The 105,047-nt window shown below is 39.9% G+C and overlaps 2 protein-coding genes across 4 annotated transcripts; one reads left to right on the plus strand and one right to left on the minus strand.

The window, feature by feature from the left end:
* The first annotated feature begins 50,938 nt into the window (after positions 1 to 50,938).
* On the plus strand, positions 50,939 to 74,461 carry LOC129107824 (protein arginine N-methyltransferase 8-B). 2 transcript variants are annotated; one of them, XM_054619389.1, is made up of 10 exons: positions 50,939 to 51,036; positions 55,690 to 55,935; positions 58,327 to 58,482; positions 63,553 to 63,616; positions 64,437 to 64,579; positions 65,612 to 65,699; positions 66,971 to 67,086; positions 69,594 to 69,744; positions 73,701 to 73,822; positions 74,378 to 74,461. In XM_054619389.1, exons 1-10 carry the CDS (start codon positions 50,968 to 50,970, stop codon positions 74,459 to 74,461), a joined length of 1,239 nt encoding a protein of 412 aa, XP_054475364.1. In that variant the 5' UTR covers positions 50,939 to 50,967. The 2 variants fall into 2 exon arrangements, with proteins under 2 accessions (XP_054475364.1, XP_054475363.1); XM_054619388.1 differs by having other exon boundaries at positions 50,968 to 51,036; positions 55,705 to 55,935.
* Positions 74,462 to 76,315: 1,854 nt separating this feature from the next.
* cracr2aa (calcium release activated channel regulator 2Aa) lies at positions 76,316 to 91,669 on the minus strand. 2 transcript variants are annotated; one of them, XM_054619386.1, is made up of 18 exons: positions 91,593 to 91,669; positions 88,414 to 88,819; positions 86,853 to 86,964; positions 86,565 to 86,754; positions 85,276 to 85,422; positions 85,048 to 85,138; positions 84,840 to 84,935; positions 83,120 to 83,307; positions 82,689 to 82,760; positions 82,243 to 82,288; positions 81,551 to 81,630; positions 81,075 to 81,426; positions 80,738 to 80,870; positions 79,970 to 80,051; positions 79,555 to 79,669; positions 79,095 to 79,196; positions 78,693 to 78,769; positions 76,316 to 77,772 (listed from the first exon to the last, which is right to left on the minus strand). In XM_054619386.1, exons 2-18 carry the CDS (start codon positions 88,630 to 88,632, stop codon positions 77,685 to 77,687), a joined length of 2,190 nt encoding a protein of 729 aa, XP_054475361.1. In that variant the 5' UTR covers positions 88,633 to 88,819; positions 91,593 to 91,669; the 3' UTR covers positions 76,316 to 77,684. The 2 variants fall into 2 exon arrangements, with proteins under 2 accessions (XP_054475361.1, XP_054475362.1); XM_054619387.1 differs by lacking the exon at positions 91,593 to 91,669 and adding an exon at positions 91,200 to 91,266.
* Positions 91,670 to 105,047: the final 13,378 nt, after the last annotated feature.

Here is a 105,047-nt window from a genome sequence, read left to right on the forward strand (position 1 = left end):
CATGCCATGAGAGAAGCAGGAATGTAGGGTCAGACCGTGGAGGACCTCTCTCTCTCTCTCTCTCTCTCTCCCTCCCATACACCAGAATAGACATGATCAACAGCATATCCACCACGGCACGTGAGGTTAAAAAAAAAGAGCTGCCGTTTTGATACGGCCCCACCTGACTCCGGTGTTGGCTCTCAGAGGTGCATTTCTTTCTTCATAATGTGACTCTGTGACTTCAACGATACCCTTGAGGGAGTGGGGGGTATTTAACCTTACTTAAAGCATGGTATAAATCTAAGACAAACTGGTTTTTTTGTCCCCTAGAGATTATTATTGATCAAATTGGCCAAGCACCACAATGAAATTACATTAACTCCTAAACACAAAGGCCAAGTCAGGACTGAAAACGACATTGACGGCAGCACTGAGGCCTGCAGATGGAGATGGCTTCCTCAGTGATCAGGTTTAATTCTAAATTTGCAGACACTTTAGGTGATGCTCAGTTATAACCAAACAAAAGGCTCATCTGATTGTCTGTGCTCAAACACACAATGCTGCACAACGCTGAAAAGACGGGACAATCAGTGAGGAGCTCCAGTGATGAGCCCATTGTTGAAAAGAGGCATGTCGCTCGAATTAATCGGAGCAGCATCTCTCTCAGCTGTTGCCTCTGAAAAGGACTCAGAACTTGTGCTTTGATTCTTGACATTCCTCCTGGCTTACGTGATACAACTTATAATGTTACTCGTACCAAAAACTGTGTCGGCTCTGATTATGTATTTTTTGTGTGCCTACTGAGTAAACTGATGAGGATAAGAGGAAAGTGTTGTTACTCCTCAAGCTCACATTGAAAGCTTCTCAACGTGTGACAGACTCATGATTCCCTACCAAAAATATGAAGCCTTTAGTCATAAAATAACAGTATTATATATAATGGCAATATTATAGTCTTAACAGGAGTTCATAAAGGATTTTAAAACCACTTAACACTCAAAAATCAGTTCTACAGTCCCTCTATGACAACTTACAGCACAGTAATATTACAGGGATATATATTCCAGTAGGCTTGTTAAAATATCATAAGGTGACTACAAATTGGCTGCCACACTCTTATTCGCCTACTAGTATTATTATAAGGACATTCAAACGTGGTTCATTTATTTTTCAGTCATAGATGTAACATGTTGTAAATGTGAAAGTAAAAAAAAAAAAAAAAAAAAACACATAAAAAGTTATCGTTGGCGTCATCATACAGTGAATTTGGACGCCCCCGTAACACTATTATGTCATCACGTTACGCTGAATATGAGATATAAACAAACACCGCAAAGAAGAGCGTCTCTTACCTGTTAGACCTCCTCTGAAGTTACCGTTCAGTCGCCGCAAACCTGTCGCACGACAGAGAACGAGCGAAACTTTCCAGTCGGACCTGTTTACTTTATCATTCCTCTTCCAAAAACGTATCGCTGATTGCGTCCTTTACCCCCCCAAATAATAAATAATAAAGCAGAACCTCTCTTTCAGACAACTTTCGGTGGCCCCGCTGTGCGTCTCTGTTTGATGATGAGTTGGGAACAGAGTTTTCTGGTTGGTCAGGGAGGAAATGAAGTTTGAGGAAGGAGAAGGGGCCGGTACTGACTCCTACAGGCGCGTCACGGCTCCGGAGCTCTACAGGAGAATGACCTCATAAAACAACTTAAAACCGGCTTTTGATTTATTGAGATCAGTCTCAGGGGTTAAACTATATTATATTAATTTGGCAGTTGTGAAAAAAAAGTTTTGACAGCTGCCCACAGAGACCAAGGTACTGCAAATAGCATGGGAAATATGTCATTTACTTAAATAAATAGTGTGAATTACAATGCATCAAGTATTTTGCACTATTACCTCCATTTCATTGTCATTGTTGTTGTGTTTTATGTTCATATATATACTTTTGTATATGTATGTTTATACGCGTACATTGTAGTTAAATGTTTATGCCTCCCTAACTTTACTTGTTGTCCTTGTTTTCTGTATTATTTGTCTACCTGGCTAAAAAAAAAAAAAGAGATGATGAGCTTCAAATCCATCATTTGAGCTTTTTTCACTCCCTGAGTCGGATTTAATTACTTCATGAATCAAGACAACAGCAGCCAGGACACAAGACAGTGTTCATATGTTCAAATCACAAACATGCATGGTGTTTATCCGACCATCAGGCATCCCTTCCCCCATATCTGTAATTAGCAGATTAAAGTGAGTAAAGAGTAAAGAGAAGAAATCTAAAGGCATCAAAGCCAACATGTTAGACCAAACTGTTCCTTTGGAGAAAAAAAAAAACTGCAACAGGGGAGAGACTCTGTTAAAGCTAATTTATTTTTGTAGTAGAGTACAGGAAAAAGCAAACATATTGTTTGTCGCTAGATAGTGTAAGTAAAGTAAGAGTGCACAATATTTTAAAATCCAGTTTTCCTCCTCACATGATGATCAGAACAGAATCAGCAAGAGAAAGTTCATTAGGTCCTTCTTATATAAGCAAACATTCAGGTGCTCTTCAAAATAGAATCATCATTGTGTTAGCTTTCTAACACTAGGAGAAAGCCTATTAAACTTGAACTCATCACTTATCCTGAGTGTCTGTGAATCCCCCTGCTGTCATGGTTACAACCCTGCTTAACTTAGTGTTGCTGAGACAAATTTAAAAGAAATAATCATTACCCTGCACATGCTGATCCCCTGATGGATGGGATCGTTTGAGAAGAAAGCAGGCCTGGTGTGTTTAAAATGACAGTGCACTTAAAAGCTCTTCTCGGTACCGGCCTTTCCCATCAGTGTCCAGTAGTAATACTACAATGTAAAGACAAGTATTACACATCTAATGTTTATAACTGGCATCTGGCTGTGCAGTAAAAACTGTATGCCTTGTCAGTATTTTTAAAAAGCATTGTTTTGCAGAGTCCTATAAATACAGAGACTTTAAAATTTAGGTTTAATCCGTCACATAATCCCTACTTTCCCGCATATATGAGCCGACATATAATGATTGCATGATGCAGCTTCCAAACATTCCTAGTCAGGGTTGGGTCAGGAATGATAACACCAGAGCAAAGCATCATGCATTCCTATAGTGAGTGAGGGTAGCTGTTCTATGAGGGTCACATAGCATTGTCTCTCACATGGCTGACAAAAAAATAAATAAAAAAATGTACATCTTGATATGACTACTTTGCATCACAGGAGGTGCCATAATGTGATACTAATTATGTCTCCCCTTTCAGCAGCAGTAATGTATGGGAGAGCAGTCCAAGTGGAGCATGCTGGGCTAATGATTTATCAGCCAGCATGGGAAGCACCTGGAGGAGAGTCAGACCTGCACCGGAGGCAGTATCTGCACACCAATGATAATCAGCCAGAACGCACACAGCACAGCATGCTGGGGGGGATAGATTCAACTGATGGATGTTCTACTCTGCTCATCTTATGATTTCTCTAAAGGCATTGCTTGAGGGTCTTGCAACTGGCGGAAGTCATTCGTCACAATATGACAAAAGTGCAGTTTTCCAAATATGAAGCCGACTGCAGTATTATAGTGTGTGTAAGTGTAGAGTATTAGACTGGTGGAAAAAGCAGGGACAGCTGTTCTAAAATATTTTTCCCATTATGGATTTTATCATCATGATTAGATGATGAGTGACAGATTTTATACCAAACAGCTGTCAATTAAGACACCACTTTTCTCCAAAACATTTTAAGACTGCATGCAGTATTAGTTTGTGTGGCCTCAGTTGAAACAGACCAAAAGTCCTTGTCTGCTCTTTGAGTCAAATCATAGCCATGATATGCTGTATAATATGTGTTGAGGACGGGGGTCGTACTGTTTGTGAATAAGTATATTTACTCACGTACTGTTCTTAAGTATGAAGTTGAATACTTCAATTGAGTGCTTCTATTTTATGCAAAATTTCACTGCCCCACATCTCAGAGCCAAATATTTTTACTTCCCTACATTTGTTTGTAAAGCTTAAGTCCCTAGTTGTATTTCAGATTATAATTGAAAATCTCCTTCCTGTCTAGTGAAAACCATATATATCCAAATTTGGTTTAAAAAAGATTCTGATAAATTTGAAGGGATGACGTGTTTCTTTATGGGCTGAAAGTCTTCTTATTTTTAAGCTAAATCAACTATTAGAAAAGCCTCTTGGATCAGTTGTAAAGTGCGTCATCACAAAACTGAAAACCGAGCTGTTTTTCTAAACTCACGAGAAGCTGACTTTTTAGAGACACAAGGTTCTCACAGGACAGCAATGCTACAAACATACGATGATCTTCTAGAATATGATGCATTGCTCTAGATTAAACTACCCAACAATATATAAAGTAGTTAAATTGTGACATTGATGCAGCATGTATTAATATCAATACAGGAACATTATATATATAATAGTAAAACACTGAAAGGGACTATTTTACTGCACAATGTGTACTTTTACTTTTGATATTTTAAGTTAAATTTGGTGACAATGTCTACATATTATTACTAACGTAAGGATCTGAATGCAGGTCTTTTTCGTGAGGTTTTTTCACAGGGTAGTATTGCTATATTACTTCAGTAAAAGATCTGAATTCTACATCCACTGCTGGTTAAAGGTACGTGTTGTGTTACTACTAAACTTAACAGCGTACTAGCTCAAATGTTCACGCATAAAGTTCTTCAAATAGAGGACTGAACTGGTGTAAAATGTCCCTGTGTATTGCTTTACACTTGTTTTACAGGTATATACAAATCCACTTTAATTGTGTATATTAGCAAAGAAAGGTATACAGACTCTGCATACTCTAAAATCTGCATCCATACAAATCCCTACAGGTTGTGTCTTGTTTTTTTTCCGTTAGGTCCTTTGTCTTTGTCTTGTCTCTTACTGTGAATCACTGATATATTTGTGTCTTTCAGACCAGTTGTCTTCAGCTGACAAAGGAATCAGGGAATAATTGCACAAATACACTTTAATGGTCTTAATCAGACCCAATTAGGTGTAGCTCATTAATTTCAAGTCCAATCAGGGTGTGTTTGTTGTTGTAGCTGCCGGGCCCTCTGTGCGTTCTGGTAGCTGGAACAGGTGGAAGATGTTCCTCCCCGCTTTGTCAGAGCACAGACAGGAGTGGCAACCTTGAACAAACTGAACCCAGAACCCCAAGTTCTCCATCAGGCTTTACTTACATCTTACAGCTGGACTATTTGTCTTTCTTCTGTTTAAGGGACACCAGGCTGCTTTCTAATTTTTGTGAATTATAGCTGTGATGGTTTTGTAATAGATTAATGATGTGTGTGCATGAGGTACTCAAGACTAGAGACTGGAGAACTGAACCCTTGATTATTTTTCAAAGGTCAAAATAAAAAAACCTTTATGATTCCAGTATTTAGAGCAGTAAAGGCCTTTACACACAAGGGGGTGATGACTAAACGACACAAAAATGAGAAATGCTTAGCTGCTAACATTTCTCATCAGAACCAGTCATACCAGCGATGCAAATTTGCAACAGTTGCAACACTTTTTCAATAAAATAAATGGTTTGAATAGATTTGCAAAGGTTGAGGACCGAATACCAGGATCCATATTGACACAGAGCAGCATCTGGCAGTCTGTATGAGGTAAACTGTTAAAAAGCCTGAGCTGCTGTAAGCTATTTTCATTAGTTTAATTCTAGCAAAAAGCTCTGTTTGAATTTTAGTTACCTTTGGTGAACAGTTATGCAGTGTATATGTCTATGGATTTCATCATGAAAGGTAAGAACGGAAGAAATGGACCAAGTTAAAGCTGCCTTTGTCAAGGTTAAAAGGAGTAACAAAGTTTGCTGCCTTGGTTGTAACTACAGAGCCTACGTGGTGTTTTACACTGTGTACATTTGCAATGTGTCCGTTCGACAAAACGTGTTTGGCCGATGCCTTTATTCACGAAGTGAAAGTGCAGAAAAATCCACTTTGCTCCGGAGAAAAATTAGGTTGCTTTTTCGGCGCATAAAATTGAGGTTCTGTGTGAAAGTACTCATTTGTCACAAGACAAAACAACAGTTAAAAAATATTAGTGCAAATTAATGTCACAAAACAACGTCCCCGGTGTGTGAAGACCTTAAGAACCAGGTAAAGTGAAGAACATGCAAACAATCAAAATTCTTGCAGCAGAACTTGAGCTATGGTCTTTTTTATTCCACACATTCTTCTTCCTCTCGGTGTTTCACGAAAAGGCTTTATGCAAATTCTCCTTTCATAGCCTTTGCAGTAGTACTCCTCGTGACCTGAAGTTTTATCTGTAAAATTGATGCACAATCCATTAAGTAATAGATGATTTCACCACACTTTGATAAACACCACCACACTTATTTCAAGCATCAGTTCTTTGACATGACAGTGTGTGATTTGGAAAAGATCAAAGTCGCAGTGAAACCTTTTTATTAATCATACACTGAGCCTTGCATACTGTAACACCTCTGCTGTCTAAACCAAAGCCCTTCAAACAACCTCACACTGCAGAGCTGAACAAGAAAAATACACCCCCCCTCCCCCCCACACACACTTACTGATCACTGCAGGGTTGCCATCATGCCTCCTTCAGCACTGAAGATTCCTGCAGTGACCTATAGGAGATGGACACAGAACCACAGCTGGGCTCAGGCGACATTTAGGTCTCCGACACAGAGAGTGGTAATGAGCATCCCAGCAGTGTCATTGTCTGAGAAATGAACTCTGGAGCAAAAAAACAACAACACAGATACATGAGATTCACCATTACCTATGCAGCTCTTACAAAGAGAAATACAAAATGTCAATCCATAAAAATAGTAAAGATGGGTTTTCTTTCATTCTTTTTTTCCTGCAAATACTTGACTTCCTCCGTATCCATATGTCAAAGCGCTCCCCACTCTGGGAGTGTCCTGGGGACCGAAGGCCCAAGGCTCCCCTCAGTAGTTAAACCTTCACACTAACTGTTGATTGCAGGGTGGAAAAGGGCTTTGGTTTTATGACTGAAAATCTCAACAGGGACCTCACCATGGCAGCTCATATAATATCCTAAATAGCTTCGCTCATATTAGATTACATGCTGCATTTTGCTGGTTTTAACATCCAGCAGTTAGTGAACAACGAGGCTCTATGTGCTCGCAGTTGACACTTTCCCTGTGGGAAGCTACTTTAAAAGCTATTACAGTAATACACATCATTCATCTCGGTCACAAGTGAACCCTGAGGTAAGTGAAAATTGTGGTCCTTTACATGCCTTTGGGCTTTAAAACGTGTAATTGACATCCAACAAACCAATGTTTTTAATACAGGCAGTAAAGGCAACTGGCAGGTCAACAGTAATTCAGTGAGTATAACAAGAACAAACAGTTTAAGGAAGAATGCCTTCAGGATGTGTTGATGACACAATGAGTGTCTACTCCCTTTATTTTGCAGCAGTAATGGGCAGCCATGAGGACCAGCTGAGAGGTCAAGGACTTGGATCCAGATGTGGCAGACTGCTGATAAATTCTGGCCGCATGATTAAGCAAAAAGACTTGCTGCAGCTGCTCCTGGTTTCCGTCTGCTGTCACCCAGTTGCATCCGCTGTCATCGCACCGGCCACCTGCTCTGATCCCACATTAGGATGCCAACTTGAATACAAAAGAATGTGATATTGGAAGCAGTCCAAGAATGAGAGCTGTCTATTTTAAGTGGGCCAGTTCATTTCCATATAGGAGGAATAGATGAGGGCTATAAATTCATGTACTTTTTAATTCTGCTCTTCACCATTTGCAAACAGGTTCAATGTTCCGTGCCGATGCAGGACACAGTTTGCCCTTCATGAAGCAAAGTGAAAGTGTACAAGTGCAAAGGCAGGGGTGATGGACGTACGGAATCATGAAAAGATATGATTCCATCTTTTTTTTTAATATTGTTTTTCAGAACACAAGTAAATTATGTCTTTAACCTCGAGAAAACAAGCTCTGTTATCTCAAGATAACTAGATCATTAATTTGTTATCAAGAAGAACAAAACGCTAATTCGTTTTACGGCTTAAAATGTTTGGGTGAAATCATCCGAAGGTAAATGTATCCAAATGAGATGAGCAGAAGGACATTTGTGAGACTACCTCTGTTTTTCAAACCACGCATAAAGGACAAACATGCATAGTGATAACATGCAAAATGGCATGAGGGATTGCAGTTTCATTCATTGGTGAGACCAGGCTGTTTACTTGTACTACTGAACCCACTAAGAATCAACACTTGCAATTCTATGAAGGTTTTGACCGCTTTTGGGTTTGGCTTTTTGGTCTGTCAGTGGTTGAGTCACTCCAGCTGTATCTGAGCTTATTAAAAGCATAATGAGTAGGATTTTCCTTCAAAACAATGTATAGACTGCTATAAAAAAAAGAATCCTTCTCAATCATCACCTATGACCCGCTAGAAGTGTGTGGTGATGTCTTTATCTGTTTTTTCAAACTGAACATTTACTACTGCTGGCCAAACCGACCAAACAGAAGGAAACTTTACTGTAAAGCAGGCTCAGGAGCTGCAATGTATTTGGCACCACATTTAGTGCTGACTACAAAAAAATGACGATATTAAAACAAGCTTGTTCGGCTGCACTGTAAAAAAGATATATCGGTTGTGTCATCGTGTCCCATTATATTGGCGAGAAGTCCAACATACCTACGGTCGATATTTCCATAACCAGGCAGCTCACACAAAAATAATCTATATTCATAAATAGTACTACAGTTAATAGGAAAAATATGTATTTTAGATTTTTGGGTGAACTGTCCCTTTAAGGTTTATAAATTAAATATTATACTGAATTTCAACTTGTGAAACTCGAATAGTTGACACACATTTGATGGCAAATTTGTTATTTGTGCTGTAGAAATAATATAAAATTGAATAGTTGCTTGAATACTTTATGATGTGAAATGACTCAGGCATTGCTTTTGCTAATGCCAACAAAGACACTGTAGCAAACCGGAGGACGGCTCCACATTTTATGAGTTACAGCTTTCCAGCCACATACTGCAGATACAAACACAGGTTGATTGAAAACAAATAAACACATTACAGTCCACCAACAGCCAGCCCACAAATAAACAAACATCCACTCTACCATCTTTGTGCAATTAGAGCAGGGGTTGTGTTCTCAGTGTGAGGGACCATGTGAAGACACACTGAGAAGCATAATGACTGATTTAATCACACTGCGTCATCCACATTAATCAACTGTGGACACTGTCTCTTATGTTGTACAACAGATTACTGGGCGAGGTGGTTCTGCCTGGACGTGGCCTCCCGGAGGATGTTAACGAAGCTGATCGACTGGCTGATAGATCACAGAGAATCTCTAAAATCGTAATTACCCAAGTGATTGCGATTTAGTTTGTTCTGAACATCTGCACTTTGTCAACTTCCAGAAGTAGTGTTAGGCCGACAAGGTTTAGTCTGCTGAATCTTATGGCTCCCATTTATTGAAGCTCCCTGGTTCTAAGCCCAGCAGGTTTTCATCTTTAATCCTCCTCTGCTGTAAAAATATGTCCATGTATTTTCTGAAGAACACACCAGGAATCCCATGTAAAATCTGATCTCTGTCACAGTGCAGTGAAAGCCAGCGTTCTTCGTAAAAATGAGGTGGGTGGGGTGTCCGCAGAGACTTTTTATGGCGTGAAAGCTTGCACATAATAGTTACTATGGGAACTGGGTCTCTGTGGCTATTGCAGTGGAGCAGTAATTAGTTGTTAAGAAAGAGAAACTAGAGGGGACAAAGAACGAACGGTGAACGCACACACAAGAAATGAGCTGCACGGTGCATATGTGTTCATGTGTTAGAACAATTATGGGGTGGGGTCAGGTTGAAGGGTCAACCTACCGTTCCCACTGTGGGGCTAATTAGGAGTCATGACGGATTGTTGCAGTTAAAACTCTCTCAAATTGTTCATTTGCTGCGTTCTCATGACTCACCTGATCATCTCACCTCTGTCTTCTTTCTTAAATGCCCGCAAACAGGCTAATCTAACCACAGGGAGACCTGAGAATGACAGGAGAGCTCATGCACATCACACATCTGAATTCAAGGCAACATCTGTCTATTGCCGAAATGAGGGAAATCATTTTTTTCCTTGTAAAATGGTTGTAAAAATATGTCCTGAAATACCGCAGAGCCAGCAAATTAAACTAAAGACCAAACCAAAGCAGCCCTTTTATGATATACCAGACACTAAAACTGAGATCATTATAATTATAATAACTAAGCTCACAGGCAGAATTTTAACCCTCCAGTTAAATATTAACCGACATTATCCCAAAACCAACCTCTTTTTGTGTTGCAAATTGAGGGATAATGCAAATAAATTCTATGGAGCAATAACGGCCGTTCCTCGCGGCTGACATCATCAAAGCGCTGCCTGGGTGTCTCTCTGTCGGTCTGTCTGTGAGGCCCCTATGACGGGTTTCTGAGTGTGCACGATAAGGAGCATCAGAGAGCCAGCCATCTGGATCACAGGGGTGTACCTTGGCAGCCATGCTCCACTAATCACCCTCTGTAAACATACAGTAGTGTATATGTAAGCCGTAATGAGTCTTTTGCTACGGCCCGAGGATGGCAGCGCACATTCTCCTTGTCTTTTGGTACAGATGGCGTGGTGAGATAATAAGTTGTCAGAGCTCGCCCGAGGGCCTCGGCTGTTTAGATTAAGGTTTCACGTAGCCATGTACTTGGAAGGCCACTCCCGTAAAGCTCCTCTCTGGGGAAAAAAGAGAGAAGGATGTCCTGAGACTTTCAGGGAAGAATTATGTAATATATGACTATATGTCCAGATAAGTAGTTAGAAACTTCGCGATAAAAGGATCAGTTTCACTGCCTACAACAAATCATCTGCTCTACACTTCTGTGATAGGACAAGGTTGGCCATTCCATCTTTTAAGACGGCAGAACCCCCAGTGAGTCAAGACTTTTCAGTAAATCATATTAGAGCACAGACAGATTCCTAATAGCTTTATAGTGGTAGAAATACATTACATTGTGTCTGGCAATACACTACAATATGAACTATAGATATATTGATTTTGTAGAACACATTAGGGATGTGGGATGCTAAACTCAAAATCCTTTCAGGTTTAATGAGAGCAAAACTGAGGAGTAAAAGAGTAATTGTTGGATGACATGGATGAACAGGTGTTACATGTTATACATGTTATAAAAGTAAACTCAAGCCTTGCCTTTTTAGTCTGGCTTTTAATTCAGCTTTATCTATTTTTATTATTATCTTTGGGGTTACTTATTGTATTCATTGAGCTTTATTATTTTCACATCCTACATCTGGTGTCTGATTACCATAAATTGAGAATATTTATCGTTTCCTCAGTTCCTGGTTTGCTTTTGTTCTTTTAGTGCTATTATTATTGAATGTGTTAGTAATCAAAAAGTAATTTATGGTTTGTGTGTGAATTACTTTATATTTATCATTCCTGGCATGTTCATTCTGATGCCAAGATCAGCACTGACGCCACTGATGCCATCCCTTTGAAGTTAAATAAGGGCTGCTCCTATTTGAGGGTGGCAGCTAACTTTTTTGAACTGTATTTGGGGTCTGAACATCGTGTAATTGAGGGAGATGGGACAACTATAAGTTTTTTTGGTTCATGCTTAGTAGAGCTGCCAGCTTTCTGCTGAACTAATATGGGACAGAGGGTGGAGTTGCTGTAGTTAGTTTGACTACAGAGCAGGTGTCAGCACAATCAAAAAACTCTGGTCATATTTTCTATAGGCTAATATGCTGTTACCAACATTTCATTCAATAAAAACTTGTTGAAGAGTGAAAATATAGATCCCTAAGCTAACAAGCTTGCTCTTAGCAAGCAGGGTCATTGGCTTGTTAGCCCACAGTTTATTTAAATGATGTACCATTGAATCCTACTGCATATCTGTAAACCATGTCTCTGTTGTGCAAAAAAAAGAGGTAGAATGCAGGTGATAAGCTACAAAACGTCCTCAATTGTGGTCTCTCTGTTGGTAAAAAATGTATGTGGATCTACCCCACCTCTTCATTAGCATATTTTTTGCACTGCCAAGACAACAAAACTCTCATGTTTTGTCACAACCAACAATAATGTCAAAGTTTCTTCATTTCTCAAGATATATCCTTTAGTCGTACATTTTTCTGATGTAAAATTATTTTCCAAGAAGGGGAAATTATTAAAACATTTTTACTAACTCAGGTAAAAGTTCACTACTTCTGCAGCATGTCTGAGCAATCAGGAAATGGGGCAGGAGCATGATGAAGACAGTTAAAGCACTACACCATCTGCAGGTGGAGTCCAGAAGAGCTTCAATAATGGACAATCCACTCATCTCCTCTCATCCCCTCTAAAAACAGTCTTGTCATGAGCTTCCAGCAGAGTCCAGAGGCTGGTTTCTCCTACAAGAGGCACGGAATGTCCTAATGCACAAATATACAGAATCCCATGCGCAAATACAATGCACTAAGAAATTTGGCAAAGCTCTACACAAACCTCATTGGTACAGCGAATACTAGTAAAAACCTGCATGATCACATGCACTATTTATCACCCAGACTCTGTTGCTCGTGGTCATCTGTAATGTCAACACAGAACAACGACAATTACTTCCATTTGCCAAACTCATGTCAGCACATTTTCTGCTGCTGCCAGAGTAAACTGTATATAGATTTTGGAGCAGAACTGAACACTGCTGCAAGACACTGAAATCACATAAAACTGTCAAATGAATGGCCTTGCAAACATGAGAAAAATTATTGATAGAAGTTTGTGTGTCTAAGTCAATAGTGACATACAAAGTGTAAAAAAATGCTACCATTCGGGAAACCTTTCCACACTGCTAATGGAGGCAAAATAGGAAAAGTGAGCAACACCATTTGTATAAGCAGGACACTTGGTTCTCCAATGAACAACTGCATGAGTGCGGTTTTCACCTCAGGACACAACAGATGTCACCTGGATTCAAACTAAAGACGCTTCTGGCACACAAGCGAGGACCTGTGAGCAGAACTGGATTTATGCTGGCTGGATTCTGATTCACACAGTATTTACTTTATAAAACATGCATCTCATCACAGTATGCCTTTAAAGTAGCTGGCGTAATGACTCTTAGAAATTGGACTTTGCTCACAATAATCGAGCCGTATACCAAATTTATATTCAAACACACTTATGTGATCATCTAAACTAAATGGTTTACAATTAGTCAAATCCATGTATGGATCAAGGTCCATTTTTAATTGTGCTTACAGATTTATTATACAGATCTTACACTAATCAATATAAGACTGGCGAGAAAATGATAGTGTAAAATAATCTCCCAGTGTGTGAACAGGAGTGATTAGTGAAGAGGAGCAAAATGACAGGCATGCGAGTCGCAATTTGTCACTTTCTAACTAAGATCTGTTTATATGTTCTCTCAAGTGACACTGTCATCAATCACCGGTATGAGTGATCATTCAAAAATAACAACAGTATTGAATGCATGCAAAAAATATCAGAAATACATAAAAACTACAAGCGCAATATTGGCAAGTCAACTTTTACCAGTTGGCCGGCAGCCCCAAACACATGGTATATAGTCATATGTAAAAATTGTATTCACTCACATCCTTGTGCACATACCATATGACCTCTGTTCTCCAATTATACACTTGTTTCCTTTGTTCTTGTTCAAAGTATGTTCCATTTTACAGTGTTTTATAAAGAGTAGCTGTGGTATTTTCAGAAAGCAGAATAAGGTCCCTCCAGGTCTCATGCTAATACAGCGGGGGCAATAACTGGAGCACACAGTATATTTATATATTTATATATATATTATTATATATATATATATATATATATATAAAACAACCACCTGCAGGTGAGAAAGTTTAATGAGCTTTTATTGTTTTCTGTTTGCTTATTAACTTTTCTATTAATATGATTCTTTGTATCTCTGCTGTGGGGCACACGAGCACAACACCAGAGGTGATCCTCCATTTTTCTTTACTCATTACTACGGAAGATTATATTGCCCTTGTTGACGGAGAGGAGAGCCAGGCCAGATTTTGAGTCCCTGTCAATGGAATGCCTACACCCAAGACAAACAGGACTTGAATAAATCCAATTAAATCCTGTTTAATCTCATAAATCGCCTCTCGGGAACTAATCACTATTATAGTGGAACATTACAGATTTAACAGCAATAGAATACAACAGAAAATACCAATAATCCTCTCATGCTCCACTGGTAAAATGGAGCTGATTGTCAAGCTACATCCTCATTTTCTGCATGGTTTCGTTCACTGTGAGTGTGAGAAAGAGTAGGCTGCATGAACTGCTTCTGTGGAGAGAATGTGGGAGACGAAAGGTGGCGTTTTACTTATTAAAGTCTTTAAACTCCAATTAGGGTGTCTAATTATCTGATCCTTCTGGAGTAGGATTAATGAAGCTGCTCAGCTCCCATCTGCTGGTGACACTGATGGTGCGTATGTGTGTGTACACAGGTTTGTGTGTGTTTGTGCGATAAAGGTTGCTATCGGAAAGGCAGAGCCAAGCAGAGGAGAGGCAGAAGTAGCAGGCTTCCCTCCCCCCGGCAGCTCTAGTTATCCCACATGCTCTCTCACATGTGGAAACCATCGGCGGAAAAATACAAATACACAAACCAAAATGAATGAAAGACATCTTAACATTTTTAGCAAAGAATACAAGAAAACTGCAAGACCTTAAACCAGATTGAAGACACAGAGTTGTCATCAATAAATCTGTTCCGCTTTTTTTCGCTGTCATCGACTATTTGTGTCTCTCTGAGGAATACGATCTGATTGACATGCCGTTTCATATCCACAGAGTCGCTTGTTAAAAGTTTAAATAGAGCATTAAGCTCTGCTGAGCGGCAGAGTGGCCTGTAAATGGATCCATGTGAGCTGAATTTTTTATAAAATACAACAGGGACGCCATCCAGAGCACACACTATCTACATCAAGCTGATTAATATTTGTGAAAGGAGCCATATGGGAACGATTCCCTTCCAAGGATAGTCTTATATTTATACACCTTCAGCCAAAAAAGACCACACTGCTAGCCTTGGTGGAACAACACATGAAGTTGTCAGGAAATAGGTCAGAGAGGTTAATATTGAAAAAGAAGGATTAGTTCAGTTCTTCAGTTGTTTAAAGGGTACGTTTGACATTTGGGGAAATATGGTTATATGCTTTTTTTGCCCAGAGTTAATCCCAGATCCAAGTTTTGAGGATTTATTTGCCACATACTCATATTTCTCAATATGTGAAGTGAAATGTCGGTGTAGTTGCGGGATGTGCTAAAAGGGTTAGTGCGAAAGGTAATGTAACCTCTGATAGAGCAGTTCAAAGCCTGACCTCGCTCGTCACCTTAGCTTCCTGTACCAATATGGAGCTGGAGCCACAGATTGCCTGGTAAATAAAGATTTGCCTACCAACATCTCTAAAGCTAAAAGCTCACTAACTTTTGTCTTGTTTAATCCATACACAGACAGAAATGTTATCAGGGGAGTTGCATGCTGGAACTATTTATTGGCTTCCCAGAGTCTCCTCTTAAACAAACAGGATATAAGAGTTAATTAGTGAGTTGTCGATTTTTAAACTTTGGACATGGGCAGGTCTTTATGCTAATCAAAGTTAACCACCTGCTGGCTTTATCATTATCTTTAGCATATGATGATGCAGAGTATATGGGCTTATTATCACAATTCAGATTAAGTTATGACCATTGAACATCCCCTTTGCTGACTTCCAGGGGTTTAGCTTGTCATCTTGCTGCCGTGACGTACAGGTGGAGTCCAGGACCGAGTGACATCACAGTTGGGTGTGGTTACAGGTGTAAAAGAGCACACTACATTAGTGATGTATAACACCTCTTTTCAGCCTGGTGTGTAAGTTAGACACTAAACTTGACTCAACAGTTTATCTATGGATATTAGCTAGTAAGGACTTATTTACAAAGGAAATCCTGCCAGTTCCACTGTTTTCATTTTGAAATGCTTATCTGATCTTTTACTGAGACAGATTTTCAGAGAAATAACTAGTCCTTTTAATCATGATGTCTTCTTTTTTCTTTGTGACAGATTGGACCCTCCTGTGATGTGTAGAGAGCAGAAATGTTCCTGTTTATCAAAAGACACAGTACTGTGATCTTTCTTGTTTGCCTCAAGTGACAATTAACATCCAGAATGCTGTCAGCTGCTTCCTAACTTTGTTTGCGGTGTCTGTGATGTTTGAGTTGATGTGAATGATGCTGTTATGCTACACCTTGGATGAACTACTGCAATCCATCTTCAGAAGCAAACATTGATTTATTGTAGGGCGCAAACACACACAGAGTGGGGAGTGGCAATGTATCTTTAAAGTCAACAGATTCATGTTCAGAAAAAGATCCATAAAGAACACCACGCAAAGTGGTTTTGGAGTGTTTATGGCTGGAGTGTAAAATCAGTTTGTCCAGTTTCCTTTAAACATGTGGAGTGTAAAGTGATAGATTTAACTGGGCAGAGCTTGTAGGTTGATCCAGAGAAGGAAACAGCAAGAGGGCCCTGACCTTGCCTTGTGAAAGGCCTTCAGGTTTGATTAGGGTCAATGGGTCAAATCATTGAAACAGGAATCAAAAGACCAGTCACCCCTGTTTTTGTTCATTGGCTACCTGGCCAAAGGCTGTACTCCAATGCTTTGCTCCAATGAAACAGGTAATAGACCACCATAATAGTGTTACAACTTTTGTTGTGTTGAAAAATCAAGAAAAAATGCTCTAACTATATACATACATCTACATCAGTTTGTTTTCATTTTAGGTCTTACATCAATGACACAGTTAATATACTGTTCATTCACAAATAAATATACAGTGGAACCTTTTTTCGGAGCATTGTCATGGCTATGAACCAAAAGAAAAAACAATTAAAGCACTAAGCAATAAAAATAGCATTTTAACAACATAATGAAAAAAAAATGAATTACACATAATGATTCAGTAAATGGTGTCAGCTAAATGGAGAGAAATTAAATGTCACTTCTGGCTGCATTTTTCCCAATAAAAAATATTTTATGGTTGACTGTTTTTTTCCTGTCTGCAGAAAAACACATTGAATCATATAAGAACAGTAGTGGAATTGTAAAACTATGACAGAAAGCGCATCTGACCACAGCCAGAGTTAACAGAACTGAGTAGGAGAGCATCTGCAGAGTGGTCTGAGCAATAAACAATCCAGCTAGACTGAGACTAGTTTATTGCTACTACACTGAAGTCTGCCACTACTCTCTTTTTAAGCACTTTAAACCCTGACTGATGTCATTGTTTACATGCAAAAGACTTTTGGTAAAAGGAGCTCCACTGATGTGATGATCGCAGAGAGGCAAGGTGCATATCTGTGTCAGGGTGTGTGTGTCGTTTTTGCTAACCAGCCTGTGGTATCCACTAGTGTGGTGTGATAGACTGTATCTGCCATGTCAGGACTCTAAAGTCAAACCAAACTGCCTCACAGCTCCATGTGGTGGAAGGTTTTGCTTTATTGGAATGTCCTTGAAAGAGGAAATAATAGGAGAGAAGAGAGTCCATAATCATTATTTTCATAGAAATGAATACAAATACACAGTGAGTAGATTGATAGGCTTGATAAGAACAGCCCACATAGGAAATACACTTATTTGGATTCTGGCTGAGAGTTAGATGAAAGAATTGACATCACTCATGTCTGTATGGTAAACATGAAGCTACAACCAGCAGCCGGTTAGCCTTACTTAGCACAAATGGAGACTTCACGAACTTACTGCTCCCAGCCAAGAAACAGTTCTACATATAACCCCTGTAAATCAGGACTTGTTGTTTTAACCCCTTTCATAAAAAATAAATAACAAGATATAATGTGTTAATTAATATGCTGGTAAGCAGGTTTTGGTACGTTTAGACAAAACCAGGCTAGTCGTTTTCTCGAGTTTCCATTGTGGATGTATTAAGGAAACTCGATATACAGATATAAATGATAAAGATCTGATCTCAGCAAGAAAGCATATATGCGTATGTCTAAAAAAAACTATTCCTGTAAGGATCTGGGATTGCAGAAACAAAATTAATGCAAAAAGGGATACATAAATTGATCACAATCATCATAGATTAAGCATTTAAATCACTGTCTTTCAGCACACTGTTGTGAGCATGAACAGGAAAAGAGCAGGTGAACTCAGTATTGCCTCACTAATGACTTCTGTGATCAAAGAAATAGCCACTAGCCTTTAAATATTTAACACATGGCATATAAAGGGTAGGAATGTTCCTTTATGAGGAAAGCCTATTCTCCCTGCCTGACCCTATGGGTTCAACTGTGTAAGTGTGTGAGTGGCAGTGAAACCGGCTGTGTTGAGGACTGCCACCCCTGTGTGGGCTGTAACTGCTGGTGGGCCATCAGGTTGGATAGCCTGTGCTGACAGAACTACGAGTTCTAGTCTCTCGTAACAAAGACTTCTGGACCCAAAGCTGGTACTCGCTTCGTCTGCTGTCTGGGTCTGTGTTTGTTTTACTGTCTACAAGTCTGAATGTTATCTTCCCAACACCAACCATCCTTCATTCTCTGAACTGATTATCAACCTCTCTCTCTCTCTCTCGCTCTCCCTGTAGTCTTCCGCCTTTCTTTCGCTCCCTCTCCTTGTTTCTCTCTTTTTCTTTTCTTGCAACGCTTGTAGCTCCCTAACACAGTATCAACCAGAGAGAGAAATCTGCTCTCTCTCAATCATAATGCTGCGAGACAGCCCCAGTTTTCTAATTTCCTGACATGAATGCTGATGACTGCTGTGTGCAGAAATACACCAGGCTGCGGGAAAACAACCTTCAAACAGTGCATGCTTCCAGAAATCATGTCACTTTGCATTGTCATCAGGACCTGGAATTAATAGGTTTTACTAGTAGGCGTTGTGACTTCACAAGGGAGGGAGAGCGAAGATAAATCTCCTTAATTTCAAGCAGTCTGACTCATATCACCTGGGTAATAACACAGGCTATGAGGCCAAATGGCTGCATAGAGACTCGAGTGTTTCTGATATCTTGAGCATAGGCCTTTTGCCCTGATACAAACAGACACATTTTCTGTAAGATCACTGTAACACTAGCTGTTATTGAAGTCCTGTTTTCTATTAATTATATACATGCATATTTATTGTCTCAATCTGACTCCAGCTAAAACAATATACTAGATGAGAAAGTGATTTAACATACAATGAATCCTCTCAAAAATGATTAATAAAATGACAAAAACAGCTCCCAAAGAAACAATCCAGAAGCTGTAGTAAAACATCTGTCGTTTTACACCACAATTAACCGTGCACCACTGCTTCACATCAGTTTAATGAAATAGTGCTGGCTACAATGAGATCAGAGCAACTCTGAGTGCAAAAATAGAGCACTTGAAATGCAGAAGTAATCGTAATTAGTTTAATGACATTTCACCTGACAAAACATTAAAAAATACTTCAAGGGAAAGGTCCTTAAGGGCCTTAATAAGGGCTGAACAGAAGTCCGGGTCTGTTAGAGAACGAAATAGTTTTATAACCTCTAGCAAAGGCTCTTTTCCAAAAGAAAAAAAAAGCACTTTAGGAGCCTCCTGACGAGATGTGAGAAGATGTGTGGCTCTAACCCAGCTTGCGGCCGAACAGCAACAGCTGCAGTTTTACCGCGTAGTTGTTTGTGTGTGTGAGTGTAGTCCCTGTGTGTGAATACACGCACTGCACAATTTTCACTCCAGTATATCATTTTTGTTTTATATATTATTAACATTTTCTTTGCCAGGAGAATAATGCGATCATTCGCCGTCTGTTTGTCCGTCCATGAGTAAGTGTTTACCTCTTTGTTTGTCCACGGCTAATCTCACATTCTGCTCCAGCAAACTGCATACTATTGTGGGTGGACAGTTATGGCTGCATGCTCAAGGACCTCTCATGGCTGCAGGGGCTCACACTTTCTCAAAACACTTTTTATTGCCTGTTTTATACTGCCTTTGACTACCTGCTGACTCCTCACTCACTACTCTTAACCTGCCCCAGAGTGCATCGCCAACACCCAGAAGCAGGGTTTGACTAACAGCTAACGGAACTACAAGTTCACACACTGCTGTGTACATCGCTGCCACCCAGCCGCTGCAACGGGGGGAGTAATTGAGAGTACTTTCGTTTTTGTCTAGATTGTTTTAGGTGTCATACAAATTGATTTCTAGCCAATTGCCTGCATATACGACGGCTTGTTTTTGAGTTAGAATAAAGTGTGTTTCACGACGCCTTACAGCGTAGTGGTGTCTTGACAGGGGATAAGGCCAACTGACCCTTGGCTAAATTCTACCACTGGTACGCACGCTGGCCAATCATGTCGTTTCAGATTTCTTCATATTCAGGTTGTTTCAGGGAGTGCAGTTAGTGACAGTGTGGGCTCCATGGTAGCTCTGACACTTTGATTTTGGGTTGTGTTTATTCAATCATACAGCAGTGGTCGTTGCGGAAACACCTGGCAGATACAGAGTGCACCTTACTAGGTGCATCTGTGCAAACCCTATCATATTGTCAAGGATACATTTGAGGCTTTCGATAAGAATAGATTGTCCATAATCAGCAATGCGGATCAGAATACTATTATGCTAATCATATACGGTGAGTTTTTGGGTGCAGTTTGTTTTTTATCTTACTTGCATTCACTAAAATAGATCATGATAAGTCATGCTAGCAGCTCTGTGAGGCAGTTTTTCAGCACAGCTGTGCTTTCAGCATAGTGCTAATGTTAGCTCGCTAACATGTGCACAATGACAATGCTGACATGCTGATGCTAAGTGGGTTCATCTTAGTTTAGCATGCTTACATTAGCTATTTAGCACTAAACACAAACTTCAACTGACACGGGTGGGAATGCCATACTGTAGTTTTACAAGTAGTTAGTCAATAACCAAATTATTGGGCAATTTGAAATGTTGAACTGATGATGGGGCTAGAGGAAAAGTCAGAATATCACCAGACTCATTAGGATGCTTCCTCTGGGCACCTTGGATGTCTGTACCACATTTCATGGAAATCAATTGAATAGTTGTTGAGAATATTCAGTCCGTACCAAAGTGGTGGAACGACAGGATGAAATTATCGTCCCTTGGGCCATGCAGCTACGAAAGTCACATACTAACAAATTCCACATTAGAATTTTCTCCAACTTCGTGGCATGTAAGGCATATATTATATAGTGGTGATCACCTGTTTCCTTTATAAAAGTTACCCTAACAATCTCAAGAGAGCCTCAGGAGTTCCTCCACAAACTGTACACAGTCGCCTTCCATCAGGTTTGGAGTGAACTTGACTGTTCAAACATACAAGCTGCTCACACGAATGGAAAGACACTCATACTCCATTTGTACACACAAATCACACACACACATACAGGGCTTCTTTACACTTGGGGCCTCCCAGATTTACTTTATTTTTCTTGACGGCTGATGAGGCGTAATGTAAATAAATTACAAAGCCATTAACGTCATTAACATCATCTGATCTACAATATTTGATCTCACTGTAGTGAACATAGTGTATACATATCAGATTATAAGCAATATATTTAGTTTCACAAGTACAATCCGTTCCATGGCCAATATGTGATGGCCCATGTGGTTAACGTAAGGTAATAAAGTGTTTGGGGTGAACCGATGAATCTGGAAAAATGTAAGCGTTAAACTTAAAGATACCTATGACTTATGTGGAAACAGTTTCTTTCACAGTGAGTGTGCTATCTTTAGCTTTATCCTCCTACTCAGTAATTTAGACCTGTCACTCCCTTCCAAAAATTGCTCTCCCCTTATGGGAAATAACAAAAAATCTATGGAATACATTTAAGGAACATTGTACTTTAGATAAAAGCACAGCTTTCAGCTACAGAGATGTCTGGAGCATATCACTGTGCTGATACATATTTGATTCAACACATTTGTTGAAGTTAGAGTTTTCTTCCTGTTGTTCCTCTGACAGATGAGGAAGAAGGGCTTGGTTGCTTTGTAGCTTAGGTGTCTACCTGTTTTACAAGTCTTAGTTACAAGTAAACTGTCTTTTAATGAGTAGTACTGGTATTAATCATACAACCCAGCTGTGTATATGTTTGAGGTCTCTGTTGAATTAACACAATTTCAAACAGGATCACATGACCACATACACAACCAATATGGCATTTTAAGCTGCAGCAGATTCACTATGGAACAGTAAAACGAACAAGCATCCAGCCGTGGTGCACAAAATGTGCCAGAGGGATATGAGTAAAGGGATGGAAACAAGGAGAGGCAGGGTGGAGACATCAAAGGACCAGAGGACGCAGGGGGAGACAGTAAAGGACCAGGGGAGACGGGGAGAGGCAGGGAGAGGCTGGAGGAGATGTTTGGCATTGCAGCCTCTTGTCTGCAGTTGCCCTTGCATTGACCCATTGGAGCCCTGACTGCTATATTTATCAAGCAGCTGTATGATGTCGGAGTGCAAAGAAAACCAATCAGTACCAGTCCAATAGTGTGACAGACTATAACAGGGATTGGAAACCGGTTTGATATAAAATGCCATTTTCAAATGTTCTTTTTAATCAGTTTGCCACATCAAATCATAACAGGTCTGTTATTTAATTTCATCCCTTTAGGCAACGGGCATAGCAACATAAAAAAAAAAAAATCTCTCCCATAATCAGTACATAATGAAAAAAAACCACATCTGAGATGAACAACACTACAAACAGCGGGAAAAAAAGGCATTTGAACCTCAGTTTTATCCACACATGGGCTCTTGAAATGGTAGTTGGTCCACCACTTTGGACCAGATTGGAATAATTTATCAACCATTGGATAGATTGCCATGAAATTACAGACATTCATGGTTATCATGGTTTTACAGATCCTATATGACTTTTCCTCCAGCACCACCATGAGGTTAACATTTGTGATCTTAAGTGAACTTTGTCATAAACTGTTGGATGGATTTGCTACCCACAGCCATGTCCTCATTAAGGGGTCATCAAAGTGATTACAGTTAACTTTGATGACCCCTTAAAGTTTCCTTTAGCCTCATCACCAGGTCAAACAATTAATTTATCCAATGCTTTATGACCAAATACCTGCAAAACCACATTATTCCTATTATCCTCAGCTATATATGTCTTAGTAGTGTGTTAATTATAAGCACTAGTGCTAATTAGCACATTTTAGCATGCTAACAGGCTAAACTAAGATGGTCACATTTGTAAATAGTATACCTGCTAAACATCTGCATATTAACAATGAGATTGTGCAAATTATTTATATCTAGGAAGTCAGGCAGACACAACCTGGTGGCACATTTACCATTCCCAGAATCATGCACTTATTCATACAGATCCTTGTAATACAGAAAACATTTCATCTATGGCTGGAGCTATAAATAATGCAGCTATTCCAACAGAATTTAAAGAAGCCATCATACAATAGCCAATTCAAATCTGTCTGTGCTGCCCAGCTCTAGAATTCAGCTCTAATAAATGCTTTGAATTCCTTCTGCACTGAGGGGGACAAATTAATGCAAGGTGCAGTGGATGGAATTGCATAACATATTGTAAATGAAGTAGATTCTTAAATGACAAGCATTATCTGCAGAGTGAACCTGCCTTCCTTGAGTTCGGAAAGTGATTTGGCCTGGAACTTCAGTCAGGGCAATTAAAATCCAAATCCACTGCTGGATTCCACCCTCATTCCAATATACTTTCACATTTGGAGCTTGTAAAACTTTAGGAAATCTTCTATCTTCCTGTGGTCCGATAAGCCATAAGAATTGCCGTATGTACAGACTTTGTGGGTATCACCACTGCCCTGAATATTGAATCAACTGTGAAACCAAGTTCCAAATGTGTGTTTCAAGAGCCCTCTGGAAATGTAAAGCACATGGTTGCATTTTCCACTGTTTGTTGTTTATAAAATTTCCAACACCACTTTTGTTTCCATCATGCCAATTAGACACTGCTTTAGCTAACCTTTGAGCAAACCACAGAGAGGCAGCCAGCCAGCACTCAGGAAATGAAAACAGCCTATAAAGCAGCAGCCCAGCATCAATTTTTTTTATTTTATTTTTTTTATTACAAATGTGAGAAATGCCACGTACAAGATTAACAAAAAACAAAACAATTTAGCATAAATACTGCCAGGTGCGACTAAAAGTGTGCATAAATGTTGGTATATATGTGTGTATCAGGTAGAAACTCTGACCTGCCAAAATCAAAACATTTTCTTCCGAAAAATTACTCATGACTTGTTTGTCATTGAAAAAAAAAGACATCCTCCTGCTCTCTCCTCTGTCATTCTAAGTGACACATGGCATCGGCATTAACAAAACGAATGGGAGCAAAGATCCAGAGGGCTGGATTAGTATTTCACCCTGCATGTCAGACAGAGAAAAGACAGTCTGACTCAACAGTAAATGGTGAGAGCACCAAGGAGAGGGAAACGGAGAGAGAGGGGGAGACAGGAGTGGCAATGAGAGTGGAAACAGAAAGGATAAAGGACAGTTTTAATCACAATGTGTTTCCACTCGGCTACCAGGCGGTGCCAAAGGGAACAAGGATAGGATGATGATGAGTGTTGTAGTGGCTGTGAGGGAAACTGAGAAAATAATAATATTCTACTCCTGAGGAAGCAAGCATGTTTCTGATTCAAAAATTCTTATTTTGAAGGTATTCCTCCTCTTTCTGAGAAGAATTATATTGTTTACCAAATATTTTTTTGTCAAAACAACTCATTAAAAGTACTTTATGCTTAGGGCAGGGTTTCTCTCTCATCTAAGGGCGCATTAAAGCTGAACCGTGGCTTTACTCCATGTCTACCAAAACATCTTAATGGATAAATCTGTGTGACGGTCATTGACCTAAGGCCAGTGATTGTAAATATGCTTTTTCATTAAGCTGATTTAGACTGTGGTGACCCACTGTTTAGTTGGCAACCTGTAAAATGGCTTTACACCAAGCCAACCCGAGAGTCCGCCGTTCCTCCAGACCGCCATTGAACCCTGTCTTTCCAGTGCTATGTTTGTGTTTCTGCCAGTCATACCATGATGCCAGCTCCATCTGCACCAACATGGGTGGCTTACTGCTTGTCAGGGTCCAGCAGCAGCATGGCCACTTTTGCAGTCAACTTTGGGCATTTATAAGAGGGGAAAACGAGCGAGGGAGCCAGGCATGGATGACAAAAATGGAGACTTTTACTTTATTTCAAACCCTATAGCAAAGTAGAGGAACATCTGGTGAAATGCACAAGCCGTTTTTATTTAAAAATGGCCTGCAGGAGCCCCTGCTCACCCGGGATCCTCAATTACTCAATTTTTATCCTTTTCTAGTTCAACCCAGCTAGTGAGATATTCTTACAGGAATTTTGTGTGTTAAACTATGGAAGAAATATATTATTTAATTTAAATTATATCACAAACAAGATTTCATGCATTTAAAATTCTGCAACGCTGTAATAAATACACATTTGAAATTACATTAACCAAGTGTAACCCCTCTTGACATTGTGTAGCAGCCTACTCCTTGCCTTTTGTGCAGAATTTGTTATGTTTTTTGCTGATAAACAAGATTGGTGGAAGGTTGCTGTTAAGGATTTAAACTCAGATGTGGAGGTTTCTATAACAACCAATGTAAACATAAATCAAAATCACACAAATATAGTTTATTTAACACCAATTTGTCAATTTCTAATAGGGAGATTGTTTCGTTCACCATGAACGACTCTTTTGGTTTTGTATTTTCTAATACTATCCTAGCTATATAGTTAAAAGAATATGAGAGATCTGTGATCAAACTGACAGGAAGGCGGAACTCCTGCTTTTGGTCATTTAGCTGCAAAGGGGGATAGCAACTCCCTTAATTCCCCACTAAAATCACCCAGTGGATGTAGACTGTGAGTACAGGTCAGCAATTGGCCATGTATCTCACGCATTGGTAGACAAAATTTAAATAAACTGTTTTTAAAACACTGAGAGCACAGAGAGCAGAACAGGCTGCTAAACCACAAGACTGGGTTGGAAGAAGCTAGAAAGTTCTGCAGAGCATCACCGAGTGAGACAATAATTCTGTGGAGGTTCGTTACTCAAAGCAGCTTCTTTCAAGAAAAAGCCCTTTCACATTACACATTGATGCACGTAAAGCATTAGTGCATCTTTAAATATTCAATATGAATGTGCATGCGTTCCTATGTTTTATACAAGGCTTATACATACTTGTAATTGCGCATTTTCCAATTCATCTTCCTTGTGCAGTAAAATCAACCCTGATGCATCCTGCAGAGTTGATAGAGACAGAGGAGTGTGTTTTGTGTTACATTCAGGTCCATTAGAGAATGAGGATGCTTATTGTTTGTGTAGATCCAGCTTGTGACACTTTGACAGGAATTATGATTGTGTGCAGTGGACCACATCTCTGTGTGCTCAACATCTAATGTAAACAGCTTTTTCCCATTTCTCTCTCCTCTTAGCCCACTGCCTCTCTGTTTTCAGCTTAACACACTGCTGTGGTCAAACAATACAAATGATAGAAAGTCATTCAAACACTCGTGATCAAAAAGTAGAGGTGCAGATTTGCGGCCAGGGTGGAAAAAATGAGACTAAATATGTTGCTTGAAATTCTCATTCTATAACCAACCAAATTGAGTAATTGTGAGATGAATCATGGTGATGAAGCGTGGCTGGGAAGGGCAGGGGGGCAGGAGCTTCAGTCAACAGATTGAAGATCTCACTTCTCACCATGATTCGGAAACAAGACTTTGTCTGAGCTGCATTGTAAAAGCTAGTATGATGGATGTTGAGGAAGCATTAAAGTCTACTCGATACCAGCGTTAATTTCTCCCGACCTCTCCCTATTTCAATAAGAAGCCCTTTAAAAGGATTGTTTCTCCCATGTCAGTAGTCCTAGACATGGAAGACTCCAGTTTTAAGACCCACTAGAGCTGCAGGACGAAGAGCATGTTGCGTTATTTATTACTAATGTGTCTGCAGTGCTGGGTTGCCAGGAAATCTAAGTCCACATTGGCCACACAGAACCAAAAATGGCCGACCGGGCTCTCGTTGCTCATGATGGTCTATCAGCATCCACAGAAGGTAGATAGTTGTGGATGTGAACAACCAGCCTGCATGGCCCAACCTTTTGTCCAAACGCTGTCTGTCCACTGTTATCTACATATACACCCCTGTCCTGTCCTAGCTTAAGCTAAATAGTGTCTGATCACAGACCTTTGGCCATCTGCCAATCAAAGATGTTCCTCTATGTTTCAGTGAAGTAAAGCAGCTATTTTAGTCACCTAACAAAGATTGAGTGGTGAAGAGAAACATAAACCAAACTCACAATCTGCCTGCTGGTTGAAAAGACCGGTTTTGCATTTTCAGCCAAATCACATGCAATTTTGGAATGACAACTGGCAGACAAAATGCACAAAATACTTAACGAGACATTGCAGAGGATGTATTCTGTAATTACCTGTCATGGAAGATAACAGACCTAAAAGCTTTTTTTTTGTCAGATCTATTTACTAAACTTGAGACATTCATCAGCAGCAGCACATGTCAGACAAAATTAGGATTCAGCGTTAACTGGAGAGGAAAAATAACACGGTGGATGTCCGAATTGAGTCATTGTAGCGCAGCAGAGATACAATTAGTTCAAGAAATGATTGTAAGCAAACATGATGTATCCTCTTGTTCATTTGCACTGCTATCTGTCTTTGCCTTCTGTTAGCTTTATCTCCCTCTTCCTTTATTATTCCCCAATCTATCTTATCTCTAACCTTTCTGCATGGAGCTCATTCTTCCCTTCTTTCATGCTGCCCCTCACCTTCTCCATCCCTTTATCTTCCACTCAATCCCTCTCACCCACCTGTCCCCCTCCTTAACCCCCCCTCCAGCCCTCTCCTCCCTCTTGTACCCTCTCAAACTAATGGAGCACATTACAGGCTTACTAAAAATAGCCCTGCTGCAGAGTCGATACATTTTTCTGTCTTTCCGTCTTCCTCTCTTCCTCTCTTTCTCCCTTTCTGATGATTTCTATTTTTTCTCTATTCCATGCCTCCCTCAGGAATGAAAATGAGTAACGGGGAGAAGGCTTGTCAGCTCATTTATCAGCTGGCAGTCGGCGTGCAGCCCTCCTTGCTATCAGGGCTGAGCGGCTGAGGCTGTGGGGCTGAGGCCTGTCGGACCGGGCCTATGGCTGTGTGTCTGTCATGATTCTTGCTATATGGCTAGGGACCTTGGGGGACAGTGTGAAAATGAATGAGTAGTCAGTGTTTACGGGCTGCTGGAGGCACCGTGGACATCACCTATTGGTCAGGCCAGGGGTCTTAAATCAGCTGGCAGAGCTATAGGGCAGATACGGTGCTTAGAGCATATATAACAAGGGGAGAATGGATGAGACGCAGTGGAGGAGAAAAGCCTCAGGCAGAAGCATGGGTAAAGAAAGATAACATAAAATATGTCCTATCCTCTGGGAAAAAAGAAAAAATCTAATGAGATTCTGGCAAGCAGGTAAAGTATTGATGGATAATTCTGGTTTGTTACAACTTAAATCCCATTTTCCCCATTTTAACCGTTATTCCTATCGGTTATATTAACATTGCATGCACCTGTATTTGCAAAACCGCAAAATGTTAATATCGAACATGCCCCCAAAATGTTCACTGTGGACTTATTTTGTTTTCCTTACAATATCCTCTCCTAACAAATAAAGCATGATTTACATTATAAAGTTATGTCTAAGCAACTGAAGCACTTGGTTCAAGTTAGGGAAAGATTGGTGCCTTGGTTAAATATGGAAAAAGCTTTGCACAGAGGACGTGTTTATTTTTTCAATAATTATCTGAAATTACAATTTATTCCTACACTGAACAGATGTGTTTTTGTAACCTACACGTAACCACATGGCAGACAGAGGACTAATATCCCAGTCTCCAGTGTCAAAGTCCTGCAACACCCCAGCCACCTCTCTCTGACGTTTGCGTGGTACAAGGATGTATACCGTCACAAAAGTACATTGTTTTTTACTATTGAGTCGTGCCAATATTGAACAAATATATCTAACTGAGTGTGATGATAATAATAAAAACATGAAAATATGGAGGAAGATCTCATGTGAAAACCCTCCCTTCTTTCCAATGCAAAATTTCATGGCTAAAATAACAGAAGCCTAGAGAAGCGTCATCAGCGGCGGAGGTTAATGATGCTAATCTCTGAGTGATGCCTGACTCATTAAACTGGCTTTTTACTGTCTCTAATGATGCTGCGTGTATCTTACACCCTTCACACACACACACACACACACACACACACACACACACACACACACACACACACACACACACACACACACACACACACACACACACACACACACACACACACACACACAGTGTTGAACTAAAATGGATGCACACAAACACACATACCACAAATACCAAAGGTTTCTGGTTTAGCAATACTCCGGCACAGTCCAGCATGTTAACATCTGTCTTGGTTCAATGGCAAAAAGGCTTTCTGTTTTATTGCTTAAACCACTGGTGGCTTTGACATCAGTTCCAGCAAATACATCATGACAGGAGATCAGAAACAAATAAATCCAATATGTTACCACGACAGCATGTAGCTGCTCGCTGATATAAGACTTGTTTAAACTAATCTGTAACCTGTAAGAGGTACAACGACACACACACAGACACGCACAATTTCTATTTTTGCATCCTTATAAATTCAGATGAATTAGAGGAGTAAAGGATTGAGAACTCCTAGAAATAGCTTTATGCAGAAGATGGAAATTGGATTCCTTCCTGCTCTCCTCCTCCTCTTGAACATTAAAAAGCACTCGCTCGTAAGATAAGAGCTGATCATCATTGTCAGCAATGTGACAAATGCTCAGTCATTGCGAAACAGCAATTTAAGTTGCGTTGTTATAGTCGACGGACGCCTTCTCCTTGCGTAATAAACTTGTTTTTTTCTTTCCTGTGTGCCATGTTAACTATTTTTTATTTGAGAATCTAGCAGTAAAATGCATGCATGTATGTTAATTCGTTCATCTCGTATTCAGACAATGAGGTGGAGGGTGTCCTCTTAAATGTTTTTCCAAATAAATGACTGCAACACAGACGGATCCTGTTGACTCTACTGTGAGATAAACTTGCAATAGTGCCACTTTGGTAAACAGATATGACTGTCGCAGCAAATGAGCCGCCGTTGTTCCTTCACTTCTTCTGATGGATTTGTTCAAATTAGCAAGAGTAATCGGAACAGCAGCCATGAAAGCAATGGGAAATCTGTGAGTGTGTGTGTGTGTGTGTGTGTGTGTGTGTGTGTGTGTGTGTGTGTGTGTGTGTGTGTGTGTGTGTGTGTGTGTGTGTGTGTGAGGCAGTCCTCACCAGTAGAGGAGATGAGAGAGCATCTGCAGTGCCTGAATTGTGCCTCAAGGCAGAAGGCGTCTTCGTCCTGTGAAACCATGCATCAACATGGAGTTGACACAACGGACATTACGTTCACCACCACCGGGCCTTTCCCAGCCACCTGTCTTCTTCTAACCCGGTGGCACCTGGCAGATGCTGCACTGGCCAAAATGATGCAGAGCAAATTTAGTATATAGTAATGAGCAGATGTTCTGAAAGGCTTTTTAGGTAGTTAAAGAAGACGTTCCACATCTTTGGAGATGCATATTCTTGTTTAGAGTTGGGTGAGAAGATAATACCAGTCTCTTGTGTATATACTAAATATGAAGCTACGATTAGCAGGCAGTTAGCTTAGCATAAAGATGAAAGAAATGGCAACGGGGGGGGGAACAGCTAACTTTGCTCTGTTGAGAGATAACATAATCTGATGACAAGCACTTCTGAAACTTGATAATTAACAACATTATTACATTTTTTAAAAGAAGGGCAAGTTGTAGTTTCAGGGTATCTAAGCCTGTAAGTATGCTTATTGCCTTTGTATGCTAAACTTAGCTTCTCTTGGACCATCAGACATACCAAATATAGTCACAACTGTACTTCTAGCTTAAGTTGCTAGGAATCTCTCAAACACATAATTAGTTTCGGTGACAGTTACCCAGGTTACAATTTAATTAATTTTATCATGAAGAATTATGCTATATAATGCCGGGAAATATCTTCCCTACTGATTCTCTTTCATTCTTTGAATTGGTACTGTATATCACCATCAAACAAGTCTTTACAGTACTGATATACTACTGTAGACTCTGCATAAACCCTGTTAATATTAACAGATAGATATAAGAAGAAAGAAAATATGCATATTTTACTAAAAGATAAAATACAAATTTTTCATTCCAAGTTTATCTACTTGGCATGTGTGATAATTTAAAGAGAAACTGCAGACTTAATGTGTTTTTTTAAGCTGTAAACTAAAGAATATACCTGTACTTTGTTGAAACATATCAATGCTGGTGTTAATATTGACGAATCTTATCAAATTTATATTTTTGGTATATCAAGGTTAAAAAAGTCTCAAAACGCCATCCACTGTTTTAAATCAGCCCTATTCTTTCAAAGCCAATTCTGACCCCCCTCCTCGCCTCTCAAAACAGCGTCTACTGTTTTCCGTAACACTGTGTCAGATTACAATCACTCAAGCCTGCACAGTGGCCTCTTCTTTTTGTTGACTTGAAATTAAACCATTTTCACAATAGAAAATCTGGTGAATCTGTGTTGAAGACTCATTATCTAGCGATAGCAATGACGAGAATAGATGAATCATTAAGTTGTTTATCTTATGTAGGGTCTGGCTAGTTAGCTAACAAATGTTCGCTTGCTAATTCAACAATGTCTTCATGCTACAATACACCGGTTACAGAAAATGAGCAGAGCTGGATCCCTGCTCCCCATCGTTAGGAGACCACAGCCGAAAGGAGAGCTAACGCCCTCTTCCAGAGGCAAAGGTACTAGAGTTTGGGCTGGCTGAATTTGTGTTGCTATGGACAGCCGCATTGGCACATCTCCGAAGCTGGCGCCCGCTCTCCATCCTCTCATGTGTGATCTGATAAACAGTAAATCCATCAAATTCAGTGCCCCATATCACTTTTATCCAAGCTACTGTAGCTATCATATGTGGACACCGCGTCAAAGCTTTCATCATACTGAATAGTGTAGTTTAATCTTTTAGCCTCTTGCTCACTTTTTTGCGTTTTACAAAATAATGCAGTGGGTGAACTAAGTCTCAAACATGTTCTATGCTGTCTCCAGTTTTAAAACAAAAATCTCTTGAGTCTCACTAATGGATTCCATACATCTTGAGGAGTGGACAGTGTTACCAATTTGTGAAATATTCAATACCCATTTTCCCAAAGACAAAGGTCCACTCCACACCTGGTGTGAGTTAGGATCTATTTCCTCCAACCACAGAGTGAATTTGGATGCAGCTTCAAAGCTTTTCCCTGAGCTTTAATCAGGTTACAAAACCAAGTGAAGGTAGCAGAGGGAAGTGGAAGCACTCAGTCTGAGCGCTTTGACTGAGAAACCCCAAACTCAGCCTGCATCGCCTCCTTTTCCCCCTCACAGTCAGAGTTAAAACCGATTAGAGAAGATTGGTGAGATTGGTTAGGAGACACTGATGGAGAAAGAGCCCTCGGAGCTCTTCCCTTCCCCGTCAGCACCTCTTTATAATTAACTTGCACGATTCTGTGTGTGTGTTGAAGACCAGCAAGGTAGGATTATTTAGTCTAGACTTAACTGGCCTATCCGCTATCCAAACGGGAGGGTAAACTCACAAAGTGGGGTTTGATCTGTTTATGTTTGCGTGCTCTTGTCAAATCCAAGCAAGACCCACGATTGTGTGTGTCCAAATGTGTATATTGTTGTTCTATCTTGACTCTCTGACAATAATCCAGACAACCACAGGCTACTTCCTGGCTTGCATTTGGAGAACTGTGGGTGTGTTAATGCATTGCTTTAAAGCGTTTAAAAAATAAAACCCATATTAGCCTGTCTCTGGCAGTAGTGAAGGACTAATGGGAAGAACACACTCAGAGAAATACTTTACCTGGCCTTTTAAATAAAGGAACAGCAAATTATGATTGCTCTTTAAACGAAATAGATACAGTGACTCACACAAGACATTAATCATGCATTCATCAGAGCGAGCCATTTCACGGTTTTGCTATGAATGCCTCTTTTACAGTATAAACAGGAGTGTGCTTTGGGTGGCAGGTTCCATTTGGAGAACAATGAATGTCTGAGGTTGAATAGGTTTAAGGGACATCACAAAATTTCAGAGGTAGACAAAAGCAGCATTTTGTCTCTGGCCAACTGGTTTTAAAAACAACAACCATAATATAATAAGGAATATGCAGTTGATGGCTACATACATACATAACATGCTAAAAGACTTACATGTTCTAAGGAAGAAAGAATGTGTAAGCCTAATTATAGAACAGTCTATTGTAAAGTTAGGGTTAGAGAAGTAGTAAGAGAATAGCATTATTTAGTTTTTAAATAATCACTGTTTCATGAGTTCGTGGTTGCTGAGTATACTGGACTGGGCGTTTTCTATCATAATTTGTAACTTCACAAAATAATGTAGCTGGTACTGTAATGTGCTTGATGCCCTGGGATGTTAACACTTTATTAGCATTCAGGGGTGTAAATATAGATATTGCACTGGGGCTAGAAAGGGGAATCCTTCAACAATGTGTAAGGCAGAGCACAGTCCTTTGCCAATGATTGAGATTGCCACCATGGAAATATTCCTGTGTAAAAAGAACTCATGTTAAATTAAATACATTGCCATGCCAGTTGCTATAAATGCCCCTATTTTGGCATTGTTAGAGATGGCTGCTGACTTTTAATAGTCTAACAATGTTTTTATAAATCCATTCATTAGACTTTTGCTGTTGTGTTTTTTTTTTCTTTTTTTTGGCAGTTAATAAGGGCTGTCCTAGACTAAAGAAATTCTTTCTCAACCAGTGGATGGAATTAAGAGATCTGTAAAACTGAGTTTCTCCGCAAAGAATCACACAAAATTTCGACTCTAAATCTCGTTAATACGAGGTTTGTGCTCATTGATTTCCTGGAAATAAGTAATTAAAAAATGACAAAAGACATTTTAGTTGACTTAGACCAAGTAGTTGACAAATCAATTAAGGGGGAGGCAGGCTATATTTTTTGGTTGGGGGGGTTTGGTGACACCTAGCAGTAATTGCTCATGTTTTCCATACTTAAAGCAAAAATAAGGGTATATAACAAATAATATATCTAGCTTCATATGTTTATGTTACCATTAAGTATTATTGAAGTGGCTAGATGCTCAGTATCAACTGCTGTGGTGTATCAAAAATGTCTGAAAATAAAGCAAATTTTTTTGAACTGTGGAAAACACCAGATAGGAATTGGTGTGTTTTCTATGTTGGGTTTTTCTACAAGGTCGATGACAAATGGTAAATGGTAAATGGACTTGCTTTTATATAGTGCCTTTCTAGTCTTCCGACCAATCAAAGCACTGTTCACTACATGTCAACGTTCACACACACATTGACACAGTGATGGCAGAGGCTGCCACGCAAGGTGCCACCTGCTCATCAGGATCTAATCAAATAATCATATTCACTCACAGTCACAGCCTTCGAAAGTTATTTTGGGGTTGAGTATCCTGCCCGAGGACACTTTGACATGCGGACTGGGGCAGCCAGGGATCAAACCCCCATTCTTCAACCACCCCCCACAAACGGAGTCACGGAGACTGAATATCGTCAACGTCTTTATCATTTTAACATATAGCAATACGCATCTCACCATTAAGGACTCTTCAACTGTCCCCAGAGGAAGAAATATCAACATATTCTTAGCCGGGTTGAGAGTGTCCTTGGAGCTACCACCATTGATTCACAGATTGCACTCGTGTTTTTTTTTATGAGAACGCTTATCTTGATTGTGGCTGCCAAGATCCCATTTAAGAGCCATGGAGTGGCATCTTGATGCATCAAGATGAATGATCAGCTCTCATGTAAACCCTTTATATGTCTGAGAGTCTGCTGTCCACCAGGAAGAACAAAAAAGAAACACATGGCTGTAGTTCTGAACGCTGCTATTGAAAATCTGATGACTTTATATCTGGGCTTTTATCACTGCAATCTGAATCAATGAAGCCTCGACAAAATGACAAAAGCAAAGCCCCGAGACTTGTCATCTAAACGCAGGCACCATGCAGACAGCCTTCTTCAATGCCCTCTGAAGCCCTGCGTCTGTACCTCCGATCCCCATGATCTCAATGTCAAATCCATAATAAGGTTTGCTGTCCATCATCCCCTGTCATCAAAGTCAGAAAGATAGCAGCCAGGTAGCTCTTATCTTGCTGAGCCACAGCCGGGCCCAGATAGACGGCTACCATCTTCACTTCCTCCACATGCAAACAGAGAGACATTAAAACACACACCAGTGGTGCTGTCCTTAACGGGATTACATTTATACTATAAATGTCAAAACATTGATTCAAAGTTTGGAGGGGTTTCAGCCAGATTATGAAATGTTGCATTAACTCATGTCAGGATTTATTTGATTCAGGAAATGAAGTAGAACAAGTGATGGAGCTATCATTCTTTATCGCTCAGAGGAACAGTCTGATTATAAATCAACTTCTTTGGACAGTGGTGGACTGAAACTAATTACACTGACTCAAGTATTATAATTTCAGTACTTGTGGCTAAATATTTGACACTTAATATTTCTATAGTACATTAACTTAGTTAGTGCTGTACTTAAAGGGATACTTTTAACCACTTCTGTGTAATCGCAGTGGCTCTGGCTTCTTTTTCATTGCCCATAAGTTATTTATTGCTGTCAGGATGTAAAAACCAATTTCAACAACATATTAAAAAGTGCATATCACTGGAAAGAGACACACACTGCCCATATAAAATATAATAGTATAACAGTCACAGGGGACATTTTTCTGCATTAAGTATAATTACTTTAGATACTCTAAATATACTTTCCTGATTATAATTCTATATTAATACTTTAGTAGAATTTTCGACTAAATTTACGCAACAGTATTTTTCCAGTGTGGTTTGAGTACTTTTTCTTGAGTAAAGGATTTGAAAGAAATGTTGGGTCTTCAATTAAAGTAATTTCAATATTAAACTTGTTTTATACATATAGTTGCATAAGCTACTTTATACAAAAAAACATTTTACGTTTTGCTTCACTTAATTTATTTGACATTTAGTCATTTTGCTAGCTACAATTAAAATAACACAATGTATTATTATTCACTCAGTGGCCACTTTATAGGTATACCTGTACAATATATTACAATTCAGTACAACATCCCGGCCATGATTTGTGCCCTTACGTAGTTTATAATGTTCCATTTTCGGTGACACTGTAAGAAATGTATAAATTCCAATTACATTTTAATTCAAGGTCATAGTTAAAGGCGCTCTTAAACTGGTTTTCGTTATATTGAGAGATATTTCTATAGCGGAGATGGATATTACAAAAAACTCAATGCCATCACTAACTATTACATGAGTCATGTAATTGAATTAACACCTCGATCATTGTCGCAAAGAACAGATATATATAATATTCATAATACACATTTTCATAATATATGATATTCATAATATTATATTCATAATAAACATATAGATAGAGCAATGCTGCGTAATGAGTATTTTTACTAAAATACTAAATACTTTTGGAATTGTACGTAAACAAGATTTTGATTGTAATACTTTTACTTATAGTGGAGTGCCTATACATTGCTGTATTGCTAATTTCACATCGACAGTGGATCTAAGCAATTCTTCCATCACTGGCTGTGAAAAATAACTGTAACCTAAACTAGTTGGTGCCTCATCATCCTTTCTTTTTCTTTTTCTTTATTTTTACAAACCACTGTTGCCCTCTATGAGAGTGACCTCTCCTGAGGTTCAACTTCTTCATTCTTATCATGTCTCCACCCAGACCCTCTCCAGTCGGCACCTTGCTCCAGAGACACCAGCGATAATTTATCAAGTCACAGAGGAATGTGGTTATTGCTGAGGGAAAGTTGGCCAACGGAGAAACAGTCTGGGTCTGTATTTCCAGGCCGTCTCAATCAATCTGTCATGTTCTGCAGATGTGAGACAGTAATGAATATGAATTGGTGCTCAAGAATGAATGCATTTTCAGCCTTTATATTGGCAGAATGCCCTCAGGGCGATGTCACCTGCAATGAGCCGTTTTATAGCCCTCCTCGCTTGTGCATACCAAACAGGGCCAATTGGCTGTTAGAACCTGATGGATGTTCGTATGCATTGTTTGAGGTTTTACTGATGATGATCAGTTTGGATAATAATCACAGTCTCAATTAAAGGTGATTTACTTGGCTCTTTTATGTCACCTGAGGCACCCAATGTTAAAACTCAAAGGCTGACATGCGTGACGTTACCTACATTGTAATGTACTGCAGCCCCACTGTGTGATTTCAGATCGCACGCTTGCATCGAGGGAGCAAAAGAGGCATGACTTTTAACGCAACATTGTTAGCATCTACATTGGATTGGATAGCTATCTGAAATTGAAGTCCTTCCATAAATCAAGACAGATTGCAATCCGATTGCCACCACCTGGAAAGACGTTATAAGATGGGCTCGGTCTCTCTTAGACGTCATAGGTAGTCTTCACTACTTCAATAACTTAACTACGTCTGTAAACAGTCCGCAGAAATAGGCACTCACTGATCTGTCTGATTGTCATAATACATCCATAATCTATGTCCTCTGTCCTTTTGATAACAACAGTGTACGCCAATAATACACTGAAATTAGCTGCTGTTCTCCGTCTCATCAAGGCAACAAGAATAACCATGGTGAGGGATCAGCGAAAGTTTGAGCCCAAAAAGACACGTAATTCATTTTATGTGTTTGTGTTAGTTTTCAGATATTAAACTAAATTGCTTAAGTGGCATTTTTGTCAGTTACAGAACAGCTTCAGGTGTGTTACCACCTCCCTCTGGACTGGAGGAGGGCAGATCCTGATTTGCATAAACAAAGACAGATTGCAATCAGATATATAACAGCCAACATGGACGCATAATACTACTTCACATTTATGTGAATGTAAATGTTTTAAATCTCATCTGGATTTAACCCGGATACTAGCTATGACAAGTGTGAATGAGGCCACTGACTGATAGGTAGGCGGTTGTAATAACTTCTGTTGCTTTCTAAATGTTTAGATTCCTGCATTAAATCTTAAAAGGGAACTTGTCAGGCCTAAGGACACAACACTGAGGTTTAAATCACTGCAGCCTAATGCTAAATGACTCCACCAGGAGTCACAACAAACATGTTGAGTGCCTGCAGCACCATCAAGCTCTGATGCACACATGAAATGGGATTTAGGGATAGCAGTGATTTATGCACAGTCACACACACACTGAATGGTACCAAATCTAACCTAAAAACCCAACATGTCAGTGTTTCCAAAATAGGCACTCTGTGCTGGTAGCAAACACTGATCAAGTTACTCCATTACTCATTGAGCTCGCTTCCCAAATACTCATTATGTACTCATGTTTATACACATTGTATGCATGGAAAGATTTTGACAAATGCGATGTGTGCGATATAGCCAAGTTCATTGTCAAACACTATTTTAATATATTAAAGCATAATACAAATTCAAATTAAAAGTTATTTATTAATCATCTCAACTGGCATAAGGTAAGATATTTAAATGGCTCCGAGCAGAGCAAGTGGATCAGACAGCTAAACTTTCTGTTTTTCAAACACTATTGCAGGCTGTCACACTAACACCTGTTCAGTGTCTAGATGTTATAGGGTTGTATTTTAATACATACTGTATACTGTATTCCACGAACGTTCTGCAGGCAGGGCAGTGTGATCTAAGCCTTCCTGTGCCTTTGCTTGAATAGATGAGCTTAACAGGCACACTGTGAATCAATCTGGTCTCCAATCTCTTCATAATGAGATGGAGATCGAACAAAATAAACATCTGTGACCGGGCCACACGTACAAACACAGACAGCTCTTGTCGGAAACGAGTAAGTGATAAGAGCTTCATTATCAAGGCTCAAAATGAATAACAGGTCAGTGTGGAGAGGCAGTTATTCTACTTGATAGATCAATATCAATCGGTATTGAGGCTTTCTGTTTCTGCAGTGTTTCAGATACAAAGATTGATGAACAGACACTCAGTCAATTGCTCATTGAAAAGTTAAGCTAGCACCCTGCCATGGTTGTCCCATTGGGAAATAGATGTGTTTTCACTGATACAAATTTACTGTCTCCCTAAAAGATCAGTGTAGCATTAACATGAGTCAGTGGTTATGTTGCTGGGTTCTACAGTGGCCCATTTCCATGCAGTTTCCATATTGCTGGGTCATTAAAAATGGATCCCCTCCCCAGAGAGTGTCACACAAGGAACTTATGGGAGGGAGAAAAACAAAAGGAGAGAGCAAGGGCTGAATGCATGAAAGCTGCAACAAGGCAAAAACTTTTAACCGTCTGATCCCTGGCAACATTTTGATACCGACAATATACTTCAGTCATCCCAATTATCCATATTTACTACAAACTCTGCCTTGTGGATTTTATTCACCTCTCTCACAAGCACAGATTCTTAAGAAATGCATAAAACAACTTAATTTACCTTTTGTGCACTGTCTAGATATATCAATAGTCTCACAGTCAGAGGTCACAGTATTTTGTGTTTAGTGGCTGCGTTTTCAATTTTCTTTCACTGCAAAACACTTTGCTTATGTGTCAATTATCCTGATATTAACCTAGAATTACTGATACTTAAAGGATAAAGGACAGTTTAGCGTTTACGATTTCAGTCAGTATAGCTAATAAAAAGTGGCTTGACAAACATGTATCTTCTTCCCACTGTGAGTCTCAGGATGCCACATGAAGATCCTTCCTCCCTAAAAATAGGCCTCCCCAAAGCTGTTAAGTTCTAGGCCAAACCATGTAGGCCATGCCCCTAATGCCCTCCTACGGCTGTAACATCACTCACCTCATTGCTCAGCATGACCTCAATTTCCCACAGTGTGGTTTTGTGAAAGACAATGACTGCCGCACTTTTGCTTGGAGTGACTCAGCCTCTCAAACATCTATTTCTGGTTGAATCTGTCTTTTATCATGGAGCTGATCTTATTTGAAAAAGTATCAACTTCTTGAATATATTCTGTTGTGGATAAATCTCATATATGGCAATGGCTGATATATCTATTTCAAATGTCAACCCAACTTATCCACACAGTAAGTTATGACAAACACAACATTTGCAATTATTGTGACTGTAGCACAAGTCATTAAAAAGGCTTGCAATTATAATTGAAGGAGAAAGTTCTTGTAATTGAATAATAGATGTCATCAGACTGTGAGGCAAAGGAGTTAGTACAACAGCACAATACTCTGCCAAATACAACATCTGATTCAAGTTCTGTTTTTTTTTTTCCTAGGCTGGATTCAAAATCGCACACTATACTAGCAGTACATACTTATTTGTCCAAAATGAAGTATCTAGTCTGCAGTATGCAAGCAAAAGCAAAATCTGCAGTCTGCCAAAAATACCCGGATGACTTACTGATTTGGAAAAAATCTCCAGTATGCATCGGACCGGTCTACATCGCCTACTGTATCCAACAATGCAAAGCGCTGGAATGGCACAGTCTATGGTCTGAACAACAGTGGCAATAAAGGAAGCGTTTTAACAAAATCCCCAGGCCGCTATGTGAGTTGGCTGCAGTAGTAGAGTCTGATTTTAAACTCTCTAAAGTGACCAGTATCGTACACAATAGACTGTTGTTTCCCTGTTGTTGGATGGTTTGTTTAAATATCAAATCACAAATTTCCATTATGAAATTATTGGGAAACCTGAGGTTTTCTTCCTTTTTGGAGATGAAAAGCTCCACAAGTGCCTGCTGACGTAGCTTGCTCGCCAGCCTGCCAGTCATGCTTGCAGACTGATAAAAGAGAAGCAGCTAGTAATGAGGGGAAGAAAGGCCTCTGACAGGGGAGAAACACAATATGAGCCTTTTTAACATTAGGTTTGACTAAACCTAATACATATTCCAATATTTGTAGGGATATTACTGCGCTTTTGTGTTGCTGTAACCTTAAAAGCCATTTGAGCACATTTTGTTGGAGCGATATATTTACATTCTACCCTTGTTGATGTCCTATTTCATTGTGAGCTGTTTGAATAAATAGCTTCAGAGGTGGGAAGATACACTGTGCATTATCATAAATTAAAATCTAAATAAGTTGTAACTTATCAAACAGTTTTTCGTCCAGTGCTTAAAAGCTTGTTTAAAGGCTAAATCCTGATCTAGCATACTGCAACAACTTCATACTGCATACTACTGATGAATGCAGTAAGTGCTGTATAATGCAAACTGCCTCCATCAGTAGTATGTCGTTTTGAAGACAGCCTTAGTCTTACCGGGATTTGGATTGAGGGTTGACGGAAGTTTGGTTTCTCTGTCCCATCAGGGCTAACGTTCAGCTAGCTTGATTGTCAGGGAATACGTCCAAAACATTTATGGAGGCTTTGGAGTGGTTTAGAGGCACCCATGACGGGGCTGTTGTGAGTAATGAGAGTCAACTCACATGTCATTTGATGGATTACTTTTGCTATATAGTAATTAGCAAAGTAATGTAATTACTTCATTTGCAATGGATAACTGCTGGCCAGGAGGAGCAGCACCTTCATTTCAGGAAACTTGCTTTAGATTAGAAAAATATCAACTTCATGTTTATGCTTTCAATACATAAGCACACGATGGGGCCATTATGTTTACTGTATATACCGTATGATTATGTGGATTTGACAGCAGCAGGTTTGTTGGTTTAATCTTTCAGAACTACATGGAACAAAGAACCTGTCGATTTGCCACGTATCTGTCCTGTCAAACAGCCAACAACAAAGCATATCAAATAGATCCTGGAACGAGTAAAGCTGTTTGTGTGTATGCGTGCCGAGAATGAGAAGTATTTGTGTGAGCATGTGCATTGGGGCGAGAACATGGACTCGACGTGCCCGAGTTTCCTGTCGCTCCCATGTGATTCTCCTCAAACTACCACCTCGCCTCATCAAAGTCAAAACACACGCGACGGTCAATTAATTCTGCCGGCTCCATTTGATCCATTTTCAATGCAGGCACACAACCCACAGAGTGCTGCGCAGAGCTGCTGATAATGAGTTGGAAACACAGAGCTTTGTCTTTGAAACACTTCTAATGTGAGAAAAAGTCTGTAAAAGTATAATGCGTGTCATTTGCCAAGTTTTCAAAATACACCAGCATGCAGCTAGTTCTCACAATGCCTCCAGCAGGGATCAATGAGATCTGTATGGAATGATTGGTGTGTTTAATTCTCATTTATGGTTCCTGGCATTGATTTGATCTCTGACTTGTTGGGTAGGTGTATGACAGTTAATCCAGAGGTTGCAATTTAATGAGCAATATAGTGAAAATATTATAATGAAGGACTATGTACAGCATCATTAATTCCTGTTTCCAGCTTAAGTATTCTGACTCGCTGCACCAACATAGACCACTCTTATAGGACAATGCATTGCACATCAGCCACTGCAAACCTCAAACATCATCATGAATCATTAAAATGCAGTGTAAACACAGTTTATCATCGGAAGCCAATCACTGTCAACAATCCGTGACTGCGGGGTATCTGACAAACCAGGAACCAAAAAACAACCTCACACAATCAGGCAACATTCAACCACAACACACAGACAGAGCTTAATAGGGTTCCCAGTCGGCCTTTGATCTGTCACTCATCTCATCATGCTTGCTGTGTTAGGAGGCAAGAATGACGGCCACATCCTCAGCCTTATCTCACAACATTGAGGTCTAATCAACACGGAACAAAAAAGAGCCAAACAACACAGCCAACGAAACAGCAACAGCACCAAACTGTAGTGTGTGGGAGCATTTTGTATCTTGTAGGCTCAACGCTGACGTGAAATTATTCATTTTTTGTTCTAACACTGCCTTGAGCCAACTGAAAACAGACGATCACCGCTCTGGTCTTAGAGGGAAGCAAATTCTAATAGGAATTAATCAGGTTTATTGTTGCTTCGTGCCGTATCAGTGGGTTTAAGGGGAGGGCGAGGGGGAATAAATGAGGCTGCTCTTGCAAACTGTAGGGAAGAGATTGATGAATTGTGGAAAGAAAGCTATTAGCAACAGAGTCTATTAGATTTTGGACCTCATGGTAGAAAAACAACCCAGATGTGAAGAAGTAATGAGTCCCCAGAATTACTTGCCTTACTAAGGCCAATGATCCACTTGGGTACCTGGCACACTGTGAGCCCACTGCCCAAGGTCTGACTTTGATCGGATACAAAGAGACACAGTATGACTGAATTTTCGTCCAAAACCACCACGAGGTACCTAATAATCAGTTTTGTCCTCCTGTCAGTATCCCTGCAGTTAGTGTAATCTGTAAAAAACAGAATTGTCAAAATAAAATTGTCAAAAAATTGGTTATGTGCTGGACTATTTCTTGGCGAGATGCAATAACTTCCTGAAGTTTCCACCGGTTACCTGACAACTTTACAGTGACGTCCAGACTGTCATGTACATGAACAAAATGAGATTAAATGTGTTATTTATTGAGATATTGAGGTGCTGGTAGATTTTGTCACCTTTGTGTATAGTCATGCTAACTGTTTTCCCCTGTTTCCAGTCTTTATGCTAAACTAGCATCAGATTTACCACACAGATGTGAGGGGGGTGTCAATCTTCTCATCAAACTCTTGCCAAGAGAGTGAATGAGTGTACTTCCCAAAATTTCAAACTTCTTCTTGAAGCTCATGAAGCCATTTAAGTGCTTCACATTGAAATCTGTCAGAAGATCGGCGTTTCTATCCCCCGGCTCCTCTAGTCCATGTCGATGTGTCCTTGGGCAAGGCACTTAACCCCAAATTGCTCCCGAAAGCTGTGCCATCGGTGTATGAATGTGTGTGAACGGGTGAATGATGACATGTAGTGTAAAAACGCTTTAAGCGGTCGGAAGACTAGAAAAGTACAGTTCATTTACCATTTACATGGGAAACAAGGTACCTCCTTATGGCAGATATTATCCAGTAGTATGGTAAAGGTACAGTGGAAGCTATTTGCATCTAAACGCCAAACATAATCGAATGAGCTGAATAAGATTGGATGAAAGCAAAGGGATGGTAAACATAATTGGATGACATATTAGGCTCTGCCATACAGTATGATGATAACTGAGTAGCTGAAAATGGTTGGAAAATACAGAGAGATTTTCACTGAGCTCGAATGTATGTAGATGACAAAGGGATATACTTAAAATAAATACTTAGATGTAAAATAGATGTATTTCCAGGGCGGCTAAGGTGTCTGTACATTATAGTGAAAATATACTGTAGATATCTTGAGGAGAATGATGAATGAACTGCTGTGACACGCAGTAGGATGAGATGTTAGAATTATTGTGACAGCCTTGTAGACACACAAAATGACTCTGTAGGTTACAGACAGTCATAAATGAGCAGCAGTCACAAGTGCCTAATAAAAGCTGCAGCCTCCTGCTCTGTTGCTCTATCATTTGATGTTTGTATTAATAATTCAGCTGAGTCTGAAGTGTGGCCAACGGAGACGGTGACATAGATTTACAGGACACTCCAGTATGTCATTGGCAGATCAACTGGCAGCGATACAACATCAAAGACAAACTTCTCCAATCAACAAGTTTCTTATCCCAGACCTTTTCAAATATGTTGTCATTAAGTCCTATTTCCAGGAAAAAGGTAATCTTTTAAAATATACCTTTAAAGAGGCCGTGGTTTCAGTTTGATGACCAGGATTTTCATCATCATAGAGAATGAATAAGCTGACCAATTTTAAATTAATATGTGGGAAGCATAGGGCACACTATCTCTTCCTCATTCTGTGTGAGATGGAGAAATGTGTGAGACTCTTTAATTTAAATGTTGTGCTAAATAAAACCTTACAGTATGCAGCATTTACACCTTATAGGACGAGTGGTAGTAGTTGGAAAGCATCCCTGCTATTATCATCGAACAATTTAAGACATTTGTTTGATAACATAGTTAGTCCTTTGAAGGGGAAAATACTGTGCATTGACAATTGACAATTTAATCATTAAATTAGTGTTTAATTACTGTAACCCACTACTGGGAAAATACACCCCACTATAGATCCGGAAAGGAGTTATGTTTTGATTGCAAACACCATTACCACGACAACACAAGGGAGTTCAGTTAACTGCAACTTTAGTATGCATATGAATGGCAAAACAAATCCAACATCCTTAACAAAAAAAGAACAACTGCATATCGGCTCACATGAGGTGCAGCAAGAGGGGATTGCATTATCCCACTCAGGTCACTTAGTCAATCTGCATTTTCTGTAAAAGTCGCACTAGAATGGAACTCCATCCCAGGAACCATTAGAGAACTAGACACATATAGTTCATTTAAAACTCATTTAAAGAAATGGTTAATTGAAACAAAGCTCGTTCAGCACTAAAATGTAACTGCGCATTACTTCCTTTATCTGTCCATGCTGAACTTTCCCTTGGTCTTTCTGCTGTCACCTGTCTGTCTTGAAATTGCCAGTCGACACTCATCTACCTGCCTGCATGTCTTTAATTGTTGTTTAGCTGTGTCAGACTGACTTATATATTTTAAATACTTTGCATTATTTTATGTTTTGTGCTTCTGACGTTATGTTTTTAGTGACGAACAATGCAAAATAATCTTGTCTCTGGTCCATGTTTCTTTTTAACATAATTATCCCTCATTTATTTTCTTTGTATTATTTGTTTATGAGCCTTGTGTTGCATGTCTTAATAGTACTTGACTATCTGGTAATAGGTGTCCCAAATTATGTTTCTGCTTATATTAATATCTCTTCTTGTATTGTTTCTGCATGCTTTCCAAAGGGTAAATAATGCACAACTTTGTAATTTTTATCTTATTTTCCGTTTTTAGGATGACTATATAACATCTGTCTAGGTTCTACAGGTGAAAATAGCCTTTTGGCTTACTCTGGCGCATTTACGGTCTTATTAATGTGCACTCTCTCTACCAAATAATCTAATAACCAATAAAAAAAATAAAAATAATAGCATAGAAGGAAAAAAACGTGGCCCTTTAAACCAAAGAAAATTGTCCTTTTAAAAAAAAAAAAATGTTTTTCTCTTTCAGTAACATGGTGAATATAACAGAGAAACATATAACAACACTTTAAAATTCAAATACTTTTCCAGGCTTTACATCGCTATAGCATCGTTGCTAACACAATAAATCTAGCTAAATAGAACAGAGAGGCTAACGTTAGCTTACAGAGGCATGTGAGGTGCACCTTATTAAGATGAAACCGCTCTTCTGGTGGTCCTGTGGCTTTTAAACAGTTTACTGTCATCTGATAACTGCTTCTAAAAACTGTTTTGACCTATTTAACATTAGAACCTACTGTTTCTCAACTTTTGTGAAGCCCAATGTTAACTACTTATAGCTCAACATGGGGACTCAGGGGGACTCTCTTAAGACAGTTGCCAACATTGTGGACTTCCGTAAGTGTTGGCAAACTGCACTGCAAAACTTCCTGTTCATTTTAGCAACTGCAATGCAGCACTTCCTGTTACTTCTAGTAACTGCACTGTAAAATGTCCTGTATATAACTTGTTTAATTTCTATTAAACCCATTTTGTTCAGCTCGGTTACAATACCTTGAAGGGTTGACTTTGGCTGTAGTGAGGCTTCCATGTTTATGTTTGACTTTTAGGGACCTTTGGAATATTTCAGAGCTTCCACAATTATGACTTAGACGTTGACATGAAAACCATTTACAAGTTGAAACTGGTAAATGCAATAATTCTGATATGACATTTTGCTTGCTTGTAATTTCAGTTGTGCTCATGCATTGTAATTTCATAAATCAAAATCATAGCTTTTACAGGACACCAGCTTCTTGTTTTATCACCCCCATAAATAATCATATATGAAAAGTAATATTTGCTCTCTTTGAACTGAAGACAAACTTATGTGAAACAGTTTATACTGACGAACCACAGTGAACTCTGGGTAAACAGACACGGAAAGAACAAATGCTAAGCCAAAATCAAGCAAGGGCACAGGAGAGAGGGTGGGTGGGCAAATGAAATACAGTTTGAATATTTATTAAATTTGAACTGAATGAATAAGTGAAGCAGCAAATACAAGAGTGCTAATCTTTGTACAGCTGCCCATGCTGAATAATAAACTCTAAGCACATAATTAAACATCATCTGACAGTCGTTCCTGTAGCTCTCACTGTACATTGAAGTTAATGAAGTCCAATCCATTTGCTGCTTCTGGGTGTTTGTAAGAGTGTAACTGCAATTCAGAAAGTTCATGTTGCAGTGAAAGAGGCAGTATTGCCTAATTAAGCTTCACAAGGTGTCTTCTCATGCTAATGTCTAGCTCCTTATGCACATACGCACACAGAGTCAAAACAAATCCCCTAACTACATCAGAGAGGAGAAAGCAATTATTATTACTCTGGACAATGGACTTTTACCATTCTCAGCATTGTTCTGTTATCAGAAAAAAAGGTTAGGTATTTTCGGCGGCAATCAGCCATGCAATGATAAAAGACCAGAAGATACACATCAGAGGGAGGGAAAATGAGGTAATTGATGTGATTTCAGTGCATCTGATCCTCTCACTGTGAGACTGAAGAGAAATGATGACACAGTGAGAAAGCCAAGTCATCCACTGCCATTGTCAGAAATTATATATCACACATAATAGAAGAGCAATTAAAGTGAGATCAAAGAACATCTTATCTGTAATCTGTTTGACTGCAAGATCAATTGTCTGTGTGGTGAAATATTGATCCTCGTGCTCTAGCAAGACCCTGATGTCGTGGGCTTGTCAGGTGTTTGTAGCATGGCTCTAAGGATGGCTATTTCCTCTGTCCATTCCTTTGTTCCGGACTAAAATACCTCAACAACCATGGGATGGACTGCCATGACATTTTGCGCAGACATTCATGGTTCCCTGAATCCTACTGACTTTGATGACCCCCTGACTTTTCATCCAACGCCACCAAGAGGTTAACATTTGTGGTTCAGAATGAAATATATTCACAACTATTAGATGTATTGTCATGGAGTTTTCATCTAGGTATTCAAGGACTCAAAAAGGTAAGTAGAGTGCTGCAGGGATGGTATTTTCTGTAGGGCAACCCTGAAATCTAGAATCATACTCGACCCTTTTTATGATTTTTGAAGGTTGAATGCAATCAATAGAAGCTAAAAGCTGATGTTGGAATATAAAGAGTCTACACCAAGGTTGCATGAGTGTGAGTATACACAACGAGGCTGTGAAGGGGGACTAGTCGGCATGAGGAGGTTTTGTTGTCTAATTTAGCCGCTTGCTAGTAATTGCCATTTTTTAGCCACTTCAAAATTCACAAGTGGGGTATTTACTGACATATTTTATATCGTAGAACAGAGAGTTGGATTTTTTTTTAAGCGTGCCACAGACCTTAGTTCAGGCATCTAACCAAAAACCCATTCAAAAAAACATTGACTTTTAGACTGGAAGTGCACAAATGCTGACTCATTTGCAGGTTTAGGACTCATTTCTGCAGCCCTCTATTCTAATGATCCTTTGTCTGGAAAAACTTTCACTTAATCATTAGAATGTCTCAACAGTCATTTGATCTTTTGTACAAACATTCATAGTCCCCGGATGATGAATCCTAATGATTCGTTATTAAAATATTTGTACCACTATTATATAGATTGCTGTGAAATTTGATACAGATGTTCATGTTGCCCAGAAGATCCACTGACATAACTTGGATCCCCTGACTTTTCAGGACAATATGTTAATTTGTCCATTACTCAGTTTAATGAACAGAAACTTGCATAACTAATGACATTTCCATAATTCTCAGCTCTGGCTTTTAATTAGTAAATGTTAACATGCTATCTTGCTAAACTATAATGCTGAACATGATACACATACCTGTGTCACAAACTGACTCAGGAAATGTGATAAGGAGGGAGTCCACCCAAGAGATTTAAAGCAAATTATTTATTAAACTAAGGTTAACACAAATCAAGCAATGGAGTGGGTAGATCAGCCAAATCAGGAATGAAAGAATGCATGGATTTGAGCCATATGTGCTGTGGAGGTGCTGGAGGTGCTAAACCAAAATCAAAATTGTAATGCAAGGAGGAATCAGCTGACAACCCTCCATTGTCTGCCACTTGACAGCAGAGGTTGGCCAGGGCATCCTCCAAGACAGATGGAGGGGTGCCTGCTCTTAATCAACTTGTGAGCCTTATCTTTGTGAGCATTTTAGCGAACTAAGGTTTGCATGTAGCTCAAATGTTAAAGAATAGCCTTACAAAGCAGCTAATATGGATGGACTCTTAATCTTGTTTGCTTGGGTGCAATGGACATGCCTATCTGTGCAGCTTTCATGTTTATTTACCCAGATTATCTGTACATAATAAACTTATCCATGTTTTCTTGCATACTCTGCGTAACAGGTATTCATGTTTATGATGGCGCGTGGTGTGGGCACCAAAAATAGGATCTGGGCAGGTTCCTGGTGCCTCCTGGTGATGGGAGACTGTCTGCCTACCCTCTCTACTGAATAATGTAACAAGTGGTGAGTGGTGTGGGTGGCAGCGAGGGATGGCCTCTCCTCAAAATAGACTCCTGTGCAAAAGCAGAGGGCTTCAGGGACAAGATACACCAGCACACGCTTATAGTTATGAAACAGTTCTTACTGCAATGGCACTCTGCAGTCATTTAGAAAAGCACTGAGGTTTGGGCAGAATCATTAGTGTTATACAAAATATCTCAAGAGAACAGCCTGGTTAAGTAAGTGTCAAGTGAAAATAAACTGCAATCTATTTTTATTAGAGAGGCATGGGAGTCTAACGGCTTAGAGCTGAAAGAGGCATCGAATAAAATGGTGAATACATGTGACTGTGTGTGTTTGGGATGTGCGTTCTGCTGCATCCCTGGACAGAGCAGAGCAGGTGAAGCATATAACATGCGTGCAAACAGCAGCCAGCTCTGACACTGCCCCTCCGGCCAATGACACAGGAGTGGTCACCTCCTCACACTATCTGTGAGTGTGTGTGTGTGTGTGTGTGTGTGTGTGTGTGTGTGTGTGTGTGTGTGTGTGTGTAACCTGAGTACACAGCGTCCTCGCTTTTCAACAGGGAGTAAACCAAACTCCAACTTTCTCTGGGCAGACATTGTTCAGCACTTTGCGAGGATGGAGAGCGAAATGAATGGAGCAAACAGCTGGGTTTCATGGCAATACAGAGCAGGATGACCATTAATAAGAAATTTGTTTGGCACGTTTTGAGAGTCATCAGATTTCCGTGCATGTAGGCTCTCTCTCTCTCTCTCTCTCTCTCTCTCTCTGGCACTCTGTGTGGCAGCAGAGTACGCGGCACTATTTTTAGAAACGCCGTGGAGGAATCAATCAAACAGCGTCTAAAACCAGTGTTTTCGTGATAATCGTGGTGGGTTTTTAGTGCTGCAATCTTCTTCTGAGACTCATCTGTTCGCTCACCGGGTCATGGGAACGGGACGTTGCATTTTATATCAGTCTGATATCTCTGATGCCAAATGATGCCTTTTTCTCTCATGCTCTCCAGGAATGCGCACCGGCGGACCTCAAACTTTTGCACCATGGAATCCACTACACTTAACTGCAACAGCGGCTGCATTGCTTTTGGGACCTCGTGTAGTTTTGTGTCTTTTCCCGTTCTTAGAATTTCTAAAGAACACCGCAGTTTTTTGGAATGTTAAAGATAATTCTTATTGAACGATAAAGAACTAAGGAGAAGATCGTTCCAGGCGCATACTGTTTTCTCATCCTCTCTACTTCTCTCAAGTGTGAGCGCATCCTTTTTCTGGCTCCTATGGGAATTAAGCACTCGTCCCGCTGCATGCTCCTCAGGAGAAAAATGGCGGAGTCTGAGAGCATTGAGGTAAGTGTGAGAGAGACACCTTTGCTTTTCAGAAGACAAAAAAAAAACAAAAAAAATGAGAGGGCTCCGTCAGAGTCCTGCAGCATGTTTACCTTGAGTAGAAGTTGCACCTCGGACAAAAATGCGGATACCGAGCAGCAGCCTGAGTGATCAAATATAGGCTCTCTGCAAGGATGTTCAAATAAAACAGTCATCCAAGTGAATATTTCCAACATCGAGTGCACTTGAAAAAAAGAATCATGCATCGTTTTTTTTTTTAACCTTGTAGCTCCCAAGGTTAGTGTGTTCTGCAGTGGGATTTTACTTTTATTCTACTAGAAGACAGGACAGTGGCAGGACGTTAGATCTCTCTCTCTCTCCCCCACTTATGCCCACTCGTTCTCGGATAGGGATCCCCCCCCCCAGACAGCGTGCAAAGACATCTGAATATATTAGAATGTATATGCATACAAAATAACCCGTTTCAATCAGGAAGATGCTGTGAGGGTGATGAGGCTGAACGGGGCAGAGTGTGCTGCTGCTGCTTCAGAATGACTTGCGCTGTCCAAGGTGCTGCAGCAGCTCGCAGACCAGACGAAACGGGGGAACGATGGGAGTTGTATTGAGCAGCTGTTTGAGAATAAAGTAGGGTAAGAGGAAGACGTGATGTGTCAGCGATGCAAGAGTCTACATTATTGGCTTCCTGGTCGCGTTATAGGGCCCCTCAATAGGGATCCCCAGGATGCAGGAAATAGTTTAAGTCTACCATTTGCAGCCCTCCCCCCAAGAAAATGCATTTTCCCGAAATGCACACCATGTGATCTACAATCTTTCCCGTTTCATTAAAGAAATCATCTAATGCAGCTTTTTTTTTTTAGCCTTAAAGTCAGAGCAGCACGACATGAGCCCGATGTTGTATTAAGTGCAGTGCCACATTTGTATTCACCATGTGACTGCTGAGGGTGCACTTCTGATAAGTACTGCTGAAAAGATTCAAGCACCCTCTGAAGTTGGAGATGGCCTCATGTTGCTATATGTTAATGATTATTCATCAAACAAAAAAAGTTACCTCAAAGCAAGTTTATTCATGAGCAAAGCATTCCTCAAACTCTCAACATTTTGTAAAAGTGCTCACGTATGAGGGCTGGATGCACCTGATACATTACGATAAGAGGACACTGTCTGGATGGATGGATCTATGCCTTCCTCTGCTCTCTGCTGTGGTGGAATGTGTGTTCTCAGAGGCACCTAAGTGCCATAATGGAAGAGGACCAAACATATTCTCTTTCCTGACACTGATGCTGATTTCCTTCGACTTTATCACACACAAAAGCTCTTCCTGCAGTAGGCCATTAGAGCTTTTAAGTCATATATCTGGTACTTTTCTTCGGATATGCATTAAAACACCAATTTCCTACAGAGTATTCCCCCATGTATCCACCTAATGGCATTATCACAGACTTCAGGACTATCAAACAGGCACCATCTTTAACAGCCAAACAAGTACATGGTGACTGTGTGTTCCCTCATAACATAAGTGCCAATTGAACGTCCAATTCTCACCTCCATGTTGAGACGAGGATCCAGTCTGAAATACTACCCCATGTGTTTATCTGTCTGGGGGGTCAGAGGCGGGTCTCAGTTACACTCACTGCAGCTGCTCTCCTCCGACATATTGCACCCCTAGTATACTTTAATCTTTCCCTTAATGATGGCCCGGGGCGATTTCGTTTTACTGCAACTTTTAGAAAGTTCTCATTGATTGAGTATTAAACTTGGCAGCCTTAATCGCCCCTTCTGTGGCCCTGTCTTGTAATTATTGACTCTTTGAGGGATGGTTTGTAGACAGCTGTTTGCTAAATCCTGTGGTTTGTCTTTCACTGTTGTAATTTATTTCAAGAACATGCCAAGATTGCATCTGCAGTCTTTAGGAGAGTGTGTATATCATGAATTATCCTAGTGTGACTTTAGGTCAGTTGCTAAATGGGAACATTTGTTTGTCATTTTAGATTAAAATAAAATAAACTAATACATATATAAATCATCATCTTTAGTCAGTTACAGTTAAGTCTCCTTGATGATACGGTGTGAGAATATCTGTAAGTAGTAGGTTGATATGCTGCAATGTCCTGGCGTGCTCCCTCAACATCCTCGCTTAAAGGATTACAAATTCAACAGCTGGTCATTCCTTTTTAATTAGTCCCTCGCAATGTTTGAGATCTTTTATATAACAAACAATCAAAAACTCTTTAAACTCAACCAAGGAGAGAGAATGATGTATCTCGATGATCTCATGCTTCCTGCTGTTATGTTTAATGGCATACTGTTACATCAAGCGTATGCTGTAAGTGTTGAATGCTTAAAATCTAATGTTGCTCAGAATATATTCAAACACAGTTTTTATATACAGATGCTAAATCACTCATATAACTGTACCCATCAACTTCTAATCCATTAAAAGAAGGCATCTCCCAAATTATTATAATTTAGCCTAACAATTGCTATTTTAGCTCAATCTGGAGTATTTTAGGATTCCCATGCAAATTTAGCTTTATATTTTGAATAATTTGAATATGATCCAATCGTTTATTCGGTTAGACATGTTTGGATGTTGCAGGTCCAGTTAGGAGATTAGCACTCGACATATATAGTAGCAGAAGGCTTACTGGTTAGCTATGAAATGAGCTGCCATTCACAGTACATGAGACTCTACAGCCAGCAGCTCCATAAATGGGTGAAATGCTAATGTTAGCATGCTAACATGCTCGCAATGACAATGCTAACATGCTGATGGTGTAATATTCACATGTTCACAGAGTGTTAGCATGTTTCCATTTGCTAATTAGCATTAACTTATTAACACAGCACACCGCTGAGGATGATTAGTTTAGTATGTATTTGTCATAAACTAAAGCCAAATCAAAATTTCACACAGAGCAATGCTGTCTTTTCCAGGAATGTACTGTTCATAGTCTGATCTGGCCATCAACATCACTGGAGCAGTTGGGGCCTTGCTCAAGGGTACCTCAGTGGTGGTTTTGAGGGAGGGTCAAGTGCCTCTTTTTCATTTTCAACAACCAGATTTAACCTGCCAATCCTGGCTGAACTAATGCCCCTCCGGTCACAAACTCACTTCCCTGACCTCTAGGTTACCTCTGGTAAAGTCAGAGGATCACTCTCTCATTATCTTCTGGGGATCATGAATGTCTGTACAAAATGTCTTGACTATCCATCCAATATTTGTGAAGATATAGCAGTGTGGATCAAAGTGTTGGACTGACAGACAACATCGTCACTTGAGCCATGCCGCTAGCATGGTTAACACCTGATATGTCAGCTTTAATACACCAGTGTGACCAGTCAATATGTCCCAGTCCATGGCATTTACGACCAGCAGGAAGAGAGAGGACAAATATAAATATGATGGCAATTTTAGAGGGAAAGATACAGGTAGGAGGAGGACTAGGTGGACAATTGACTCTTTCAAACAAGGAAAAATCAATGTCACGTACAGATATCCTACTTGAAGTCCACTAGATCAATGTTCCACACAGCGCTGTCGCTGTAAGTCACAACAGTATGACTTCATCTATCAGTAAGGTTATCCACCGTATTGACTCTGTTATATGCCAGCCTTGTTACATTACATTAAAAGATACCTGACAAACTTCAGAGTGAAGTTTAAATTGGAAAAATTATCTGAAATCTTGAAATCACAGTTGTAGATATAGATGTAATTCTGCAGGTTATATTATGCCACCCCTCGCCTCAACAATGAAGATGGAAAACAGTCTAATGGATTAGCTAAGTGGCCTCAGTTGGAGGTAAAGCTCTGAAAGATACTGGAGCAATATTAAAACATGCAAGAAATAGTTCCATTAGGGGTATGTGTCAGGGTGTACCACAAGATCAGACTGTGTAAATGCAAACTGAAGAAGAAATAACAGCAGTATTGTTCAAATTGCAGTATAGAAGTGCCTTAGAAAAGATTTATTTAGGTAAACCTTATGCTTTCCCTTCATTAGCTTTCCAGAGACACAATGCTTTTTTAATTTATATTTAGTTTCTTCTCCCAGATAAACAATGATATATTCTGAGCATCACTGTCAAACTATTTTCATCCTCCTCGCCAACTATTTGTCATTTATTTTTGGAAGGCTGAAAGTTGGAATGAGAATAAACACCAGAACGGCTTTTTTGACTCAAAACTGAGATGCTGGGAGTCCGTTTCTTCATCTCTGTCTCTTTCTCACTCTCAAACCAATACACATTCACACACCATGGCTAGACCCTCCAGCTGGCCTCAGAGGTGATAATCAGGGCATTATGGGTGTGCCGTCTGTGCAGAACAGAGCTCTCCTGCCAGCTTTCCCTTCTGTTGACCGACGGGCTGACTTCATGTCAGTAGTCAGAGTAATCCCATGACTCAATAGACTTTCTGGACTCTGTGAAATCACCAAATGGCTTCAGTTGCATCAGAGTTGAGCTGAGAGCAGAGGAAATTATTAAGGGGAGTGGTTGACTGGGAGACAATCATTGCCCTAACCATGTAATGCAAAGTTGCTGTTGCATCCAGGTTTTGTTTCTTAATTGGAAAGTGATTTGAAAGTCAAACGCCATAGGTAGTCCTCATCATCAATGGACAATTTTTCCTCTTTATCTCTCTCTTTCTAGCAACCACAGCCACAGCCACGACCAATCCGCATAATTCAATCCCAGTCGGCGCAGCCCACCTCGTTGCCCAAGCCGGTGCCTTCCATCCAGCATGCCTCACGGCCTCCTCTACCGCCGCACACGCCTCATGCTGCCAGCCTCCCTAGCTGTACCGGGCGGGGGAAGATGTCCAAGTCCCTTAGCCCAGAGGACATGACCTCACGAGACTACTACTTTGACTCTTATGCCCACTTTGGTATACATGAGGTATGTTTTTTATCTGTTTTTCTTGTTCCTGTGTCCGTTCTTGTCAGGGATAATAGGATAGATGTGAGACAAGACATGCATGATGACTGTTTTTGACCAAATAGTTTCTGGAACTAAAATCGTGAACGAAAAATATAGTTGGCGCATTCCTGTTTGCATTTTCACCTTAGACGAGAGGATAAGGCTCTTGCACTGCAGTTAATACTTAACCCTGTGAAATATGCATCTTCCTTTAAACACACATTTTTTATCAGTTAATGGTAATCCCAGCTTGGCTTACATTTGCACATTTTTCCCGCAGAGTAGATTAATAAAACTATACTGCAGTGTATAAAAACTGTCAAAATGCTAACAACTTATTTTTCACATTGCACTGTTACAGCCTGGCTCTAAGACTGAAAAAAAAACATGATTCACATGGGTTTCTTACATATAAAATGACATGTTAACCAAAGAAAAATCTAAACAAATCCAACAAATAGCTGGGACGAGTCTGTAAAGTCTGTGAGTGAAAATGTTCTGTATGATTGTTGTGCTGTAAAAACAAGGAAAAGGAAACCAACATCTACCACCAGATACTACTGCTCCTCTGGTTTATATTCATGGGGAACATCGAGCCCAGATGTGTCCCATGTCCCTGATAAACCTCCAGGTCCACAGCTCTGGGGAGAGATAAATGCGACAGTGAAGCCACCAACTACCCATGATGTTGTTGTTAAGAATCTCATGCCAGTCAGTCAACACAAGTCATCCATCCCATTGCAAACCCGGGTGTAAACACATCTATGTTTGGAGATGCAATAGATCAAAATTGATACAGGAAATATCCCTGCAAGATGTAGTTGACATTTAAATGGACAGATGCCTTTTCACTTCCCCATAAGTGGCTCAGAAATGTTAATAAAAGTCAACAGATTTCCTGTTTGATTTGTGGCTTGGTTTATCCAAAGGTGTAATGGTTGCATTACAAATGTTTTTTAAAAAATGAAAAAAGAAATCTTATTTTAACTTATTGGGTCGAGTATTATAATACTTCTGGTTGCTGTTCACTCGCTGACTTTTTTTGCAAGCCCATATCTGTAATGCATATTAAAAATACTTATAATGTGTTTTATGATTATATTGCAACCTGTATATGATGATTAATGCATTAGTTATTTTCCTTTAAAGGAGCTCTAAACCATTTTCGCATGGGTTTGGCCAAAGCTTCCATTAATAATGTATTGATGAAAATCAGGCCAAAGAAAATCGCAGGATGGTGAGAGCGGCGGACATTTTTATTTGTACCATTGCCATTGCAACCAGCTTGCTCACATATAAACTAAACCGACTCATGGGAAGTGGTGGGCACACTGAGGTGAGGTTTTGCAGTAACGACTAAAACCATAAACGTAGTAAATTAGTAGAATTTGACAACTTAGTGCTTCATACACACACTCTTATCACAGCGTAGGAAAGCACATTGCTATCACCAGATCAGTGACAACAGTGGACAGGCAGAAAACATGAATTGGCCTTCAGAGCTACTTTGGTTCTGCGGAAATTGCTCTCTATGTCATCTTTATTTTCCCTTGTATTATTTCCTCATTTAAGAACTTATCATTTCAGACTCCTCTATTCTGTGTTGGTAAGGCTCTTTAATGATGATCACATGTGACATGTAGCCTCCTCCTGCTTCGGACTACCCTAACAACCTAAAACAACCAAATACTTAGACGTAGACGGTTAGAACCATGGCTGGGGTTACGGTCAGCCAGTCCCATCATAGGACATGAGTTCTGAACCCTATCTGGGATAAATTTCTGCCTTAACTCCAGTTTAGCTCTACACAAAGTCTGGACTTGATGGCGAAAGGTAGAGGACTGGTTCAACTTTGCTTAAGATACACTTTAGCCGTTATTTTTAAGAAAAATCTTTCATTCTTAATGCATCTCATATGTCTACTATTGGATAATTTAATATTCCATTGGTTCAGCTGCATTGCATGCAGAGGAAACAGAAATTATGAAAAAAACATGACCTGTGAGATGAATCTTTTATGTTTTTTTGGAAAGTAGGTCAGGTGTATTTTTCCTGTCATTTCTGAATATTCCGCACACTCACACATGCATGCCCTTGGTAAGAAATGCAGACAGACTGAGCCTGGGGGCTCATGGGGATTATTCAGAGACACCAACTATGGATTGAATATAGAGCCATACGGTAGAGACGAAATAGAGTAAGATTAGGTGAAGGCTATGTGCTATTTGTCACCACCACTGCAGATATCACAGCAAATCCAGACCTCCATATTCTGCCAATGTTTTCAATTCAACAAAACACATTTTCACCCTCCGCAGGGGTTAGCTGTGTCAACATCTTCCTCAAATTATCTGTCATATGCCAAACCAGGAGATGCTGAAGGACGAAGTGAGGACGCTCACCTACAGGAACTCCATGTACCACAACAAGCACGCCTTCAAGGACAAAATAGTGCTCGACGTTGGAAGCGGGACGGGGATTCTGTCCATGTTCGCAGCCAAAGCGGGGGCTAAGCACGTGTATGGGGTAAGACGTGTTTCCAATTAGTGGAGCGTTATCATGCTGACCTATCAGGATCTAATCACTACAAGCTGCTCAGACTGTGTACATGTCCTGCATGTGTATGACTGGCACTCTGTACGTATATGTTAACCATTTTTCATCAGTTCTCTATAATCTTTCGAGGAATATCTCGTCTGACAGGCAGGTGCTAAAAGTTTGTGGCCACTCAGGCTGGTTGACAGGCTGAGCCGCAGAGATTTAAGAGCTCTTTCTGTTATTGTGTACCTCAGCAGAATTAATTGGTAGTCCGGGCATGTCTGAGAAAACATGCCGGTTACACACCGCCAGTTTGGGATGAACACTTGAAACTTATTTTTGTTCTAAAAATCAAGCGAGAGGGGGAGGAATAATTAACTTGGAATCGCCTGGTTGACATTATGTGTTTATGTGTGACTTTGCCTCGCATCCCATATTTGTTTTCCTTCCCTCTTCTATGGTCTCGCTCAGTTCCTCTTTCCCTCTCTTTGTACTTTAAACTGAAATATCAGTTCACATTTCGTGCTTTACCACACACTTGCGTTACTTCTGCCCATCTGGAAAGGCTTTAGCAACGTAAAATGGGCTAATATTTCGGAGATTTAGTTCACCTTTGACTCAGATGCTCTCAGTTTGAGTTCCGCATTAATGCCCAATACCTCTATCATACCTAAAGCTCGTAAAGCTCCACGTGAAAGATGGGCTTGTGAGGTGAAAGGACTGGGCTCTTGGCCAACAATAACTTCTCTATCATATGGACCTCATTACATAAAAAAGTAAAGTGATAACCTTTATTCTGGCTCCACAGAGTACCCACAAAGGACTCCTTGCTGAATTCTAGAATTCTATACCTATCAGAGTAATATAATCATGATAAACTGAGCTCACATTTGAAATAATGTATTGCACATCGTCAGTAACTAGTTAGAATGAAAAATGTATTATTTTTCTCCTTGATAACATTACTGTAAATATCTCATCAGAATTGTCTCAGACCTTTAAAAACGTCCCTGACATTTCACAATCTACAAATGGTTACTGGCAGTAGAGCACTATGTGGGATTTTAAAATAAATACCAACAGGTACAGTTAATAAAGTGAGTGTTTAGTGAGGTAAGTCCATGTACTTGAATCATTCCAGCTCTCAAACAGCCCTGATATAAAACCATGGGCGGCAACTTCAGTTCACCAGCTCACACGTGCAGACTGTAAACCGCCTGCCCAGCATGAAATCACAGAGGGCCGATGTAAACTAGATCTGCAAGCAGATATATCAGGATCTAAACACCCAACGAGACTCTGAAAGAAAATCATGGCGGAATAGAACTTTATCAGGTGGTTTGACATGTGCTTGGCAGGCTCGAAGGCCTGTTTTCAGCACAGTGACAGCATCTAATCCTGCATTGGACCACAAGGATCCATTAAACGTTGCATATCATGCACGACCGGCAAAGAGTGTTGTAGTTTAGATAACTGCTCTCTGTATTGCAGTTAAAAACTAAAAGAGAATGAGATTTTGATGTATAGTGATGAAATGATATCAGCTTGATAAAAGATGGATATCTAATGAAAATGCCAGTTAGAGTCAGATAAGTTTAGGTTTAACAACAAAAACAATCTTTTTTATAAAGTATGTAAATAATACACAGGTATGTAAATTAGCAGGTGACCTGGTGACATTTTTAAGCAGACGTTAGCTACATTCCATTAAACACACTTTTCTTAGAATTCCCTAGACCATACAATTTGGGCCAGAACGTGTTGAGCCTGAATGCAACAGCTCTGTTTCTTCTGGGTGTAACATTAAGCAAGCATTTGCTAAATGGTATCTAGTTCATAAGTCAATTGTACATCAAAGCTTGTTCATGTGATTATTGTAAAATTTATAATCAAAATGTTTGAGTAAAATAAAAATAAAGAAATCTAACTTAAAACAAAATGAAATCCTGCATAAAATTGAACTAATATTAACTCATTTCTGATTCACTGTATGACTCTCAAGAGCTCAGACACAGGGAAACTTAGACTTGCTGCCTCTCCAGAGAAAAGGAGTAGTTGCAGCGACCACGGTGACAGTGACTCTCCCTGACACTAGTAAGAGAGGTGCAAGAGGCACCCTGTGAGGGTGTGTTGACTCTTAACACGCCTCGAGGCCTTAGCGCTCCTGCTGAAGCATGACGTTGATGGACACATGGCTAATGGCTAACTACTCTTGCAGCGATTGAGAAAGAGATGAGGAATCATTGCCAATTAGAGGGCTGACGTTGGCAGCGACGGTATGCATACACCTGGTGGAGTTCCTTATTGTTTATGCAGTTGATTCAGTCTGTTTTTTTAATGGCCGATTGAATAGATGTCGTGTTAGAGCAGTTGACAGACAGAAGGCCGTGGGAGCCACCGGCAGCATCTTGACCAGCCCTCCACTAATAGGCAGCCGAGAATAGGGCTGCTCCAGGGAGGTGGTGCTAATGTCAAGTTCCTGCACCCTGAATGCATGCTCAGTGGGGAAACTGAAGACCTCAGCTAGAAAGCAGAAGCAATAATTAAATGTCAGTATGTATGTTATACTGCAACAACAAGAAAAAAAGATATACCTGAGATGACATCTTTTAATTTCTCCATTTTTGGTTTGTCTCTCCTGTATAATCCTTTGCCTGCCTCTAAAACAAAAGACCTAATTCTTCATGAGAGTCCAAGGCAGCAGCTGAGTGCTTCTATTTCTCAGCCTGCTCTCTCCACAAGGGTCCCAGCATGGCTTTGCCTTTTTTTTTTTTTTTTTTTTTTTTTTTTTTTCTTTTTACAATTCACAGCACCAAGAGTTCATTCAGGAGTCCCCTGCTTGATTACGAACAGATGGATCTCCTGCAGCATGAATAAGTCTGCACACTTCTGACAAACAGTGTCCCGGGGGATTTGGAACAGATCGTACACACTCAGGTGGAAATCTATACTCGCAGATTTCCTGATGCTGGAAGAGGACGGTATTGACAAATGCCTCCTCCTGAATTATGTTCTCCTTTTGTTTGGGATCTGCTTACTAGAAGTGTCCGGGGTTTATTCTGATGAATGAAGGAGGCTTTATTATGTTATAACTCTGTTTTCGCTGTCACCTCAATAAATCAGCCATTAGTCCTGCATTGGTGGGCAGAGGAAGTAGAAAATATGTCAAACAAGGAGCTGATGACTCAGAAAGAAACAGTATTATAGAGAGGGCATGGAGGAAAATGTGACAGAGATGCAGGTATTTCTGAAAAGTGATGAGACAAAAAGGAAGCAGAGAGAGGATAATTTAAAAGAATTTAAAATGTCAAAAGACTAATAAACCTAGAAGTTGAAGGTCCCACTGGAGCTAAATGGCTGGATGCAGTTGAGTAGTGACTAATCTTCACCCTAATTACTTAAAGTAGGATGCTCTGGCAGCGTTTCAGGGACTGGTCACCTTGCAAATTATATCCCGTCAAATTCCTTTATCTTCTTATTTTCAGCTCAGGACCCAGGACGTCTCTTGCAAAGCAAAATTAACCTCAGTTCACAATGTCAGATGATAATCCCTCAATTGTTAGCTACCTGCTGCCGTCAGGCTCTCTGTCACAAACATACTGTACGTGATTAAAAAGCTACTTTTGCTATCAAACTCTGCATGAAGAAAACAGTTAGTGTTTAAGCATTAGGCAAAAATCTGTAAATAAATTGTGCAAATTATATTTGCATTTTTTGTTTAAATATTACTATACAAAATATAAAAATCTTAAATGAAGACACAAAAGGCAAAGTTACAACACCAATAATCCCATCTACAGTAATACACAGGACTGTTTGAATAGGAAAATACCTTGAGAGAATGCCTTCACAAAGCCTAAGCTGGTGAGCTATTGTATCTCACTCCCCCTTCTCTTAAAGCTGGCAGAGATCCAGCTGCCCAGTTTTCAATTTTCACATCAGTTTTCCAAGCGGCTTTGTATTCAGGACTGCAATGTAAGCCACCGATTCAGAGACAGTAAACAAAGATGACCTGTTTTCCAACCCCAGAGAGCAACTTATTGTGGCTGCAGGGTTGGACCGGCATTCATGCAAGGAGCAATACATCAGAAAATAAAGATTCAATTCTGGACTTGTCTTGACTCCAAATAACACAAGGAATTGGGGTTCACTCTGATGAACCATTGGTTAGGTAGAGCAGCCAGATGAACAAACAGTCAATGATCGGCAAGAATTTTTTTAGCATTATACGTTTTTAGCAGTGGTGGGAAGTACATTTACTCAAATACTATTTCCATTTTTTTGTCTACTTTGTACTTTCTTTTTAGATAAGATTTGACATCTCTGAATAATCGAATAAGCTTAGAATTACAACACATTGCTAAAACATTAAGCCAGTGATTTCCAACCTCTTAGGCTTCTGACCTCTCATGACCCTGAATAATTATTTTATAAAACAAAACAAAAATTCTGTACAAAGAATGAATACAATTTTCTAAAGCAGAATTTTCTCTCCCATTAATCATCTTATGACCCCCAGATTTATCTTGTGACCCTTTGGACGTGACTTGACTCCTTGGGAGTGAACCGCAAGACTGAATGTGCTTTGTGCTGCTAATACTTCTGTACCTTTAGTACGGTCTTCTCATGCAAGAGTTTTATCTGTAATTAAGTATTTTTACATTGATGTATTCGTACTTTTAATTTAGTGAAAGATTGAAATTTGTGAATACCTGTTACAACCACAGTTAGCCATTCCAAATGTGAGGATTTAAACAATGTAAAGCAGCGTCTTTAATAGAAGTGATGGGATATTCTTGGGATCTCCTTGTATCCCCCTTCAAAATAGTGCAATGTATCTGGTCAATATATGCTGATTGAGTTTTATTTTGAGGCATTCCAGTCAACATCAGCACATCAGCAATATTCAAAGTCTTCTGAATCTGCATTATATTCACACTGAGAACATGTAATTAAGTGCTAGACAACCCATTAAATATATTCTTCCCAAAGCATCGCAGTCGTTCATCTATCTATTGTCATTTAATTCATTTTTCTTCTTCTCTTTTTTTCTGCCAGATTGAATGCTCCAGTATATCAGAGTACTCAGAGAGGATCATCAAGTCCAACCACCTTGACAGTGGTAAGAGCCCCCCCTCTCTGCGTTCTGATGACACTGCACTTCATCTGCAGTGAAGGGGCCAGCAGACTCTCTTACAGTCGTGACAGAAATGGTGAATGAGGAGTAGAGAGGGAGAAGGCTGGCAGATACGCATGATGTGGAGAAAGAGAAGATTCTGTGTTCATCATTCCATACTGCACTGGGGCCTCATTTATATTCATTTGCACAAACATGCTGCCAACTTACGAAACTTCAAAGCATATGTTTGAATCATAAAACCTCTGTAACTTCAGTCCAAAGCTACTGACTGTGCATCTACCAAATGATAGCTCCATAAACCAACCTGTCAGCCGATGCTCTGTCTATAAGCCTATGAATATCAAGTATGCACGAGTAATTGAAAGGAGAGTTGACACTACGTTCACTCACTGAGATTCAAGCAGGAAGACATGAGCAGGTAGAGTAACAGGGTTCGCATGTCATTCTGACAGACACTTTGTATCACCAGGGAGAAAAGCAGAACAAAAGAAAAGCTGAAGTCAGCTAATCGGCAAAATCCACTCCTCCACTGTAAACCCCAAGTGGCTTGATTTCTATAAGAACACCATGGCTGCCACGGTAGCACACATACTATACCAGTTTCTTCTTTGCACACAGTGATACAATATTGTCACATACTGTATATGCATAATAGATGTACTGACTTGAGTCTTAAATCTGCTTTCGACATGTTATACACTTTTATAGGAATTTTCTTTCCTACATTTTAGTGGTAGACACTTTTTGGTACGCCTGAATACGAGCATTGATTATGACTTAAAAGATATGTTGTGTGTTGCAGTGATCACCATCTTCAAAGGTAAGGTGGAGGAGGTGGAGCTTCCTGTTGAGAAGGTTGACATCATAATATCTGAGTGGATGGGCTACTGCCTCTTCTATGAGTCCATGCTCAACACAGTCATCTTTGCCAGGGACAAGTGGCTGGTAGGATGTGTGGAGTGTGTGTTTATGTGTGTATAGACATGGTATACATATAAGTCTATCCTGCATTAACAAATATCCCAGGGACATATTAAATCATCACTGCAACAACCATGGAATAAATACTAATAAAAGTATCAGCAAGTACTGTTATCATCCTGGCATCTTATCACTAGAGGGCAGTATCTAGAGCTTTAGGCTGAAATTGATTGTTTAAAAAATGAACTGATAATCTTATAACAATCAAAATTAAATTCGTAGCTATTTGTATTAAATCAGTAGCTTCCAGTCTTTAAGTACTACTTGCAACCCTTCATTATAAAACATAAAATTATCCAATAATTGAAAGAGAAAAAGAAACCAGTAGACCAAAATGATCTCGCTTTCCCTTAAAATGATCTTGCTTAACTTCATCAACTTATTTTTAAGGTACAATATACAGGATTCAGAGCATTACTATAGCAGCAAGCAACTATTTGCTATGTAAAGATATAGTGAAGGGATGTTTACCAGAGCAGAAAATGAAGTCGCTGTCCCTCTGTGTGTGTTGTTAACCGAGCTTCTCTTTGCTTTGTTGACAGACTTTGTAAACTTTTAGCTCTGTTGGCACCGTTAGTTGCAAGCCGCTGGCTCAGCTGTCGGCATGTTGAGAGCCGTTTAGAGTCAGTAGAAATGCTTCCAATCTCAACTTTAGCACCTTCAATGATCATTATGGCATTAACCTAAACGAAAACAAGAAAGGATAAGAAAGACTTATTATATTAATAAGAAGTCTATAATGTTTGTAGGAATTTGGCATATACCACCCATATTGTTGTCCATTATCTTCTGTGATTGGAAAATAATAGTTATAGTCTTATAATTCATAAACAGCTCTGCTAATCCAGGCTGCGCACTGAGGGAACAATAACAACTCAATAATTTATATTTGTACTCGGCTGAGGAATGCAATGTCACCGATGCTGTAATGTCGACCTTTTATAATGTGTTCAGGATTAATTTAAGAGTTATTTCTTTGCCTCGTTTGTCAAACAGAAATCCGGTGGATTAATGTTTCCTGATCGTGCCTCTCTGTATGTGGTGGCCATCGAGGACAGGCAGTACAAAGACTTCAAAATACATTGTGAGTTCAGTGTGAGAGTGTGTATGTGGGGGCTGGTTGTGTGTATTACCTGTACCTGGAGAGTGGAATGACACACACTTGTACTGTCCTACTGAAGCTCTTGGGTGGCTCTAACCAGGAATATGTCTTTGCATTGTAAGTCTGCAGATGTAGAACACCATCCACACCTCCGATTTGTACTCACAGGAGTGTGGGCGTACTCATACACAACCTCTCGAGCTCTGCAAATGATCTTTGGCATAACACTGGGGGGGATAAGTGATATTATTAATCAACAAGCCTCTCCGTCTCTGTATGATCCCAATCTTAACCTGCCGGAGGACTTTGGTAGAAGTTTTCCTGCTAGCATCTGTGTTAAGCCAGTTCACAACCTAGATGACAACAGGCATGCAAACAGAACAATGGCCAATAAGCCTCCTACTCACACTCCCCCATACATCTGTGAAATTATACAACCACACTGCCCCATGAAAAAGTCAAATCACATTGGCTCGATGCTATGCAAAGCTTTCCAATGGTTTCTGGATACCATCATTCTGTGGTTTGAAGTTTAACACATAGCCAAACTGAGAAAAGTGGTGAGACAAGTGCATATATTGACCAAACACTTCTTCTCTGCTGGCCAAGACGACCTTTAGACTGATTTAGAAGTGGCCTTCGGAAGCACTCCAGTATTCTAAGAGCATCCTGTGGACATTAGTGCTACTCTGGGCCGAGCACTGCCTTAGTTAAGTGGGCAGCGAGAAATTCAAATAGAGCACATTACAATTCCCTGGAGGTTTGTGACCTGTTCATTATCACCAGCTTTCCTGGGCTCTAAAGTAGATCTCCCCTTCTGGGTCACTATAGAGATGTTTGCTCACACACTTTCTTAAGGAGCTTAATGAATAATGTATGGAATGACTTAGCAAAAGTTGCAAGGGTATTCAAGGCAAGAGTGGAGGCTGCATTCAAGGAGGCTCATGTTTACAAATCATCCCCGAATTCAGTGACTTTCATCCGTCAAAATGAAAATGATTTCCAAACTGACTGAGGGTCTAACTCTGGGGTCGTATATCAGATTATTCTGGGAAGCTCTACAAGTAAGACTGCGACAATTGATGTTTTACAGCTGCAGCCCAACTGTTGTCATCTCCCATGGCTTTTCCCACCCTAGGAAACTGAATAAACTGAATCAAAGCATGTAAAGAACACTTTGTCATTTGTTTTCTTTGACAAAGCATAACTGAGAACATGCCAGCAAAGTAACTCAATCATGCTGTATTCACCAGGGTGGGAGAACGTGTATGGCTTCGACATGACCTGTATCCGTAATGTGGCCATGAAGGAGCCACTTGTGGACGTAGTGGACGCCAAACATGTGGTGACAAATGCCTGCCTCATCAAGGTTGGTAAAATAATTTAGCTAGTGGCAGATAACTGATTCATCACAAAGCCTGACCAACTGTAAACTGTGGAACAAACGCAAATGAGAGTTGACATTGGTGTAGTTGGATGGCAGTGTCAGTGATTTGGTCGTTCTCTCAGTCGGCCACTTTAGTCCAGACTGAAATATCTCAAAACTTTCAGATAGATTGGCATGTAATTGGATACAGATATTAATGGTTCCCAGAATAAAACTCCTAATTGATTGCCATAAATTGTTGCGCACACATTCATTTCCCCCTCAGGATGAATATTTTAATAACTTTGGTGATCCCTTAACATTTCATCAAACAGCCTCTTTTGATCAAGATATGTCCAATACTATGGATTATGAATAAATACCTGCAAAACAAATGTAATCCCCATCAGCCTCAGCTGGTATAAAAAAAAAGAACTTTTGATAAAGTTGATAAAACTACTGACAAAGATTATATCATATAAAATGCCCAAAAATGACAACAAAATGGACCTTGCGTCAAGATTGTTTTCTGACCTTTACATTACAGATTATTACCAAGATATTCACAGTACAACAAGCTGTTACCACCATTTCCTAATGCTGGTTAAGCCTAAAAAACTGTTCCAGCATGATTGCAGTGGTAGAACTCACACATATTAACTCTAAGGGACATAGTTTAATTGGTACACATAATGTATGGCATGCTGTGACTGGTTTGAATACAAGCTTGATGAGTGGCTGCTGCCCTGTCTGTGCCTCTCACTGTGTGGATTACACTGTTAAGGCTGCTGTGTCATGCATGTCAATAGCAGCCCATCTAGTCCTTCTAATTGGGCTCCTTGTCATAGTGACCTTCTTATCGCTAGTATTGATTGGACTGCTCTGCCCTGTCTCACCTCTGTCTAAGTGAAAATTGCTGTCTGATCACACCTTTATTTTAGTGTTGCTTGTCTTGGGATCTTGTACCAAAAAAAAGAAGACAAAATAGAAGCCTTACCACAATGAGACCCTGCTGACAGGCTTTATTGTCTTTAAATGGATTACTGACTGACCTCATTAAGGTTGTATAGCTGAGGAGTAGCACACATAGGACCTCATGTTATTAAACTGCTGCTTGAAACGTTGGTAGCAATACTCACTGAGGATCATAACCAAGTATTATCCTGCAGAAATAACAACCTGCATGATAGGGCTCTTAAATCTTTTATTTCACCTTGAGAGTAATAACAAGGGTGTAAACATTGTAGTGCATTATATTGCAGTCTTGAAATTTGAAATGTGACTTTGAGAAGTTTATATTCCACGACCAGGGTAAATATCTGGTAAATGTGTTTATGGGAGTGAATATTTTCTAAAAACAGCAGGGGGAATCTCACATTAATATTGCATTGTTTTTCATGCCAGCAAACATAGGGCTCATTCCTCCACAGACAATGTGGCATCTGGCACCAAAGCTAGCAGTGAATGTCTAATATCGCCTATGGTAGATGGAATAAGATTATCACACCTCTGCGTACATCTTTATCCTGCAGGGAACTGTGTGTTTTCAGGTGAGCTGCACTCCCCTCTGTTTCTCAGTGTTTAAAGCTACATGATACGTTGGCGCAGTGCCGTTCACCCGACAGTAAACCAGGATCTGGAACAACATGTTCTTCTCTGAACATGGTCTAGTGGGACGACGGGTTATCAGATACCCTGTTAAACTGACTGGAATCGGGGGACATTTACAGATTTTTGGGTCGCTAGCACCATGCATGAATAACACCTGGTGCCTCACAATAGTTAGAGATCCCAGACGACCCCGGTCCCCCTATCCTTGTCCTACTTACCATTCTTGATGTTTATAGAATCTTAGCACAGTCCAACTTGAGTGTGATGGTGACCCTATATCTTTCTGCAGGTAGAAGCTGTGGTGTATTTCTTGGTGTTGTTTTTTGGTCTCCTTAATGTCATGCATTTGGCACTTCATATCAAACTTTCTGAGATGGTTTCTAGCGCATTTTTAGATTGTTGTAAGATTGCAAAATCATTAGTTGGAGGTTTGAATGCGGAAAAAGGATCTGGTTGAAGTCAGACCTACAAGTTATTGAGAAGAACAATATCACCCACATGTATGCACCCTAAAAATCAAGACAGCAGCAGGGTAGCATGGTTTAGTCCAAAGACTGGAAACAGGGGAAAACAACTACCTTGTTTCTGTCCAAGAAGTAAACATCGACCTTCCAGCTCACTGAATACTGAGTAATTAAAATGTTCCATCTAGGTTGTTTAATTCAAAACATGTAGATTCCACACTTTAGTTTTTGTGCAGTTTTTAAGCCAGCTGGCTGTTTCTCCATTCTCAGCCTTTGTGCCACGCTAACCAGCTGCAGACTGTACTTCCCAAAATGTCCTTTAAAAAGAGAACACAATGTGAATAGGGAGAGTTTAATGCGACCAATGGCTTGTGGTGTAAGTTTTGTTCATGGGCTCCTGATCTTTTAGAAGAGTCCATCTCTTTTCATCCGCAGGAGGTGGACATCTACACAGTGAAGACTGAGGACCTGTCATTCACCTCAGCGTTCTGCCTGCAGATCCAGAGGAACGACTACGTCCATGCACTGGTCACCTACTTCAACATCGAGTTCACCAAATGTCACAAGAAGACTGGTTTCTCCACTGGTAAACAGCCTCACTATATATGTCTATAACTTTACATACAGGGATCTATGCGTGTTTGTGTGTGTGTTTGTGTGTGTGTGTGTGTGTGTGTGTGTGTGTGTGTGTGTGCATTGGAGATCTTTTATTACCAGCCCTAACAGCAATAACACAGCACCACCCAGAGGTCAGGATCAGTATCTCTCTAATCTGATAGCGCAGCAGAATGGATACTTCACTTCCAAAGGCAAATAGACCGTCTGACATTATGTTGTATGTGAGTTGTGGGGTGTTCATGCTGGTAGCGAGCACTTCATACACTACTGCGAGGAGGGCAAAATGAAATAACAAGGGAGGATATTATTGGACTTGTTTCATACAAACTACAACCAAATGTCCCCACATTGAGCAGACATAAAGCATCAACAAGTAAAGTGAGAGTTTAAAATCAAGACCATCAGTTGGACAGCTTCAATAGACCCTTGCAGTAATAATGTAGCTGAAGTCAAAGAGAAATTAAAAGCGCCAATATGGTCTGTGTTGAGACGTTGAAGCCATCTATTACAATAATAAGTGTCATTGTCACTTTACATCAGAGCAGTTCAGATGACATGATCCAAGCAGTGCTGGACCAGAGTAGGCATCGGAGACGTTGTGTCAAAATCTGTGTGTGACTGACCTCTAGTGGTGGTGGTAAATATTGTGCATTGAAATGATATGTTAAGCAGAGAGTATCACTGTAAAAGTTTGTATGAACAATGCATTTGTATGCCCTCTGGTACTGATAATCTTTTATTCATCAATTTATGGCATCATCACAACCTTGTATCTTTTCCATAAAGAATTACATTAACATACAATAACTTCCAAACATAAGCTTTCTCTGCCCTGCCCACTTCCCCTCTACTGATTTTCTGTAAATTTGTCAGAACTGAGGACTTCGCGTCTGCCAAAAACTTTAAGATACATATCTAAACGTACACACAGAGAGCCAAAGTGCAATTGATTCCTAATGCGAAAGTCACATCAGACTCACACAGACCCTCAGCGAAAGAGAAAAAAAGGCAAGTGGGGGTCAAAGATCGCAATGCATGCTGGTCAGTAGAAATGCCATGTCATCTACTGAATTAGTATAAGAAACGCAGCTTTTCAGTGCCTTTATTGAACTCTGCACAAAAAACGGAGAGGCCGGCCTGTGCAGCAGCCACGGTGACTGGCGAGCCCTTTCATCTATGGACTCAGAGAGAGCTCGTCTTTAAAAGGCAAAGCCACCGAGCTGGCAGAAATTCAATTTAAAAGGCTCCTGAGTCACTGTAAAGCGATCGGTAATGTCCAGGGCACTGCGGGATGCTCACTATTATTTGGGGGCTTGGGGCACACACACACACACACACACACACACACACACACACACACACACACACACACACACACACACACACACACACACACACACACACACACACACATACACTAACATATACACACGGATGAGTGCACATGAGGTGGGCACAAAGTGATGAAAGAAGATTGACTCGAACCGAAGCGGAGAGGTCAAGAATGCAGTCATGCATGTCCTGCCTTTTGCTTCAGCGCTGTGATCTTGAACTCAAGTGGAGATACCTGCTCTGTTTGCACTATTGCTTCACAGCTAGGAGGACGCAGACTCGGTTCAATGCCTCTGCTCCTCCTCTGTAAACGTTGTGTTTATTCTCATCCTGACATTCACACCAGGTGGATAGAAGACCGTATTTCTGTCTCTGTTAGCCCCATGATGGACTGACAACCTGTCGATGGTGTCTCTCTGCCTTTTTGTCTGTTTGCTGGCATAGACATCAGATCCTTGGTGAGACTGAAGTCTCTGGGTAGAGAAATGGAAAAAGGCATCACTGACAAGAGGATGATGTATTTACTGTTCTCAGTCATTTAGTTGGTGTGTTGCCAAAGTTTAAACCTTTGTTGGTAGAACTTTGTTATCAGGAACACTTGATATCCAGACGCATTGATCTCAATTTCTAAATTGTGTGGCCTGCCTCGACTGCTGCTTGCTTGCTCGTTTGTTTTTAGCCCGGTGGCTAGGATAGCTGGTCGCTAGTTGTCGCTACTTTTATTGTTAATCTTAAGATTTTAGCACTTTATTAAGTTTCGCGGTCTGCAAGTGTGATGTCCGAGAGTCGATCTCGCCATCTTACCCGCTCTAAACTGAAGGAAAGCATTGCTTGTCAGGAAGTCCTGGGCTCCTCTGGCTGCATCGGCTGGACCGCGACAGGTCCCATGACTGCTCCATTCCCTTGACGGACAGCGATCCCACTCCATCATCACAGGAACTCCAGGCTTGAGAAGATCCTATTCCTCGCATGGGAGTGACGGCCCGTTATATTATGCGTGTCCCAGCGGAGGCATGGGAACTTGAGGCCTATGGTGGGTTCATGTCATAGATGTATAAAGTGTAAAACGGAGCACTACATGTAGCCCGCAAGTGGAAACATTGTGCAAAGCGACCATCTCCCCATTGTCCACCTTGGGATCTCCCGCTGCCTTCTTCATCTAGGACATGCACGAGTTTCAATCACTAAAGAAAGCTGCCACCTCCGGTCATCGGTCATCTCCTCTGCCTCCAACCAGCCTTTATCGCACCACTCACCGGTTTACTACTATCGCTGATCGCCGTTGGATGCTACGGAGCAGGACAGCGTTAGGCTCGTCAATCATTTCAATACAAGGCTCGTCTACGGGGTATTGATCTTTCCCCAGACGGGTAAGTCCCGAGTCTCTTCCTCTCTCTCCCTGCTCATCATCAATTACTCAATATCCAGACATATCTGCTCAAAAGCAGCTGTGACCTTCTGCCTTCCAGTTGCAATGGTTTCTGATATTTTACCAAGAATTCTCACAACCTAGCCTCGTGTCCAAAAAGTTTTTGTTTTTTTATCTCCAGTGCCCTCCTCTCTTTTAACAGAGTCATTTGGACGTTGCAGCCTGTTATCTGTCATTTCAGATGTAACCTAATAGAATGTCATGTGTTTTCTTCCTATAGAGTGCTCATGTTTAAACTTCGTTGTCCACTGCCGGTCACATTTGCTGTAATTTATTGCGCTCCTAAACCAGTTGGCTTCATTTTGATGGAGCTCCCTGGATTTCTACTCTAGTATTGTATTCAATTATGATATAATTGTTCTTTGTGGTGATTTTGATATTCACGTTCACTCGTCTTCCAAAACCCCTGCTACAGATCTTTTAAATAACTTTCTCTTTGCCTGTTTATTTTATTGTTTTTTAATTTCTTGTTTCTTTTTTATTTATTTTATCATTCACTTTGGTATCTTATTTCATTTTTCTTCCTGTGAAGCACTTTGTACTTGTTTTGATTAGTGCTCTATAAACAAAGTTTAATAATATTATAAATAATTAAAATGTTACAGACAGCTTTCTTAATGGTTTAACAATAATTTATAATGCTCAAAATTAGCTTTAAGCAATTAAAAAGAGCAACCTTTGGGTAGCCAGATATTGGAAAACCCCTATTAATTAAAGCTCATGTCTTTCAAATTCTAATAAATCAGCAGTTATAAATGTCAAGTCACTGATTAATCATTTTTCGTTTCTCTGCCTTGGTCAACATAAATAAGATGTTAAAAACAAAGTTTTGTTTAACTGCAGCCCTTTTGCAAAGTTTTCTTTCAGTCATGTGTGGGCTAAACACCAGCCAACGGATTATTTCATAACCTGGCAACCAGTAAACACTTCTTATAAATGACTTATGGCTGATCTATAAAGCACCAATGCCTTCTTTTTTAACCATGACTAACATCATTTATTACAATTTCGAAAGCACTTATAAAGGCTGCTTTATTAGACTGTGGTACAATTTTGTTAGTATATTAAAATTATGATTTTAAAAGTGTGTGTGTGTGTGTGTGTGTGTGTGTGTGTGTGTGTGTGTGTGTGTGTGTGTGTGTGTGTGTGTGTGTGTGTCCCAGCACCAGATGCTCAATACACCCACTGGAAGCAGACAGTGTTTTACCTGGAGGACTATCTGACGGTGCGGAGAGGAGAGGAGATAGTCGGCAGCATTGACATGAAGCCCAATGAGAAAAACATTGTGAGTGTTGTTCAGTCTAAACTTCCTAATGTGTAGTGTGGTGTGTGGAATCATAACAACAATGTTAATTGTATCTGCCTTAAAGTGATTTATTGTGTTTATATATAAGAAAATATAGAATGTGAGAAAATAAATAAGATAATATAAAAAGTGTTTCACAGTATAATCTGAGCTCTTTATACCCTATATCCTAGCTTAGAGATGACTCATATCCTGCCCTGCCTGCCCACGACAGATTGTTTACTCCTCAGTGTTGGATAGCAGTCAAGCAGGCAGCAGCACTGCAGACAAACAACAACCTATCAAATCTATTGTTGACCTTGTCCGTGTCCTCTCCTCCCCCTCTGGGATGAAAAAGCATGTTCGCTTCCTCCTGTTGTCTCACACAAACAGTCTGTGCTTACTTAACACACTGTACTGCTGTCAGGTCAAAATGGAAAATCTGAGTCTCTGGTCTTACATTTTTTTTGTTTGTTTCTGCCACGTATTTGCTTACTCATTACCTCCCCTCTGTCTGACAGCCATCTTTCTTTTCCATCTCTCTTTAACCTGCAGCGCGACTTGGACTTTACATTTGAGCTGGATTTCAAAGGGCAGCTGTGTGAAGCGGCCATATCCCATGACTACAAGATGCGCTAGGTTCGACTGGGGGGATGATGGTGATGGAGTACAAACCCTGAGCACCAGAGGGAGACAGAGACACTCCCACGTCCAGAGACAGACACAATGTGTGATGTAAGAGGGGCAGAGAATAAGAGAAAAGACCAGGCCAAAGACCAAGCAGAGTTGGCCCTGTTGACAATATCACTATTGTCAATACAGTGTTTGATGAAAGCAGGAAGTTACTCTATGCTGACTGTTAAACAAATGTGAATGTAACACCAACAAACAGAGGTCAGGAATATCTCCTTGCCATGATGAATGTTATTGATTATTGATGTGCGTAGATGTGAGATGGAGTGATGTACCCGTGTGTTTTGTTGTTTTCCCACAATAACCTGGAATTTATGGAGGGATAGTTGCCATTCTTAAATTACAAAAGAGCTCATGTAGTCATCATTTATTGTCTGCTTTAGGTAGACAGTCAATTTAAGGTGTACATCTTATGTCATATTATGTACTGTAGGGAATGATCATTAGAGAACCACTTTCATTTATAGTTGAATCAATTTAGCAAAGTTGGAAAACTGACAGCAACCCAGTGCCACGGCCAAGGACGAACCCGCGTATATGTGTAATGTAAAAGGTAACACGTGTTTGCATAGTCATTGTACTAGTAGCTTTCTGTGAGTGTGTAATAGAATGCGTCACACTGTTGCACAGCATGGACTCCAGATGTTCCCCGTGTTGTCAGTTTGAGCAGTGATGTTGGCATGCCGATAACATACCTTCCCCAATCCTAAATGCCTTGACCAAGTGCCGAAATGTTCCTAGTTCTTTCCCACACGGCTGCATTCAGCTTTTTTTCTCCTTTATATAGACGCTAGCCACTCTCTTTTTTTTTCTCTCTTCAAACACAGGCTCAAGCCATGAAGCTTTTTAACTACATCTGATCCATGTCAAGCAATCGAACCACACATCTCTAATTAAGTCTTAGCAACCAGATGACCTGCAGTATCCCTGAACCAATAACTTGGTTTGAATCTAATAAGACTGAGAAGATCATTCTTGTAACCTGCAAACAAACTAGAGTTTACAGTCAGTCTAAAACGTACTGCATTGCACGAAAAACCATCTTTCCACTTCACCTGTGCTCTTAATACGGTCATTGCCTACCACAAAGATTACCTCATGTTAATATTCCTAGTGTAAGCCTCAAACTACTGCTACTATCATCTAGGGAAAACACAAGTTAAATACAATACGTTTGAAACCTTTTGGTCTTTCCCATGTTAATCCCAGAGTTAGTATGTGTTCAATGCTATTGTTGACACAGCCAAGAAACAACCTGTGTCTTGGTGTTATATATCGTGCAGAGACTCTAATGAATCCTTACAGGGCTGTTACCAAAATGTACAGTGTGAGCACTTGGGACCAATAGGAGGAACCTATATTAATAAAGCATGCAACTAATGCTAGTAACAATCAACAAATAGTGCAGTATGCTGCCTTCTCAGAGCACACAGAGTTTTCTTTCATCCTGCATATTTTATGGGGCTCTAGCTGGTACAAATAAGCAATACACTATTAAGAGTCATTAATGCTTACAATCAACAATACATGATAAGTTTATATATTTATTTAGAACGATGCTGGTATTGAAAGAGCATCTGCAAGTTACACCTTTACAGAAAAAGTTTTCTGAAAGCCAGCTCTTCAAATGAAACCCCAAACTATATAGTTTATAAGTCATACTAATTCTAATAAATTGGCATGTTGATTCCACAAAATATGAAATATGTTGTTTCACATACTGTTATGTCAACTTAAAAAAATGAATAAACAGCAATGTCCACTCTGGTCCACTGGGTGATGCTGTATGACTTATTTTAATGTCAATGTACCAGGAAGAAGAAGTATTTTACACATTAACATGACAATTATTTATTTATTTGTTTTTTGTATTTACATGTTTCTTATTAACATTAAAGTGATGTGCAAGACACTGGCAGTAGTGGAGCAAGATTAGTGATATCAAATTGTGAAAATCTGAACTTTTTACCATTCTATTTTTAGCCTTGCTGTAACAAATACATTTCATAACTATCTTAACATGGTATAGTGACACAATTTACATAAAATACTTGGCACAGAGGCAGATTAAAGTGATGAACATAATTTTGTCTGTTGGTGTAAATAAAGCTCTTTGTTACTTTCTAGACACACAACTGAGTCAACCTCCCGACGAAATGCTCAGGTAGCATAACAACCTTCAGCACTAATACAACAACAACAACAAAAAAGAATTACAGATCAATAATAATATACTGAGGATAAAATAACACAAATGGCTGTAAAATGAAATACTAAAATGACAGCCCTGCTACAAATTCTACATTTGAAGCTTATCCTTTTTAGTTCTCCATTATTCAAACACACCATATTTTTGTAAAATCATGTGACACAACACAGAAGCACATTACTTTGGTACTGTGCTGCATGCTAGTAGTTTATTTTTACTTTGTCCACCCGGTGAAGAAACTAAGACATCCGTGCCTTATCCTGCAATGCCACATAACACTATAACTAATCTTAGCCCTAATGGTTAATCAACACCTCTTTGACACTATCTAAAAAAAACAAAAGCTTCACCAAGGTAGTGTTTACTGCAAGGTTGTTTGATAAAGCATTACATTTTACAGTTGTTTGTGTTTTTAGGTCCATGTCATGTATTTGTACAAAAGGGGAAGAAGCAGAACAGCTAAAAAAAAAACCACATTACACAGATAGAGTAAAAGGCCCACATGTGACAAATAAATATTTAAGAGACACAGTTGTTCATTGTACATTTAAAAAACAAAAGGTCTAAGTTTGACTCAAAATCGACTCAGTTTGACTAACATTTGTTCAGTTGTTTTTATATATTATTTTCTTTGAACTTTTGACATTCTTCTTCTTTTTAGAACAACTTAGAGTGGACTGTTTATAATATAGAATTAACATCTGTGACACACGACAACATACATACAGCCCGTGGTGTTGGGTGTACCCAGAGTGCCACAAAGTGGAAGACTGTGGGAGGAACAGTTGTGCTGATGTTCAGAATAACATGTCCTCATGTGGTCTTAGTAAAGGGTAGTGCTACTGTGTGTGCGTGTGTGTTTGTGTGTGTGTGTGTGTGTGTGTGTGTGTGTGTGTGTGTGTGTGTGTGTGTGTGTGTGTGTGTGTGTGTGTGTGTGTGTGTGTGTCAGCTGTTTTACTGTTAGCAGCAGGATCTCTTCTTCTCTGAAGGGTCGCCGACCAGCTGGACCGTCTTCTCCTTCTCCCTGTCCTCTTGCTCTTTCAGAATTCTGAGGGACAAAATGAGGAATAAACAAATGAGCAAGGTCTGGAAGGAAACGCTACTGTGTGAGAACGTACAGATGTTTTGCTGCTGTTACTGCTACTGCATCCAACCTACACATGCTTCAGTTCTGCTCTGTCTGTGTCAGGTCTGTAAAGGCTTTTGGGGATTAGTCGCTGGGGGATTACGCCAACACTTCTTCCCTATTTGTCATGTTTGCTGTGTATTAAATGCTGATTTGCTGTTTGTCACAGCGTGCAGTAACCCCTGAGAGTAGAGCCTTATGGTCGAGCGGTAATAGAGATTAAATGAAGCACATCGCGGCACATGTTTACTGTACACCTCTAATTGATTTGAAGATTATCGTCAAACAGAGAACACAGATTTGATTTAAACATTGACATGAACATTTGATTGTGTCCTTCACGCCATTGAAACTGTAATCAATGCAGATATTTTCAATTCTGTTGTGTTTTCTGGAGCCAGCTGATGAAAAATCGGCCTTTGTGCCTAAAACAAACTCCATGTCATGCCTTATTACAGTACAGAAATAATCCCTTTGAAAAGTCTTCAACTATACTTTACTTTCAAATTCATTGTCCCTCAAAGCTGAAATTATTTCCCACAACACTGTACACATCAGACAGCGGTAAATACAACAGCACACAGTAACAACATACAATGACGGACAACAGTACACACAGAGGCCTGCTGTTCAAGGTCATGGCTGCAGGGATCAGGCTTTTCCCGAAGTAAGCCCTTCTGCACCTCAGAGTTCGGTACCTGCACCTGGACGAGGTCGGGTGTTGGGAGACCAGCTATCCGGGCAGCGGTGTTGGTTATGCGTGTGATTTTGGCCCAATAAAACACAGATAACTGGAAGCATGTTAAACTTAACACAAGATTACAGCCATTACTTTTGCTCACCTGGCTAAATGAATCATGGACTCCATCACATTGTGTCCTGAGCATGCGCTGCACTCATAGAAAGTCATTTGGCAGTCCTGAAAAAGAGACGGACAAGTTTAAACTACTGCACCATGATCAGGGTTAAAGTCAAATCTGTATTAATAGTTTTAAAAGCACAGAGAAATAAATCTGATGTAACAATATTACCTCACCTTCTCAGTCACCATAGAAACTACATTACACGCTAAAGACTTAAAAAAAATAGGATGAGATGAGGTCGCTTCCTCATTATACTCACTCTCTCTTCTGTAATCATGCTTCTTTCATTTATCATAACTTAAAAAATTGCACCCCTGGATGGACACTGATTTGTCTGCTAGAACCTTGAGCTTAGCGGACAAAACACAAACACAAACAGACCTTGGCTAGTCTTTCCCCCATTCCTTTCTGAACTTGTCTCTCAATCTCCTTGTCCGTTTTGTTTCCCAAGAGCATGATGGGGATGTCCTCGCCTGCGCCTTCCTGTGAAAGAAAAAAAAACAAAGGATAAAGATCTTAAAAGAGCCCCGTGCAGTTTAAAGACAAGGCCACCAGCTTCCCTGTTGCTATTGGCTCCCCAGTGGGAAACCAGCCAGGTGTACGGAAGCATCGCTGTAACCCAATTTAGCAGCTAACCTTCATTTGCCATATATCTTCTACATTACAAAACTGTGAAATATATATTTAACATATACCCTCTCTGATTCCTTTCAACCTGCTAAAGGGAATCAAAATAGTGGAAAAAAAAAACTGCACAGAAACACTGAGTAAAACTAAAACATTTGCTCTGCTTGTGGTATTTCTATATCAGTGAAGCGCAGGGTGACTGTTGGCGTCTTACCTTTACGCTTGTCAGCCACTGTCTGACAGCTGTGAAGCTCTGCACGGTTGTGACATCATACATCACAACCACACCGTCAGCCTTGCGGAAGAATTGTTTAGTGATGCTCCGATACCTGCAGGGGGTGAGGGGGCAAGTACATGAAAAGAGGAAGTGTTTTGTTGTGTTTTCACTGGTGCTTCAAAAATCCCTGAAAACTCCCTCTTGGCTTTAGCTGCTTTTGTACAAATTGTGAAAAATACAGGAATAATGTGTTCAAATGAGATCTGAGGTGCATTAAGTACAAAAAAAAAATCATATTTTAGCTTTTACAAGGAAACTATTTGATTCAATAGAACTTTTAAGAAAGAAAGTAGTGGCACACAGCATGTTGCAGTACACAATAGACTCTTTTCAAATGTGATCATGTCTTTACCTCTCCTGTCCTGCTGTGTCCCACAACTGCAGTGCCACCTGGCTATTGTCCACAGCTATTGTCTTTACACTGTAATCTATACCTGCACAAACAGACAAGAAAGGTATTCAGTCTGCACATTCAGTTTTAATCTTGTTACTCTCTACTGTTCTAACACTAAACAAATTATTTTACACATACGTAGAAATATGCAAATCTATACACTAAATGCATGTGATTATTCCCTTATTTTAGGGTAAAACAATTTAAACAAGATTATAATTTATACTGGAAAAATAATGTTTGAGTCAATGAACCTGAAAAACTAAAACTGGACATTTTTATATGAGAAAAACAAGTGGTGTTACTTACAAACTTAACTCAAGGGTTTTCAAAGGCTTAACTGCAGCACATTGACAGAAGCCTTGAATCACTTTTATTTATCTTTATCAAAATTAAATCTTCTAACAGCTGAATCAAACAAATGACAATAAGTCAGCCGGTAAGCTGTTCCTCCGAGACATATCAGAGACTATACAGAGGGACCTCAGCATACAGGTTTATCAGAATGTTTAGCACAATGATTAACCACAGAACAAGCCTATGTACAGTCTTATAGCCTGTCCTTTCACTGCTGACACTGCTGTACTTAGTCTCACTAAGAAAAAAACTAATTTCAAGAGCTTTGTAAGCCAACACATACACAGCCTGAAGTCAACCGGGCTGGGTGTTCTGTTGCACTTGCTCACAGGAACTAACAAGAGTGTGTTTGCACTTTACTGTACGTACCCACAGTAGCAGAAGTGCCGGGGCGGAAGCAGTCGTCGCAAAATCGCCGAAGGAGGGAGGTCTTTCCTACGCTAGAGTTCCCCACCAGGACGATCTTGAAGAGGCGATCGGGCAGAGAGGGACCACCCTCCTCCTGAAGAAAGAAATTGGTTAAGTGGCTGACTCCTCTCTGTGTGAGGGAGGCTACAACAGGGCCGTACTGTACATAATGAGGTCACTAGTTAGACAACAGTTAGAACGTCTCCTCCCTATAACTACTACATGGCTTGGAAAAAGGGAGCTCTTTGCCATTAAAATAAATTGTACAAACACTTGCAGGTATTGCATCCTTGCTTACGTTTATGCTGGTCTCCTTGCCAACAGGCTGACCCCTCGGAGATAAGGGGGTTTCACTTTTCTCCACATCTTCCTTCGACTTTTGCTGCTGGGCAGAAGATGCACAAGGGTAAATATTGCTCATCACCAAGTCTATATTCTCCTCACTGTCTGAGGCCTCCTCCTCTTCACTACACTCCTGAAGTGGGGTTTGGGGCTGACAGTCTTTCTGGAGCAAGTCTGGGAGGTGGTCCTCCTCGATGGAGATGATCCTCTGGAGGTGACCTCTTTTGTCTGCTGCACAAGAGGAATGGCATGACCCGTTGGTTAGGTTGTGCCTCACAGAGCTGGTGTTCGGATCCTCCTCATCCTCACTGCAGATAGAAAGTGACATTATAGTACACACTACAGTACTATTTGTAACAACCCAGGTCCAACAAACTCGATGATGAAAGCAGAACATGTGCTGTACAAACTGTGGCTTGTGTGACGGTTTACCTTTTGAAGATATTTGTTTTTGTGTGTTGCAAAACACTGATTGAAGGCATTTGCTTCAAACTTGGTGTTTTCTTTGGATTCTGATGAAATAAAAATGAAATGAAATAAAAAAAGTTGTTATTCATATCGCAGTATTAGATTCAGGGTTCCAATCTAAATTTTGGGATGGCTATTCTAGACTCTTGTTAACACTTTTTTCATTTCCTATAATCTTTAAAAAAGAGGGCATATGAAGTGCGGACAGGGGAACTTTAAGTAATACAGTGCCTGACAGCCTGCTGCTGTCAGGCTGCACAACCAACTCTGCTCCCAGCAGACCACATGACCACATGACAATAATAATTTCATGACAATAAAAACCTGTGCAATACATTACACATTACACTGTGCAATAATAGTTAAAAAAGTTAAAAATAGTTAAAATAGTTGTTGTTTTTTTCTCTGTCTGTAAATATAATATTTCAGTTATTGTTGTTTTTTCTACTGTTTTTTTTTTATTGCTTATTTATAATACTTGTTTTATTTTATTTTTATTTTTTATTTTTAGCTTGTCTTCTTCTACTATGTCTCTTGTGTGCACTTTACGCTACGCTGTTGTAAGTCTGCAAATTTCCCCGCTGCGGGACTAATAAAGGATTATCTTATCTTATCTTATCTTATCTTATTATTCCGCTATAATAAACAGCACATACCTGTAAGAATATGTCCTTTTCATCCCGTAAATGTTTGTTCATTTCCCTGGATACAACAGAGAAATAAAGATATTAAAGAGAGAGTGATAATCCTTTCACAAGATTTAACCTTTACACAATTTATGTTAAAGTCAATATCAATATGGATGCCTGGCCTTGTTTGATAGGCTGCTTTCTGTTGAACAATAAACAAGCCATGATAACTCTGGAGCATCCTGCCCTCCACAGGTATATAACAACGGGTCTTTCCTTGGGTAAACAATATATGTCACTTGATTAAAGACTAGCAGGCGTTAGCGTGAATCCCTGGAACAGTAGTTTACATTGTTGGATACCAGTGGAAGGCTGATTTAAAATCACAAGATAAATATCCATGTCATGTCTCTGTATTGTGTTTTGTTTTTTTCTTAAGTTGGGCCAGTACAGCTGCACCTCTGGATCCAAACCTCAAAAGGTCCAGTTGTTTGAGGAGGCCCGCTCGCTCTCGCTGCAGTCCCTCAGTCAGTCTGTAGATTTCCCTGTGTTGAAAGACAATGAATGCTTTTATTACAACCGCTCTAGGACCAGCGACAGTATGCACTTAAAACACTTTATTAAAAACAAGTGAGGATATTATGAACCAGAGCATATTTTCATCAAGAGCACAGCTTTTGAAACATACATTAACCCTTGTCTTTTATAATTGATTGTAGATATGCAGTATATAAAAATAATTGTCATTGTAGGTTACAGCCTAAAATCATGTTTTGTTGACAGGATAAATTGTGTATAAATAATTTATCACTTTGGTTAGTAGCAAATACATGTGATCTAATTAGGAAGCAATAAGAACAATCAGTGCAGGAGTGATGATGAACACAGAATAGTTGCAACTCACATCTCCTTGTCCTCGTGAAGCTGCGTGGACTGCTCCTGCAGCACATTCAGCTGGTCCTGTGCCAAAATCAGCTCTTGGCTTGTGTGGTCCAGCTCCCGTGCTAACTCGTCATTCTTGTGCTTCAGCTTCACGTTCTCCACCTTGGTCACATGTTGTTCACTGTGAAGCTCCTGGCACTGAAGTTCCAACTGGAGACAGACCGGTGGTCAAAAACGAAACAAGTAAAAAATACTTTGGGATTACTTTGGTTTCGATGGAATCGATTGTCACAGTGCTCCACACAAGGATCAAGCCATTTCTTGTAGGACAGACCTTTAATTTAATAATATTAAATCACGTGTCTCTAAAGTTCCTCTCTGATCACATCAACATGAATACCATCTTTAGCACGAGGAAGATAAAAATGTGTGACCTTAGCGACCCCTAGTAGTACACATTCACACAATCTACTCCAACCATTGTGCTCTCATGTCTTAAAATGCATGGCTTATAAATGCACAGCGAGTCTTTAACCCATAGTCATAGAATAAACGTTAGGAGACAACATGATGTAAAGACATAACACCGTCAAACAGCTGACTGCCTTTGAATACTTTTCAACAAACTGCTTTTGTTAGATCAATGCCATTGACTGATCAATCATGAGCCGAACCCTACTCAATGCTTTTAAAGCTGTAAAGGCCTGTACGCCACTGTGTGGATAATTGTTCTCTGCAAACCCTTTGTAAACAGCAGACTTATTAATTAGAGGTGTAAGGTGCTGGGAGAAGAAGAAGAGTTAATTTCAGTTAGCTAATTAGCCAAGAGTGCACGTCTGCAAATGAAGATGTGGCAGAACCTATTAACTAGTATCTATCAACACAAGCTGTTGCTGCTGCAGAAAAAAACTCACTGGAGAAGCATCGAGTAGATGCAAATCTGCTCGTTCACAACTATTATTTGACATCCTTACCGAGCGGTGGAACGTGCTGTAATTATTTGCAATTTTGAGGTACTTGAACTTTATTTGAGGCATTCATTTCCTGCTGCTTTATACTTCTACTTACTTACTTTACACACATTTCACATTAGTTACTAGGTACTTCTGACTTTTTAATGTTGAGATTAATATGTATTTTTTTTAAATCAACTAATAAATTATGATGTTTTATTATGGATCAAGCTACCCGCCAGTATATAATGTAGTCCCTTAACGTCACCTTAAACAGCCGCACCATTAGTGATGATTACATATTAAAGATACAGTCTCAGTCCATACCATTCTGGTTCTACATATCAAGTATATATATATATATATATATATAGATAGATCATAGTCACAAATAAACCAACTCATCTACTTCATAAAACACTTCAAATTCTCATTCATTTTATGTATTTCAGAAATTGTATAATCTGTTTTGTTTGTTGTTTGAACATGATTTTATGTATGTGTAGCCTACTGGGCTCAGAGGTCTATCACTGTGTTTTACAATGATGGTTTAATAGGAGTGTTTATGGCACAGTGGTACCAAATCACTTTATAAGCGGATTTACAGCATTCTGTTATCTGTCGTCTTGTTTAATGTGTTTCATGTGTGTTGCTGCTCTGACAGCTGAATTTCCATATTTGATAGGTGAAGTGAGAGGGTGTGTGTGTGTGTAAAGTGTTCCTCATGGAGAGTGAATACTGAAGTGCACTTTCTGAGAAATCCTCCCGCTAGGCCTAAAGCTTACTCACCCTTCTCTGTTTCTGAAAGAGCTGTTCCAGCTCTTTCTCCTTACCAGACAGCTGCAGCTCCAGGCCTTGACTGCGAGACAGAAAGCGCTCATAGTCCTTGAGTTCAGGGATAAAAGAGTGAGTCGGGAGGACAGAGTGCAAGTGTGATGAAGAATACGCCAAATTTAGCAATAAATTGATAAAACTTGTAGATAAGGTGGGTTTGTACCTGCAGCACAATCTTGTCTTTTTCATTTTTTATTTGCTGCTCCATTTCCTCATAAAGGTGTTGGATCTCATCATCGTGTGTTGCTGCTTTCCTGTATGGATACAATTCAGATGATGTGCTATGTACAGTGTGAACCTCACAACGTGTGCATGAAACAACTGCCTAGATCGACACACTTGAACTCGTACAGTACAGTTTTAAATGACCTCGTTTACATGTCTCCCTGACCTCTTGAGTGCGCTCTCCATCTCCCTCTTCTCCCGGTTGGCCTCTATAATCTGGGTCGTCACTCTGGCCAGGAAGTCCTCAAAATTGGATAAAAGGTGGGGTTCATCTCGGCGCAGCTGGGCCCACAAACTGCGCACTTCAGCTCGACTAAAAGAACAGAATGGAGAAGCAGGAGTAACCAAATGTAGCGTCAAAGTCAATTTCTTTAATGACATTTTAAACAAGAAATTCAATGTCACTTTTTTTAGAAGTCAAACAAATTCAAGGACATGGGTGGAAATTAAAGCACAGCAACAGTCAAACACATAAACGTACATAGAGGCAGCAGCTCAAGGAACAGATCATTGTGGTTTCTTAAAGGACATGATGTTCTTTGCCTTGAAACATCTGTTTATTATTGCAGCAAAAATGTCTGACACTTTAGTCATGTTCTGCTACATATTGTGCCTGTTCTGGCACATGATAAGGTAGGGAAAGTCAAACAAATCCCTGGAAGACTTTTCAACAGTTCCAAGTACATATCCCTAAAGTCTTGTGAACATCAATATCAGTTAGTGCTGCACAAACTGATCGGAACATCTAAAATGTCAACTCGAGCTAACCAAGTAGGAGGTGGAAGCCAATAGGATGTTTAAATCTGGCATCCACCTCCACCACTGTTTACTTTTATTGAGTTGGAGTTGTTTGTTAAAGGTGAGTCTAGTCAAGCATTTCATAAGATCCTTTCATTCACCATATCTCACAGTCAAACAAAGCAATGTCTAAATTTTAGACATTGCTTTGTTTGACTGTGAGATGACAATATTAAATAAGCGTAAGTAACTCTCGTTGAGGTCTTTTTAGACTCTAAAAAGACCTCAACGAGAGCTACTTACGCTTATTTAATATTGTATTAAAAACCAATGAAGAGAAAATTGACATTAATGATTCAGACAAGATTGTGAAGAATGTCTGGAAGTGAATCTTCTTCACAAATCATGATATTTAAAACTAATTTCTATGTTTTGAACATGATCCTATCAAACAGCATTTCATTTTCAAGCAGTCACATTCTAATACAGAGAGGCAGAGCACAGCTTGCTCAGAGAAGGAGCACAGAAACTGCTTTGCTTGTGAGTGGAAACTTCCAACTCTTGTTTATTTTTGCACAGCTGATTATAGTCTCAGGCTAAGTCCCTGAAAAATAAAGTGTAGCCTTAAAGCAGACGTTAACAAAGTGTGCAGAGATAAGACCTTGGCCTGACAACACACGCTGTAAACACAAGAACACACATACAAGTCGTACTCACTCTTCAAAGACACTGTTGGCTCCGAGGCTCTCCATGAGCATGCAAAAGTGTTTCTCCTCTTCATCCTCGTCTCCTCTTGCCAGGCTCTCCTCCCACTGGGTCTGGTACAGGACCTCCGACTGGCTTTTACACTCGTTCTTCTCCCCCATGCCTTCAGCTACAGAAATCTTGCGACCGAATAAAAACTCACCTAGAAAAATCAAGACCTTAAGTGCACAGTCCAAACATCAGATTACACCCACTGGTGAAAGCAGTGTTGTTTTAAGTAGGAACAGACTCAAAACGTACTGAAGCCGGTGGAGAACTCGTCCAGGGTTAGGTATCCATTGCCGTCGGAATCGAGGGTATCAAATACGTTCTCCAACTCCTCCGAGCTGAGAGGGAGCTCTGCATTCAGCCTCTATTTAAAAAGACACAAAACACAGCTGTTATTGGAAATAACAAATCCTCAAGGACATTAACAATACTGTAGCTATAACAACTACTACTTGAGACTTATAAGGACAGTCATTAGGCCAGTGGCTAACAGTTATTTTTAACAGTCATAATTAGACTGAAGTAGCCTAAATAACACAGGATGCAAGTTATATTCAAAATAGCCTCGTTCTCATTGTTATTCTAACCAGAAAAAAATGTTTAATGGACATCAGTTTAACACCTTGATACCTGGAATCTTCCCAGTGTAGCTCAAGTCATTAATTATTGACCACTGTGCAGCTCCACAGGAGCAGATGTTGGCTCAAGTGAGACTGGTGAAAGTATTTTAATAGAATATTTTAAGAAGACTGAGATACAATTAGAGAGGGAAGGAGAGACAGCTCCTCTGTAACTAAAGGTTGAATCCAAACGCACATGACAGAGTGAGAACCTTCCTTCTGACCATGACAGTAACCGCTGGATCATTAACAGGAAAAGCCAACACCGCCACACCTCTGAAAAGCAGCTTTGGGCTTTACGCCGTGTTTACACTGCTGCATAATGTTGACCGAGGCGACCCATACAATCCAGGGCAGGGATCCAGATTATCAGCTGTTCTTGTAAAGTGTGTTATCGGGGCAGAACATATCCCTAATGTCAGCAAACAGTAGACTTGTAAAGCTAGCGGGCTGGTGGTCAGAGTGTGAAACGTACATTTAAGCTGTTAAATATTGTGGTTAAAACTCATGTGCAACTTTTGGGTTATGTAAGATAAGTGTAAAACTCAATAACTAACAGCAACAAGCGCTGCTTTTAAGTCGAGATTTTACTCTTCAGTACAGACGGTCATATAAATAGATGTAAGGAGTACTGGACCGCTGTCCTGTTGCCATCTAATTTCCAAGCCATTATTATAAACATCAGATCAAAGCTTCCCCTCTCTGTATTTATGCTCCTATGCCCGACTACAAGTGCTTCATCAAAGGATCAGGGGATGAATATCAGAGGGGCAAGTGAATCTGCACAATAATGTGAGTGGAGGAGTTGCATGACAAAGCATCCGCGTGGGTCTCTGTGTCTCATTCTCTTTTATGCCGCTTTGACTAAGGTGCACATTTCCTGTCTTTGTCCTGATCAGCATCATTAATGAGTGCACAGACCGTGCCTGCATTTCAGGCAATGGATGATATCTCTAAAAATGGCCATTTTGGATGCAAAAAAATGTGTCCTAACAGCGCTGATACTTTGTTATTTAGGTGTTCCCACAAGTTATTTAAAGTTTGTAACAAAGTGTTTCTGTTATTTTCTGCGTCAGTTACACCCTAAATTAAGTCCAAGCTAACATTACATCATCTAAGTTTGAATTACTTTTATGAAACAAACATTTATTAAAGCTCAGCCATGGCATTCACCCGTGTGTCAGCAAGCTCACCTGCATGTCACGTCGGTTGATGAAGCCCTTGTTCTCGTTGTCACACATCTGGAAGAACTCGCGGGTTTTCTCCACGATAGTGTTTTGGCCCAAGTCCCCGTTCTCATATTTGCCCGCCTCGTCGCAAACTCCTTGCCTTTGCCATGCTGTCTGGGCCACCGCGGTGGTCGTAGTTGTGGTGGTGGTGGTGGTGGTGCAAGGAGCAGTAAAAGCTGCCATGGTGTTCGTGAGTCTCTTGCTTTCGGAGCGTTTCCCGCGTCCCTCACATGAGCCGGTAACAGACAGAGGCGTGGGGAAAAGAGATCCTGGAGAAGTGGAGCTTCAGCCTGCTCTACATCAGAGGCTCTCACCAATTGTCACAGATTGTCATCTCTTAGCAACCGCCTCTTTAATTAGTCGATGAAACCTAGGAGAGAGACAGGAGGAGAGTCTTCAGTTTAAATAAGTACAGCTCCTTGCCCGATAGAAATAGATCAAAAATACATAAAAAGTATTTATTGCGTCACAAACATGTTATTGTACAAAATGTTTAGTCTATAAATGTAAATCTATAAAAGGCAGATGTATCATCCTTATTTCCAGCATATCAATAACTCAATAACAGCTGCATTAAAGTAACAGACTTGAGAGATTTGATTACATTTGTAACACTTTGACTGCTTTTAATTAGTTATTCTGCTAATTATTCATTCACACAAAAAACAGCCAGTGAGTGTCATCATGTAAACATGTGCATACATTAATGGTTCTTTTTCTCACCATTTTTCATCTTTCACACACATTATCAGTCTGATTTACATTTGCATTATCAAACATGGCCCACTGCGTGCTGTGCACCAAAAACAACTGCTGCTCTTCTGCTTTATTTCAGAAACGATGGCCCTCGCTGAGACTAATGTCATCTGACAAGTTAAGCCAAAAACTCAAAAGAAAGTTGTGGTATGACGAGGAGAGTCTTGTCTGCCTGGAAATATTGACTGATAACTCAGTTAGCGATGGGTTTCGTGGGGACTACCGTTCTATGTGCACTGGTCTGGAAGACTGCCTTCCGGAGGCTGTGGTGCACCATGAGTCAGCTCAGTCGATTCATGACAGTGTGTGTGTGCGTTTGTTCAACAACGCAATGTAGACATGTGGGACTGGTATAAGTCAAACAGACGGTTAAAACATTGACATGCATGAAGGCAGGGAGAACAACAGAGGAGAATAAAGGGTCAGGGACATAATACACACACACACACACACACCTTATAACACCTGTACTGGCACAAATATAATCTATATTTTTTGCTCATAAAGCTAATTCTATCTGAAATTTATGTTTTTGACGGGATCTCCCATTTATATGAATATATACAGGACCAAAATAATAAAATAAGCGTACAAAAAATATATTTATGCGTAGAAAACATTTGGTTTTCAGAGAGGTACTTGAAAATGAGTGTACAAACGTTTCTTTGTCTCAACATTTCTATAATATAACATTTGCTATTAATGAACATGGCATGCTTGCAAGTTTGAGCCAAAACATTATGCAACATCTTGCAAACATAACAGCCCTCACGAGGAAAGTCATCCACCCACAACGAGCAACAGACAAAGATTAAGCATGAGAGAGGAAATAAGAAAGGGAACTTAGGTGAACTGGTGTTTGGAAATAGTGATGTAGTGTTTTTGTCCAGAGGCACACGATAATGCACAACGTTATCTAATATTTTCTACACTGTCCTATTGGCCGGAAGCCATGGAAAAGTTTATGGCTCCTTTGTTAAAACTTGGGAGGTGTGTTGAGGCAGGTGGTGAGGGACCTATGACTAGAGTAGAAGGATGTCAGACAAGATAAAACACTCATATGTGTCGACACAGATACTTAGTGTGGAATAAAATACATTTTGTTTAGACCACAATCAATTATAAAATAATATTTGTACTGAAACTAAAGTAGTTGCCATTTTCCAAAGATCTAACTTTTAAATGCTGGAGCTCCCTGCTTTGCATTCAGTTGCCTTATCTGTTTTAGGGTTTGACATGGAACAGTTGTTAGATTTCTGAGCAAAACAAGTCCAACCGGAAACTAAAACGAGGTTTTATGAAACACAAATGAACTAAAAAGCATAAACATTTTTTTGGAAAAGTCCATCTGTTTAAATGAATGATCAGGCTGACAGGTGATTGCCAATAGTCACTGCATTGGACAGGATATCTGCATAAGAGTTTCAGTGTGTCCAACAGACATGAGTTTCTAGTGTCTACAAAGGTGACACAGCAACATTTTAGGCAGACACTGACATAGTGGTCAGAGGCAAATGTAGTTTGTGGTCTAAAGTGTGACTACAAAGGGTCTCTGAATAAGACACTTCTTTTGTTTCTTTTGCACGAGTTAAAAACACAGTGGATGCTGCTGCCTGCTGATCAGTTCTCTCGTTGTTTTTCTCCCTGAAAGTAACTTTTTTCTCAAACAATACAATATGAGATGAAGCTGCTGGGACATCTGTCCCTTAAACCTTCCTCATGATTTGTGTTCGTGCTGCTGAAAAAAAAAAAAAAGTTGTGTTTAATGTCATTGTTGCATTCTTTTGACGACCCCTAACTTCAACAACCTGTTTCGGTTTTCATAACTTCGATGCGCTGCAAGAACACATGGTGAATTAAATGATCCAGCACGGCTCAACACATCAGGGCAGGGATGGTCAAATTCAAAATGTATATTATTGAGGATTGTCCAAATATTCGTCGCACATGCTGGAGGAATTTCAAGTGACTTCAAGTCGCCAACTTTTTCTCACCTACTTCCTGGAGAGAGGTCACGACCGCTTCCACTTGTAACAACAATCACATCAGCGTCATCCGCAGATACTTTGCCTGTTACACCTGTCAACTACTTCTCAATTGTTACATCAGTAATGACATAAAATAACAATATGTAGCTAAGCACCCTGCCAGGAGAAGAGGGTAAGTTACACATAACACGTGTAATTAGATAAAACCTTCACTTCCTTCCCCCCTGGTGACACTTTCTTTTACTGTGAAACTTCCTGAGACAAAAAAACGCCTCATTGAAACTGTAATATTGTGTGAATAAACATTTAACATAAGCTCCCTTTAACCTCCATTTCCATTTGCATGTGATAACTTTTAACCAGTAGCTGGTTTGAGGAACAAAATGTAACTTTACGTACCGGTGAATGAAAAGTTAAATTCCGGTTCGGGGGATTCATTGACTCGGTCTATCAGCCTCCTCCGCTCTGAGCTGCCCTCACTGTTTACAAGTCGACTGGCAGGAGTTTGGCCGAGCACCGACCGGGCAAACCTGAGGGGAGGGGCTTCTACAAAGTCATCGTCGGTAACCATAGCAACATTAACCAGGAAGTCCAGAGAGAGTCTTTCTTTTTCTTTCTTTTCTTCTCAGTGTCATAAGAAAACTTTTCACATGTTAGAAATGGGAAAAACAAAACTTGGTTTCTTCTTTAGTAAATTTTGGACACAATATTAATCTGATAACACGAATTAATTCTTTGTGAGAGGGCAGTAACATTTTATGTGACAATGTTTCATTTTTTTCTGAATTAAACACACAGGTGACATGTCTATGCTTAATGTATTTCCGTTTGTGGAGGAAAAAATGTTGCATAGCCTTCCATGATATTTTTCTTTGTTAGTAACATATCAGGAAGTAACCAAAACAAATTTCAACATCAAGCGTAAAAGTATAGAGAATAAGTTGTCCCAGTATAAGACAACAGCATGCTGTCCTCTTGTTGATCTTGGTGGTCAAACAGAAACAGATTTGTCTGAAATATTCATAAAAATCGTATCTGATAAAATATTCAGGGCATTGTACCGAGGGTGGATGAGCCTACTGTACTCTGCTTTTGCACTATACACTACATATTGTACACTAAATAATGTACACTGTCATATAAATGCTACAAACAAAACATCAATCCAGCTGAACCAGATAAACAGGAAGTAAAAATCCAACTATAAGCCCTGTGATACCGAACAAAAACACGTAGGAAACTGTTTTAGACCATACATGCAAAACATGTTTAAACATCATGAAGGCTGTTTCCAGTACTTGATGAAGTATTTAGGTCCTTTAACTAGGTAAAGTAACAATTGCCTTTTTTTTTTACAGCAAACATCTGACATTTCATAGCAGGAAAACCACAGGTGGAACTACAACATTAACGATGTATCAGCAAGCCTCTTGTACAAGTCCTTGAAATTGACACACTGATATTAAATCAATTAGATACATTGGTGCTTTTTAAGTACATTAAAACGTTACCCAAGTAGATTTATCATCAGAACAAAAGTAACTTGCTGGGAAAAGCACAGTTGGAAATAATAATAAGTAGTGGTGGGATTCCATTTAGCTGCTTCAGTTTCAGGTTCATCGTTTTGTGCAAACTGGTACACTGTTGTGGCTTACTGGGACACTTAAATAGAACAGAGTCATCATCACTTATATTATTATGAACACCTGATGGTTTTTCCTACCATGACAAGTCAAATATGCTGCAGAAATGGTCTTTTAAGGCACTATTTTCATATCATAAACCGTTTATCATGTGTGTAAATGTGTAAGCAGCATTTTAATGTTGTAGCTGGTTGATGTGGAGTTTATCTGAACTATCTAACATAATGTTGCACCATTTCTTCTTCTTCTTGCATTACATCTAGGAACCTGTCTGTCTTCAGTTATGGGGTATGTCCTTCGCTTATCCTGAGAACAGATCTTCTCTCTCTGCAGACATAGTTTGCTCATTCTATAAAACCAGATGTGTGATGTTACTTGTTAGTTCAGTAAGCTTGACACTGGCAAAGTAATATTGTTTTAAACACTTCGTCCCATGTTGTTGCACTTTTTTTCACGTACATAAAGAAATATGTAAATCTAGAATATTGCTTGAATTTTGACTGAATGAGGAAAGTAATTGCATAACTTGTTTATATTTTAAGTAAATTTTGAAGTTACTCTCTGAAAGGCACATAAATCCTGACAAAGTCAATGTATTAGATGGTAAAGTAAAATTCATCAATGGATGAAACCCCATGACAGATCCCTATCTCCTCAGATGGCTATGTGTTCAACAGGAACCTTATAATATTAGCCCAATGCTAATAGTATCCATTACTGGGGCTCCAAGTGCAGTCGGTCAGGCAGGTTGGGAGGGATTGAGATAAGGCCAGGGGACAGTTTAACGGAGATTTCAGTAGTATCATAACATTTTACAAACCATTGCACTCCATATACACACCCAATTTAACTGTGAGATTTATGCTTTAATAATTATAGTAATAATTACAATAATTGCTACTGCTTCACCTTAATTTGTCCTCGCTTTGTTGACAGCAGAATCGTACAGGGTGACGGGGCCATTTGGCTGCCATTCACCTGGAGATTCAAGAGAAAAAGTACATGCAAGAAAATAAAGCATGAAGCACCAAGCAACAGAAACAAAGGAGGGCCGAAAAACATATATATATATTTTTGCGGGTTGAGGACTCACTATCTTGGTCCAAGACCCCCTAATTGACACCTTTGGGACATGGTCTTTCATTTGATCAGTTTCATGGCAAAGACCTGACCAGTCTCCCTGTGAGGCACAAGGTTTACAGTCCTGTGAGATTTCTATATCAGCTCTGATTTGAAAAGAAACTGTCCAAATGACATATTAATTCTACAACACATTCTCGTTTCAGGTTCTCCTCTGCTTTGACCCGACCTGCTGAACTATCCAAAGAGTTTTACTCAACCAGATGCCCCACTGCCTACTTGCTTGTCTTTGTCAAAGTCATTCTCCACCGCAGGTTTAAATCAAATGCAGAAAGGTAAAAAATGTTATGTAATAAATATATTAACAAAATACAAAAAGGTGGCAAGCAGGAGGCCCCCCACTTTTGTGGAAGTAGTCAAACTGACCACAGTCAGAAGGAAAAATGGCCCAGTGATCACAGTTACGGTAAGCACACACAGAATCCAGTTTACGCAGACCGCTGCTCATGGACCAATCAGTCACATAAGCTGCTTTTATAGCCAATGTCACGATTACGTCGTAGTGTTATTTAGAGGCAAAACAAAGGAAAGACTGGAGGCCAACACCAATCACCTCAGCTGAAAAGGATACAACCAGGTGGCAACCTCTGGTTCGGACAGGTGAAGCCAATGCGGAAGTGTCTTAAGACTTGGATTCTCTCTACTGGCCACCATTTTAGAGTAAAATAGACCATAAAGCGGAGTATGCTTTAAGGCGGGCTTAGTGTGATTAACAGGTCGCTGCCACCACCAGAGCCAAATATGGCGTCTCTACGTCACTATTCACATTCCAAATATGGTCACTCACATTCATTGGTTGCAAAAAGCCAGGGTGGCGACAGCTGTAATGCAAGATGGCAAGGGCCAAATCACTGAAATCATGATGCATCTACTTCTTATGGTTACAATCAAATTTGGCACTTTCCTGGAGTCAACGAGCATGTAGGAATAGCGCATCTCTGCCATTGCAACTCAAACAGTGAACTTGTTTGCCACACTAACGTCACGCAAATAACGCTGCCCACCTTGCTTAACGGTAAAGTCTGCACCTGCCAGAGACCCCCTGGTGTTTTCTTTCCCTTGAACCAGATTATATTTCACCAGTGTATCTGGCCGTGTGTAGCCGCAACTTAGGTGTGTGACCCAACTATGTCATGGCAGGTGTTTTGATGAGGACCCACAGAAGCACAGTGTCGAGTGTGAGGTTGTTTGTATGAGCTGTGCTTGAGGAAGCTGCATCAGCAACTACACAGGCCAATAATTCAGCTTATTCTGAACAGGAATACTTTGAATATACACTGATCTGGTTATTAATATGTGGTGCATTAAACTGTAGTACAGTTGTAATACCAATGACTGTCAGATGAGGGCACTGAAGGGCCAGTTATGGATTCATTGATATGAAATGAATTGCATTTCCACACAATTTTTTTCCACTATAAACCAGGAAAGCTGTTTAATCAGCTGCTTTGGGAAAAGTCAATATTATACTTATTGAACTTCCAACATACTGCATCAAGTTTTATGCTGTCCATCTGGACGGATATAGCCTAATAAATGGCACAGATGAGCTTTGAACCAGTCTTGTAACAAGTGGGTTGAATCTACAGGGGGAACAGTGTTATAATGTACCATAAAAATGTGTCTGCTCCATTGCACAGCAGCCAAGCAGGTGTAAAAACTCTCCCAGGCCACATGCAGGCAGTTCTGCTGCAGTTTTCCTATTCACAAACTGAAACTACACATTGATGTTCCACATGGATGTTCCACATGTGTGGCGGTGATGAGGACCCTTGAGCTTTAACTGTCTCCTCGTCAAGTTGTTTTGGAAAGGCTGATTTGCAGCAAACAGATGTATACGAGGCAATGCTCCAACTGAGATTTCAGAGCCAGATGTGTTTACACTTTGAGACACTGAGTAACGGTCTTTGGAAAAAGCACTCATTTCTCGCATGAGTGAAAGCAGACAGCAGCGAGAAAATTGTTGTGATAATTCTCTGTTTGATCCCACTGGTTTTCAATTCTACAATCAGGGAATGTGATATTTTTTTCGCAGTACAGTATTTCTAATAATCTGTTTTAAAGAACTTTATTGTCTCCTTAATATTTGTGTGAAAAATGTCTTCCAACGCTATCATCCATGAAGCTGACATGGTGATAGGACGCTACAGCCACACCCTAAAGTCGAGCAAAGATCCACTGCTACAGGACCTCTGGGAGCAATTTGAACCAGTGGAGAGGAGAAACATAGAGCAGAGGAGCAAGGAAGAGAGGGAGGGAGAGCGGACTGTAGCGAGCAGTGTCACCACACCACTCTGGTTGAAGGCCTTGGAAGGACTGACATCACTCTTGGAGAGTTTCATTCTGCTCTGCATTTCAGAGTATTGGAGGGTGTGTGGTTGGGGGCTTTGGAGTCATCTGTGGCGCTTCTTAAGAGGTCTTTCAGTGCCTTTGGGATCACGTTATGTGGCTGCGATCAGAGATATGCCAGTGTCTGGGGATGTGGATAGTTCTTCCATTCATGGCCTTTGCTGAATCATTGTGTATCTTTGTGGCTTTGGGTTCTGGGTTTTGGTTGTCTGTACATCCCTGCTCTTTTGTGCTTTTAGTCTCGGAACTCATTCACATTTTTGTGCCACAGAGCAGGATGATTGAAAAACTTTATGAGGAGTGCTAAATCTGTTGTCATTGCACCTCTGCATTCTGAGTAAACAATTAAAAACTTACATGTAGGTCAGACCTACTTCGAAGGGTTGTCACCGACAAGGTCTCAAGATTTAGGCCATTTCCGACAGCTATGACACAGTGTGTTTGCTCTTATCTTCACCAAAAGGTTCTCAACTGGCACTCAGGCTTCATTTACTTCACTGCCCCTTTTCTTAAGGTTCACTGGAACTTGTTCTGTCGCAGCCTCAGGACGACTTTAGCCTATTTTTCTTCACAAATGACTTTTTTTGCATATAACCTATTTTTTATACATTTATCAGAAGAGATTTGAAAATGAACTTTTACAAAACTTACCTAATAAATTAACCTTATTCTGTAATCTTTTCGTTTTCCATCTATAATTTCCTTTAATGGGATCCTCCACTGGGGTTTCAGTTTCTCATCACAACCTCTAGGTGGCACTCAAAATTAGGTTAATGCTGTGAAAGAGCTTAGGTCAGCACCTGTGGACTTAATTTGCAGCCAAAACGCTCACACTAATGGGCTCTGGATATGGAGATGGAGCGTGTCATGGTTAATTTATCGCTGCTAAGAGCTGGAAATGATTTTATGAATGGATTATCCAAGTTCTTCCATTCTAGTATCTGCACGTTTTTGCAAGAGAAGCACTAGACTCCAATGTGTTGTTCATAAAAAGAAAATTATTTTTAGACAGGAAAGCAAAGGCTTCCTTCCTACACTGGTTTACTGGCAGGGTAAAAATGAAGTGGAAAATGTTGATTTGGCAGTGTAGATTTTGTTTTTTTGGTGTTTTTTGTAAGCTATGGTTAATTTGCAGTTACAGAGAAATACCACATGTGGCCCTTCTGTCACAAACAACTCCATCCTTCATGCTCTCCCTCTGTATGCTGCTATGTCTAAGTATTTTTACATTACAGCGCTGAAAGATCTGACCAATAGCACTTCTTTTCCAAGGATGTGGTGATGGTTGGCATGCACTCATGTGGCAACCTGGTCCCTGACTGTTGCAGAGTTGGAAGCATGGTACTGTGCCTGACATGCAAAGCAAGCATGCTGTTGCAATTGCTTCTTATCACACAACCTTTTATTGTGTAAGACAAGCTATTACACGCTCCATTTGCAGGATGGCTGCTGTATACTGAGGGCAGAATATTTAGCCCGGTGTGTGACATAATGGAAAGATGCCATTCTGGATTCTATTGTGATGAACACGTTTTCAATTGATTAGAGAAGCTATTATGGTCACCAGCATTGCATATATGCACTTAGCCTTCTATACATTTGCATCAGGGATTTCCATTCCCTTTTGAAACTGGATTCATGCCATTAGGAATGATTGCATGTAAGTATCATTTGCTGTAGTCCCCTCCCGAAGGGACTATGGGAACATGTGTTTCCCATTGTTTCATGGGTTTCTTCATGTGTTCACACTGACCACACTGACTTTGCCATTTACTCACTGCGCTTGTGTACCTCAAAAGACTCTTTTAATATTCTTTGCAATCGGCCTTCAGATTATCTCACCTGAAGGAACTACATCAGTGAAGCAATTAAGTAAATAAGTGTTAAGTAACTGTGTAGCTGGAGTAACAGCCAGTTTCTTCGGTGTTGTACAGATTAAAGAAATGAGATATGCAGCAATTTTGACAGCATGTTAATTGGTCAGATATTGAGGCGCTAGAGGTACTGTTTAAAAAGAGACAGCTAGCTAAACTAAGCTAATCACCTGCTAGTACTAGCTTCACATTTAATGTACAAAAATGTGGCATCGATCCTCTGATTGAACCCTTGTCGAATGCAACCAAAATATTCTTATATTCAAACTATTCCTTCATAGAGTAACTGAACACTGAAATGTTTTTTAAGTTATAAGCTTAATGATAGAACTGTACAGTGATGAAACACATCAATGCTGGTGTTAATATTGACATTTCTTACCAAATGTATAAAAATGAAATGGTTGAAAATGGCTTAAAACTCCCATCTACTTATTTGAATCAGCCCTTATATTGCAAGGCAAATTCTGATAAAAAAAAGAACATATACAGCTTTATGTCACTCCTCTGCATTCAAAATATGGTAATTTATGTTCATTGGTTGCGATAAAAACAACACGGTGAAATTGTAATCCAAGATGGCGACGGCTAATCGTCAAACTCAAGGCTTCAAAACAACAGTCCACAAACCAATGGGTGATGTCATGATGATTTCGTCCACTTCCTATATATAGTCTATGGTTGATGCTGAGTTGAGGCTTTCTTTATACAGAAGTGGACGTGATTGGATCTCTCAGCTTCTTCCCCACCTTTTTTCAAAAATGATGTAGTGGGTGGAGTTAAAGGCTCAGACCTGGGTATGAAGTAACATTTTAACATCATGGTCTTTTCACTTTCAACAATAACTGATAGTAGCCAATCCTTTATGCGACTACCTGATGAATTGTAATCTGAAGGACCTGATTCAGTTTTTAGACCTACAAAAAAGTTGAGACTTGTGGAATCGTTTGCCTAGCTACTTACCAAATGTGGGGTTTGAAAAATGTGTCCCAGCTGCTTTATTTTCAGCCACTTACACAACCTGTTCGAGTAAAAACATTATCCTTATATCTTTTATTTGGTTCAGGTTTTTCACAAGTCCCTTTTTACAACCCACAGGGGTCAAATTCTGTGCTCTGGCCTACACAGCCTCAATATAAATGCTGCTTGCAGAAATGAGTTGCATGTGCTTTTCAATCATGCCACCGCCGTGTTTTAGGATAAATTGTCTGAGTTTTTTAAGTCAAACTATGATATTTTTGCTACTAATAACAGGACAGAACAGGAGAAAAAAAATACAGCTCAATTCTTAATTTAGTATAAGTTTGTAGTTCACACTCTAGCTAGGAGTACACCCTTCCTGAGTAATGCTGAATTTGAATTTCACAATTTTGCACAGATAAGGAACTTGCTTGCTTTTTATGTTAGTAATGCTTTTGCTGAACATGAATAGCTTTTGAGTTATATAGTAAATACCACACTGCAGTTTTACAAATATGCATTTTTTTTGCAAGTTGTCAGAATAGAATATAGTACAGTAGAAATGTAGTAAAGAAAAGCTAACCCGACTCATCTGCTACAATCGCTTATATAAAAGCATATTTCCAACCATTTTCCCCTCACCTCTGGTCCACTGCCCAGTTGAGTGTGGAACGGTCTAGGTTCTGTTCTAGAGACAAAGATGACATCAGAGGTTTTCCTTTGTAAAACAGAAACCTGACAGTTCCCCCCACATTTGTCTAATTCTGGTAACTGATAAAATAAAGAAGGTGTTTGGAAAGGTGAAATGAAACATGCTCTGGCAAAACTAGCTGGCAAAGCACCACATTTTATAACTTAATCTGAATACAAGATTGTTATAACGCGATTAAACACCTCTTTGCAATTACAGACACTTAAATGTATGTGTATCTGGTAATAAAACTGAACTCTATGTTATCTATCTTGCACCATTTTAACAACCACTTACTTTGATCAACATTTGACCTATTAGAATAGCAGGCCTCTCGAGTGTCTCCTAAACTTTTCCATCCAGCTTATATCAGTGTTATACACAGCAATATGTGAGGTGATACTATGTAAAAGATACATTTCTAACGCCTTTGTCATGAAAAATATTTTTTCTGTGTTCAAGAAAGGAAAATTAAAGGCTGCTCAGAAGTTCTGTGTAAGTCCCAGCGTTGACTAGAATGAATTGCTTGGCAACTTTTAGCCCAAATAAAAAACAAACTGAGCTAGTAGGCATCACCTCACTGTTGCTGTAAGAGCATAAACGCAGGAATTAGTGATGATAAACAAGTTTTCTCAGGAAAATTTCTCAGGACATAATATAAGAAAAATAATATAGAAATGAAAAAATGTCAGCAACTAGCTGAGAGAAAAAGTGGTGAAAGTTAGTGGAGAGTTAAAAAGAGAGTTTGTCTGACATTCAACAGGTTGCCAAAACAAGTGAATGCTAATGTTGGCCTTTATTTGTTGGATGTGTAGAGAGGGGACTATTTTCCAAAACATTAGCCATAGCAACTTAGAAGATGATATTTCAATGTCATGTTCACAGCTTGTTTCTGCTGCTAAACACAGTAATTGCAGGTTGTTGTTTTTTTTTTGTGAATTTTAAAGGTGCTAAATTCAATATTCAGAGTTAATATAGCAGCTTGCTTTTATTGCATGTTAGTGAATGCAAGCATGCCCCACTTGTTAGCTCATGGTCGCCGCTCTGCTCCGCGCTCATATTGCGGTTACAGCTGATAAAGCAGTCCCGACCCACTTCGTGGTTACGTAAGTGTAAAACCCACCCTCCAGTTACCCCCGAACTAAATACTTTTAGCTCTGTCAGCCATTTTGCCATTGCACTGTAAGCGCTGTTAGCACTGTCTATATAAAAGTTCGCTGTTAGAACTTGTATATAGCATCTTTAAATAATGTGATATTTTGCATTTGTATTTTGTGTTTAAATTCAGTTGCAAAATTAGAAAGAAATTTTGTGTATTTTGTGGTAAGCAGAAAGTCTTTACAGGCATAGAACATTATCATGTGTAAATGATACCTATATCAATCTGACCTGTTTCTCATAATATTAAATACTTAATCTTAAGACGTCATGACAGCTGTTCAGTCTTTTGAAAATGTTAATAAAGCAGAAATTACTGGAGGAATTAATAATGCAGTAGTTGTTTGAAAAAAAAACCACTTATGATAGTGCTACAAACATAGATGTGGGCTTCATTTTTGTGTTAAAATTTGGAGCTGCATGTTCCCCTACTTTTGGGAAACCAGATTATACTGTTCCACCTTGTACAGAATATTGAAGAGACTTATTTTTCTCTTGGTTTACATTGAGCCGGGAATAAGCAATTGGATTGCTCACTTACAAATATAATTTCATATCATATTATACGAAGTTTATTTCATCTGGCTGCAGAGAAACATCCCATTTACTATCTCCAGTGAGAAATGCTATAATGTAACTTGTTTCAAAGCTCTCTCAATAAGTTTAATATCACCCTGAAACTCCACAGACTAAGAGTGTGGTGAGAACTGTATCCTCCTCAAGGGATCAGGGGGCTTCAGTTTAGAGCTACAGCTTCTTTTCCAGAGCCAGGCTCCTACTGATATTTTCCACCGTGGCCCTCCCTCAGCGCTCCTGCCAAATCGCCATCTCTTTTACATAGCGGAGTCTGTAAACCGGAGAGTGTAGCACAATTAGCGCAGCAGCCTCAGCAGTTTCAGCTGTCTCCAGTTGGGGTAAAAGAGCTCTCACTTCTAAAGGTCCACGGTCAGGTTATAGGCTGAGATATGGAGTGCATAGGTTGTGTATTATAGTGACACCTGATCTGAGTACTCAATGCCATGTTATATCTTATATTTTTACATGGAGTCATAAGGAATGTATCTAGACACAGTTGGATAAGACATGCAATGAGAGAGACAGAGAGGTAAACACTGGACCTCCCACTGATAATCACTGTGATGAACGGGCACTGCCTTCTCACTGGGTGGCACGTCTCGTAAATGTCTGCTCTGACCAGGAGGCAAATACCACAGAAGTACCAGCCACGTGTTTTGCCAGGCTCTCTGAAGGCCACGGCATCATACAGACTGAAGGGCAGGCCAGAGAGGAAAGGTTCCACAACCTGATGTACAGCAGGTTGTTATTTTAACTGTCCTGTGGGAGGGTTAAATACTTGGACCTCTAAATGCAGGGCGACTTTTATTGGCCTGTCAGACATGAATTAACACAAGAATCATACTAGAATTTAGTCAATGTTGATTTAAAGCTGACGACATGTCTTCCAAATTTTAATTAATGGATGTGAGGGATCCAACTAAAGCTGAATTTTATTGACGTTATTAATTTGATGGATTTCCCAATTCATTTGTCATTCACCGCAGCAAGGCATTCTATTAAGTCAGGGTATTTTTCCAGAGAGCTCTTTTGCACCAGAAACGTTCTGTTATTCGTGCGAGTCATGATTTAGGATAATGTCCTTTGGTTCAACGGAGAGCCTTAAAGATAATTTAAAACAATTGGATATATTAACTTTTGGCTTAGTATTACAACCATGAATGTCAACCAGTGAGCAATAACTCAAAGATGTTTTCTGGATGAGCTTAGCAGAAATGGTATGTAGCCTGCAGTATTGCTATTAATCATGGTTAATGTGTCTGCTTTTTGTCACTATTGGAAGCCCTGAAGAGGTCTTGTTTTTGTCCTGCTGAATCTTTAGTGAGCCACTCTCCTGCCAACTCCACACAAAATGTTACCAAGGGGCTTTTGGGGTGGCAGATGGTGGCACACTTTTACTCTGCAGATTCAAATGGGTCACTGATGGTGCTTGGTCTGGGATTTGAGGATAGATGTGTTTGAGAATCTTTATTCAAAAAACTACAATCAAATTATGTAAATCTTTGTATTTCTTATTTCCACTATTGGCCAAGTTATGAAATCAATTACTGATATTACCAACTAAAAAAGTAATTCCATTACTTTAATAATTACTCAACATCAAGAAATGACCTAAATAAGGGCTTCTTGTATGCTCCAGGATTGTAATGGCATTGCAACATTAGCGTAAGCAGCCTGCTAACAGCTGTAGCTAAATTAAGTGACTATTAATAGCTAGCTTAACAATAGCTCTGGTGACTAGACGCAACAAAACAAGGTGACGCCAAAATGAAGGCTTATCAGGGGCTCATGTTAGCAACCTAGCTAAGAAGGTACATTGTTTAATTTAGACGGTTTTGGAGTTACTAAAGTCACATTTCTCCATATTTTGCTAGCTACCTGCCTCCCCACCTCCAGCCCTCAACAAGCTAATAGTAAAAGTATTTCAGAGAACAAACTGATATTAACTAGCCAATAAACTACAGGTAAGACAGTGAGCAAGCTGACCTCCAACTGTGATGCAATAACTAAATTCCAAATAATAATACTGTACACAACTCTTACTGCACTGACCATCTCCATCATTGTGCTTCTAGGAGCAGTAAATATGTTTTACACCCTTGGCAGGGGCCCATCACCAGGGTTCTCATTGAGGGCTTATCTTCGCAGTTCAAATAGCACAGTTCAAATGAAGGGAGATGGCCTTTAAAATGATGCTTGAATGGTAAAAATCCATTCAACCACACAGGAGATACAGAAGAACTGCATAAGTAGCCTAGGCCATTAGCTGTAGATGGATTATTATATGCTGATCCTGGGAAACAGACATTGAACATTTGACGTAGGGGAAAAAAAATATTGTTAAAAATCCTCTGAAAAGTTTCCCTAATGTGTCATATTAAGAGTATATTGAGCTGGTGAACCCTGGAAACATTGAAACACTCCCCTGAAAGCTGGCTAGCTAGCTAGCTAACTACGTTGACATCACATCAGGGACCCTCTGTGGAAGTGCTGAATAGTTGCTGTTGGCTTCAGAAGCCGGTGCTTTGCAGGACAAAAATATAGTGTAAAAATGTCTACATTCATGCCATGAAAGAGACTTATCCAAGTACTGCTGCAGTGAGGTATTAAGTGCTTCAGGAGTGGCTTGTTTACTTCAGTTAAAGCAACCTTTCAAAACATAACACTTATACGGTTAGACCTTTCAGCCTCAGGGGTCTGGACTGTCTCAGAGTATTATATTCAAAGCAAAAAGGGATATATGGTGAACAATATAGATCTTGGGCAACATTTTACAGTAAATTCAGAGTCCTATTAAAGCTGAATGTTTGATGTATTTCACGCCTGTCAAAGTGTGAAGTGAAATGGAAGCCGTCACAATTCTCTGTCTCAAACCCAAAGCCACTTAGCTGCGATTCCAGTCTGCCCTGAATCAAGTCTAACCTTTCTGTAGCCCACAATCTGGAGCTGTTGCAGATGTTCCTATGAATAGACTCCGTGTGAAGTATATCGTGGTACTTGTTATGGATTGTTTTAATAGATTACCATGTTGACGTCCTCACGGATCACGGCACTGCAGGTTTTACACAAGCTTTCTCCTTCCAGTTTCCTTATGGCAAAGTCAATTTTAAACAGTGTTGTGCGAGTCATGAATGTGAACTAATTTGTTCTACATAGACAAAGAGGTGTTCTGTGCACAATTACTGAGCCATTCTCGTAACATTAACAAAGCACCTGTGAGCATGATGTAATATCCAGAGAAACGCACCCATTTTCCAATTATTGAGCCTTTTCGACTTTTTGTGAAGAGAATCTAATGCAATTAACCTTGCAGGTAAAGAAAAAAAAAATTGCATTCCATGTGTATATCATTGAGTTATAGTGTTAAACAGGGATTTTCCACTTATGTGTAATTTCTGGTGACACCCTGATTCAATTTGTTTAATAATTAATTTGTTTTCTGGACCCAAAATAATAGGTGTCC

This window comes from Anoplopoma fimbria, chromosome 19, assembly GCF_027596085.1.
Source record: "Anoplopoma fimbria isolate UVic2021 breed Golden Eagle Sablefish chromosome 19, Afim_UVic_2022, whole genome shotgun sequence".
NCBI lineage: Eukaryota > Metazoa > Chordata > Actinopteri > Perciformes > Anoplopomatidae > Anoplopoma > Anoplopoma fimbria.

Coding starts and splice junctions, on each gene's coding strand:
- LOC129107824 (XM_054619389.1), top strand. CDS start 50,968: ATGGGAATTAAGCACTCGTCCCGCTGCATGCTCCTCAGGAGAAAAATG. Junction 51,037..55,689: donor CGGAGTCTGAGAGCATTGAG/GTAAGTGTGAGA, acceptor CTCTCTTTCTAG/CAACCACAGCCACAGCCACG. Junction 69,745..73,700: donor GAAGACTGGTTTCTCCACTG/GTAAACAGCCTC, acceptor TGTGTGTCCCAG/CACCAGATGCTCAATACACC.
- cracr2aa (XM_054619386.1), bottom strand. CDS start 88,632: ATGGCAGCTTTTACTGCTCCTTGCACCACCACCACCACCACCACAACT. Junction 80,052..80,737: donor CGGCACTTCTGCTACTGTGG/GTACGTACAGTA, acceptor CTGTTTGTGCAG/GTATAGATTACAGTGTAAAG. Junction 77,773..78,692: donor TCCATGATTCATTTAGCCAG/GTGAGCAAAAGT, acceptor TTTGTCCCTCAG/AATTCTGAAAGAGCAAGAGG.